This window comes from Panthera leo, chromosome C2, assembly GCF_018350215.1.
Source record: "Panthera leo isolate Ple1 chromosome C2, P.leo_Ple1_pat1.1, whole genome shotgun sequence".
Taxonomy (NCBI): Eukaryota; Metazoa; Chordata; class Mammalia; order Carnivora; family Felidae; genus Panthera; species Panthera leo.
The window spans coordinates 157,803,875-157,913,612 of record NC_056687.1 but is presented as its reverse complement, the minus strand read 5'-3'; the positions used below and the strand labels follow the sequence as shown (position 1 = coordinate 157,913,612).

Here is a 109,738-nt window from a genome sequence, read left to right as displayed (position 1 = left end):
CTCTCTCCCTCTCCCTCTGCCCTTTCCCCACTCACGCTGTCTCTGTCTCTCTCAAAATAAAAAAAACATTTTTTTATTAAAATAAAAAAATTTTTAAAAGTTTATGCTCTTTGCCATTTTAATCCTTTCAGATGCATCCTAGCCACAAGCATCTAAACAGTGTTGCTCTTTGCATTTCAGTTTCCATTTATAGGAAAGACTAATTTATAAGCGGCCACTTAACATTCTCCACTTGTCCCCAAAAGCACCTTAAACTTAACGGTAGTAATCTCCAAACCTAATCTAGTTCCTAGGTGCCGCAATTAAGTAATGGTAGTTATAGTCACCTGGTTTTTTCATACTAGACAAGTGGGCATTTTTCTTGACATCTCCTGCCTCATTTCCACTACCCTGTTCATGATAGTGTTCATTTCATATCCTATCATATGGTAAAAGGTGATGTGAAATGTTGGGGTCCAGGAGCAAATGGTCAAGAAAGAACTGAGACATCTCCAGTGCAAAAAAGTGAGTGTATTGAAGCACAGGACCCTGGGCAGAAAGAGCTGCACTGCAGTTGTGAGGAATGGCTGATAATAGACTTTCAGGCTGGGAGGGGGTCAGGTATCGTGTAACTCTCTAAGGAATTTGGAAGCAGGTTTTCCAGCACCTTGAGAGGCAAGCTGTTGTTAGGAAAAGGTCATTTACAATGGTCTATAAAACCTTAGTCATGAGACCCTTCAGATGTGTACCAGTGGCCCTGTGCTTGGAGGATAATTGCTAACATGTATCTTGGGAGGTGGGGGTGGGGATGCGTAGAGAGTTTCCAAAGGGATTTTCCAAAGGATCTTTGATCCAAAGGGTCAGGTTACTGTCAAGCTAAGGTTGCCTTTTGCCTTTAGCAAAGTATTAACACTGAGACAGCTAAGATCCTTGAGGAAGGTTGCTGTCTTCCTCAAGTACTTGTCAATACGCTGTAAGTGATTAGGAAGTTTAATTTTTTCCCCCTTTGTTCTCCACATTAATAGGCATTTTGCTAAGTGCTAGGATTTAGCTTTTTTTAGTCTTGGGAGGGTGCACTTATTCCAGTGATGCTATTATCATATTTTGAGAACTTTAAGAAATACTTTCAGTTCTAGTCACAGTTGATTATTCACCTTATTCAGACTTTTTCTCTAAATGATTTTAAATTATGGTTTAAAGTATCAAATCAAGGACTGAGAATGATCACCTTGGACAATGACTGTACTACAGATCTTGAGGAGGACTTCACAAAAGGAGTTTTAACTTCTTAAGGTGGTTAGGAATAGTACTTGTTAGGGTATCTAGATTGTGGTATACTTGTTTAAAATACTATTTTCTTTAGCCATACCTAATGTAACAAATTACAGATTTTCAAAATACATGTAGTATTCTAAGATACAATAAAGGAAAGTTACTCAGAGGGTAATTTAAAAATTTTTGGTGTAACTTAGAAGGTGCTCTGGAATTTTAGTGTTTGAATCATCTTTCAATAGTATTTATGATTCTAGATTACAGATGTAGAATAGGATTTAGAGACTGGACTGTATATACATTATTTCATACCCAAAAGCTTTATCTTTAAACTCCAGTGACTTCCTCATGTACTTCCCTTTTATATCCCCCTCTCATTAAATGCTGCACTATATTCAGTTTGTGATTTATCATTGTTTGGATTTCAGAATAAATAGGGATTTACTACATTTAGGTTTACCTAAGTTAAAGAGAAGTAAAGTAATTTGAAAAGTCATTTTTCTGTGTGGGTAAACCATCTGCATACTTCAAATTTTTTTGTTTTGCTGGAAGCCGAGCTATCCCAGCCTGAGTGGCAGGGCCCGGGCTGTGGACGGATTGGTGACTGCAAGGCACCCGCCGACAGGGAAGCTTCTTGTCCTCCCGCTTTTAGGTAATTTGGCCTTAAAACTACCTGGGGTATTGTCTGTTGGGGAATTGCCCTCGGCAGGCCCTCTGGGAAAAGAACCAGTAGGAAAGAAAATAAGGTTCCGCAAGAAATGTGCGGCCTTACGTTTAGCCCTTGCCATTCCCCATGGAGACTCCTCTACTTATAGGAAGGATAGCCTCGTACCTTTGCCAGCAAAGAGGGCCTGTATAGGAGAGACATGGATTTGAAAGCCCCACTCTGGCAACTAAGGAGTGTATCTATAGACACAGGTCACTCTAATCCCTAGGCCCACTTGGCGCCCAGGAGGCATTCCAGATGATGACTGAACCTAGTCGGTTAAAGTACAGAATGGTTCATTGGTTCCTAGGTGCACTGTCTCTCTGAGAATGTATAAGGCGTGGGTTTCTAAGGCCCTCTTGGCCCTCTTCCTGGCACCTCGGACCCAGGCGAACACTTTTGTTCTTCAAAACCACGAATGCTTCAGGGAAACAACTAACAGGTTGTGTCCCTCTAACTGTTCCACTTGAGGTGTTGAGAGATAAGTGACCTTTCATGAAAACCGCAAAGCAAATACTTTATAGATTATAGATAAACGTAGATACATAATAAAAACAATGAAAGAAATTAATAAGCAAAGGGCAGGAGGGAACGTTATGAGAAAACAATCATGTTATTCCTTATTGGGTGATGATACATAGAAACATTTTCAAAATTAGGTAATGTTAGAAAAACATAGATGACGTATGCTACAAGGAAATCACTAGCATATATAATGCCACGTTTGGTACAATAAATTGGCCAGTTCAACACACCGCTGTTGTCTGTGTCCATTTTTATTTTAGTTTTAGTTTTTTATTTTCCAGTTTTTTATTTTAGTTTTATTTTCACCGACGCTGTTCTTCCTTCGGGAACCCCTGGTTGCTGGAGCTGGTCTCTGGCAGTGTTTGGAAACTATTAACTTACTATAAACCAATAAAGGGCAAAAGCTGAATATAGTGAAAATTGTCCTTACTTTTATTGCCTTTTATTTTCAACAATGATTACTTGAACTTAAAAAAAAAAAAAAAGCCTTTATTAACTAATGGTTATTGAAAAGCCAAACCTTTCCAGCCCACTTCATATTCTCTTTCAACCATTTCAGGGCAGAACAATGTTCCAAACTATAAACCTGTTCCTTATTAACATTGACGGTCATGTGCTTAATGAAGAGCTTTGGGTCCGATATACGAGCAGCCATAATTAGTCTTTCCACTGCAGCTTGATAATCATCCTTACTCCGAGATTTGTCTTCTTCACATCTACAAAGTGAACACTTCCCGAAGTCAGAAACTGTTAAAAAGGAGTTCTATCGTTTCTCCAAAAGACAGTACTTTGCCCTTCCTGGTACTAAGCTATAAGAATCTTTTTACTATTTTCTTCTAACAGTGCCTTTCAAACTTGTTTGAACATAACACACAGCAAGAAACACACTTTATATTGTGACCCGGTGTATACCCTCCACATCAAAATGGAAATAAGAGTTTCACAAAACAAGACTTACCCTTATGACAATGTACTCTATTTTCTACTCTCTTTTAGTTTTGTAATAACGTTGCAATCCCCTGAACTGATTTCACCAACCAAATAGGCTACAACCCACAGTTTGAAAAACACTAATCTAGAACACAGATAATAACCTCTTTGTATTTTGAAAATTGATAACTGCGTAACTATTTATTGTAATATGTACAAAAACATTGAGTTTAATCAAGTTTGGAGTTACTAATGGTCATATGTTTTACCTTGATATTAGCTATTTTTAGTTATAAGCATATACGTAATAGGTAGCTAACATTTGGAACTGTCGCTATGTACCTTTACTAAATTTCCAGTTATTTTATTTAGTCTTGATTTAAGATTCTTCACTAAGCGCTCAGACTTACTTTTCTAATAACTCTTTTACCAGTCTCCAACTTTCATAAAATTCATGCCTTATGGCTGTTTATCATAAGGGATAGGGAATGGGAAGTACATACATTTTTTAATGTTTACTTATTTTTGAGGGTGGGGAGAGCAGAGACAGAGGAAGTCACAGAATCCAAAGCAGGCTTTAGGCTCTGAGCTGTCAGCACAGAGCCCTATGCTGGGCTTGAACTCATGAACTGAGAGATCATGACCTGAGCTGAAGTCAGAAGCTTAAGCAACTGAACCACCCAAGCGTCCCTGGAGTGGGAAGTATTTAAAATAGAGATGTGGCTGTTACATTAGGCATCAGTTGTTCTTTATGTTCACTGTATCCTGCTCTTGGCACCTGTAGGACCCAACAGCAAGGTCCAAGAGTGAGCCTACCCACATCAATACCTTAGTATGGTACAGAGTGGTGGGAGTGAGGACTTCAACTTAGAACAGAAACTTGTCACAGAGAGGAAAGATTGGTCAGGCACCTTCTACTACATTCTGGCTTAGAAACTGGTGCCTGGGATCTGGCAGACCGGGCATATGCCAACTATGTGCACTTTCTGAAAGTCTAAAGATGCATAGGTTCTCTCAGAGAGAGGTTAGTATAGCAAGGCAAGGCTCAGTATGATGATGACAATAAGAGAAAATAGTATTGGTTAGGACAAAATTAAAGATCTAGGCATGTCACTAATTTGCACTGAGGTCACAAATAGCAACCGAGTTCAACAATGAATAAAAAGGCTGCATATGTGTGGGGAGTCCTGAGAAAACCAAACCCTCATTAGGAAGATGGGGAGCCAAGATGCCTCATGCCACGTATAGTGCATAGTAGTAAACAAGGAGGCCCTCAGAAAAGACCTGTATCAATAAAGCTAATTTAGTGAGTTTTTAAAAAATTGTCGACCTAAAATAAATTATTTCATAATTCTCCTCCCTTTAAGTATGGGCTAGATTAAATGACTCGTTTATCACATATAGGATAAGGGTGCCTGCCTGGCTCAGTTGGGTTGTGAGTTGAAGCCCCACACCGGGTGTAGCGATTATTTAAAAAATAAAACCTTAAACAAATGACTTGCTTATCACATATGGAACAAAGCAGAAATGACAGTGTGTAACTCTGGACACTAGGTTATCAGATGACAATTCTTCCTGGGTCCCTGAATTTCTGGAAGTTTTGAGGACAGAGACAGTAACTACCTCTTGTTCTGAATTTCAAGGATGTTTATATAGTGAACAACCTTGAAAGACAAAGATAGGCCCTCCCTCTGGAGCAAACGATAGGTTTGCTTACAGCCTTACAAGATAGTGATGGTGTTTCCCTGCAGAGCAACAGGGCAGGCATGCTTATCATTTATAGTAAGAGACTTAGGTTCCCCAAAGTTCAAGATTCCTCTTCTGTAAGAGGGCCCGGTACCTGTGCAGGTATCCACCAGGGCCCCTCTGTGGGACTTGGGAGCAAAACCAGAGACACAGATATGCATATAATCATACTGCTTGCTCTACATAAGTAATAACATCCTCTGTCTCCAGTGCAAGCAAGAGTCTTACGTCTTATGCTAGGATCCAGGACACTGTCAGCCTGCAATTAGGGTAAAATTCAGAGCCTTCCCAGTTCTTGATATAGCTCATGAAAGGCACTGTAGCTTCCTCCTTGTCTTTTTTTCTCTTGGATCACTCACTCAGAGTGTCATAAAGACACTCAAGGAATGTATGGAAGGACCCATGCGGCAAGCAACTGAGGATTCCTGGCATCAGGCACGTGAGTGAGCCATCTAGGAAACAGATCCTCCAGTCCCAGTCAAGCCATCAGGTAGGTGACTTTACCTCCTGACCCACTACCTCAGAGACTCTGAACCATAACCATACTGCTAAGCTACTCCAAAATTCCTGACCCACAAAAACTAACATAATGTTTGCTGTTTTAAGCCACTACATTTTGGGATAATTTATACACAGTGATAGATAGATAGATAGATAGATAGATAGATAGATAGATAGATAGAATATCCAATCTGATGATGTGGTTTATGATACCATTAAACTGAAGCAAAATTCTTGTCAAGAAACCCTCAAAACAGGAGTTCCATGAGATCTTTATTAGTTTCCTGGATAGGCTAACAAGAAATTGGGAGTGGTGTAAGTCTAAATTCTGGGACTTTGAAAAAATTATTTAAAGAGATACCAGTCTGGTCCAACAGCTAAATTGTATGCATTAGTAACACTTTAAATGTAGACACTAGGCTGATGGCTTTATTTTCAACAGAATTCTTAAAAAAAAATTTTTTTAATTTTATATTTGAGAGACAGAGAGAGAGAGACAGAGTGTGAGTTGGGGAGGGGCAGAGAGAGAGAGGGAGACACAGAATCTGAAGCAGACTTCAGGCTCCGAGCTGTCAGTGTAGAACCTGATGCAGGGCTCGAACTCACGGACTGTGAGATCATGACCTGAGCCAAAGTCGGATGCTTAACTGACTGAGCCACCCAAGCGCCCCTCAACAGAATTCTTGACTGAACCAAATTCTTGACTGAACCAAAAAACTATCACATATTTTCCTTTTAGACCTGGTTCTTAGATCTTCTGTGTTGACCAAAAAGGTAAATAACTTAGATACCTATCTCAAAACCATCAGTGCACAAGAAAGATACATACCTAAAGAAGGCCCATCTCTTTGAACAGCATCTTTGGAGTTGTTAACGTGTTTATTAAATGCTATCAGCTTGTTCGTTTTAAGTCTCAGGTCAAATCCTTTCTCAATTTAAATGTTACCAAAATTTGTAAATGCATACAAACACAAGTATATACATATATATGAATATGTATGTGTATATATACACACACACGTGTGTAGAAATGTGTTTGTGTATATATGAAAATATGCATAAAAATATATAAAATATGTATTACAAAATATAAAGTAGAGATAAACATTTACATCCTAGGGCAGGTGTAATGATCTGCTTTTAGCATGCAGTTAGAAGTTATATCAACCAACCTTTTCAAAACTATCTGCAGCATCTGTGTAGAAGTTCCAGGACTCTGAATACTACTAGCATTAGATACCAGGAAGATTTCAATAGCTAAAAGCATTTCAATCTCAGATAAATAAGAAGGAATCAGTAGAAGTTTTCGGTATAAATTTCCCTCCAATGGTGGATAGCAACCCAATGAAAGAGCACCTGGAAATCAAATAACAGATCAAACTTTATTAAACCCCAACAAGTGAAAAACTAGATTTCCAAAATATCCACAGGTGATAACTACTTACATCATAGAATGATTCTTCACATTAGTAGGTTTATTATACAAATTATATGGTGGTGAGCTTATCCTAATACATGGGAAATTATTCTTTGTAAAATACTTTTGAAACATTAAGTATGAAGTAAAAATATATATTTAAAAAACTCTCCTAAAAATGACTTTTGAGCCTCATCATGGCAAGTGACCATTTATTTCAAGCCACAGTCAATCAATACAACATAATTTTAGAATAACTAAAAAACCAGAATAGCGACTTGGGTTTTATTTTAATGGGATCTGGTCTAATAGCAGCTACACAGATTTGTAATTATTGCCTATCTTGAATTATGAATCCAAAATGTAGAAAAAAAGGAAATTATAATTTGAAGATTTTGTCACATATATTATACTATTTTTTAGCACTTATTTATACTGCTGTTATAGTTTGTATAATAAACATTTACTGTTGTAACCACAAGAGACTCTTAACAATAAGAGAACAAACTGAGGGATAATGGAGGGAGGTGAGTGGGTGATGGGCATTAAGGAGAGCACTTGTTGGGATGAGCACTGGGTGTTGTATGTAAGTGACGAATCACTAAATTCTACTCCTGAAGCCAATACTGCATTGTATGTTAACTAAAATTTAAATTAAAATAAATAAATTAATAAAATAAAAATGGAAAAAACACATGTACTGTTCCTACTCTATGTCTGGCATTGAGCTAAGCACTATTTAGATATGAAAATAAAATACATATCTTAAAATATGTATCTTTCCTGTAGATGGTCAATGTGTTGTAGCTATACTCACCAAGTAATGTTCTAAAAATTTTACTTTTCAAGAAAAGAGATTTAACTTTTAAACTGTTTAGGTTTGTAACTGCTTATTACAAATGATCTATACGGAAAACCCCTGAAGTCTTGGGGTATCCAAACTGTATATAAACAATATTATACTGTCATATTTCACTGAAACCAATTTAAATCTGTATGTAAAATTTGTTTAAAATGTTGTGTTAAGATAAGTTTCTTTAGGGGCACCTGGGTGGCTCAGTTGATTAAGCGTCCAACTTTGGCTCAGGTCATGATCTCAAGGTTTGGGCTTTTGAGCCCGCACCAGGCTCTGTGCTGACAGCTCAGGGCCTGGATCCTGCTTCGGATTCTGGGTCTCCCTCTCTCTGTGCCCCTTCCCCAGTCACACTGGAGGTCTCGGTCTCTCTCTCTGTCTCAAAAATGAGTAAATATTAAAAAAAAAAAGTAAGTTTCTTCAAGAAATCTAATGTGGATGATGACTGCTAATCTTTGGGGGCCTACTATGTGCCAGGTACCTGTGTTAAACATAAACACATAAGTTTTCCCTCATTTTAACTGACAGTACTACCTTTGAAATCAGGTATACTGACTCCTACATTAGGTGAAGGGCTCTGGCAATCACCCCAGCCTCTGACTCCAGATCTCGGATTCCTAACTACTAGGTAGTTCCACTCCCTAGGTCGCTTGCAGGATTAACATACTATTGACTCATTAACTTTCTGACTATTGATAGGTATAATTTACATACATTCTTGTTTTACTTTGCTGACCGGAAGAGGAAAACAAAAAATAACAAACTGAGTAGAAATTTACCAACATTATTTTTCCTCTAAAAGCAAATATGAAAAGAAAAATATTCCTATTCAGTTTTAGGGGAGGGAAACATACTGGAAAGACACACTAACATCTCCCCTTCCTGACTTTTTGGCTGAGAGAAAATCAGTATTTTTAGGACTAGGGAGAACAAATCAGGAGCATCAGGAAGGCAACTTTACTGTCCCTGGACAGTTTCTTTATGATTAGTTCTAAAATAAAAGCAGAGCCAAGCCATTAAGAAAGTGAAAGACAACTGACAGACTGGAAAAAAAATATATTTGAAATTCATGTATCTGACATGGGACTTGCATCCAGAGTGTGTGTGTGTGTGTGTGTTGTGTGTGTTGTGTGTATATGTACATATATGTATATATATATATATATGTATATTATGTGCATGTATTCTTACAACTCAATAATAAAAAAAACAAAAATGCAAAGAAAAAAATGGGTAAAGGATTTAACAGAAATTTATCCAGAGAAAATACACAAATGGCTAATAAGTACTTGAAAAAGTCACTAGGATCATGCAAACCAAAACCACAATGAGATACCACTTTATATCCACAGGAGGTCTAAAATAAAAAACACAGTGTAACAAGTGTTGGTGAGGATGTGAGGAAACTGGAAATCTCAAATTTGGGGAGTGGGTATATAAATACAAAATGATACTGCATCTTTGGAAAAGCAGATTTGGCAGTTTCCTAAAATGCTAAAAACAGATTTATATGAGCCAGCCACTTTGATCCCAAGAGAAATAAAAATATATGTCCACACAAAAACTTGTATGTGAATACAGCAGTGTTATTCATAATAACTAAAAACTAGAAACAACTCAAATGTCCATCAAAGGATGGATGGATAATCCCATACAATGGAATATTATTCAGCAATAAACAGGAATGAAGTACTGATACACGCTATAACAGGATGAGCCTTGAAAATATTACACTAATTACATGAAGCTAGTCATAAAAAACTACATATTGAAGGATTTCATTTATGTGAAATGCCCCAAATATGCAAATCTACAGAAATAGAGTCAATTAGTTGTTGTCTGCTCAGCAGGAGGCATCCAGGGAATGCTAATGTGTTTCCTTTTTGGAGGTGCTGAAGATGTTCTAAAATTAGATTGTGGTGTTGGCTACACAATTCTGTGAATATAATAAACACTAATGCATTGCCTAAATGGCTGAAATTTATGGTATGTGAAATTATTTCAGTAAAGCTATACAACATATTTTTTAAAAAAGCAAAACAAAGGCATTGGCAGCACAGTCTTAACAAGTGCCTTGATGCAAAAGCCATCAGCCTAAAATCCAGTACTACTGGACCAATTATAACGCTTTTCTAGAGTGTGAACTATGTGTGAAGATAAACCTAGAGAGTTCCAATGATATCTGAAATGTCAGCATTGTCAGGTAATAAGATGTTTTTGAAGACTGATTGGTGAGTATACATCACTCTTTTCGTTTTATAACTCAGGCACATTAAAAATACCAAAAATACTCTTAGCCCTATACCTAACCTGCATGAGTCCCAGTAGTTCACTGCATATGAAATTAGGCATAGATGTATTTAAATTATTATTATCATTTTTAATTTGAGACAGAGAGAGAGAGCATGAGTTGGGGAGACAGACACAGGGAGGGAGGGAGGGAGAGAGGGGGTAGGGAGGGAGGGAGGAGGGAGGGAAGGAGGGAGAGGGGGGAGAGAGAGAGAGAGAGAGAGAGAGAGAGAGAGAGAGAAAGAGGATCCCAAGCAGGCTCCACACTCAGTGTGATTGCACGAACTATGAATACCTTAAGACCACTGTAAATGGGTGAACTGAATTTGAATTATATCTCAATAAAATTGTTAATAAAAATTTTAACAAATGATTAAGTTTAGCTGCTTTAAAACAGAATTTTATTTCCAACTAAGAAACAGAGATTCATAGAAATCTCATCTAACTGTTTCCAAGTTTATGTTTTGTTCCTATGGCAGAGAAACACCTTCTATGGCATGGTCCCCAAATCGCACAATTATTTTGAAAATAAATAACCCCACTGATACTAAAAACTAAAATAAAGAAGTTACAGCAAAAAGTAGTATATATATACTTTGTGTGTATGATTTCTAGTAATCTGCAGGGAAATAGTACAAGGAGTTGAAACATAAGTTGAAATGAGGTGTTTATGAATAAACAAATCTACGTTTCCTCTGAATTTCTGATCATTTTAAAAAATTGTTTTTAATTTTATTTATTTATTTTGAGAGGGGGGAGGCAGAGAGAGAGAGAGAGAGAGAGAGAGAGAGAGAGAGAGAGAGAGAATCCCAAGCAGGCTCCATGCTGTCAGCACAGAGACCAATGTGGGGCTTGGTCCGTCAAAACGTAAGATCATGACCCAAGCTGAATCAAGAGTCAGGCGCTTAACTCACTGAGCCACCCAGGTGCCCCTAAAAAAATTCTGCTTTTAAAACTTCTTTTGATTGTAACCTACAATAAGAGGTACATTTTACATATTGACCTGGTACACATACATGGATATATGTAACTGAAATGAAAATTTTATCAAATAATACTTCATCTTACCACCTGTAATGTAAGCTAATGTTTTCTTTCCTATTTCATTGGGGAAAAGTTACCACCTGCTAAACGGCTGGTAGTGTGAAAAACACTCCCAAGTTCAGAGAGGTTTCTGGGCTGGCAGGGGTGGCTGGGATGTTTGGCACATCTGGCACAGTGGGGACATGTAGTAGGCACTCGAATGTTTGTTAGGTACGTGGCAGTGATAGAAACGTAAATTTGGGACAAACTAGTGCAGGAAGGCAGAAGTGTTTTCTGGGTCTCGACTCTACATGAAATTACTTCCAATGCAAATACCTATGAGGTGGCTGGGACTAGAGAAAGCATTAGTTTTCCAGGCTTATTGGTTAGAGAGAAACAACTGTAAATAGATTAATAAAGTTCTTTTTTACTAGGAACCAAGTGAAAAACCTATGTGTCATGTTCATTGTAATGGCAGCCTCTGTACTTCTTATGTGGCCTGCTATCAAATATTCTAACTTATGAATTATAAAGATCAGGGATATAGCAGGGATGAATAAAATATATAAATATTCCTATTGTTTTACTCCTATATATTTATAAGCTATGTCAACTGGTTGAAATTCTTTCATTTATTTCCTTTGTGCACCCTCAAGTGGGCATACTAACGTGCAAAGAAATAAAGATATAGTAATTAGAAACAAGAAAGAACACGTTTCAAAAGAGAGAACAAATCTGTGTCCACCATTATCTTCGTGTATCAACTGCTCCTTTTACATATTTAAATGCCTAGTCATAGACATTATGCAAGGATTCTTGGTTAGAAAATCGAAGTCAAAACCAAATTTCAAATATAAATTTTTAAAATGCAACTTACTTTTGTAATGGGCTCTGGCTTTGAGCCATAAACAACTCCTTCCCAAAGAAGTAATTAATCTTCTAAGAAAGGAGAGCTCAATAGGGATGTTCTTTGAAATCATGAAGTCTGCCACGGAGGATGACATACCAAGACTGTTGCTTTCTATACAGGCATCTAGAAGTTTATTAAAAAGAAGGCTGTACTGTGAGACCTCCACAGTTTCTGGAAAACAAAAAGGATATAATGAAATCAATCTATCTTAGTCTCTCAATCTTCCCTCTCTCACTACTTTTCTTTTCCCTTTGCTCCTGTTGGGATTTTCCTACCCACTATGGGAGTCACAGTCGCTAAAATGCAATCATGTATTCTCTAAGAAACAAGCATTCAACAAAAGAAACCTCCTTCATTTACTTTGGAACAAAGAATAAGAAAGGAACCTTGTAACAATGTGGGTGAAACCAGAAGGTATTATGCTAAGTGAAGTAAGTCAGGCAGAGACAGATACCTGTTTTCACTCATATGTGGAATTTGAGACACTTAAGACCATGGGGGAACAGTAGAGAAAAAAAAAGTTACAAACAGAGAGGGAGGCAAACCGTGAGAGACTCTCAAATACAGAGAACAAACTGAGGGTGGATGGGGAGGTGGGGGCGGGGGACAATGGACGATGGGCACTGAGGAGGTAACTTGTTGGGATGAGCACTGGATGTTGTGTGTAAGTGATGAATCACGAGAATCCACTCCTGATGCCGAGAGCACACTGTATACATGTATGTTAGCGAAGCTGACAATAAATTATGCTTTAAAAAAAAAAAAAAAGGAAGCTTGACAACTATTGCAGAGGCTACATTAACACCGCTGTCTGTGATTCCACCTGCGACTGCTCTCCCAAATGAATGACTTGCACAGTTCTGTTTGCACTGTCTACAGTTCAGACCTCAGACTGAATTTCCCATGACTAAAAATAAACCACCGCCTCTAATATTCTCTCTCAAATTAAAAACAAATCCTTTATTAGGTATTTATTGTTCTTTCAATTCCTCACTTAGAAGAAAGTGAAGTCACCTTGGAGACTGTGAAATCTCTTATTCCCTGTATTGTCAGTTCAATCTATGACCTAGATTTTGGTCTTTATCACTTCATCTGTAGCATCCTTTAGTGATCCAGGCCTGAGCAAGAAGTTAATCTCCTTACCTTTTAGTCTCTTCCTAAACATCTCCACCAATGGAACTTTCCTAGAACACGTACTCTGATAAAGCACTGTGGGAGGCCCTCAGGTTAACATTCTCATGAAGTGGCAACTTGCCACTCTGAAACCATTACTCAGTTCATTTTGATCCAAAGCTTTTGCTCATGTTTCCCTTAACATGGACCCCCTCTGGTCTATATAAAACTTGAGTGTCAGGATTCGAGAACACTACCTACTATTGTCCACATTAATATTCCCTTTCTTTGAACTTGTCATTTCTTCCATTTATTTCGTATTTTCCTATGTTCCAAGGTAATGGAAACTAAGCTCTGTATTTAATGTTAAGTAATAAAAGAAAAAGTATTCTTCATTATTCTAATGCAATGAATTCTTTTATGACACAAAACTTGCTGGGTCATTATTGTTTGCTGCTGACCTGACAGAGAGGGAAAGGGGACTGACGAAAACAGTTGAGGGAGGGAATGGCTGACAACCCAAAGGTAAGCACCTCTGCTTTTGAAAAACAAAAACAAAAACAAAAACAAAAACAAAAACAAAACAACAGGAAAAAAAAAACAAAAAGAGAAAGAAAAAAGAAAAACATATTGAATTTGCAGAGAACACATTTAACAGAAAATAATTTCATTAAAAATATATGCTGGAATATAAAACTCAACCAAAACAGGTGGAGAATGGTTTCTTATTTAAACACCAGATGGACATTAGAATTGAGGCTTTTAAAAAACATACCTTGAGAATTTTGAAAACCTGGTAGATTTTGCAAAACTTCAAATGTCTGTCTATAAAGGCTCTTGGCTAAGATTTCATGTGCAATTGTACAGAGCAGATTATGTCGATTGAGTACATCCAGTCTATCACAAGGCCACAGTGGTGTATTGATGATCCATTCTGATTCTTCCAAAAAGAAAAAAGTACTAATACTTTATACTATGTAAATTACACTTAAGAGTATAATTACAACTAATGTTTTCAAATATGTTTTGTTAAGTATCAAAATTTAAGTATGTGTATTCAGAAAAGATAACAATAACTCAAATTTATTAGAAACAACTTGTATAGTAATGGTCACTATCCTAAGGGGATACAAACGAATGAGTACTTTGTTATACTTGTTTTTTAATTTTTCATTTTTCTAAGTGTACTAACTAGTTTTTAACCCTAAGGTTAATGTTTATTTTTACATGACAAAAATGTTTCTTTGGTAGTAAATTATTTGTTATAATGTAAAATATTTGTGTGGACAAGTTTAACAATTTTATAATAAAGAATACATAAATTAATTACTTTTTGGTATTTTGGGGAATAGATCCCCCCCCAATTTCTTACATAAGTTTTATTACAAGATAGTTGATATGTGCACAATATATAATGTATGTAAGTTATAAAAGCAAAATAACAAACTTTTATGCACGCTTCACACAGCTTAAAAAAAAGAGAATATTACCTATAATGCTGAAGTTCCTTAATTTCTGCCTTGATATGCACATTGAGAAAAACAATAGGAGACTATAATACAGAACACTGAGATACTATAATATTAGAAATGTCACTATTTTATCATTTGCCTAATTCTCTCAATCATCGTACACCAGACACATAAACGAAACATTGTTATAACACTTAAATCATATTTCCCTGTTTTTTAACTGTACTAAGTATAGGAGTCACGTTTTCTTTTTCTTTGGGGGCCTTCCCAGCACAGTGAATACAAAAATTATTGAAGGGAGATTTGGTAATTCATGTACACAAATGCCAAAATAAAGGCTTAATTATCCAGTATAACTTTAAAACAGGAGCTAGTTTTTAAATTAGTAGAGCCCATCTGACAGACTGATTGACTGACTGAATTGCCTTATGCTATGTGTTAGGCAATGTTTTACAAATATTGGTGCTTTATGAATCTTAGCTCATTTAAACAGATATTTCCATTAATTTACTTCCAAATCTGCTTAAACTTTACTTTATAGAGAAATTTAAATGAACTTGTTATCTTTTGAAAGACTGCATAAATCATTAAGCATAATTCCCATTTTCCCCCATAATTCCCCAAAGTAAAACCGCTAAATCACCATTCCTTATAAACTGAATTTTATTTTTATCAAATAAGTTCAATTGTTTTTTGTTAATGATATATCTGGTAGATATGTCACACTTATAAAAAGTAGACCATGTGGACCTTTCTCACAACAATTGCACTGTTCTTTAGTACTCATTTTTTATTGTTAAGGTAGAATAATGGTCACAGTTTTTGAAAGAATAGATGGTATTTTAGGAGCTTCATTTTGAAATCTTACCAAACTATGTAGCTATGTTAAAAACTCTGAATAAGCTGGTCATTTTATGTACTAAAGTTAACTGAAACTGGTAATTGGGTAGTCATTTAGACTTTTAACTAATCCACCCCATTCACAAGTCTATCAGCATAAACACTTCCGAGAAATTTTGTAAGACCTCTTATGAGAATTAAATTTTCAAAAACAAAAACCAGTTTACTGGTGTACTTTAATACCAGTTTTATGGTGATAGAAGTCCTTATTGCATTAATCCTCATGTTTTTCACTCTTCGACAGTTGGGAATATTTTCCATTTGTCTAAAATGTCTGAGTCAAAATGCAAGCAAATTTTCTATAATAGCCATTCTTTATCCACTAACCTTCCAACATATGCATATTCAGTCATTTGACTCATGCAAGATTTTGAATACAAGGCACTGAGAATATAAAGACTATTAATATGAAGATGGTCTGCAGTGAATGAATTTCCAGGCTAGTCAGTGAGACTATCAAATAACTATCCTTGACTACCATAGTGAATGCTACATATACCATAAAGAATATCTAAAGATACCTTTCTCCTTTTAATATATACATTTAACATAATCCCAATCAAATTTCCTTACAGAACTCTATGAAAAACTCAATAACTGAAATTCATCTAAAAGAATAAGCACTTGAGAATGTGAACAATAGTTTGGAAAAGAGGAGTGAAAGTGGTGTTGCCTAAATAGATATTACAGATATTCTAAAGCTACATTAACTAAAAAGAGTTTGGTGCTACCATAGAAACAGATCCCTGGGAGAGAAGACAAGTATAGAAACACACCTAAGCAGATACAAGATTCTAATAAATGATAAAAGTGTCATTTTAAATAAGTGAGTAAAGGGTGAGTTGGGACATTTTGGGGAAATAAATACAATTTTGTTCCCATTTCATATCAAAATTTAAAACTAGTAATGAACGAAAAAATTTGAAGAACATGGGTAAATATATAATTTTGAGATAGCTAAGGAGTGCCTAAACCATGATACTAAACAAAAAGTCATGGGAATAAAAGGCATAGCAAAGGGAATATAGTCAACGGTATTGTAATAGTGTTGTATGGTGACAGATGTATAGCTGTGGTGAACATAAGCGTACTGTATAGAGATGTTGAGTCACTATGTCACTATGTCGTACACTTGAAACTAACATAACATTGGTGTCAGGTATACTAAAAAAAAGAATATTAAAAAAATAAAAAGCTATACTAAAAAGAGAACACTAAAAAAATAAAAACAGTTTATGTTAGGTAGAAAAAATGTCAGGTGGACAACAGAAGAAAAACAAAAATGCAAAAAAAATCATAAAGTTAAAGGAAAATGAAAAGCTGAGAATAATATGTGCAAACATCCAACAGATGAAGGACTAATATCTTTAATATGTAAAACTATCATAATACAAAGGGACATAATTTACAGTATAATATTTTCTAAGTATGATATATACATCATTGATGATAAGTACCTGAACTGATTTTTAGATCACATTATAATGTTAATAACCTATTTGACTGTGTACTATAAAAACTGTAAAAATAAAAGAGTGCATCAAGTACAAAAACCACATTAAACAGGCGATTTCAGAAATACTGTTCAGGATGAGGCCAAGCTGGTTGATTTACTTCTAAAATAATGTTTATTTAAAAAAATTATTTTTTAAAGTTTATTTACTTATTTCTGAGAGAGACAGAGAGAGAGAGTGAAGGAAGGGCAAAGAGAATGAATCCCAAGCAGGCTCTGCATGGTCAGCGCAAAGCCCGATGTGGGGCTGAAACTCACGAAGTGTGAGATCATGAGATCATGACCCAAGCTGAAACCAAGAGTTGGACGCTTAACCAACTGAGCCACCCAGGTGCCCCTAAAATAATGTTTATTTAAAAAATATAAACAATCACAGAGGTGCCTGTGTGGCTCAGTTGGTTAAGCGTCAGACTTAGGCTCAGGTCATGATCTTGCAGTCTGGAAGTTCGAGCTCCCTGTTGGACTCTGCACTGACAGCTCAGAGCCTGGAGCCTACTTGGCATTCTGTGTATCCCTTTCTCTCTTCCCCTCCCCTGCTTGCATTCTGTCTCTCTCTCTCTCTCTCTCTCAAAAATAAACATTATATACACACACACACACACACACACACACACACAATCACTACAAAAAATTAAAACAGAGAAGTATAAAGAAGAAATGAACAAAAATTGAATATCCCATCACTGAAAATGACCAGTGTTCACATTTGGTGAAAATTACCTGGGAAAGAAGTGTTAATGACCTAAATAATGGCTATGCCTACATAAGTAGTTATAAGTGAAACTGCTGTATGAAAACAGAGATTAAACATGGCCTGGCCTAACATAACATTGTTCTGAACAGGGCTATCCACGGATTGAAAATAAAGATGATGCAGTTTTTAAACATTAACATTGTTTATATGCTTATATTAGTACTGCAGTGGCAGTCACTGGTCTAGGTGTTCAAGCTAACCTTTATGCTAAATTTCCTATATAAAAAAGGGTAACACTTTCCTAAATAAACAAAAACACACACACACATCTATGCTTTAAACAAGTCTAAGCTAAAACAATGTAGATGGACCTTGAGAGCATTAGGCGAAGTGAAGTAAGTGAAATACAGAAAGAGAAACACTGCATGATCTCACTGGTATGTGAAATCTTAGAATCATAGAAAAAGAGATTGGATTTATGGTTACCAGAGGTGGGGGTGGGGGTGGGGGTGGGGGAAATGGATGAAGGTGGTCAAAAGGCACAAACTTCTAGTTGTAAGGAATACTGGAGATGTAATGTACAGTAACATGGTGACTATAGTTAACATTGCTGTATGACATCCAGGAAAGTTGTTGAGAGTAGATCCTAAGAGTTCTCATCACAAGGGAAAAAATGTATTTTTCTTTTTTTTTTTCTATCTATAGGAGATGATGGATGTTAACTATATTTATTGTTTATTTGTTGTGAATCACAATTCACAACATATATGTCATTATGCTATACTCCTTAAACTTACACAGTGCTGTATGTCAATTATATCTCAATAAAACTAGAAAAAAAAATCTAAAACAAAAACCTCTCCAGCCATTTCCTCCCTAGGAAGGTACAAAGAGAGTTAAATGTAGAAAATCCATAAATAATACATAATAAAAATGGTAATGCTTGTGGCACTGGTTAACAAACTAGGGGAGTGACTTGAGGAAGTGTGGTTTAGGGATACAGGGGAGGTGTGAGAAATGCCCACACAAGAGAGCTATAGGGTAGTGGTCTTCAAAGTGAGGTCCCAGACTAGCATCATCATCAGTAACCTCTGAGAACTTATAAGAAATGCAAATTCCCAGGACCCATCCCAGATTTAATGAATCAGAAAATCTGGGAATGGACCAAGCAATCTGTGTTTTAACAATCTTTCAGGGTGTTCTGATGGCCAACTTTGAGAACTACTGTCTCAGATTTATAAAAACAAGATCAGAATCACCACTTTGCTCAGGTGGCTGACTAGGTCAGATCCAGGTCGTTTCTGTGGTTTGTGCTTCTTCCCTGGTTGCAATTTTACAAAGTCCATTTAAATGAAAGATTAGGGAAATAACAGTGGTATAAGGTTTTCATATATGGACTCTGCAATCAGACCTAGATTGGAATCGCTGTGTGACCTTCTCTGTGCCTCAGTGCCTTCATCTTGGGATACCATCATCTACTTAATAGGGTTAGTGTTGATTAAATGAGATGACACAAGTAACACACTTAGCATAATGCTTGGTATATAGCAAATAATTACATTATTAAATCAATAATGAAGAGATATATTAAAATTTGAAAACAGACCAAGAGGGGCGCCTGGGTGGCTCAGTCAGTTAAACGTCTGACTTCGGCTCAGGTCATGATCTCGCAGTTTGTGAGTTCGAGCCCCGCATCGGGCTCTGTGCTGGAGCCTGGAGCCTGCTTCGGATTCTGTGTCTCCCTCTCTCTGACCCTCCCCCACTGTGCTCTGTGTCTCTCTATCAAAAAATAAATAAATGTAAAAAAAAAAAATTAAAAAAAAAAAGAAAACAGACCAAGAACATGAATAATCCACAAAAGAATAAGTAAAAATAGTAAAAAGGGGAAAGAGTTAAATTTTCTAATAAGCAATTAAATGCAAAGTAAAGCGGCAAATATCACTTTTTCTCTGTCAAACTAGCAAAGAGAAAAGAAAAATAGTATTCAAAAAATAGTATTGGTGAGGGTGTTTCATAACATGCATCTTCACATGCTGGTAAGACTAATTACTACAAACTTTCTAAAGGTGTAGGGTACTTTTATATTCCACTTGCAGAGATAAGACCTGGAATGGAATGTATTGAATGGCCAGATTAGGGATTGCATAGACTGGAATGTACCGGTCTGTCTGACAACTAAAAACCATAATACTCGGCACTAACTCTTGGACTGTTTATATGCACCTATGACCCCTAAAAGGACAATGTCTTTATAGAATAGATACCTATGTAATAGTTCTCTAGGATTTTCTTACAAAGGGAGGGTTTCTAATAAACTCAAGATAACTTGATGCAAATCTGAATGGGAATAAGGGCAAATCTACCAACATTTACCAAAAAGCTTTAAACTGCCTTATCCTTTAGCCCAGCAATTCTGTCAGAATTTATCCTAAGGATGTAAAATTAGCAGGAATGTTTAGCATGGATTATTATTTATGATGGACATCTGGAAACAAGCTAGATGAAGAAATGTGGGTCTATGGATATATTTATGTATCTACATTTATACACTTATATATATTTTTTCGTAAGATGGAAAACTAAGCATCCCATTAAGTGACGTTATAGAAGAACATTCCTTTACACAGAAGATGTCCACAGAAAGACTGTTCCCTAGGGGCACCTCGGTGGCTCAGTCGGTTAAGCGTCTGACTGCAGCTCAGGTCAGGATCTCGCGGTCCGTGAGTTCGAGCCCCACGTCGGGCTCTGTGCTGACAGCTCAGAACCTGGAGCCTGTTTGGGATTCTGTGTCTCGCTTTCTCTCTCTGACCCTCCCCCGTTCATGCTCTATCTCTCTCTGTCTCAAAAATAAATAAACGTTAAAAAAAATTAAAAGAAAAAAAAAAGACTGTTCCCTGAACAAAACAATGCAAGGTACAAAAGGAGTCTGTATAGTAACGTTAAAGTGGTTAACAGTCATTTCTGGGTGGACTGAATAAGGAATTTTTATCATCAGTTTTTCTTATCTACCTTTTCCTACTGGTTGCTAATGAACATGTGTTACTTATGTTGAGGCAATAAAATTTATTTTAAAGTTCAAAGGCAGCTTCTCAATAAATGGCATAACTTTTTACAAAATGCATATTCTAGGGAGTTAGGACACTTATTTTTCAGCTTCTAAGCCATGATTATAAATTATGGTTTAAAGGCTTTTTTTTTTTTTTTTTTACTCTGGTAAGGGGAGAAGGCAGGAATTTATTGTTCATTTGCCAAGATACAAGCTACTAGTGCTGAGAGTTTTAAATGTCAAACTGAAAAGCCAAAACAATAGATTTCTCATCATAAAGTCTGCCACTAACTAAAATGAGTAAAATATTCTGCATTTCTCCAACACAAGTAATGTATAACCCTTCTATAAAAAGTTTAGTAGGTAGTAAGTGCACAGGTTTTCAAAAGGAAAAAATATTGAGAAATAAGATGGCAGAGGAGCAGGGGGACCCTAAACTTCCCTTGTCCCTTGAACACAGCCAGATAAATATCCAATCATTCTGAGCACCCAAGAAATCGATCTGAGGACTGAGAGAGCAAAACTGCACAACTAGAGGGAGAAAATGGCCACAAAAGGCCACATCGTGGAAGATAGGAGCTACAGAGAGTTGATTTGGGAAAGAAAAGAACTGCAGGTGCTGTGAAGGGGAGGGAGTCCTGATGATGGAGAGATGAGAGAATATAGGAAAGAGAAAGAGGGGGCGGGGCAGTGCGGAGCGACGAGCACATGCAGGGGACTGCACAAGCAAACTCTTTCCCCAAGACCACTGACTAGGAAAAGGAGAGCAGTGGAGCACAGTCTGAAGCTTTGAAGGTCTGCACCATGGTTGTGCCTTGTGGCCCCGGTGGGGAAAGACTATGAAGACCTGGGAGAGGCCAGCAAGATCTGAGGGTTCCCTGGGTCACATGGGAAGAAACAGTTCCCCTGCTAGGAGTACATTTGGGAGTGGCCGCACAGCCTCTGCGGGGACAAAACAACCGGCAGCACCAATGGGTTCCCTGTTCTCAAGCATAGGAACAAAGACACAAGCAGGGGAAGCAAATCTTGGTGCCAATTTTGTGCTGTGCTTTACAGAAACTCCAAGCTGCTGAGCTGTATTGTGACCATTTTTCTATAACAAACCAGCAAACGCAATAGTACAGTGAAAGCCTCCCCCAGACGGTCAGCACGGGTCCGTGCAGCTTGGATCTCTAAAATTTGGAATTTTGAAACTCACCTATGTGCCTGAGATAAAACATACGAATACAGTGTCACCTGGCAGGTAGACAGCTCAGACACTGGCAGGGTGAAGGCAGGAATCTGACAGAAGCTGGGGACACAAAAGGGGTGAATATCTGCTCTTCTGTGCCAGCTTCCTAAAGAGTGGTGGGTGTGAGCTTCCTGCTCTGGGGAAGGAGGAGAGAGCGGGGCTAAGCCATTACCCTCCCTCCCCCACACCGGCACTGATGTCCTTCAGTGAGCAAAACAGTGCCACCCAGTGTAGGCGAGAGCAGCTTACACCAAGGCCCTGCTGGGCACCTCCACTGGGGCAAGTCCACCTGAGAATCATCACTGCAGGCTCCACCATCATGGGACCAGCACAAACCCCTCTTATGCACTAAGTCTACTGATCATAGGGTGCTGCAAAGCTTCAGCTCTCGGGGAGATAGGATCCAGCTGCCTTTTTTTTTTTTTTTTTTTTGATCTAGTTTCTTTTAATAAGCAGACCAAAATACACCTAGGATCTAGCTTCCTTCCTTTCTTTCTTTTTTTTGAACTTCTTCTTTTTTTTTTTTTTTTTTTTTTAATGTTTTATTTATTTTTGAGACAGAGAGAGACAGAGCATGAGCAGCGGAGGGTCAGAGAGAGAGGGAGACGCAGAATCGGAAGCAGGCTCCAGGCTTGAACTCACGAACTGTGAGATCATGACCTGAGCTGAAGTTGGACGCTCAACCGACTGAGCCACCCAGGTGCCCCTGAACTTCTTCTTAATATAGCCATTACTCTCAGGAGCAGGAATACGACAAGCTTTCCTAACAATCTCTCTCTCTCTCACACACACACACACCCAGTGACTCAGGCAAAATGACAAGATGGATGAATTCACACCAAAAGAAAGAACAGGATGAAATCATGGCCAGGGATTTAATCAATACAAATATAAGTAAGATGTCCAAATCAGAATTTAAAATAATAATTATAAGGATACTAGCTGGGCTTGAGAAAAGCATAGAAAACACTAGAGAATCCCTTACTGCACAGATAAAATAACCTAAAAACGAGTCCAGTCAAAATAAAAAATATTATAACTAAGATGCAAAACCGACTGGGGGTAATGACAACAAGGAAGCAGAAGAACAAACGAGTGATACAGAAGATAAAATTACGGGAAATGCTGGAGCTGAAAAGAAGAAGGAAAGAAAGGTACCGGACCATGGATGTGGACTTAGGGAACTCAGTGACTCCTTAAAGCACAACAACATTCCTATCATAGGAGTCCCAGAAGAAAAAGAGAAAGAGAAAGGAGCAGAAAGTTTATATGAGCAAATTATAGCTGAAAACCTCCCTAATCTAAGGAAGAACACAGATCCAAATCCATTAGAACCACAGAGAATTCCCATTAAATTCAACAAAAGCCAGTCATCACCAAGACCTTTCACAGTCGAATTCACAAAATGCTCATATAAAGAAGGAATCCTGAAAGAAGCAAGGGTAAAAAAAAATCCTTAACCTGCAAAGCAAGACAGATCGGGTTGCAGCAGATCTGTCCACAGAAACTTGGCAGGCCAGAAGAGAATGGCACGATATACTCAATGTGCTAAATGGGAAAAGTATGCAGCCAAGAATACTTTATGCAGCAAGGCTGTCATGCAGAATACAGGAAAGACAGTTTCCCAAACAAAAACTAAAGGAGTTCATGACCACTAACCCAGCCCTGCAAGAAATATTAAAGGGGACTCTTTGAAGTGGGAAAAAAAGAGCAAAAGCATAAAGACTAGAAAGGAAGAGAGAACATCACCAGAAACACCAACTTTATAGATAACACAATGTCACCAAATTGACATCTATCAATAATAGCTCTAAATATAATGGACTAAAAGCTCATATCAAAAGACACAGGGTATTAGAATGGGTAAACAAACAAGACCCATCTACGTGGTGCCTACAAGAGGATCACTTTATTTTATTTCATTTTTTTTAAACTTCTTTTTTTGTTTGTTTATTCATTTTTGAGAGACAGAGCATGAGCAGGGGAGGGACAGAGAGAGAAGGAGACACAGAATCCAAAGCAGGCTCCAGGCTCTGAGCTGTCCGCACAGAGCCCAATGCAGGGCTTGGACTCACGAACCGAGAGATCATGACCTGAGCTGAAGTGGGATGCTCAACCTACTGAGCCACCCGGGTGCCCCTAAGAGGATCACTTTAGACCTAAAGACACCTACAGACTGAAAGTGAGAGGATGGATAATGATTTATCATGCTAACAGATGCCAAAACAAAGCCAGAGTAGCCATACTTCTATCAGACAAACCAGATTTTAAACCAAAGCTGTAATGTGAGATGAAGAAGGGCATTATACCATAATTAAAGGACCTACCTATCAAGAAGATCTAACAATTGTAAACATTTATGTACCCAAATATATAAATCAATTAATAACAAACATAAAGAAACTCAGTGATAATAATACAATAATAGTAAAGGACTTTAACATGCCACTTACAACAATGGATAGATCATCTAAGCAGATCAACAAAGAAACAATAGCCTTGAATGACACACTGGACCAGATAGACTTAACAGATATATTCAGAACTTTTCATCCTAAAGCTGGAGTATACACATTCTTCTCGAGTGACCATGGAACATTCTACACATTAGATCACATACTGGGTCACAAATCAGCTCTCAACAAGTACAAAAAACTGAGATCATACCATGCATATTTTCAGACCACAATGTTATGAAACCTGAAGTCAGCCATAAGAAAAAATTTGGAAAGACTGCAAATTATTGGAGACTAAAGTCCTACTAAAGGATAAATGGGATAACCAGGAAATTAAAGAAGAAATTTAAAAAAATACATGGAAGCAAATGAAAATGAAAACATGATAGTCCAAAACCTTTGGGATATGGCAAAGGGGGTCCTAAGAGGGAAGTAAACCATAATACAGGCCTACCTCAAGAAGTAAGACATGCCTCAAATAAACAACTTAAAGTACACTTAAAGAGGGTAGAAAAGGAACAGCAAATAAAGCCTAAATCCAGCAGAATAAAGGAAGTAATAATGATTTGAGCAGAAATAAATAAAATAGAAACAAACAAAAAAACCCAGTAGAACAGATCAATGAAACTAAGAGCTGGTTCTCGGAAAGCATTAATAAAATTGATAAACCCCTAGCCAGACTTATCAAAAATAAAATAAATAAACAAAGTCACAAATGAAAGAGGAGCGATCACAACCAACATCACAGAAATATAAAATTATGAGAATATTACAAATTATATGCCAACAAACTGGTCAATGTGGAAGAAATGGTCAAATTCCTAGCAACATACAAACAACCAAAACTGAAACAGGAAGAAACAGAAAATCTGAACAAACCCAAACCAGCAAAGAAACGGAATCAGTAATCAAAAATCTCCCAACAAATAAAAGTCCTGCGCCAGATGGCTTCCCAGGGAAATTGTACCAGACATTTAAGAGTTAATACCTATTCTTCTCAAACTTCCAAAAAACAGAAATGAAAGGAAAACTTCCAAATTCACTCTATGAGGACAGCATCACCTTGAATCCAAAACCAGACAAAGACCCCACTATAAAGGAGACTTACAGGCCAATATCCCTGATGAACATGGATGCAAAAATTCTCAACAAGATACTAACAAATCAAATCCAACAATACACTAAAAGAATTATTTACCATAATTAAGTGGGACTTATTCCTGGGCTGCAGGGCTGGTTCAATATTTGCAAATCAATCAATGTGATACACCACAATAAAAGAAAAGAACCATATATCCTCTCAATAGATAAACAAAAAAAAAAGCATTTGACAAAACATAGCCTCCACTCTTGACAAAAATGCTCAACAAAGTAGGTATAGATGGAACATACCTCAACATCATAAAGGCCATATACAAAAGACCCCCAGCCAATATTATCCTCAGTGGAGAAAAACTGAGAGCTTTTCCTGTATAGCCAGGAAAACTCTCACCACTGTTACTTACCATAGTATTGGAAGTCTTAGCCTCACCAATCAGACAACAAAAAGAAATGAAAAGCATCCAAATCGGCAATGAAGAAGTCAAACCTTTGCTCTTTGCAGATGACATGATATTCTATATAGAAAACCTAAAAGACTTCACCAAAAAATTGCCAGAACTAATATATAAATTCAACAAAGTTGCAGGATATAAAATCAATGTTCAGAAATCCGTTGCCATTTCTACACACCAAAAGAAGCAGAAGAAAAATAAATCAAGGTATCAATCCCATTTAAAATTGCACCAAAAAACATAGATACCTTGGAATAAACCTAACAAAAGAGGTAAAAAATCAGTACTCTGAAAACTATAGAACACTCATGAAAGAAATTAAAGAGGGCACACCCCTATGTTTATAGCAGCACTACCCACAATAGCCAAAGTATGGAAAGAGCCCAAATGTCCATCGATAGATGAATGGATAAAGAAAATGTGGTATATATATACAATGGAGTATTACTCGGCAATCAAAAAGAATGAAATCTTGCCATTTGCAACTACGTGGATGGAACTGGAGGGTATTATGCTAAGTGCAATTAGTCAGTCAGAGAAAGACAAAAATCATATGACTTCACTCATATGAGGACTTTAAGAAACAAAACTGATGAACATAAGGGAAGGGAAACAAAAATAATACAAAAACATGGAGGGGGACAAAACAAAAGAGACTCATAAATATGGAGAACAAACTGAGGGTTACTAGAGGGGTTGTGGGAGGGGGGATGGGCTAAATGGGTAAGGGGCATTAAGGAATCTACTGAAATCATTGCTTCACTATATACTAACTAATTTGGATGTAAATTTTAAAAAATAAAAAACCAAGGTTAAAAAATTAAAAAAAAAAGAAATTAAAGAGGACACAAAGAAATGGAAAAACATTCCATGCTTGTGGATTCAAAGAACAAACACTGTTATAATGTCGATACTACCCAAAGTTGTCTACACATTTAATGCAATCCCTATCAAAATACCACCAGCATTTTTCACAGAACTAGAGCAAACAACCCTAAAATTGGTATGGAACCACGAAAAACCTCCAATAGACAAAGCAATCCTGAAAAAGAAAGGGAGGGGCGCCTGGGTGGCTCAGTCAGGTTAAGCGCCCGACTTTGGCCCAGGTCATGCTCTCATGGTTCATGAGTTCAAGCCCTGTGTCGGGCTCTGTGCTGACAGCTCAGAGCCTGGAGCCTCCTTCAGATTCTGTGTCTCCCGTCTCTCTGCTCCTCCCCTGCTCATTCTCTGTCTCTCTCTCTCTCTCAAAAATAAATAAACATTAAAAAAAAAAAAGAAAAAGGAAAGTGGGAGGCATCACAATTCTGGACTTCAAGCTGTATTACAAAGCTGCAGTTATCAATACAGTATGGTACTGACACAAAAACAGATCAATGGAACAGAACAGAAAACCCAGAAGTAGACCCACAAGTATGTGGTCAACCAATCTTTGACAAAGCAGAAGAGTATATCCAATGGAAAAAAGACAATCTCCTCAGCAAATGGTACTGGGAAGACTGGACAGCAACATGCAGAAGAATGAAACTGGACTACTTTCTTACACCATACACAAAAAGAAATTCAAGATGGATGAAACACTTAAATGTGAGACAGGAAACCATCAAAATCCTAGAGAACACAGCGAGCAACCTCTCTGGCCTCAGTCATAGCAACTTCTTACTAGACATGTCTTCAGAGGCAAGGGAAACAAAAGCAAAAATGAACTATTCGGACCTCATCAAAATAAAAAACTTCTGCATAGCAAAGGAAAACAATCAACAAAACTAAAAGGCAACCTACAGAATGGGAGAAGATATTTGCAAATGACATGTCTGAGAAAGAGAATATCCAAAATCTATTAAGAACTTATCAAACTCAATACCCCCAAAATAAACATTCTAGTTAAGAAATGGGCAGGAGACATTTATAGACATTTTTCCAAAGAAGACATCCAGATAGCTAACAGACACATGAAAAAATGCTCAACATCACTCATCATCAGGGAAATACAAATCAAAACTACAGTGAGATACCACCTCACACCTATCAGAATGGCTAAAATTTACAACACAAGAGACAACACATGTTGGCACGGATGTCTAGAAAGGGAACCTTCTTGCACTGTTGGTGGAAATGCAAACTGGTGTAGCCACTCTGGAGAACTGTATGGAGATTCCTCAAAAATTTAAAAATAGAACTACCCTATGAACTAGCAATCCACTAGTAGGTATTTACCCAAAGGTTACAAAAATACAGATTCGAAGGGGTACATGCACACTGATGTTTATAGCAGCATTATCAACAATAGCCAAACTATGGAAAGAGCCCAAGTGTCTGTCCACTGATGAGCGGATAAAGATGTGGTATAGATATACAATGGAATATTATGCAACCATCACAAAGAATGACATCTTGCCATTTGCAATGATGTGGATGGAGGTAGAGTGTATTATGCTAAGCAAAATAAGTCAGAGAAAGACAAATACCTTATTATTTCACAGATAGGTATAATTTAGGAAGCAAAACAGATGAACATAGGGGAAGGGGGAAAAAGAGAGAGGGAAACAAACCATAAGAGACTTAAATTTTTTTTTAATGTTTATTTTTGAGAGAGAGAGGGAGAAAGAATGTGAGCAGGGGAAGGGGGTGGGACAGAGAATCTGAAGCATCCTCTGTGCTGACAGCAAAAGCAGGGCTGGAACCCATAAACCATGAGATCATGACCGGAGCCAAAGTCAAGACACTTAACCAACTAAGCCAGCCAGGCACCCCAAAGACTCTCAACAATAGAGGACAAACTGATGGTTGATGAAGGGAGGTGGATGGCTGATGGGCTAAATGGATGATGGGCATTAATAGGAGGGCACTTGTGATGAGCACTGGGTGGTATATGTAGGTGATGAATCACTAAATTCTACTCCTGAAACCAACATTACACTGTATGTTATCTAAATACTATTTCAATAAAAATTTGGAAAAAATAATTAAAAAAGAAAAACAAAAGGAAAAAATATAGAAAAAGCATATGGAAAAAGTTAATCTGCCTCCTATCCATGTCCTCCAAGCACTAAACTCTTCTTTCCAGAAGCAAACACCATTCTTTGTTTCTCGTGCATCCTTCTAAAAATATTTTAAGGATATAAAAGGAAATACGTCTGTGTCCATCTTATTTACATTACTGTGGACACTGTTCTGCACATTCCTTTTTTCATCTGGCAACAGATCCTGGAGAACATTCCAAATGAATATCTGTAGATCTGCTTTATTCTACTCCATCATATGGCTATCACACAGTTAATCAACTTGTACTCTCTTAATGAAACATTTAAGTTATGTGGAATCCTTTGTTAGCACTGTGATGGTTAAAAAAAATATTCTAGGGGTTCCTGGGTAGCTTACTTGGTTGAACATTTGACTCTTGCCTTTAGCGTGGGTCATGATCCCAGGGTCATGGGATCGAGCCCCGAGTTGGGCTCCATGCTGAGCATGCAGCCTGCTTGAGATCCTCTCTGTCTCTGTCTCTCTCTCAGTCACTCTCTCCTTCGCCCCTCTCTCCCTGCTTGTGCACACTCTCTCAATCTATCTCTCTCTCTCGAAAAAAGATTGTAGACAACTTACAGTACATACTTGTGTTTGCAGGAGAAATTCCTAGAAATAGAGATGAAACATAAAAGAAAATATGCACTATTAGATTTTAACAGATATTTTGCCAAAAAGCCCCTAAAGACAATGTATGTGAATGCCTGTTTCTCTATACTTTCACGAAAAGTATATCACTAAACTCTTACTTTGCTACTCTGACAGGTATTTTGTAATTTTAATGTATATTTTTATTATGAGTATTGCGCTCATGTATTACAAGTGAGATAGAGTCCTTTGTATTTCCTTTCTTGAGAAAGGCCTGTTTACTGCAGAATGCTTTTAACAACAAAATAATTCTGGGGAGAACTTAGTATACTTCTGTGGGTCTTTCTTTTGAAGAAGTAAATTTTTATTTATGAAAATGACTTTCAGTTGAAATTATCCCTGCAAAAGGAAATCCTGTGTTATAACTTACAGAATTTTTAAAGAGAACATTAAAATTGTAAAAATTTTAAATCTCCACAGTTCATTTCACACCCTTCACACAAACTCTCCTTCATGCTCTAGTTTGAGAAAGATTGGTTTTTCCAGAATTTTTAGGCTGAAATTTCCTATCATAAGGTGACTCACGCTCATTTTTATCAACCATTTTAACCTTTCCATTCTCACCACATCTCTCCTTTCCAACAAAGCTTGTGAGCTCTGGCTTACATCTTGCTAATTTCTACTTTTGTATTTTGGTTACCCTTCCCCACTTAGCAAACTTCACTGGCTATATTTGTCAAGTTGGAGAAAACCCTTTCCAACGAGCTTTTGATCCTGAAGTCCACTCAGAACCTCTGTATTCCATAAATCTCAGCCCTGAACAAATACAAGGCATTACATATATGTATGCAATTATTCCGCGTATATAATACATAAATTATATATTCATATGTATGTGCATGTATATGGGCTTGTGTGTTAGTGTAAAGATTATCTATTTGCTCTACCTGTGCATATATTCTATCTTCCCACCTAAACCCAGAGATTTTTAATTTCTTTAATGTTTATTTATTTTTGAGAGAGAGAGAGTGAGCATGAGCGGGGAAGGGGCAGAGAGAGAGGGAGACACAGAATCCGAAGCAGGCTCCAGGCTCTGAGCTGTCAGTCAGCACAGATCCTGATGCAGGACTCGAACCCATGGACTGTGAGATCATGACCTGAGTTGTTCAGATGCTTAACTGACTGAACCATCCAGCTGCCCCATAAACCCAGAGATTCTTGAGGTTTCTTCACTGTTATCCCATTTTATCAAATGAAATCTGCCTGATGGTTTAAGCAGCCAGAGGTACCATCATGTAGCATGTTGTGTTACTAGTGTGATCTCTAAGTTTTCATTTACCTCATAGCAAACCAATTGCTTTTCCTGGCTTAATTTCATTGTAATTTCTGCTAGATGGATTGACGTACTAGGGAAGTAACCTTGCTTGTCCTGTCTTGAAGTCATGTTTGCCTGTATGTACAAAGGTTAAGAGTTCATGCAGATTATCAATAGGGATTTACCTGCCCCAGTGGTAGCTGAAGCCTGGGCTCTGAAGCTGGACTGTCTGGGTTTGAATCCAGCCTCCACTTCTTACTTGTTGTATCATTTTGGGCAAGTGGCTTAATGTCTCTGACATTTTTTAACTAACAAAAAAAGGGGGTTACACTAATTCCAAACTTGTAGAGTTTCTATGAAAATTAACTGAGATAATTGATATAAAGCATTTATTAGTATGGTGCCTGGGCTGAAGTAAGAACTAGCTTTTCAACAAAGGGTCATATGATTTTTTCTTTAAAGTGAGGTTAACTTTCTCCTTCCATTTAACACATCAACCACCTTTCCTATGCACATGATCACTAGGGTTTATTAGGTCAAACTGCCATTCACAATTCAACATCAATTTAAGGTAATTACATAGACAAGAATTTGTAACAACAAATTATATTATGCTTACATATATCAGAACTTACCCCTCAATACCCAAATGGCACCATCTAGGCTTCCACTTTTTAGAAAAATTTCTGCTGCAATATTCACAATTTGACATCTTGGTGCTAACTTCTCAGGCCCTGTAAGTCCTTTTAAAGTTGTAAAATGTATTTTCAATTCATATAGTTTATCTAAGACCTTCCTTCCCTAGAGTAAAAGTAAAGAACACTCATTGAATATCATTCATATAGAGTATGACAGAGGTACAAAATGAGTAATTATATACAAACCAATTATCCAATATTAATCATCCTTCTATACTGATGGTTTCAAACTGCTCTAAAATCCCTGTTTTCAGTCCCCTCCTGCTTAGCCACAAAGACAGACAGGGAAAGGGAGGAAGCAGGGCTTTGCCTCACTATTAATCTTCACACTGCTGACTCCTTTTTTCAAGTGTTTTTATACTTGTGCTTCCCCTAAAGATTTCTTTTGGAAAAAGGAGTTCTTGCCCTAATGTGGAAAACTACTGATTACAAGTTTCTGCACTTCTTCTGTTGATCACCCTAAGAGTTAAGAGGGAGAGACAGTGAAAATCGAGATAATGTCTTATCAAATTTATAGGAAGAATGACAGTGAGGGAAAAAAAGAATAAAACTACTGACTGGAAACTGTCTTTTTTATTCAATAGACCATTCACATAGTCTACATAAAAGATTAGCTCTAGTGTGGACATCAGAAATGAGACATATATTATTATTTTATATCAAGAGTCAGCAAACTTTATTTCTATAGACAGCCAGACAGCAAATACTTAGGCTCTGCAGGTCACATTTAGTCAGTTGCACATTCTTTTTGGTTGTTGCTGTTTTTCTTTTCTAACTGTTTAAAAATGTAAAAAACACTCTTACCTCTTGAGATGTAAAAAAACAGGTGAGGGCCAGATCTGGCTTTTAGGTTATGGACCCTTGTTTTATATTATATTCTATACTACCTGAGTCAGATTCATATTGTGATGTCAAAGTATTTTTAAGTTGCCTATATAAATGAGTGCATTTTTAAAGGGAAATCTTTAACTTAATTTTAATAATTTTGTGTTCAAAAGGAATAGGTTTCCACTAAAAAAATTCATACTAAGTAAAATAAATAAAATATTTGTTTCAAACAAGACAGTGAAAATTTTAAATCAAAATTCGGGTACAAACTTACCAACCTCTTAAGAGATAGTATTAACCAAATAAAATTAATATATACCCTAAAATTGTAGCAAAATCTATCTTTTTCAAAAAGATTTTATCATGTAGTCCTCAATTTCTCAAGCATTAAATATCTAAGAAATTAATGCGAGGATGAAACTTAAACTAGATTGTGAGACCAGGGACAAGGTATATTCTGCCCATCCCAGTATGGGATCACATACTAATCACACATCAGTTGGTATGGGATCACACATCACAGTAGGTGCTAAACCTCATGAAGAGCTTGGAGACTGAAGACCTTATATATAAGGATTCTGTTGCTGTTTTAAAAAAAAATTTTTTTAATGTTTAGTTATCTTTGAGACAGAGACAGAGCATGAGCAGAGGAGGGTAGAAAGAGAGAGGGAGACAAAGACTCTGAAGCAGGCTCCAGGCTCTGAGCTGTCAGCACAGAGGCCAACACGGGGCTCAAACTCATGAAATGTGAGATCATGACCTGAGCTGAAGTCAGACGCCCAACCGACTGAGCCACCCAGGTGCCCCTGTTGTTGTTGTTTTTCAAATAAAACAAATCCATGGGGGTGCCTGGGTGACTCAGTAGGTTAAGTGTCCATGTTGGCTCAGGTCATGATCTTGTGGTTCATGAGTTCGAGTCCCGCATCCGGGTCTGCGCTGACAGCTCGGTGCCTGAAGCCTACTTTGGATTCTGTGTCTCCCTCTCTCTCTGCCCCTCCTCCGCTCACGCCCTGTCTCTCTCTTTCAGAAATAGATAAGCATTAAAATTTTTAATATCCATGAATCTGTATATGTAGGAGTGACCCTGTGCTTAAATGTTATTGAACACATTCAATTATAACTTACTCAATTCACCTTCAATCATATGAAATATAAGAAGTAGTAACAAGAAGATATAATAGTTGATTCAGTATTGACCACACTCTCAACTGCTCCATTCATCCCTCAGCACTTACTTCTTATTTTAGATTTTCCTGTCCTTTACTTTATTTCACTTTAATGAATCTATAACCACCTGCCACCTCAGGGAAATCTAAAGAATGGTAGTTCAGTATAGTCCAGAATAACTAGACCACTTCTATGCAGATATCCCAAAGCAGATATCAAGATATATGGGATATAGTGTTCCAGAGCATTCTAGGAGATGATTTTTAAGAAGTTCTGTTGTGAGTTTCCCAGATTCATCTTAAAAAAAAGGTCTTGAACTCTTGCAAAATGGTATTTAGCACAGCTTCCCAAGTGCTCCCTATAGTGAGATACTTCAGGGTAGCTGGTCTCCTGATACTTCCTTTCCACGTTTGCTTAATATACTACCTAATAATTCACTTACTAGTCTGGGACTCATTTTGCCACTTGTAACATAATTAGCAAATTTCTAATTTGTAGTGCTAACTATATTCTGTCAAAAAATTTAAAATTAACACTTTCTGTACCAAGCCCAAACAAAATTTAATGACATACCTTGGCCCACTGCAACAGCTTGTGATAGAAGTACATAGCACTGATTCCAATTCTTCCCAGCAAAGTTTTATCTACTTCACTATTTTGTGGATCTTTGCTAACTGGAACACAAAGTAGGCATATGGGAAAAGGTGGAAAAGTCATTTAAAATGACAGAAAAGGCAAATTAACATGAAATTATTGATACTAGACCAAAGATCAGGTGTCAGCAAACCACAGCCTACATGCCAAATCTGGTGTGTGGTCTGTTTTTTTGTATAGCCTGAGAGCTAAAAATGGTTTCCCTATTAAAAAGAATTTTTTTAATGTTTTTATTTATTTTTGGGAGAGACACACACACAGAATCAGAAGCAGGCTCCAGACTCTGAGCTGTCAGCACAGAGCCTGATGCAGGGCTCGAACCCACAAACCATGAGATCATGACCTGAGCTGAAGTCGGATGCTTAACTAACTGACAGAGCCACCCGGGTGCCCCATGTTTCCCTATTAAAAAAAAATTTTTTTTTAAATATTTATTTATTTTTGAGAGAGAGACAGAGTGTGAGCAGGGGAGGAGCAGAGAGAGAGGGAGACACAGAATCCAAAGCAGACTCCAGGCCCTGAGCTGTCAGCACAGAGCCCAACACAAGGTTCAAACTCACGAACTGTGAGATCTTGACCTGAGCTGAAGTCGGGCACTCAACCGACTGAGCCACCCAGGAGCCTCCCATGTTTCCCTATTTTTAAAGGGTTGTTTGAAAGGAAAAGAAAACTATGTAACACAGATTAAATGTGAATGTGTAAAGCCTAAAACATTTACTACCTGGCCCTTTGCAGAAAACATGTGTTGACCCCTGATAAAGAATATACAGCAGTGAAGGGGCACCTGGGTGGCTCAGTCAGTTGAGTGTCTGACTCTTGATTTCAGCTCAGGCCATGATCTCACGGTTTGTGGGATTGAGTCCTCTGTCAGGTTCTGCGCTGATGGTGGGAGCCTGCTTGGGACTCTCTTTCTGCTTATGTTCACTCTGCCTCTCTCTCAAAATAAGCAAATAAACATTTTAAAAATATATAAATAGCAGTGAAGAGCTCAAAAAAAGTCTCAAAAACATGAATTTTGTTGACTTGTAGTGAAGATAGTAACAACTTAAATGATTCAAAAATTCAGGTGCTCCAGTATAATTTGCTAGGAATAGTTTTACCAATCTGAATGAAAAGAAAAATAAAACATGAAGCATGAGATATTAAAGCACCAATTCTTGACGTTATATCATTATAATCTAAATTAATAATAAAAAGATGGAAATATTTATAAAGAGAAATCTGAAATCTGCAATAGTAACTTATCCCCAACGTGGAAAATATTAAGAGCTTTACATTCCTGTTAAGAACACTGCACCACGCTAACACACAGAATACTCAGACCCAAATAGTGACATTTTACCTGTTTCAGCAAATTCACAAAATGGAACGCCTGGTCTCTCTTCTTTACAGTTTTTTGTTAGTGTTTCAGCAATACAAGCACAAAATCTCTGGAAATCTGCAAAGTTTCCACAGCTCATTTTTATGTTAACGTATAAATTTCCCAATTTGGTCCAGTCACCTTTTTCTTTACAATGCTATCAGAATTATTAGAAACAAAACAAAACAAAACAAAAAAAGAGAAAGAAAACTGTCACTATGCAAACATATTATGGAATAGGCACATGCTGACATTAGATATATAGAAATTAATAAGACAATTTCTATAGGTCTTATAAACTTACCAGCAGTGTTATACCATTAAAAAACTTTCTATCATACAATTTGTGTTTCTGACTATAGCACAGTCTCTATAAGTTCCAGATGGCAATGTCCATTTGTTTTAATGGTCTTGTTCCTAATGTACTTAAGGATCTCACCCTCAAACCTGAACTAGACAGTAGGATAGATTTTATGGAAAAGAGATAATTAGCAATATGATTTGAGCTGTCTCCAGAGAAATACATTATTTTGCTACTTTTAAAGATTGCATTTTATTATTATTTGGCCCCATTTATGATTTGGGGCCCAAATATCATTTTGGGAATCACATTTCTTCTATGATAGAGAATACAAAGTAAATTTCAGTAAACTTAACATCTTCTCATTATTTTCTATTATAAACAAAGAAATAGTTTTCCATACCAACAGATTGTTTCAAGGATATAAATACTAATTAAGACTAGACCAACAATTACTACATGAATATAAAAATCATCTTAAACCAAACAGTAAAATCGTCCTGAAAGTTCTCCATTTCTTATCCTCCAAACGCCTGGAAAAGGCACACTGGCCTTGGCTTTCCACTATCATCTCACATATCGCAGCCATCCATGGACTGTGACAAGAAAGCCAACTTTCTTATGCACTGAGTCTGTCCAGTGATAAGAATTAAAGGCTAATTAAGCCTTAGATTATTATACCTTGATAGAAGTTAACTTTGGAAATGAGCCAATTATTTCCAGAATTATTTTTAGAATAGTCCGTAACTCTAGAAGTTACATTTGCATTTCAAAGTATTAAAAAAATTAAACTTTTTTCTTGAGCACTTTCTTTGTATAACAGTCACATTTTAAAAACTTTTCCTAAAACTTTTACTATTCAAGGTCCTTTGTTATTACTGGTTTTCAGAGATCACAGCTATTTATTCAAAAAAGTAAATGTCATACCTGTATTTCATTCAAGGCTGAATCTAAATCACATTTCCAGTTCTGTTTAAATTGCCTCATCCGTAACCTTTAACAATAGAAAAGCATTAATTATGTTCACACCCCCCAAAGTCACTATTGTCCCTAATTCACTTGTTCCAAAGTATATACCTCAGAGAGTGGAAAAAAAAGGAATGCAGTATCTATAAAAATTCTTTCGAGCTGAAGAAAATGGCAAATGCATAGATACCCACCTCACATTATTTCTTCCCCAAACCATAGGCAACAGGAATGAAAAAGGAAATTCTACATGAAACCATACCTTCAGCCTGTAAAGTAACTAAGACAGAAAATGCCAAAGCTTCAAAATAATTGTGAATAAAAAGAGAAAAAAAAACACTAAAACCAGCACTTGTTCTCTCCTGCTCCCACTTCATCCTTGCTGATCCACAAGGATTTGTGATAAGCAGAAACAGACCAGAACAAAAACAATGCAAAAAAAAAAAAAAAAACCCAACCAACCAACCAAACGAAAAAACCAAAAACCAAAAACCAAAAACCCTGTGGGGGAAAACTGAACAGATGGAACCTAACACTGATTAAAAAAATACAACAGACTAAGTCCATACTAAATTTGAAAATGATTTTAAAAAACCCACAGAAGAAAACAAAAACTGGGTAGATTATAACCCAAATCACGCAGAAGGAACTTAAAAGTTTGTATGATTTGAAGAACACAATCTAGGGATGCCTGGGTGGCTCAGTCAGTTAAGGTGTTGGACTCTTGATCTCTGCTTAGGTTTGTGACCTCAGTTTGTGAGTCTGAGCTGAATTGGGCTCTTTGCTGACAGTGTGGAACCTGCTTGGAATTCTCTCTTCCTCTCTCTGCCCATACCCTGCTTGTGCTCTCTCTCAAAATAAATAAATCAACTTAAAATTTTTTTGGAAAAAAAAAAAAAAAAGAACACAATTTATAAAATGCATAGCTTCTGGGAAAGAAAAAACGACAAAAATGAAGAAGAAACATCCTTTGGCAATTGGAAAGAGAAAAAGAAGAAAAAAGGAATAAGAGGGTGCCATTACTGTACATCAAATTATGGGGCTAGTTTTGATAATTAGTCCCAATGCTCTATAAATTAACTTATAATACTCTATAAGCATTAAAATGGAATTCCTTGGGGCGCCTGGGTGGCTCAGTCGGTTGAGCGTCCGGCTTCAGCTCAGGTCATGATCTCATGGTTCGTGAGTTCGAGCCCCGCATCCAGCTCTGTGCTGACAGCTCAGGGCCTGGAGCCTGCTTCGGATTCTATGTCTCCCTCTCTCTCTGCTCCTCCTGTGCTCACACTCTGTCTCTCTCTCAAAAATAAATAAAGATTAAAAAAAATTTTTTTAATGGAATTCCTAATTCCTTTCATGAATCAAGTATAAATAACATTGATACTTAAACTAGATAAAGGCAGAAGAAAGAAAAGTACAGAACAATATCAGTTATAACAGTGATGAAAAAAGCTAGATAAAATATTAACAAGCAAATCAGTTTTACAAAATTGAAAAGAGTTACGCAGATGATGGTTGTGATGGCTGCACAAAAATGTGAATGTGTTTAACACTGCTGAAATGTACACTTAAAAATGGTTAAGATGGTAAATATTATGTGTATTTTACCACAAAATTAAAAATATTGACAAACAGAATCCAAGACCATCTTAAGAAAATGACACACCATGACAGAGTGGTATTTATTTTGCAAATGTAAGGCAACTTCAGTATTAGAAAATCCATCAATATCATATACCATATTAAAAAATCTAAGGGAAAAAATCATGATTATTTCCATAGATATTAAAAAAGACTGATAAAATTCAACATCAATTCACTTATGAATATAGGGACCGAGAGACACTTTCTGAAGTGATTAAATACATATATCTTAGTCCTAAAGCTACTATTGTATTTAATGAGAAAATTCTAGAGATATTTCCACTATGATCAGGAACAATGAAAAGATGTCCACCATATCCATTATTACTCATTATTATTCATTTAAAAATTTTTTTAATGTTTATTCATTTTTGAGAGAGAGACAGAGTGGTAGCAGGGGAGGGGAAAGAGAGAGAGGGAGACACAGAATCTGAAGCAGGCTCCAGGCTCTGAGATGTCAGAGCCCCGAAGCGGGGCTCGAACTCATGAATCATGAGATCATGACCTGAACTGAAGTCGGACACTTAACCGACTGAGTCACCCAGGTGGCCCTATCCATTATTATTCAATACTGTACTAGAGGTAGGAGCCAAAGCAGTTAGGTAAGACAAACTACTTACAGGCAATAAAACATACATGCAAGAAGAGCAAGAGAGACATGGAAAAGAAAAACTTCACAGGGGATTATCCCCACAGAATGTTAAAACATATTACTAAAGCCTCTATAATTAAAATACTGTGGAACTGGTGCACGAATAAACAAATAGTCCAGTGGAGTAGAATACAAAGTCCAGACACAGACCCAAACACATATGAGATTTAGTATTTGACAAAGGTAGCATTTCAAATCACTCAAATTAAATAAGTGGTGCTGGGAAAACTGGGACAACCAATGGAGAAAAAAATTAGATCTGTATCTTACACCACACATAAGAATAAACTCCAAATAGATTAAGAACCTAACTATAGAAATGAAACCACATAAATAAGGAAACATGGGTGAATTTCTCTAAAACCTTGGTTTAGGTAAATTATGACTCAAAATTCAGATGCAATAAAAAATAACTATGACTCAAAACTGAGGCAATAAAAAAAGATTGATAATGTAGGTTGAATAAAAATAAAAGTTTTTGCATGGTAAAAACCATAAACAAATTCAAAAGACAACTGACAAACTAGAAAAAAATATTAAGGAACAAAGAACCAGAATCCAATAGAAAAATGGACATGAGCAGACAATTCACAACAAAAAGTATAAAAACAGCCCTCAAATACATGAAAAGTTTTAAACTCATTTATGGTAAAAGAAAAGCAAATCAGAACACTGAAATACCATTTGTTACCTAATAGACTAGAAAAGATAAAAAAGTATGACAACACACTATGTTAGCAAAGCTGTGAATAGTCTCTGAAGTTTCTGGATATATATATGTGTGTGTGTGTACATATATGTATACACACACACACCACAGGTACATATATGCACATATACCAAAATATGTATATACACACACCACACAAACAAACATATACACCGTGTATACAACATATCTATACAAACATAATGTATATATACATACCATGTATACAAGTTGGTAGAGCCCTCTGGGCTGTATCTAATATATGTACTTACCCTTAAAAAACTTATATTGAAATAATTATAGACTCACAGAAATTTTCAAAATAGTACCTAGTCCTGGTACTCTTCATCCAGCTTCTTCCAATGATGATTTCTTATATAATTGTAGAACAACATAAAAACTAGGAAACTGACATTGTTACAATACTGTTAATTAGACTACAGATATTATTTAGTTTTCACCACTTTTTACATGCATTCATCTGTGGGTGTGTAGTTCTATGCAATTTTATCCCATATATAGATTCATGTTACCATCACCACAATACAGATATAGAACTGTTCCATCACCACAAAGGAACTTCCTCATGTTATCCATTTATACTCACCCCCCAACCCCTATCCCCATCCCCTGTCAACCATACTTGCTTCTCCATATCTACAGCTTTGTCATTTTGAGAATGTTATATAAATGGAACCACGTAGTATGTGGCCTTTGAGATTGGCTTTTTAAATTCAGTATGATTTCTTTGAGAACAATTCAATTTGTTTCATGTTTCAATAGTTTGTTGATTTCTATTGCTAAGTAGTATTCCTTGGCATGGATGTACCACAACTGAACTGTTTGTTCATTCACTTGTTGAAGAACATCTGTTTTCCCCCTAGGTTTTGGCTATTACAATTAAAGCTGCTATGAATGTTTGTACACAAATTTTTGAGTACAAGTTTTCATTTCATTACAATAAATGCCCAATAGTTCAATGCTATACTTGATTTTTATATGTTCAGTTTTTAAGGAAACTGCTCAACTATTTTCCATAATGGCTATATCATTTTACATTCCCACCAAAACATATTAAGAGACACTTTTCCTAAACCCTTGCTAGCTAGCATTGTTATTGACACTTTTCCCCCAGTTAAACCAAGGCATGCTGACAAATAAAAATTGTATATAAGATATATAACATGTTTTACTAAATGTATATACATTGTGAAATAATTGTCACCATTGAGATAGTTAATGTATCTATCACCTCATCTAGTGTGTGTGTATGGGGGGCGGTGAAAACACGAGATCTACTCTCAGCAAATTCCAAGTACACAATACGTTATGATTAACCATAGTCATTATGTTGTAAAATCGGTCTCCAGAACTTACTAATTTTATAGCTACAAGTTTGTACCCTTTGACCAACACCTCATCTGCTCCCATCCCCATCTCCTGGTAACCACTATTCTAATTTGTTGCTGAGTTAGACTTCTTCAGATTCCACATACAAGTGAGATCATGCAGATCTGTCTTTCTGTGACTGCCTTGTTTCACTTAGCATAATGTACTCCATGTTAATCCGTGTTGTCACCGATGGTAGGATATCCTTCTTTTTAAAGGCTGAATAATACATATTCTGTATATATACACCATACCCTACTTTGTTCTTTTTGCTCAAGATTGCTTTAGCCATTCGGGGTATGTTGTAGCTCCGTATGAATTTTAAAATTGTTTTTTCTATTTCTGTAAAAAAATGTTATTAGAATTTTGATCGAAATTGAATTGAACCTATAGTTAGTTTTGGGTAGCATGGACATTTTCACAGTATTAATTCTTCTGATCCATGAACACAGAATATCTTTTTATTTTTTTTGTTTTGATTACTTTTATCAGTTTCATGGTTTTCAATGTATAAATCTTTCACCTCCTCAGTAAATTTATTTGTTAAGAGGTTATTGTAAATGGGATCGTTTTCTTGATTTTTCTGAATACTTCGCTATTAGTATATAGAGATGCAACTTTGTATTTTAATTTTTGAATTTTTATTTTAAGTTTTAAGTTTTTATTTAAATTCCAGTTAGTTAACACACAGTATAATGTTAGTTTCAGGTGTATAATTTAGTGATACAACACTTCTGCACAACACTGGGTGCTCATCACAAATGCCCTCCTTAATCACCATACCTATTTAACCCATCCCCCTGCCTATCTCCCCTCTGGTAGCCATTAGTTTGTTCTCTATATAAAGTGTCTGTTTCTTGGTTTGCCACTCTCTCTCTTCTTTTCCCTACAGTCATTTGTTTTGTTTCTTAAATTCCACATATGAATGAAATCATATGGTATTTGTCTTTCTCTGACTTATTTCACTTAGCATTATACTCTCTAGTTCCATCCACATTGTTGCAATGGTGAGATTTCATTCTTTTTTTATGGCTGAGTAATATTCCATTGCATGCATATATATATATATATATATACACACACACACACGCACACACACACACCCACGCAGTAAAATCTTGGTTTGCGAGCGTAATTTGTTTCAGAAACATGCTTGTAATGCAAAGCACTTGTATATGAAAGTCAATTTCCCCACAAGAAATAATGGAAGCTCAGATGATTCATTCCACAACCCAAAAATATTCATATAAAAATGATTACAATACTGTACTATAATATAAAATTAAAAAGAAAATACAAAATAAAAAGAAAAATAATTTAATCTGTACTTCCCTTTGTAAACCTTTGTGGCTGGTGTGAGGGAGACAAGAGAGAGGAGGGTTATTGTATAGAATGACTTTCTAACAGAATTGCTGCCATCTATTGGCTCTGTGGAATCTTTTTCTTTTCATGCAACTTTAACAAGGAACCTTTCCAAGGACACTTGCTTTCGCCTCCTTTTGAGGATTCTGCGGAAATGTGACATTGCATTGTTGTTAAACAGATTCATCGCTTACACTGCTAAAGCCTTCATCAGGTGGTGCTTTTCTCCAAAATCTTGCACTGTTTCTCACATTTTACCCACTTCCCTAATCTCATCTGAAATGAGGGATACCTTTATCTCCTCCTCCTCCTCTGCAAACGAGATATAGACATAGACTTCTTATAAAATCTTGCAATTTTGGCCTTCTGCATACCTCATCTGTACTTCTCCTTTTTTACTTCCATTGTAATTATCTTCTTACTGCCTTTCTTTTCAACCTTTTTCTGCATGGGGGCCATTGTATATGCTCACACAGGTTGACTACAGTACAGTATTAATAAACTCTTGTCATATACTGTATTTAATGTAACAGGCAATAAGACAGCAGAGGAAAGGGTCTATATCTGCAGGCAGCCTGACCCAGAATGCAGCAAAGCATTCCTACTCTTGTATGCAAAAGCAAATGACTGTCCATAGGTGCTTTGAAGTGACAAAAAACACACTAGTAGTACCAGCTGTGGGCACCTTCCAGCGTTCTGAAAAATCACTGATTTCTGCCAAATACTGTAGCCTGAGACCGAGCATCCGAGCATGAGAGATGATCACATACAATCTGCAGCAAGACAGAGAAGAACCAATGGCTAAGTTGTGATCATGTGACATTCAGCATTACATACTACTCACATTGCAAGACATCACTCGTTTATCAAGTTAAAATTTGTTAGAAATGTTTGCTCATCTTGTGGAACACTCACAGAACAAGTTCCTCACAAGCCAAGGTTTTACACACACCACAACTTCTTTATCCACTCATCAGTTGATGGACATTTGAGCTGCTTCCATAACTTGGCGATCGTAGATAATGCTGCTATAAACATCAGGGTGCATGTATCCCTTTGAATTAGTATTTTTATATTCTTTCGGTAAATACTAGTGGTGCAACTGATGGATCGTAGGGTAGTTCTATTTTTAACTTTTCGAGGAAACTTCATACTGTTTTCCAGAGTGGATGCACCAGTTTGCATTCCTACCAACAGTGCAAGAGGGTTCCCCTTTCTTGACATTCTTGCCAACACCTGTTGTTTTTGGGTTATTGATTTTAGTCATTCTGACAGGTGTGAGAATTGGTAGTTTTGCTTTGCATTTCCTGGATGGTAAGTGATAATGAACATATTTTAATATGTGAATATGTTTAAACACACAAAACATGTGTGTTTTGTTTTTTTGTGTGTGTTGATTTCAGCCATTTTGACAGGTGTGAGGTGACATCTCATTGCAGTTTTGCTTTGCATTTCCTAGACGGTGACGATGAACGTATTTTCATGTGTCTGTTGGCCATCTATATGTCTTCTTTGGAAAAATGTCTAATTATGTCTTTTGCCCATTTGTTAACTAGATTATTCATTTTTTGGATATTCAGTTTTATAAGTTCTTCATTTATTTTAGATACTAACCCTTTATCAGATATGCCATTTGCAAATATCCTCTCCCATTCTGTAAGATGCCTTTTAGTTTTGTTGACTGTTTCCCTTGCTGTGTAGAAGTTTATTTTGATGAATTCCCAATAGTTTATTTTTGCTTTTGTTTCCCTTGCCTCAGGACATGTATCTAGTAAGAAGTTGCTATGGCCAAGGTCAAAGAGGTTACTGGGATTTTAATGTCTCACAGTTAGGTCTTTGATCCATTTGAATTTATTTTTGTGTATGTTGTAAGAAAGAGGTCCAGTTTCATTCTTTTGCATGTTGCTGTCTAGTTTTCCCAATACTATTTGTAAAAGAGACTGTTTTTTCCCAATTGGATTGTTGAAAACTGACCACATAGCTGTGGGTTCATTTCTGACTTTTGTGTTCTGTTCCATTGAAATATGTGTTTATTTTTGTGCCAGTACCATACTGTTTTGATCACTACAGCTTTGTACTATAACTTGAAGTCCAGAATTGTGATGCCTCCAGCTTTGCTTTGTTTTTTCCAGGTTGCTTTGACTGCTTGGGATATTTTGTGGTTCCATACAAATTTTAGGATTGTTTGTTCTAGCTCTGAGAAGATACCATCAAAATAACATCTTTCCATTTCTTGTGCCCTCCTCAATTTCTTTCATTAGTGTTCTATAGTTTTCGGAGTACAGAACTTTCACCTCTTTGGTTAGGTTTATTTCTAGGTATCTTATGGTTTTTGGTGCAATTGTAAATGGGATCCATCCCTTTATTTCTTTTTCTGCTGCTTTATTGTCAGTATATAGAAATGCAATGGATTTCTGTACAATGAATTTATATTCTAAGGCTGTTGAATTCATGTATTAGTTCTAGCAATTTTTGAGGTAGAGTCTTTTGGGTTTTCTGTATAGAGTATCATGTCATCTGCATATAATAGTGGAAGTTTTACCTCTTCCTTGCCAATTTGCTGTCTAATTGCTGTGGCTAGGACTTCCAATACTATGTTAAATAACAGTGGTGAGAATGGACATTCCTGTCTTGTTCCTGACTGCAAAAGGAAAACTCTCAGTTTTTCCCCATTGAGGATGATATTAGTTGTGGGTTTTTCATATATGGCCCTTATTATGGTGAGGTATGTTCCCTCTAACCCTATTTTGTTGAGGGTTTTTATCATGAATGGATGTTGCATTTTGTCAAATGCTTTTTCAATACACAACTGATTTTTGTATGTGGATATGACATCCTGCAACTTTACTTAATTAGTTCTAACGATTTTTGGTGGCGTCTTTAAGGTTTTCTGTATGTAGGACCATGTAATCTGCAAACAGAGACAATTCTAATTCTTTCTTTCTAATTTGAATGTCTTTTATTTTTCTTTAAAATTTTTTTTCCTTTTTTAAAAAATTTTATTTTTTATTTTTTAAAATTTACATCCAAATTAGTTAGCATATGATTGCTAGCAACAATGATTTCAGTAGTAGATTCCTTAGTGCCCCTCACCCATTTAGCCCATCCCCCATCCCACAACCCCTCTAGTAACCCTCAGTTTGTTCTCCATATTTATGAGTCTCTTCTGTTTTGTCCCCCTCCCTGTTTTTATATTATTTTTGTTTCCCTTCCCTTATGTTCATCGGTTTTGTCTCTTAAAGTCCTCATATGAGTGAGGTCATATGATTTTTGTCTTTCTCTGACTAATTTCACTTAGCATAACACCCTCCAGTTCCATCCACATAGTTGCAAATGGCAAGATTTCATTTTGATTGCCGAGTAACACTCCATTGTATACATATACCACATCTTCTTTATCCATTCATCCATCGATGGACATTTGGTTTCTTTCCACACTTTGGCTATTGTTGATAGTGCTGCTATAAACATGGGGGTGCATGTGTCCCTTCGAAACAGCACACCTATATCCCGTGGATAAATGCCTAGTAATGCAATTTCTGGGTCATAGGGAGTTCTATTTTTAGTTTTTTGAGGAACCTCCATACTGTTTTCCAGAGTGGCTGCACCAGCTTGCATTGCCACCAACAGTGCAAAAGAGATCCTCTTTCTCCGCATCCTCGCCAACATCTGTTGTTGCCTGAGTTGTTAATGTTAGCCATTCTGACAGGTGTGAGGTGGTATCTCATTGTGGTTTTGATTTGTATTTCCCTGATGATGAGTGTTGTTGAGCATTTTTTCACGTGTCGGTTGGGCATCTGGATGTCTTCTTTGGAGAAGTGTCTGTTCAAGTCTTTTGCCCATTTCTTCACTGGATTTTTTTTTGGGGGGGAGGTGTTGAGTTTGATAAATTCTTTATAGATTTTGGATACTAGCCCTTTATCTGATATGTCATTTGGAAATATCTTCTCCCATTCTGTCAGTTGCCTTTTAGTTTTGGTGACTGTTTCCTTCACTGTGCAGAAGCTTTTTATTTTGATGAGATCCCATTAAAATTTTTTTTTAATGTTTATTTACTTTTGAGAGAGACAGAGTGTGAGTGGGGGAGGGGCAGAGAGAGAGAGGAAGGCACAGATTCTGAAGCAGGCTCCAGGCTCTGAGCTGTCAGAACAGAGCCTGACATGGGGCTTGAACTTGTGAACCACGAGATCATGACCTGAGCTCAAGTCGGACACTTAACTGAGCCACCCAGGCACCCCTGATTTCTTTTTCTTGCCTAATTACTCCACCTAGGACTTCCACACTGTGCTGAACATAAGTGGTTACAGTAGACATCTTTTCTTTGTTCCTGATCTTAGAGAAAAATCTTTCAGCTTTTTACTGTGAAGTATGTTAGCTGCGGTCTTGTCATATATGGCCATTGTTATACTGAGGTACCATTTTCCCTATACATAATTTGTTGAGAGTTTTTATCACAAAAGGGTGTTAAATTTGGTCAAATGCTTTATCTGCATCTACTGAGAGAATCATTTGATATCCATCCTTCATTCTATTAATGGGACATATCATATTTATTGATTTACACATGTTGAACCATTACTGTATCCCAGGGACAAATCCCACTTTATCTTGGTGTATGATGCGCAGTTGAATTTGGTTTGGTAATATTTTGTTGAGAATTTTGTATCCATGTTCATCAAGAAAAATGTCCTGTGATTTTCAGTTTTTGTGGTACCTTTGTCTGACTTTGGTATCAGGGTAATACTGGACATGTAAATGAGTTTGGAAGTATCCCCTCATCTTCAATTTCTTGGAAGAGTTTGAGCAGGATTGTTATTAACTCTTCCTTAACTGGTAAAATTCATCAGTGAAGCGATCTAGTCCTGGGTTTTTCTTTGTGGAAAGATTTTTAATCTCCTTACTCAAAACTGTCTGTTCAATTTTTCTATTTCTTCATGTTTCAGACTTGGCAAGTTGTAGGTTTCTAGGAATTTATCCAATTCTTCTAGATTGTCCAATCAGTTGGTGTGTAACCGTTCTTAGTCTTTTAATAGCCTTTGTATTTCTGTGCTGCCAGTTATGTCTCCTCTTTCATTTCTGATTTATTTGCTCCATCTCTTTTTTCTTAGTGTAGCTAAAGGTTTGTCAATTTTATCTTTTTGAAAACAAACCCTTAGTTTTGTTTTTCTATTGCTTTTCTAGTTTCTACTTATTTCTGTTCTGATCTTTATTTCCTTCCATTAACCCTGACCTTAGTTTGTTCTTCTTTTTCTACTTCCTTGAGGTACATATTCAGTTAGGTTTCAGATCTTTCTTTTTTCTTAGTGTAGGCATTTATCACTATAAAGGTCTCTGTTAGAACTGCTTTTGCTGTATCCCACAGATTTTGGTATGTTGCATTTCCATTCTCATTTGTTTAAGGTTTTTTTACTTCCCTTTTGATTTATTCCTTGATTAACTGGTTGTTTAGGAGTATCTGTTTAATTTCCACATATCTGTGGATTTTCGAGTTTTCCTCCTGTTATTGACTTCTAGTTTCATACCATTGTAATCAGGAAAGATACTTGACTCAATCCTCTTAAATTTTGTTTACTTGTTTTGTGAACTAACATATGATCTATCCTGAGAATGGTCTGAATGTGCTTCAGAAGAATGTCTGTTCTGCTCCTGTTGGATGGAATTGTTTTGTATATATCTGTTAGGTCCATTTAGTCTAAAGTGTAGTTCAAGTCACATGTTTCTTTACTGATTTTCTGCTGGATGATATACCCATTGTTGAAATAAGTACTGACATCCTCTACTTTTATTATACTGGTGTCTATTTCTCCCATTAGATCTGTTAATATTTGCTTTAGATATTAGGCTGCTCTGATGTTGGGGGTGTGTGTGTGTGTGTGTGTGTGTGTGTGTGTGTATATATATATATTTTTTTTTTTTTTTTTTTTTTTTTTACAATTGTTATATTCCCTATCTATCTTTTTATTTTGGGAGAGAGAGAGAGAGAGCACAAGCCAGGGAGAGGGGCAGAGGGAGAGAGAAAGAATGTTAAGTAGGCTCCACACTCAATGCTGAGCCTGATTCGGGGCTTAATCCCATGACCCCAGGATCATGACCTGAGCCAAAATCAAGAGTCAGACACTCAACTGACTGAGCCACCCAGGTGCCTCATACAATTGTTATACCCTTTGATGAACTGACTCCTTTCCTTATATAATGACTTTGTCTCTTCCTACTTAAAAGTCTAGTATTTCTGAGAAAAAGTATATCCTGCCCTCTTGGTTTCCATGTGCATGGAACAGCTTTTTTTTCATCCCTTCACTTTCAGCGTATATGTATCTTTATAGCTGAAGTAAGTCTCTAGAAGGTGGCATATAGCTGGATCTTGTTTTTAATCCATTTAGACACTGCCTTTCATTTGGAGAATTTAATCCAGTCACATTTAAAGTAATAATTGATAGGCAAGACTCACTGCTGGCATTTTGTTAAATTGTTTTCTGGCTATTTTGTAGTTCCTTTGTTCCTTCCTTACTATCTTCTTTGGTAATTTGGTATTATAGAGTCTCCAACTAAAATTATAGATTTGTTATTTTATCCATTCAGCTCTATCAGTTTTGTTTCACATATTTTGAAGCTCTGTTGTCTGCTGCATACACATTTCAGATTACTAAGCATTCTTGGTGTACTGACGATTGTGTTATTATGCAGTGTTCTTCTTTGTCTCTGGTAATTTTCTTTGCTCTGAAGTGTATCTTACCTGTAATCAATACAGCCATTCACATTCTTTCTTTAAAATTACCATTTGTATGGTATATCATTTTCCATGCTTTAACTTTCAACCTGCCTATATCTTCATATTGGAAGTGAATTTCTTATAGATAGTATATAGTTGGATCGTGCTTTTATACCTACTCTGCCAACTGCTGTCATTTAATTGTTATAATTAGAATATTTACATTTAGGGGCAGCTGGGTGGTTCAGTCGGCTGAGCATCTGACTCTTGATTTCAGCTCAGGTCCTGATCCCAGGGTTGTGGGATCAAGCCTGACACTGGGCTCAGTGCTGAGCGAGGAGCCGGCTTGAGATTCTCTCACTCTCTCCCACGTGCCCCTTCTTTCATTCTCTCCCACGCTCCCCTTCCCTGCTTATGTGTGCACACGCACAAATACATGCACATGTTCTCTCTCTCTCTCTCTCTCTCTCAAAAAAAAGAACATTTACATTTAAAGTGAGTATTGATAAGCTAAAAAGCTTAAGTCTGCCATTTTATTATATGTTCTGTTTCCCTTTATCTTCCTTTGGGGTTACTTGAATATTCTTAGAATTTCATTTTGGTTATCCATACCTTTTTGAGTACTTTGTATAGTAGTGCACTTATCTTTTGACCAAGCAATCCCAATTCTAGAAATATGCCATAAAAATATACCTCCAACAATACAAAAATACATACATTCAGGGTTATTCACTGCAGCATTGTATGAATATCCACACAATGAAGTATGGTGCAGTTCTAAAAAAGGATGACAAATTTCCCTATACTAATTTAAATTGATTTCCAGGATATACTGTTTTAGTGAAAAAAGCAAAGTTGAAGAGAGCATTTATTGTATGATACACTTTATGTAAGAAAGAATTAAACATAACAAAATATATATATATATATATATATATATATATATATATATATATATATATATACACACACATATCTACACATTATAAGAAGGACAAACCAGAAACTAAAATACTGGCTACCTTGAGTAGGTGGAAAACAGGTAAAAAAGAAGGAATGGAAATAGGGCATTAGGGGTAAGGAGAATCAACACTTTTCATTGCATACATTTTAGTACAGCTTTGACTCTTAGAACAAACAGTAATGTTTCATATACCACCTTAAATAATTAAAACCAGGATTTGGAAGAACTCAAAATATAAAACAAACAGTAATGAATAACCTCAATGTTCTACAAATGAATAACCACACTGAAAGGAGTGAGGCAAAAAAGAACTAACCTAAGTGAGGAACTAATTTTTTTGGCTGAATACTATAAGGCTAAAGAAAAAAAATAACTTTATACTAATACCAAACTCTAAATAAATTTTTTTTTCACAGGGGTATAGGTTAGCAGTTCTGACACCACTTTATGTGGATAGGATTTATAAATGACTAAACATATTATTCATAATGAAAATCAGGTTTCTCACTGTCAGAAAGAATTTATAAATAAGAAAAAGGGAAGGCTAAAATAAACCTGTGGTGTTGGATTAGAATCAAGCTGTCAGTATGAACTCATGTTTTTTAAATATACATACAAAGAGAAAAATTTATGTTTTTTGTGTATATATGTATATGTCTATGTATATAGACACACATATATTTCCTATGTGTATTTTTATTTACATATTTTGTATACACATATATATGCGTATATTTCCTAGCCCTGTCCACTCAGAAGGCCTGGCTGCAGTTATGCTCCTGTAGCAATGATCAGATCTTGGTCTTCGAATACCACTCTCCCATAAAAGGAACCAAAGCTCCTTGGAGAAGCTCCTTGGTTGTTGCCAATGTTGCAGGAGGAAAAACAGAAGATGACACTTAAAGCAACTTTATGGCTCCAAAAAATAAGAAAATGGTAGAAAAATGAACAGAATGTGATGGAAGGATATAGGAACTACCCTGAAGCACTTCCCAAAAGTCAAATCTGGAATAATTTGAGCAACAAAACAAATAATAATAGTATTAGATCATATATAACCCCTAAAATAAAAATAAAATAAAATGAGCTCATACTGATATAAATAAATGAAGAAATAAATGAAGAAGGGGCAGCTCTCCTTTACTCAAAATTCCAATTAAAAAAATGTACAAGAAATAGGGAAAATACAAAATCACCATGGGGCAAATACCACAGTAGTAACTTCCAGGAAAGATCCCCTGATGAATCCTAAAATTAATGTGTAAAAGTTTGAGGAGGAAGCAGATAATGTATAATGTTAAAGTCTCTTCCCCCAAATATTAATTACAAAGGGGCAAAGAGTATCTTTACATGTAGAAACCTGGCAGTTAACACTGTTTTTACTAAGTTATCAAGGTTAACTTATCTGAAATGTATTGGCACCATGTTCCTCCTATGAGGATGCACTGAGACGTGTAGTTAATTGGGTTTTACAGTAGTGATTTCCTGGTTTTGATAACTGCACCATTACTATGTAGGATATTAACATGAAGGGAAGCTAGATGAAGGGTTCATGGGAAGTCTCTATACTAATTTTTGCAACATTTCTGTAAGTCTAAAATTATTTCAAAATAAAAAAAATTACTCATTAAATGTATGTTAAATGTCCTAGATTATAGACACACCTACATTCTCACTGATATCCTGAAAGTAAATGTTAGAATTTTTTTCTAGCAGCCTTATCTACTGAAAGTGAAAACCTTCCAAATGAACTATAAACTACCTAATTAAAAACTATAATAAAATCAAAGTATGAGTGTCTATTGAAACTCATTTCCCTAGGCCAGAAAAGGGTAATTATTTCAACAGGTGTCAGGAAAATACAAATATAAAATAATATTAATTTTTTTTCCTTCTGCATTGAGGCTGCATCCGCATCCCCAACCATAAACTGTACCTTTTAACTACCAAGTTATTTTCCTAGTCTGTCCTTCATCAAATAGGTCACCAATGTTAATTCCTCTTAAAAATACTAGATAATTCTTTTGAAGTGGGAGCATACGAAGTAGTAGAGTATTTAAGGATACAATTTTCAAAATTAGGGGTTGTAAAATAAACTACAAAAATATTTGCGAGATTGTGTCAATTTGAAAATTTGAAAACTAAGGCTGGTTTGTTCTGGAGTCTTCCTATATCAAGAGATCCTTTTCCCAGTCAGTGCCTGAAGGGTTGAGTTGTATAGCTGTTCTGGGTACCAGGGTACTGTTGCTCCTTTTGAACATGGACGCGCACACTTCCCTTGTGCCAAATGCTACTCAATCTGGCAGCAGACTAACATCTGCTAGCCATTTCAGCTCTCCGTCATAGCTGCCACTGTCCAAAAAGCCAACTTGTTAGCATGTGGATCAGGAGAGGAATGACTTAATGTTCTGAAGAAAACATCGATGTACTCTAGTTATTATAAATGGATTTAATCCCAGAACTCTATGCTAGACATTCTTCTCACAAAAATTTATTTCCTAAGTAGTCCCAACACTTTATGTAGCCTGAAGAGTATTATAATTTTTATAGACAACATAAATTGCAATTATCATTAGTTAAAGAAATGAAACAACTCCCAGAACTTGAAGAAGTCAAATGTATCTTCAATGCTGGTGCTTCAAGGGACGTCCTATTACTTAGTAGAATCACTGCAATTCCCTATCTGTGTACCAGGACATCCAGGGCTAGACTATAGCAAATGCATAGGACCCTCACAGGTTATTGAAAATTTTTAAGAACCTTCTGTCAGATATCATAAAATTACTACTATTAACTTGTTTGCATCTAACTACGTAATAAATGTGACTATTAATGTACTTTTGGCCTACGGACACTATGAACCAAGGAAGTCAAAAGCTCTGTATTAGAAAATAATGAGAAATGAGATGACAACAGCTGTAGAAGCTGTATGAAGGAACTTTCTAGGCATTCTCAAGGACTTTGGTGGTTAATACCATTTGTATTCTATCAACTATGATTTCATTCAAAAGTCACGGTTCTTTTAAACACAATATGTAATACTTTCTCTATGTATATAATGGTTTACTTAAAATTTCTGTAAAAGTCAAGGCTTTCCTTTTTCTCAATACAGGTACATTATGATACTGCTCATAATTATCATAGGTTTCCAAATAAAAAAAGTCTTGGGAGTCCTATGAGCCACATAGAGAAACTGAACAAGTGAGAGACAGATGAAGAAGGGGATTAAAGTATTTTATTATAGCTAACATGAAAAGAAGTGAAAGAAAATAAAGAATTAACGCAATTTATATACATAAAAGAGAGTGCAGTAAGTGTAATTAAGTAAGTTCTGAAACAAAGGATAAGAGATTCCTCTTACACTTGATGTGCAGGCATGGAGATGAATGAGGTACTGACAAAGATTTGGTGAGGCTGGTCAGAAGGGCTGTCTAGAGGCACCCCGACTAATGACAATGTGACTAGGACAGAGCCAAGAGATGGGAGAAGGGCTTATGGTGGGTTACTACCCAGGTGTTTGAACAGTGGTAAGTGCTTTCCTTTCATCCTTTGTAAGTCCGTAAGTATATATATTTAAATATATAAATATATAGAAAAATATATATATAAATATAAAACTTAACCTTAATTATAATGACTTTTCTCACCTGGATTTCATTTCCAGAACTGCAGTTATTTCTTGTTGGGAAGCCTGTAGTTGGTATAAGAGCTTGATGATATAGTTAAAGTGTTCTGGGTCAAACACCATCCCAACTTCAACAAACTGTAGAAGACAAAAAAAAAAAAAAGAAAAGGAATCATTTTTATACAAATATGAAAAAGTTAAAAACCAGTATGTAACAATTAGGAGACTGGTGGACAAAATGAAATAAGCGGACAAGCAGAATTAAAATTCACCTAAAAAGTCTGAAGCATATATTCTTCCAATATTTGAGAACCAAAATTAGACACACTACTTTAAGAATTTAAAGTGAAAATGAAAATAATTCTTTAATTCAAAACTTGAATATTCTTTCTGTTTTTCAAGTTATCTCAATGAATTTATTGTCCGTACATCTTGTTTTGTACTCATTTCATCTTTAGCATAGCACTGGTGTTTATACTTTATCCCAGATTGTAAACTTCCTGAGAAGTATCAAACCGAGCTTTTCTACAACTATTAGTGGTAATCAGTAATTTCTGGTTCAAAAAATTTCTAGGCAGGTAATTCTGTCAAGTTTTGTAAAGTGGAACTAGAGGCATTCACTGAAATATCTGTACATCTGCTAGAGTGGTTCCAATGCTGCTCCTTAAAGAAAATGCAGGCTTTCTTGCTGTTAGCCTATTCTGAAATGGATGGCCATGCAGTGCTAAATACCAGTAAGCATCCAAAAGTACAAATTTTAACATATTTTTAGGAAGCCATGAAAATTATTTTTCTTTTTGTTTAGTGTCAAATATAAAATTAATTCCTAACCTCCATGTTTTTCCCTATCTACTTCCTTTGTTTCGGTCATGATTTTCTATTCATATATTGATTTGCATATTTATTTTTGTTATAAATGACCTCAAATCTTTTTGATGAAGAGAGTTTTCTTTAATCATTTTTAAGGTATCAAGATGACTTCACAACTTAAAAAGAAGTCACCTGGAGTTCTTGGAATAATTTATTTAAGGGGAAGGCCTATCAGTCACTGGAGTCCGTTTATAAATCCTCTTTCAAGAGAAAAAGAACATTTCTGAAAAACAGAATTCTTTGGCATCAATAATGTGGATAAAAGGTGCTTTAAGAGTGTTAGTGGAAAGAATTATTTTCTTGGTTAGTCACTATCAGAGAATAAAAGAGATAAAATAAAGCATACCTTACAAAATATATCAATTAAAGCAGGTACAGCATTCCTTAATTTCATAGTTGCCACATGCTCAAATATTTTTAGTAATATTTTCAGAGCAGGCTGGATAAAACAAAAAAAATTACACTCATTTTCATGTCTTCTTTCTGTACACCTTAAGTTTCTCAAATTCGTTTATGCTGAAAAACACAAGTGTTCTCTAGGAAGTATTTGACAACACAGAAATTTAACTGCTAAATTATACAAACAACAAACATAACAGAGAAGTTCACATATGAGTTAGAAAGTATATATTTTTAGGTTACTTACCAGCATTTTAACCATTATGCTGAGGTTCACTACCTGAAATACTTCTTTCAATAAACAATGTTTGAGTAAAGAATTTAGAAGGTCATTTAGCACTTGTAAATCAAAGTGTATACCTGGAGGAAACTTTCTGTAGTACTCCATAAACATGTTTACTAAAACAAACAAACAAAACATAAAAGTCATGTGCTGATTTTAAGATATTTATCTTTCCTAAATTAGGCAAATTTTCTATATTTAAAAATCAAGTAGTATAAATTTATTTTCTTGAAAGGTACATTTCCACATCAGAAATATTTGATGAAAGTAAATTAAAGCAGAAGTTAATAACCACACAACATTTGAAATCAACGAGGCATATTAGGCACTAGACCGGGAGCTAACTCAATGTGCTAACCACACGAAATATGTCGAAGTTACCTCATATACCATGGTCTCAATATGAACTCTGAGGGAGCCATGCTCTCGGGGAGTCTTCAGGCCTGGCCTAGTCATGTATGAGAAACTGTGTAATTGGGGGTGGATGTAGACTATTCTGACACACACAAGAATGTCATTTTAACCCCACCAACATGTTAATCCTAAGGATAGTTTTTTTATTCCAGTTTATGATTATGAACATTCTACTAAAAAGTACAGATTAATTTCCTTTGACAGAATAACTTCTTAATGTCAATTCCTTAATCTATTTTCTATACAACACTTAACCATTACATATTTTCCCCATTAATTTTAGGGATCATTCATTGATTATGTTTTCCCAATTTCAAAATTTCATAGGTCAAAATCTATACACCTTAGCTGAAACTGCCTTAATAAAAATTACTTTGGGCTTTACTCTTGTGTAATTATTTCTGCCCAAAATACTTATTACTATCTGGATCACTTGGTGATGCTTGGGAAAGTCAGTAACTACTGATAAAGTTCAATAGCATAATAAGAAAAAATAACTGTTGAAGTTACAATAACCTTTAACTACCTTAATACGATATAATAACATTCAGGTTTTCTTTTTTTAAAAAAAAAATTTTCTTAATGTTTATTTTTGAGAGAGAGAGAGAGAGAGGGAGGGAGAGAAAGAGAGGGAGGGAGGGGGAAGGGCAGAGAGAGAGGGAGACAGAATCTGAAGTAGCTCCAGGCTCTGAGCCATGAGCACAGAGACTGACGTGGGGCTCCAACCCAGGAACCATGAGATCATGACCTGAGCCAAAATCAGATGTTTAACTGACTGAGCCACCCAGGTGCCCCAACATTCAGGTTTTCTTAAAGCTTCTTTATATACAATTGTTTTTCCTGGGCGCATACAGATGAGTTCTTCCTGATATTCATTTTGCAGTATCTGCATAGTTGCCTTCTTAGCAGGTAACATGGGAAATTCAGAGTGCTTGCTATTATAATTTATTAATAAAACTGGAACTGCATGTTTAAAAAAAGAGGGGTGCCTGGGTGGCTCAGTTAAGCGTCCGATTCGTGATTTCTGCTCAAGTTATGATTTCACAGTTTGTTGGATCGAGCTCTGTGTCAGGCTCCGAGGTATGGAGAGGAGATTGATAATTCTTGGCATTTTCTCTCTCTCCTCTGCTCTCTCTCCTCACCAACACCACCCCCCTCTGCCCCACCGCCCTCGGGAACATGGGCACTCTCTCTCAAAATAAATAAACTAAAAAAAAAAGCATAGTTGGAAAAAATTTGTTAATGTTTAAGTAGTCCACTAAATGACATGAAGCCCTCCTTCTTTTGTCATGAACTACTTTTAAATTTTAAAATATTAATATAACTTCTCTTTTTAAAGTAATCTCTCCTGGTTAAACTGTTGGGTGACAAAAGTTTAAAAATTGTGATGGCTTTTGACACAATCTGCTACATTGCTTGCCCCTCCCCCCAATTTTTCATTGTGATAAAATACACATAATATAAAATTTACCATCTTCATTATTTTTTAATGTTTCTTTATTTTCGAGACAGAGAGAAAGACTCATAGTGTGAGCAGTGGAGGGGCAGAGAGAGAAAGGGAGACACAGAATCAGAAGCAGGCTCCAGGCTTCGAGCTGTCAGCACAGGGCCCAACGCAGGGCTTGAACTCACAAACCATGAGATCATGACCTGAGCCAAAGTCAGACGCTTAACCAACTGAGCCCCAACCAACCCAGGCACCCCACTGTCTTCATTATTTTTAAGTGTACTGTTCAGTGGTATTAAATACATTCAAAATGTTCATCCATCTCCATGAAATTTTTTCATCTTATAAAACTGAAACTCTATACTCATTAAATGATAATTCTCCCTTTTCACCTCCTCCTAGCCCCCCACAACCACCACTCTACTTTCCATCTCTATGATTTTGACTACTCGAACTACGTCACATAAATAGAATCACACAGTATTTGTCTCTTTGTGATGGACTGACTTCGCTTAGCATAATGACCTCAAGGTTCATCCATCCATATTGTAGCATGTGTTAGAATTTCCTCTTTTTAAGGAATAATATTCCTTAAATATTAGGAATAGATACTGTATGTTAATGCACAAATTTTTTAAAATTTTCATAAAGTCCAATTTGTTTATTTTTCTTTTGTTGTCTGTGTTTTTGGTGTCATACCTGAGAAATTACTGTGAAACCAATACTGTGGAGCTTTTGCCCTTAAGACTTCCAAGAGCTTTATTTTTGTACATTTTGTACATTAAGGTCTTTGATCCATTTTGAATTAATTTTTGTATATAGTGTTAGGTAAGGGTTTAATTTTATTCTTTTGCATGTTGGATAGCCAGCATTCCCAGCACCATTTGTTGAAAAAAACTATCCTTTCCCCATGAAGTAGTATTGGCACCATTGTCTAAAATCATTTGACCATATCCATGAGGGTTTATGTTTGGGCTTTCTATTCTATTCCATTGGTTTTATGTCTTTATGCCAGTACTACAGTTTTTGACTACTGTAGCTTTGTAGGAAGCTTTCAAGTCAGAAGTTTGATTCCTCAAGTTTTATTCTTTTTCAAGATTGCTCTTCGATATGCGGAGTTTAGGAAACAAAACAGATGAACATAAGGGAAGGGAAAGAAAAATAAGATAAAAACAGAGAGGGAGGTAAACCATAAGAGACTCCTAAATAGAAAGAACAATCTGAGGGTCGCTGGAGGGGAGCTGTGTGGGGTGATGGGCTAAGTAGGTAATGGGTATTAATGAGGGCACTTGTTGGGATGTGCCCTGGGAGCTGTATATAAGTGATGAATCACTGGGTTCTACTCGGGAAACGAATACTACACCAGTAAATCAATACTATGTTAACTAACTTGAATTTAAATAATAAATTTAAAAAAAAACTTGAAAAAAATTGTTTTGGTATTCCTTATAATAGATAGGTTATTCTATTTCTGCAGACAAATGTCATTGGGATTTTGATAGGGACTGCGCTGAATTTTAACAATATTAAGTCTTCCAGTCTGTGAACATGGAATGTGTTTCCACTAGTTTAGGTCTTCTTTAATTTCTTTCAGCAATGCTTTGTAGATTTCATTAGACAAGGCTTTCACTTCCTTGGTTAACTCCTAAATATTTTATTATTTTTGATGCTATTGTAATTGAAATGTTTTTATAGTTTCCTTTTCAGATTGCTCAAAAATGCAACTGATTTTTGCATGTTGATTCTATATCCTACTTTGCTGAATTCATAGTTTAGTTCTTATAGGGGTTTTTTTTTTTTTTTTTTCGGTGTCAAATTTTTAGGACTTCTACATATAAGATCATATCACTTGCAAGCAGAGATAATTTTACTTCTTCCTTTCCAAAATGGATATATTTCATTTCCTTGCCTTGCCTAATTACTCTGGCTAGACTATGTTGAACAGAAGTGATGAAAGTAGGTATCCTTGACTTTGTTCCTGATCTTAAGGGAAAGAGTTTTCAGTCTTTCACCATTGAGCATGATATTTGCAATAGGTTTTTTATATACAGGTTCCCCTCATTCTCTGTAAGTTTGCTTTATCCACTTTACTTTTATGAAAGTCCTAGCTTAGTGTGCCTACCTTGTTTTATTGTACTTTGCTTTACTGTACTTTGCACAGTGCATTTTTTTTTTACAAATTAAAGATTTGTGGGAACCCTACATCAAGTAAACCTATTGGCACAATTTTTCTGATAGCACTTGCTCATTTCATGTTTGTGTGTCACCTTTTGGTAATTCTTGAAATATTTCAAACTTTTTCATTATTACGTCTGTTGTGGTGACCTGTGATCAGTGTTTAGGACTAACAGAGGGCTTAGATGATCGTTAGAATTTTTTAGCAATAAAGTTTAACTAAGGTTCATATGCACATTGTTTTTTCCTATTACACACTTAACAGACTATAATATATAAATTTTATATTTACCAGGAAACAAAAAATTCACCTGACTTATTTTTTCTATATTCATTTTATTGCAGTGGTCTGGAACAGAACTCACATCTCTGAGGTATGCCTGTACCTATTTTCACTAACAGAGAAACCTAAAGAGGATTTTCACTTCTACAAAATGGTAACTGCTTCTCCACTTTATGTCGCTTTGGCTTATGAAAGGTTTCCTAAGAACACTTTACTTTCAGATAGTGGGAGAAACTTATACAGCTTTTACATCAGTCTCCTCTTATTCCCAGTTTTTTGGAGTGTTTTTATCATGAAAGAATGTTGAATTTTACCACATGCTTTTTCTGCATCAATTGAAAGGAGTATGTGGTTTTTCTCTTTCATTCTGTTAATGTGGTGTATTACTTTGATTTTGTATGTTGAACTATCCTTGCAATTCCAAGAAGAAAATCCCACTTGGTCATGGTGTATAATCCTCTGAATGTGCTGCTGACTTTGGTCTGCTAGTATTCTGTTGAGGAATTTTTATCAGTTTCATAAAGGATACTGATTTGTAGTTTTCTTTAGTGTCTTTGCTTTGCTCGCTATCAAAATAATGACTAACTCAACCTCATAGAATGAGTAAGCACGTGTTCCTCCTCTTCAACTTTCTGGGAAAGATTGAGAATAACTGCTATTGGTTCTTTTTTTTTCTTTTTTTCTTAACACTTACTTATTTTGAGAGAGAGAGAGAGAAAGTGCACATGTGGAGAGAGGAGAGGGAGACCGGGGATCCAAAACAGGCTCTGTGCTGACAGCAGAGAGCTGGATGCACGGCTTGAACCCACAAACCACCAGATCATGACCTGAGCTGAAGTCAGCTGCTTAACTGACTGAGCCACCCAGGCGTCCTGGTATTAGCTCTTTTCTAAATGTTTGGTAAAACTCACAAATGAAGCCATTGGGCGCAGGGATTATGTCAGGAGCCTTCTGATTACTGATTTAATACGCTTACTAGTTATAGGTCTATTTGGATTTTGACATCACTTAGTCTTGGCAGGTTTTGGGTTTCTAGGAATTCATTCATCTAGTTTTGTGTACAATTATTCATAGTATTCTTTTATAATTGTTTTTACTTTCTGTAGAATCATTAATGTCTTTCAGTTTTTATTTTAGTAACTTGAATATTCCTTTTTTCTTAGTCAAGAAAAAGGTTTGTACATTTTGATGGTTTAAGAACCAACTTTCAGTTTCACTGATTTTTTTTCTCATTGTTTTTCTATTCTCTATCCCCTTTATCTCTGCTCTAAGTTTTATCATTTCCTTCCTTCTGCTAGCTTTGGGTTTAGTTTGTTTTTCTTTCTCTAGTTTCTTAAGTTGTAAAGGTAGGTTGTTGATTTAAGATCTTTCTTGTTTCTTAATGTAAGCCTTTAAAGCCTTAAACTTCCTTCTTAGCAGCACGTTCACTGCATCCCATATGTTTTGGTATGTTCTGCTTCATCTTCATTTGTCTCTAAGTTTTTTCTCATTTCTCCTTTGATATACCTGTTCAACTTCCACCATTTTGTGAATTTTCCAGTTTTCCTTCTGTTACTGATTTCTGATTTTATCCTATTGTAGTCACAGAAGACACTTTGTGCAATATGTATCTTTCAAAATCTGTTGAGACTTAATTTGTGGCCTAACATATTGTCTATCCTGGAAAATGTCCTATGTGTTCACAAAAATAATGTGTATGCTATTGTTATTAAGTAGAATATTCTGTATATGTCTGTTAGACCTATTTGGTATATTGTGTCAAGGGCTCTTTTATCAGGTTGCTCAATACATTATTGTGAATTGGATACTGAAATCTCTATTATTGGAAAACTGTCTCTAATTCTGTCAATTTTTGCTTTATAGATTTTGATGGTCTTTAGGTATATAAATGTTTATAACTATTATATCTTCTTACTATATTGAAACTTTTATTACTATATAATGTGTGAACTTAAGGTATACTCAGGTCTTTTCTGAGCCTTTCCCATGCATAGTCACTTTTTAGTTTTCTCCATAAATGGATACAGCAGTTGTTTTTGAATATTCTAGTCTCTAATGGTTCCCGTAAAGGAAAAAAGAGAAAAATGAAAGGGAGGATAAAAAAAAAGGTTGCTAGCTCTTTAAATCCTCTGGAAGTCACTTTAGCAGGAAGGAGAGGGGCTTGCAACAATGGGGAAAATTGCAATAAGAGCTGCCCATCCCTTTGCACCTGTGATTAGAAGCAGCAATCAGCAATCTGAGTGTAGATCCCTGATAATCTGGGGGACAGCATCTCTATTCCCCACCCTGGCTCTCACAAGCTGTGTGCAAACTGCTCCAGGAAGTCATGTGCAGCTGCCCATTAAATGGCTCTGATGAGGCAATGGCAGTTGTTACTGTGCTAAGAGCTGAAATTGACTGAAATTAACCCCAATTTATCCCTCAAGTCTTCTCATAGAAGTTGCAAACCTTCAATAGACTCTGGAGTTCTAAAACAGTTGTACCAGATTCTGCCAGTGCAGTTGTTATCTAGGTGGGAAGACAGATACATACACACACACATCAAAGAAAGACAATGGCAGTGTTCTATAATAAAGGAGCATAAAGAGAACAACTAAATGTAATGACTGATCCTGATCTGGAGGGGAAAATGATATAAGCACATTATGGGTTAACTGACAGAATTTGAATACAAAGGTAGATTAGACAAAAGTATTGTACCCAATGTTAAATTTACTGAGTTGATAAATGTGCCATGGTTACATAAGAGGATATCCTGTTTTTAGGAAATATACACTGAAGTATTTAGGAGTAAAAAGCCATGATGCATGTAACCTACTTTTGGATGATTCAGGGAAAAAAATGTTGTGTGTGCATGTATACCACACACATGCACACACATGCATACAAGGAGAGAAGGAGAGGGGGATAGAGAGAATGAGTGCAAACATTAAAGTAAGGATATGTGGGTATTCTTTGTATTATTTTAAGTTTTGCAACTTCCTGGAAATTTGAAATTATTTCTAAGTAAAACATTCAAAAATCGCTTCCAGAAAGAGAATTTTATGTCTAAAATCAAATATAAAATATATAAAAGAGGACCTATGGATAAATAGGGGATGAGGAGTCCTACCCACTCAGTAACTTCCCCTGTGTACCAATGTAGGTTCTCTGTAGAGCCTGAACAGTTAGACCTACACCTTATACCTGTGGTATTCGTTTCTCTTTCTAAAATGGTATCTAGTTATCCTAACATCATTCATTAAATGAGTCTTCCCTTACCAAACTCTCTGGTCTTTCTAAATATTAAAATTCTTTATATGTAATATTGGTTCTATTCTGAGCTATCTATTCTGTTCCACTGATCTAAGTTTCTGTTTTCACACCAAACATAATTTCCACAGGTTCTTACCAACTTTCATTCATTATAGGTCTTTATTTTTGTTCTCTGTATTTGTTGATTTTTATTTATTTGTTAATTATTATTATCTTTTTTACATTCTAATAAGCCAAGAGCTTTATTGATGCAGTAGGCACTTTACAATGAACCCAAGAGAGCCCCATCTTCCCAGGGATGTCTGTACAAATCTGGAAGTTTTACTACTTCAGAAAAACAAGGCTCTGCCTTTTACCACAGCCCTTGGATCTGTACCTGCTCAGATAGTCCCTCTTCCATTTTAAATAGGCAGAGCACACATGTACACCTGGCCAAGATGCGCCAGCCACTCCAGCAGGCAGTTACAACATCAATTCTGTGTTACTTGCAGACAAAGGCATAGACTATCAGATCCTACAAAGGATTTAAGAAACAGACGATTTCTCCCTCCACCTTGAAAATAAAATACACTTCAGCGGATGCATGTCCTGAAATAGTTTAGCTGGGAATTCCTAGGAAGATGGTCCAGTGTCAATCCCTTCTTCATCAGCCTGTGCATCCAAAATTCTTCTCAAGATAAGAGGAGTCCCTTTTTTTTTCTTTTTAAAGTCTTTCTTGCTGTGAGAACTCATAATGGAGCCTAGTCCTCCTACTGCTAATGCCTTTTCATGCCATTGGGGTAACACTGCGCTGCTGTTTTCTGTGGGCTTCTCAAACCCTTTATAAATGTACTTCATTGGCAAGTCAATGCCATTTCTGTCCAGTGAATGCACAGCCTGCTCAATTGCTCTGCTCTTAAAATCTGTAAGTACTTTCAGCACCATGCTCTGGGACCGTTCCTTCACGGCCTGATTCTTGGTGTTGATGGGACAGTTCTGCAAGGCTGCACGGAATGCTCGAAGCACGCCCCCTTGCTGCAGAAGGCCATCCGCCTCACCAGGGTCCGGGCATGGTCTGGCCACCGCTGCCTCCTCCTGCTTGCCCAGGAATCTGTTCTCATCAAACTTGTCGATGTCCACCCAATGGAAGTTCTGGGCTGTGGCAGGGAGTCAGAGCCTGCTCAGCCGGCTCGGCTCTGGGTCCTGCCCCGGCTCTACACCACTTGGCACTGGCTCAGGGGCAAGAAGCGGCTGCCAGGGGCCTCCTCCACCTCCTCCGTGCACAGACGCCGCCACCCATCCCTGTATTTGTTGTTTTAAAACTAAATTCAAATATATTTCTCCTGATACACTAGATGTTTACATAATCAGAATTACAATTTTGGGAGTTTTCCTGGTTTTTTTTTTTTTTTTTCATGTCATCCACTTTTCTTCCACATCTCATGCTATGGAATTATTTCTGGAATATACATGTTCATTGACATCTAATCATGCAGCTTCTCCCATCAATGCCTTGGTGATGGGTACATTCTCTATATAGGCTCCTATTACTTCTCCCTTGCCTACTTCCTCCTTACTGTAAGAGTAAGTTCAGTCATAGCAGTTCCCTCAGACGCTTCCTTTAATCCTTGGGGAGATGATGTCACTCAGCAAAACAAATAATAAACTTGTCAGAAATTTTGTTTTTAACCAAATGAGATTTCAAGCTGATGAATATGCAGCTAACATGCTCTATTACCACGATACTATGTGGCTTGGGTGGCTGTGTCAGCGTGACAAATATAAATAAGCTTGGTCCCTTCCTCTTGACACTCAAGGTGTAGTAGGGGGAGACGGTGACAGAGAATGGGATGAGGCAGTAGAGTCAGATAACGGCTGACAGAGGAGGTAATCCTATTTCCTATGACTAAAACTTGCGAGATAAATAGGTCTTTGCTGTGGGGAAAGGGGATGAAAGAAAGGCATCCCAGATAGACAGCAGGGACAGCAGTGGCTCTGATATTATACCACAGCCTGTCCTGCTTAGGGAACTGAACAGAACTCAGTATGGATGGTGCATCGGCCTCAAGGGGTAAGTGTTAAAAGAGAAGGATAAAGACGTAGGGAAGATCTAGTTTCTGAAACATCCCTTCAGAAAGATTTTAAGCCAATTATCTATGTTATATTTTTGTCTTACACACATACATAAAATTTCTATCTATATCATGCAATTTGGTTTTAGAAAATGATAGTGCTAGGTGGATTATAGTTTTTTAGTAACCAAAATGCCAAACTTATTTTTAATCATTTATAACACCAATAGAGCCACTCTAAGGCATTCAGTTTTCATACTTACAAGTATTGAATTTACTTTCAAACTGTAAGATACAATTGCACATTGCTTGAAATACTCACATTCTTGAATTTATAGTAATCATCCCTGTCTCATACCTGCACGTTGTAGCAAACACAGCTCGTTGATGCTTATATATTTCTTAAACACATCCATACAAACCTACAAGTAATGAAAAATATAACGTTACCTTTTTATATTTCATAAAGAAGACAAAATTTCAATCCTATCTTTCTGCTTATTCTCAAAGTGAACTTAAAGCAATGGAATAAAAAAACTGATGTTGGTTAACTCACAGATTTGAAATGTATACTGAATTCACTATAAAAACTTAATTTTACAGATGTTCTGACAAAGAAATAGTCAAGGAAATAGCAAGATTAGCAAGCAATTGGGGAGGGAAGGAAATTCCTGAATATTCAAAATTAAAAAAAAACTTATTTAGGTCATTTAAAAAATAGCCATTTACTGACTCAAGGATAAACACATTGACCAATGGATTAGAACAAAGAGCCTAGAAACAGACCCACTCATATATAATTAGCTGATTTATGACACAGTGACCCTGAAGTGCAACAGGGGAAAAGGATGGTTTTTTTAAGTAAATGGTGTTGGCTTACAAAGGGATCCTCATGCGGAAAAAATATTTATCTTGACCTTGTTTTCACATGAAAACCAAAAATCAATTCCAGGTGGCTTTGTGTTCTAAATGCCAAGATAAAACAACAGACCTTTTAAAGGAAAAAATATAAGAGAACATCTTCATGATCTTGGCAAAGATTTCTCCAACAGGATGCAAAAAGTTAACACCGTAAAAAGATCGACAGAATCGGACTACGTAGAAATTAAGTTGTTCTGTGTACCAAAAGACACCTTAAGAGGGTGAAAAGGCAACCTTTACAGTAGTAAAAGTTATTTGCTATACACATACTCAATAAAGAACTTATACCCAGAATATATAAAGAATTCTTAAGGTATATAAGAAAAAGACAATCCCATAGAATACAGGCAAAATATTTAGAGATTTCCAAAAAGAGTGTATCCAAGTGTCCAATAATGATTTTGAAAGATGCTCAGCTTCGTAAGTCATCAAGGAAGACATCACTCCCCACTCACTAGAATGGCTAAAATTAAAATACCAAGAGCTGCTAACGCTATGAAGCAAGCTGAACTCTCAGACATTGCTGGTGAAAAAGTGTAATTGGGCAGACCACCTTGGAAATCTGTTTGGTACTATCAACTAACGTTGAATATATGCAGATCCTATGACTCAGCAATTCCAGTTTTAAGTATAACCCATCAGAAAGTACACATATGTTCACCAAAAGACACACAAAAGAACACTGATAACATCACTACTGTAATTCCCAAATTCAGAAATCCAATGAATCAAAAGTAATATTTATCAATAAAATAAATTTTGATATACTCACAAAATGGAATATTCAATATTACAATGAGAAAGACATGTTTATAATTAAATAAAAAAATATAGATGAATCTCAAAAATATTGAGCAAAAAGAAGCCGGAAACAAAAGAATACAGATTGTATGATTTATTTAAAGCACAAAACCAGACAAAGCTCATCTATGCTATTAGGGGTTAATGAAAATCTGACTTAAAACATATAACTGAGATAATCTGAAAACAATCTCTACTTCAAGAACTTTACATATTTTACCTTTTCATCCCCTTGCTCAGGCACATGAGCAAACTTGCATTGTGATCGCTCACAGCCACGTAATGTATTAAAATGAAATTTGCAGTATCTATGGGGTAGCATCAACCCTAGGGGCTTCTGGAACACCTAGAAAATTAAATAAATTTTCTTTCTGTGTTAATTGTAAAAAAATACCATAATCAGGTAAGAAAGCATTTGAAGGAACCAGAAATTATACCCAAAACTGCACCAAGACAAATTGCTTGCTGACTTGATAAAAAAATAAAACTCCCAACTTAATTTATATTTTCAAAAATGATGAAAAAAACCAACTCAAAGTGGTTTGTCTGACTTTTTGCAATATTTTGAAAATACTCCATCAAAGTTACTACTGTTTTACTTTACATGTTTTTAAAAGTTTTACATCCCCTCCCTTTCTCACATACTTGCCCTGTTTGCTTTTACAAAAAGTTAGTCCTATTTACAACATGTACCATATTTCAGATGCATTTATTTAGAACTCAGATTTTTCTTAGCTTTTCTGATTAACAGAAAGAGAAATGACAGATTCAAAATATATACAACAAACTTTTCCTATAAACAGCTTTAAATCACTAGTTTTCTCTTCTATCACCAGGAACTATCCATCCTGTATTTTCTGTTTTGGATATCCCCTCTCCACCCCGCCTGCCCAGCCTTCTGCTTTCAACTTCTTACATTATATGTGAATATCCTCTGAGTTACTACTCATTTTCTGCTTCTCATCACCAAGTGTCATTCAAACTCTGTAAACGTCCAGAAGTGCTTAACAAATGATAGGGAAATACAACCAAAATATGTGCTTTGTAAGGTTTTTTTTTTTAAATGGGGGACTTACCCCTACATTTTTTTCCCTCTTAAATATTTCACAAGTTTCAGGATTCTGCAGCTTTAAGAGAGAATGTTTTCCTGGAAATCTGAAATCTAGAAATGATTAAGAATCACATCAAATACCAATATGTTATAGCTTCTTCCCTTCATAACAATGAACAGATGACTACTACTATCTGTTTAAAGTTTCACTTTGGACTACTCATACTCAGTTCACAGACTATGCTGCCATGTGTATTCCTGTGAAATTATTTACATCTTTGGTGCTCCTTAAGTATTTCTAGGCCTAACTGTAAAATTTTAAACTCATTTTAAGCTGAAGATACTTTCTTAAAAGCCTTAAAACAGCAGCACTGAACACTGCACTCAAATGACAGTCTCCATGTTAAACAAATATGATAGACAATTAAAATCTCTAAGTAAATTAGTGACAAACCTAAGTGTTATGAAATGAGCCTCACAAATTCATATGCCCTAAACCTCAGTGTGACTTTATTTGAAGATAGGGTCTTTTACAGAACTAATTAAGGTTAAATGGGGTCATAAGGAAGAGACCCTGAGCTGATGGAATTAATGCTCTTATAAGAGACAGCAGTGAGCTTGCTCTCTCTCCATGCACATGCACCAAGGAAAAGCCACGTGAGGACTTAGCAAAAAGGCAGCCATCTGTAAGCCAGGAAGAGAGCTAGAAACTAGACCCTGCCAGAACCCTGATCTTAAGACTTCTAGCCTCCAGAACCGTGTGAAATAAATTTCTGTGGTTTAGGCCATCTAGTCTGTGGTATTTTATTATGGCTGCCTGAGCTGACTAATATACCAGGCACCCTATTCCTTAATGTTGGTCCTTTAAAATGAGAATTAGGACATCTGGAAATGTTTTTTTCTAAAGATATTTTATTTTTTTATTTTAAATAATTTCATTTTTCAGTTGGCAGCATTCAGACAGAATTTGGAAAAAGCTGAAGTTTCTGCTGCATAGTTTTGCTGTAGTTTCCATTATAAAATCTGTTAAGGCTTTTTAAGATAAAACACACAATCATCTGGACATGCTGCAGTCCTACAAGACACCAGGAAGCACAAAGTCAACGACAGGAAGGGACAATTAGGTGTGAGCTACACAAAGAAAATTTATTGTTTCCAAATTCATTCCTCAATCTAGCTTATTTTGTTCAAAAGCTTTATGGATTTTCAAAAAAACTAACACAAATTTTAAAATACATTATAATTCTAAAATATTCAACTAAAATATGAATATTTTAGGTATAACCTATAATTTATTTGCACTACAACTATCACGTAAGTACAGATATTTAAGAAATTGTTCCATCAAAAGTATTTACAAGTAAAGGTATACAAACTTCCTAATTTTAACATATCCTAGGCTGGTTTTGATTTTTTTAACCTTTTTTGTTTTTGGTGAAAAAAATCTCCCACATAATTTCTATACTATCAAAAGGCAACATAATTATATTAAGAAAATAGTACCATTCATCCAGGGCTTCAGTAATATGTCTTCTTGATGAGCACTTAGATTCAAAGGTGGCACTGATAAGCACAGAGGTTTGGGGGCCAATGTTGATAACTGACATTCACCAACCATCTCTGAATTTTTAGGATCTTTGCTGTATGAGCAGAAAAAAACAAAATCAGAATTTAAATTTATTCTAAAACCTTTAAAGTAATGAGAATCGAGTGGAAACACAACCTAACACTATGTATATACTATATACCATGCTGTATAGTGTTACCATACTATGATTCTTCATTATTTTCAGTAAGCGTTCCTGCCTTCTTACATAGAAAACCAATGCTTGTTAAATGGCCAGGGTAGAGGCAGGAGTAAGGTGGTTGGGTTAAAACTAGAGCAGAATACTTTTAAAAAAAATTAAAAAAAAATTTTTTTTAACGTTTATTTATTTCTGAGACAGAGAGAGAGCATGAACTGGGGAGAGTCAGAGAGAGGGAGACACAGAATCCGAAACAGGCTCCAGGCTCTGAGCTGTCAGCACAGAGCCCGACGCGGGGCTTGAACTCACTGACCGTGAGATCATGACCTGAGCCGAAGTCGGCTGCCCAACCGACTGAGCCACCCAGGCGCCCCAAAAAAACTTTTTTTAAAAATCTTTATTCACTTTTGAGAGACAGAGCATGAGTGGGAGAGGGGCAGAGAGAGAGGGGCAGACACAGAATCCGAAGCAGGCTCCAGGCTCTGAGCGGTCAGCACAGAGCCCGACACAGGGCTCGAACCCATGAACCATGAGATCATGACCTGAGCCGAAGTTGGACGCTCAACTGACCAAGCCACCCAGCTGTCCTGAGCAGAATACTTTTGATCATGCCAGACAAAATGTCCAAGGAGGCACTGAGCTGGCATTCTAACAGAAAAGATTATCCAATTATTCTATTGATAGTATAGTGAAAAAAGAATGAGTTATAAATTAATTCTTTGGGATAAGTATATTTAATAAATTTATACATGTACTTGAGAGCTTCCTTTGGGAAGAAGATATAAAAAATTTACTGTCCTTGGTTGCTGATTTAAACAGTTTCAACTAGGGGCACCTGGGTGGCTCAGTCGGTTAAGCATCTGACTTTGGCTCAGGTCATGATCTCACAGTTTGTGAGTTTGAGCCCTGTGCTGGGCTCTGGGCTGATAGCACAGAGCCTGGAACCCTCTTGGAGTTCTGTGTCTCCCTCTCTCTCTGCCCCTCCCCTGTTTACTCTCTCTCTCAAATATAAATAAACGTTAAAAAAATAAACAAAAATAAACAGTTTCAACTCTATTTTAATATGTGAGATCCTATATAACCAATTTTAGAAAAACTTAAAAAGAGTTTGCTGGACAAAGCAGGAAAGAATATCCAATGGAATGAAGACAGTCTCTTCAGCAAGTGGTGCTGGGAAAACTGGACAGCGACATGCAGAAGAATGAACCTGGACCACTTTCTTACACCATCCACAAAAATAAACTCAAAATGGATGAAAGACCTCAATGTAAGACAGGAAGCCATCAAAATCCTAGAGGAGAAAGCAGGCAAAAACCTCTTTGATCTTGGCTGCAGCAACTTCTTACTCAACATGTCTCCGGAGTCAAGGGAAACAAAAGCAAAAATGAACTACTGGGACCTCATCAAAATAAAAAGCTTCTGTACAGTGAAGGAAACAATCACCAAAACTAAAAGTCAACCGACAGAATGGGAGAAGATATTTCCAAATGACATATCAGATAAAGGGCTAGTATCCAAAATCTATAAAGAACTTATCAAACTCAACACCCCCCCCCCAAAAAAAATCCAGTGAAGAAATGGGCAAAAGACTTGAACAGACACTTCTCCAAAGAAGACATCCAGATGCCCAACCGACACGTGAAAAAATGCTCAACATCACTCATCATCAGGGAAATACAAATCAAAACGACAATGAGATACCACCTCACACCTGTCAGAATGGCTAACATTAACAACTCAGGCAACAACAGATGTTGGCGAGGATGCGGAGAAAAAGGATCTCTTTTGCACTGTTGGTGGCAATGCAAGCTGGTGCAGCCACTCCGGAAAACAGTATGGAGGTTCCTCAAAAAAACTAAAAATAGAACTACCCTACGACTCAGCAATTGCACTACTAGGCATTTATCCACAGGATATAGGTGTGCTGTTTCGAAGGGACACATGCACCCCCATGTTTATAGCCACACTATCAACAATAGCCAAAGTACGGAAAGAGCCCAAATGTCCATCGATGGATGAACGGATAAAGAAGATGTGGTATATGTATACAATGGAGTGTTACTTGGCAATCAAAAAGAATGAAATCTTGCCATTTGCAACTACGTGGATGGAACTGGGGAGTATTATGCTAAGTGAAATTAGTTAGTCAGAGAAAGACAAAAATCATATGACTTCACTCATATGAGGACTTTAAGAGACAAAACCGATGAACATAAGGGAAGGGAAACAAAAATAATATAAAAACAGGGAGGGGGACAAAACAGAAGAGACTCATAAATATGGAGAACAAACTGAGGGTTACTAGAGGGGTTGTGGGAGGGGGGATGGGCTAAATGGGTAAGGGGCACTAAGGAATCTACCTGAAATCATTGTTGCACTATATGCTAACTAATTTGGTTGTAAATTTTTAAAAATAAAAAATTAAATTAAATTAAAATAAAATTAAAATCTCCCCCCCCCCCCCCAAAAAAAAAGTTTTCTGGAGTTTCACTTACCTAGAAAAAGAAATAAGCAAGGGGGAGAGGAGGAAGTATCTCAAAGCTGACTAACAGACAACTAATAGATAAGGAAATCAGTTTTTTGGAGAAAGATCTCTCAGCTAATATATTTTATCTTAAAAACAATTCTAACAAGCTTTTTCAGCTGGGGTTCCCTGGACCAATGGAGAGTAAAAATAGAAAAGGGTCCCACACTTACAACAGTTGAAACTTACTAGCATTGACGGGGCTTAAAAATTACACAGAAAATAAAGATACTTCTCTTTCCAACTTGGGACATAATTAATATGTGCATTCAATAATAACCTCCCTCAAAACAAAAGCAATAACATACAATAAACAAATAAGAATTATGGAATTTTACAGATGGAAGAGATGATCTAGTAAAACTTTTTGTTTTTGATTGGATGACTGAATCCAAGGGTAATGTAGTGACTTCAATGTCAACATTCCTGGTCATTATGGTAGATCCAAAATCATGATAAAACTCTGCAGGCTACAATGACACTATTTAGTTTGTAAGCAAAATGCTTTCAATAGAATAAAAAAGTTAAATTGTCATTTTTTCCTTTAAAAATTTTCAAATGGTCATGAATCGTACTGGGTTTCTGTGCCAATCTAATTCTTACCTAGCTTTCCCTTAATACAATGGTTCTCAAACTTGAGCACCTCTTAGGACTAGCTAAGGGGCGCTGTTGAAACACAGACTGATGGGCTCCATCTCCAGCGTTTCTGATTTAGCAAATCAGGGATGGGACCAAATAATTTGCATTTCTGACTCATTCCCAGATGCTGCTGCCACTACAAGAATCACACTTTGAAAACTATGTCTTAACATAAAAAGACTTGAACACATTTGTCACCTGATTTGAGTGTACCTTGCCTCAACAGCAAAATGGGAGTGCAGGATGGTCAGGTGATCTCCAAGGTATCCTCCAACTCTAAGTTTTGTATTTGCATATATTCTAGTGAGTGTACTGTAACTTGCAGTACTCATGACCACAACCATGTCAGATACCTGCAAACTGCAATATTCATCTGATTTCAGCTGCTTTTGCCTTCACAAATGTCATGTACACATTCTTTTTTCTTTTATCACTACTCTTTACTCCTTCCTTGAAAAATATTTTAATGGCTCAAAAATCTTTGTGACAGCTTTAAGGTAACTTACAGTATTGCTGACATCTGTGTGTACCTGATACACCAATTTAATAATACCCCTATATGGCTTACGGCATAGTGGCCCAAGTACATAAAGCAGAGAATGAAAAACACACTCAAAATACAAATTATTTGACTATTTTAAAGTTACATAATTAAAAATGTTACAGACCTTTTGCAAACTTCAAAAATATTTTCTTTTTCTTCTTTAATAGTCACCTCTTCTGAAAATCTATGCTATAAGGAGATTATGGTTAAAAAGTACAAGTGAGTATCTCTGTATTCCATATTAAGCTGAGGCTTACCAGACATACTAGAATTTATTAGATGTTAATTAAACCACCACCTGATGGCCAACCAAAAACACAACTCTGTATTATTTAAAATAATGAATATTGACTTAAAAATTCCACTGTTGCTTAAAAAAAAAACTAATAGAAATAATATATTTTCTCAGCTTTTGGCATCACTTTTAATTATACAGGCTGTCATTTAAAGTTATTAGGAACAATTAAAGTTACATTTGTTTTCTTTCAGACAAAAAGCTTCAAATGATTTTTATTTTCAGATGGTATTTATGAACATAAATTTATTTTTCTCATTAGAAGTATCTATATGGGGTGCCTGGGTGGCTCAGTCGGTTAAGCATCAGACTTCAGCTCAGGTCATGATCTCGTGGTTCATGAGTTCAAGCCCTGTGTCAGGCTGTGTGCTGACAATTTGGAGCCTGGAGCCTGCTTTCAATTCTCTGTCTCCCCCTCTTTCTCTTCCCCGCTGCTCGCACTCTGTCTCTCTTAAAAATAAATTTTTAAAAAATTTAAAAAGGAAGTATTTGTATGTATTTTATATATCACTATACTTAAAACATTTCACATTAGTGTTCTGGAATTGTGACTTTCCAATTATAAGAAAGTTCTAAATGCTTAAACTTTTGAAAAAACAGGCAAGCACCAAGAAAACAAACCTCCAAATCACCTATCATTTGAGCAGTGATAACCATTTAATATCTTACTTTATATCTTTCAAGTCTTTTTAATTTTAAAAAATTATTTTTTGGGGCGCCTGGGTGGCGCAGTCGGTTAAGCGTCCGACTTCAGCCAGGTCACGATCTCGCGGTCCGTGAGTTCGAGCCCCGCGTCAGGCTCTGGGCTGATGGCTCGGAGCCTGGAGCCAGTTTCTGATTCTGTGTCTCCCTCTCTCTCTGCCCCTCCCCCGTTCATGCTCTGTCTCTCTCTGTCCCAAAAATAAATAAAAAACATTGAAAAAAAAATTAAAAAAAAAATTATTTTTTAATTATTAAACATTTTTCCAGTCTTATTGAGAATTAATTGATACATATTATGGTATAAGTTTAAAGCATACAGCATGATGGTTGGGTTTATATATATTGTCAGATCATTACAACTGGTTCAGCTAACATCCATCTTTTCACAGAGATACAACAAAAAGAAGAAAACAAGAAAAAAATTTTCTCCTTGTGATGAGAACTCTGAAAATGCACTCTCTTAGCAACTACTCTTTTTTAAAGTACATAATCACACATTACATAATGATACGCACTGCATATACTACTGTTACGAAGAAAATTAGAAAAATCAAGTGAGAAACATAAAACATCAACAAATACAAAAATATACTATGTTCCTGAATGAGATTAAAAAAAATTTTTTTTAAGTGTTTATTTATTTTTGACAGAGAGACAGAGAGAGTGCGAGCTCAGGAGGGCAGAGAGGGAGACACAGAATCCGAAGCAGGCTCCAGGATCTGAGCTGTCAGCAGAGCCTGATGCAGGGCTCAAACCCACCAGCAGTGAGATCATGACCAGAGCTGAAGTCCGACACTCAACCAACTGAGCCACCCAGGGGCCCCCTGAATGAGATTATTAAATGTAAAGATGTTAGTTCTCCCTAAGTTAATTCATACACTTTAAAAACTACTTTACATGTGAGTTTAAAGAACTCTTAGGAAAATATAAGAACAGCCAAAAAATATTTTAGATTTATAATACATTTCAGAATCTTTTAAAGTAAGCGTTCCTTGTTTTATTTTTATTTTGCTTGCCATTTTTATTTTTCAAATAACTGACAATATGGTATCAGTAAAAGGACCTGGGCAATCAATGAAACGAAAGAGAAGGAATAGTTCCATACATAAAAATTTGAAAAATTTAAAGATAGCATTTGAAATTTGTGAAAAAATGATTCAATAAATGGAAGTAGAACAACAGTCTAGCTAACTGGATAGAAAATAAGTTTGGTAGCAACTCACCATATGTCAAAATACTTTTTAGGTTCATTAAAGATTTAGGGGCGCCTGGGTGGCGCAGTCGGTTAAGCGTCCGACTTCAGCCAGGTCACGATCTCGCGGTCCGTGAGTTCGAGCCCCGCGTCAGGCTCTGGGCTGATGGCTCGGAGCCTGGAGCCTGCTTCCGATTCTGTGTCTCCCTCTCTCTCTGCCCCTCCCCCGTTCATGCTCTGTCTCTCTCTGTCTGTCCCAAAAATAAATAAAAAACGTTGAAAAAATTTAAAAAAAAAAAAATGAAAAAAAAAAGATTTAAATACAAAAAATATCAGAAATAGCAAAAACAAAATAGAGATAAATTATAATTTGGAGGGTGGAGAAAGACTAAGCATGATACCAGAAGCAGAAACCATAAATTATGATACCAACAGGTGTGAATATAAATATGTTAGATATTTTCTTATGCTGGAGAATACAAAGCACACAAAAGCCATTTGTCAAAAAAAATTTTTTAAAGGTTACATTGTTTCTACCTTCTTTCTCCTAAGATAAATGTTAGATTCAGATAGATAAAAAATTCAAACATAATAAAAAACAACAGAAAAAAGCACCAGGAGGAAATACAGAAGAAAAATTTTAAATCTTGAAATGGGGAAGAGCTTCATTAGAATACCCAGTGCTCATCACAAGAAGTGCCCTCCTTAATACCCATCACTCACTTAGCCCATTCCCCTGCCCACCTCCCCTCGTAACCCTCAGTTTGTTCTCTACAGCTAAAGTCTGTTTTATGGTTTGCCTTTCTCTCTTTTCCCTCCTCCCCCCACCCAGGTTCATTTGTTTTGTTTCTTAACTTCCACATGAGTGAAATCATATGGTATTTGTCCTTCTATGATGGACTTATTTTGTTTAGCCTAATACTCTAGAGCTCCATCCATGTCATTTCAAATGGTAAGATTTCATTCTTTTTATGGCTGAGTAATATTCCATTGTACATATACACAACTTCCTTATCCATTCATCAGTCAATGGACATTTGGGTTCTTCCTATAATTTGGGTATTGCTGATAATGCTGCTATAAACACTGGAGTGCATGTATCCCTTCAAATCAGTATTTTTGTACCCTCTGGGTAAATACCTAGCAGTAAAATTGCTGGATCATAGTGTAGTTCTATTTTTAACGTTTTGAGGAACCTTCACATCGGTTTCCAGAGTGGCTGCACCAGTTTGCATTTCCACCAACAGCGTAAGAGGGTTCCCCTTTCTCTGAATCCTCGCCAACATCTGTTGTTTCTTGAGTTGTTAATTTTAGCCATTCTGACAGGTGTGAAGTGATATCTCATTTGTATTTCCCTGATGATGAGTGATGTAAGAATATATTTAATACATGAAAAGTTCCTACAACTAAAAAAATCAAAATCTCAGAAGAAAAATGGGCAAAGAACATAAAAAGGAAGTTCATAAAAAATGTAAATGGCCTTTAAATATACTAAAAGATGCTTAACTAGTCTCATAAGAGGAAAGCAAATTAAAACTAAAAGTCATTTGTAAAAATAGACAGATGGGACAAAATTTTAATACTGAGTTGGTTAGTGTGTGGGGAGAAAACTGGCATTCTTACCCAATGTTGCTGAATGTATAAATCACAGTCATCTTTATGTAGGCCAATCTGACAATTCTACTTCTAAGAATTAATCCAAAAATGCTTGCACATATACAAAATGCCTTATGTTCAAGGGTACATAATGCAGCAATATTTAAATTGCAAAAAATGGGAACAAAGCAACTGTCCACCAACAGTGGAAGTTGTTGAATAGAGTATATCCATACAGTGGATAATTATACAATTAGAAAAACAGGGCATAATTACATACGTTGAAAAGAAACAATCTCCATTATATATTTAGTTTAAAAAGCAAGACAAAGAATGGTATGCTACTGTTTGTATAAAATTAAAAACAATAAACAATACATCCACTTTGAGAAATGGCAGAGTATGTCTTACTGGGATAATCCTCTTGCAGTTAACAATTCTAAACCCTAGATAAAATGTAAAAAAAATCACTGGAAAGATATGAAAAGCAGGCAGAATCTGGAGCGAAGTCTACACTTGGAAAGAAGGAATAGTACTGACCAGCTCTTTTGCTTTCATGGTTTTATTCCTGAAGGTAGGCCCTAGTTGGAATCACCTGGGAAGGCCAAGAACTTGCTTTGCTGAAACAATGAACTGGAAGGCTAAATTTAGGACATAGTCAGAAACTGGGAAATAAGGATGAGAATCCAGGAAAGGAGAGAACCTAAGACAGGAAACCCTGAAATCTGGTTATACACTTGGTGCAAATCTCTCGCTGATCCTTGAACTGTATCTCTCTAAGGTTAGACTCCAAACAGCCCAGCTGAGGTTACAAGAACCGAAAAAATATTTAAACTAACTGCTACTGTGGAAGAGTAATCTGGAGGCTGAACTCACCTAAGTTAAAACCTAAACATACAATTACCATACAACCCAGCAAATACAGACTTGGGCATTGATCCCAGAAAAACTAAAAATTAGATTCACCAAAAACCTGTACACAAATGTTTATAGCAGCTTTATTTGGAATAGCCCAAAACTGGAGACAAGACAGTTGTCCTTCAATGAGTGAACAGCTTTTAAATAAATGGTAGTAACCCATCCCACGGAATACTGCTAAGCAATCAAAATGAATGAACTATTGATACATGCCACAAACTTGATGACTATCCAGAGCATTATGCTGGGTGAAAAAAACCCCAATCTGCAGTGGTTACGTACTATATCTAATTCCATTTATGTAGTACACTTAAAAAAATTTTTTTTAATGTTTATTTTTGAGAGTGAGCGAGCATGAGTGGGGGAGGGGCAGAGAGAGACAGAGAGGGAGACACAGAACCCGAAGCAGGCTCCAGGCTCTGAGCTGTCAGCACAGAGCTCGACACAGGGCTCAAATCCACGAACCGTGAAATCAATGACCCGAGCTGAAGTCGGACACTTAACCAACTGAGCCACCCAGGCATCCCTGTAACATCTTGAAATGACAAAATTATAGCAATGAAGAACAGATTAGCAGTTGTCAAGGGTTAAGGAGAGGTTAGGGGGAGGCACAGAGAAAGCAGGCATAGTTATAAAAGGGTAACATAAGGGATCCTTGTGGTGATGGAAGTGTTTTGTATCTCTGACTGTATTATAGTGTCAATATTCTGGTTGTGGTATTATACTAAAGCTTTGCAATGTTACCATTGGGAGAAATTGGGTAAAGAGTACATGAGATTTCTGTTATTTCTTACCACTACTGTGGTGAATCTATAACTATTTCAAAGTTAAAAGAAATGTGGGATCCTGCTAAGGCAGTATTTATGGATATGTTTATAGCACTAAATTGTCTCAGAAAATAAGTTTTAAATCAGTGACCCCAGTTGTAACCTTAAGAAACTACAAAAAGAGGGGTGCCTGGGTGGCTCAGTTGGTTAAGCCTCTGACTTAAGCTCAGGTCACGATCTCACGGTTTGTGAGTTTGAGCCCCGCGTCAGGCTCTGTGCTGACAGTTCAGAGCCTGGAGCCTGCTTAGGATTCTGTGTCTCCCTCTCTCTCTGCCCACCCCGGCTTGCACTCTGATACTCTGTCTCTCAAAAATGAATAAACATTAAAAAAATTAAAAAAAAAAAAGAAACTACAAAATGAATGGCAAATTAAATCCAAAGTAAGCAGAAAAAAGGAGAAAGTAATGATCAGCAGAAATCAGTAAAATAGAAAACAACAGAGCAACAGAGAAAAAAAATTAATAAAACCAAAGCTGGTTCTTTTCAAATAGTAACAAAATTGATAATCTTCTAGTCAACCTCCAGCAAATCTACATCTATTTCAAAATACCAAAATTACAGAGATGGAAAACAGATTAATGGTTGGCTAAGGTTAGGAATGTTAGAGTTAGGGAGAAAAGTGTAACCAAGGAATAACATAAGGGAGATATTTATAGTGATAGAATAATTCTTTACCTTGATTGCAGTGGTGGCTAAAAGAGTCTGCCCATTTAATAAAATACAGAGAAGTATCTATACTATACATTTAATATCAGATTCCTGCTTCTGATGTTGCATTTAAAGACGTAATCAGGAAAAAACTAGGTGGAGGATACACAGGTCCTCTCTATACTACTTTTGCAACTTCCTGTGAATCTACAATTATTTCAAAATAAAAAAATTTTAAAACGGTATGCTAGCATTTTAGCTATATGGGGTTCAAAACTAGAATTAAGTAATTCCTATCATGGTTAAATTTAAAAATTGTTACATACACAAGACAAAATAAAAGGTCACTGGAAAAGACAGAATATACATATACTTATTCCATGAATATTTATCCCGTAAGTATTATATAAATATATACAAAATATCAGTAAGGAAGCATTTATAAAAATTCACAGAAAACTATGTAAAAGGAGAAAAGTAGTAGGCCATACATATGTCCTAAAGTCAATCTATTTATCCCCTCAAATTCCTAAAATGTAAAGTGAGAGAGAGACAAAGTTTAATTCCCAAATTTGGGGGCCAGATATCTTAAAAAAAATTTTTTTTTAACATTTATTTATTTGTGAGAGACAGAGAAAGAGCAAGAGTGGGGGAGGGGCAGAGAGAGAGGTAGACACAAAATCCGAAGCAGGCTCCAGGCTCTGAGCTGTCAGCACAGGGCCCGATGTGGGGTTCGAACTCATGAACCGTGAGATCATGACCTGAGCCGAAGTCGGACACTGAACCAACTGAGCCACCCAGGCAGCGCAGAGGCCAGATATCTTAAAGACAAATATTACTGTTTGGTCATGATTATTTTCTAGAGTTGGTACTTTGAAGCTTACCATAATAGTAGAAGAATAAATGTATCATCCCCTTTTCTTAAACAAAACCAAAAATCTTACTATACTAGGAAGCAACTAAACAATTCTGTGGATTATTTTAAAAGAATTAATGCCAAAAATAGTCTACATCTTGAAAATATTTACAGTGTTAAGAATTCAGTGACTTCTGGCAAACATCTCCTAAAATCTATCCTTACAGGAACAAATGGATTAAGTCTTTTCCTCAACTTTAAGTAGAACAGAGTACAAACTAGTTTTTGTTGTTATTTTGTCTTAACATTCATTTATTTTTGAGAGACAGAGACAGAGCACGAGTTGGGGAAGGGCAAAGAGAGAAGGAGACACAGAATCTGAGGCAGGCTCCAGGTTCTGGGCTGTCAGCACAGAGTCTGACACGGGGCTCAAACCCATGAACCGCAAGATCATGACCTGAGCCAAAGTCCTATGCTTAACCAACTGAGCCAGCCAGGCGCCCGTTTGTTTGTTTTTAATGCTTCAGAGCAAGGGCTGGCAAGCTACAGCCTGCCTGTTTTTGTAAAGATTTACTTGAATATAGCAACTGCTATTTGTTTATATATTGTCTATGGCTTCTTTCATGTTATGACGGCAGAGTTGCAACACCAACTATAGGGCCCACAAAGCCATACAGGAATTTTACCATCTAGCCCTTTGAAAAAAACTTTGCCAACCCTTGCTATACTGTAAGTCAAGGGACTCTGCTGTGAGACCTTGGACAAGATACAGACTCAAAATCTGTTTCTTCATCTATTAAAAAGAATAATAGCACATGCCCCATGTGCAGCAAATGAGTAACTCAACAAGTCAGGGTTGTCTATACTGTGTACATTGAAGGTATGGTCCTTGATCTACTCCTTGGAGGGAACTTTTAAGCCCTTGGAATGTGCTGCCTTTGGTAATGTGTTTTTGCTTACTTGGGGGTCTGGGACCAGACAGTGTATACTAATAGTGTAATTCATGGCAGGGGCTTTGGGCCACTCTAGACAGTCTAAACTAACAATATGACTTATGGTGGGGGCCTCAGGTCATCTGGTATCCAGCGTGACCTCTGGAGGGTATGGAGAGACTGAGTGATCAAGGTCAGCCACACAGGCAGTCAGACATGCCACTGTGACTGACCCCAAAAAAGACTGACCAGGGCTCAGGTAAATTCCTTTGGCTAGCATTCCTCTGTGTTGCTATGCATCATTGCTGGGAGAAGCAAGCAGTGTCTACATGGCTCTACTGAGAAAGGACAGCTGGAAACCTGTGCCTGGTTTCTCTTGGACTCTGCCCTATGTGACTCTTGTTTGTGGATTTTTTTTTTAATTTTTTTAACGTTTATTTATTTTTGAGACAGAGAGAGACAGAGCATGAATGGGGGAGGGGCAGAGAGAGAGGGAGACACAGAATCCAAAGCAGGCTCCAGGCTCTGAGCCATCAACCCAGAGCCCGATGCGGGGCTCGAACTCACAGACCGCAAGATCGTGACCTGAGCTGAAGTCGCCCGCTTAACCGACTGAGCCACCCAGGTGCCCCATCTTGTTTGTGGATTTTAATGTACACTCTTTCACTGTAATAAAATGTAATCTCAAGTATTAACAGCTTTGCTGACCTCTGTAAGTTCTAGCAAATCACCAAATCTGAGGGTGGTCTGGGGGGCTCCTGAGCAGCATCTCATTATATTATGTGGATAAAATGTGATAACCCATACTAGGCACTTAACAGTGGCTGGTTGGCATTATGATAAAGGCTGAGTACATACTGGCTGTTATCATCAAACCATTAAGCAAGTACTTTGTAAGATTCTTTGTGTTATAAGACTCTTATAGCACTTAAAGACTTTTCAAATGGAGTTCATATTCAATATGCATTCAACATTTGTGTTATTACTCTGTATCAGCCACTGCACTAGGTGCTAGAGATTTAGTAGTAAGCAAAATGGACAAAAATCCTTGCTTTCATGGAGCTTCACTCTAGCAGGAAGAGATAAACATAAAAAAGTAAATGTGTAGAATGTTAAACCATAATAAATATAAGAAAGGGGAATATGAAATGTTGAGAGAAAGGAGAACACTTGAAGTTTCAGGTTGAATGGCCAGGAAAGTTATCTTTGAGAACACGAAACCTGAGTGAAGATGTAAAGGAAGTATGAGAACCAGCTGTACTATTTTTAGGAGAACATCCCAGGCAGATAAAATAGCGAGAGCAAAGGCCCTGAAGTAGGAGAAAGCCTACTATGTTTTAAGAACAGCAAGAAGGCTAGTGTGGTCAGGGTGAAATGGATATGGATAGGAGTATAAGAGATCAGAGAGATAACAAGGTGGGGAATGGGTATAGGAGACAGATACAGGGCACTACAGGTCACAGTAAGGACTTTGGCTTTGAATCTGAATGTCATTAGAAACTAACGGAGAGTCTGAAACAAAATAATGACATGATCTAACTCATGCTGTGTCGAGAATAAACTACAAGAGAACAAAATTAGAAGCAGGAGATCTACTAGAAGGTGACTGTAATAAATCAGGCAAGAGAGGACCCTCACTTGGGTCTGTGTGGTATTGGTGAGGGGTGATGAAAAGTGGACAGTTTCTAGACATCTGATGGTAAAGCCTGCAGGTTTTCCTTGCAGTCTGGGTATGGACTGAGAGAAAGAGAAAGGAAATCCAAGGTTTTGAGTCTGAACAATCATAAAGGATGGAGTTGCCATTAACAGAGAAGGAGAAGATTATAGGAGGAACTAGTTTGTGGTAGAGGAGGGGATATATAACAGAAGTTCATTTTTTAAAAAATTTAAAAAATTCTTTCTTAATTTTTTATTGAGACATAGCTGACATACAATATTACATTAATTTCAGGTGTACAACATAGCGCTTTGGCATTTGTATACATTACAAAATGATCACAACTGATCTAATTACCATCTGTCACCATACAAAGTGAATACAATATTAACTATATTCCCTATGCTGTAGATTGTACCCCCTTATTTTATAACTGAAAGTTTGTACCTTTTGACCACCCTTCACCCATTTTGCCCCACCACAACCCCCCCTCCTGTCTGGCAACAACCAATCTGTTCTCTATATCTTTGAGTCCGGGTTTTATTGTGGTTGTTGTTTTGATTCCAAACAGTGAAATCATAAAGTATTTATTTTTCTTTGCCTGACTTACTTTACTTAGCGTAATACTGGTAAATAATACTGCAATGAACACAGGAGTGCATGTATCTTTTTGAATTAATATTTTTGGTTTTTTTGGAAACCCTGTAGTGGAACTGCTAGATTGTATGGTAGTTCTATTTTTAGTTTTTTTTAGGAACTGCCATACTTTTTTTCCATAGTGGTTATACCAAATTACACTCTTACCAACAGTATACAAAAGTTTTCTCTGTATCTTTTTCTCCATATCCTCACCAGCATTTGTTATTCCTTGTCTTTTGAATAACAACCATTCAGACAGATGTTAAGGTGATATCTCACTGTGGTTCTGATTTACATTTCCATGATCATGAGTGATGTTGAGTACCTTTTCATGTGTCTGTTCACCAACTGGATGTCTTCTTTTGGAAAATGCCAATTTAGGTCTTCTGCCCATTTTTAAATCAGATTGTTTGTTTTTCTTTGTTATTGAGTTGCAGGAGTTCTTCACATATTTTGGACATTAACCCCTTATCTGATATATGACTTACAAATGTCTTCTCCTGTTAAGTTGCCTTTGCATTTTGTTGTTTGGTAGTTTCCTTCTCTGTGCAGAAGCTTTTCTGTTTCATGTGGTCCCATTTGTTTGGTTTTGCTTTGTTTCCCTTGCCTTTGGAGTCAGATGCAAAAAAACTTTGCTAAGATTTATGTCAAGGAGATTACTGCTTATGTTTCCTTCTAGGCTTTATGGTTTCAGGTCTTAAAGTCAAGTCTTTAATCCATTTTGAGTTAATTTTTGTATATGGTGCAAAATAGTAATCCATATTCATTCTTTTGCATGTAGCTGGCCAGTTTTTCCAAAACTATTTACTGAAGAGACTGTCCTTCCCCCATTGTATGTCCTTACTTCCTTTATTGTAAATTAATTGACTATATATACTTGGGTCTATTTCCAGGCTGTCTATTCTGTTCCACTAATCTATGTGTGTTTTTATGCTAACACCATACTGTTTTGATTACTATAGGTTTATGGTATAGTTTGAAATCAGGGAGTGTGATACCTCTGGCTTTGTTCCTTTTTAAGACTGCTTTGGCTATTCAAGGTCTTTTGTGGTTCCTTATACATTTTAGAAGTATTTTTTCTTGTTCTGTGGAAAATGCCATTGGAATTTTGATAGGGATTGCATCAAATCTGTGCATTGCTTCGGGTGGTACGGTCATTTTACCAATATTAATTCTTCCAATCCATGGGCACAGAATATCTTTCCATTTATTTGTGTCTTTAATTTCTTTCATCAATGTCTTATAGTTTTTTAAATTTTTTCAAATGTTTATCTTTGAGAGAGAGGGATAGACAGAACACGAATGCGGAGGGGCAGAGAGAGAGAGAGAGAGAGAGAGAGAGAGAGAAAATCCAAAGCAGGCTCCAGGCTCTGAGCCATCAGCATAGACCCCGACACAGGGCTTGAACTCATGAACCATGAGATCATGACCTAAGCCGAAGTTGGATGCTTGACCAACTGAGCCACTCAGGCACCCCAATGTCTTACGGTTTTCAGTGTAACCTATAGTTTTTGGTTAAATTTATTCATAGGTATTTTACTCTTTTTGATGTGCCCATAAATGGGATTTTTTGGATTTCTTTTGTTGATAGCTATTATTATACAGAAACACAACAGATTTTTGAATATTAACTTTGTGTCCTGAAACTTTACTGAATCCATTTATTAGTTCTAACAGCTTTTTGGTGGAGTCTTGAGGGTTTTCTATATATAATATCACGTCACCAGCAAATAGTGATGGTTTTACTTCTTCCTTTCCAATCTGGATATCTTTTATTTCTTTTTCTTGCCTAACTGTCCTTGTTAGGACTTCCAATGCTATGTCGAATAAAAGTAGGGACAGTGGGAATCCTTGTCTTGTTCTTGATCTCAGTGGAAAAGCTTTTAACCTTTCACTGTTGCATATGACATTAGCTGTGGGTTTGTCATATACAGTCTTGATTATGTTGAGGTACATTCTCTACCCACTTTGTTGAGTTTTTATCATCAATGGATGTTGAATTTTATCAATGTTTTTCTGTATCTATTGAGATGATCATACATTTTTATCTTTCATTTTGTTAATGTGGCATATCACATTGATTTGATTTGTGGATGTTGAATAATCCTTGTATCTGTGGAGTAAATCCCACTTGATCATGGTGCACAATCCTTTTCACGTACTGTCGAATTCCTAAGGTTGAATTTGATTTTGTTGAAGGTTTCTGCACCTGTGTTCATTAGGGATCTTGGCCTGTAATTTTCGTTTTTTTGTGGTATCTGTGTCTGGTTTTAGTATCAGGCCTTGTAAAGTGAGTTTGGAACTGTTTCCTCCTCTTCAGTTATTGGAAAAAGTTTGTGAAGGAGGGTAGGTGTTAAATCTTCTTTGAATGTCCGATAGAATTCACCAATGAAGTCCAGTGGTCCTGGACTTTAATTTTTGGGAGGTTTTTGATTGCTGATTCAATCTCCTTACTAGTAATTATAATCAGATTTTCTATTTCTTCATAATTCACTCTTGGAAAATTGTAAGTTTCTAGGAATTTATCTATTTCTTCTAGGTTGTCCAAGTTTTTGGTCTATAATTCATAATTCATAGTGAACTATAGTTCATAGTATTTCTGTGGTATCAGTTATAACTTCTTTTTCACTTCTAATTTTATTTGAGTCCTGTTTTTGTTGTTGTTGTTGTTTCTAAGTCTGGCCAAAAGTCTTGTAAATTTTATCTTTTCAAAGAACCAGCTCTTGGGTTCCACTGATCTTTTCTACTGTCTTTTTATTCTCTATTTCACCTATTCCATTCTGATATTTATTATTTCCTTCCTCCTACTAACTTTTGGCTTTATTCTTTTTCTAGTTCCTTCTGATGTACCATTAAATTGAGATTTCTCCTGTTTCTGGAGGTAGGCCTGCATGCTATCAACCTCCCTCTCAGAACTGCTTTTACTTCATCCTGTAGATTTTTGTATGCCATATTTCCGTTTTCATTGTGTCTAGGTATTTTTTTCTCTTTTGATTTATTCTATGATCCACCAATTGTTCAGTAGCATGTTGTTTATTCTCCACATATTTGTGATTTTTCTGATTTTCCTCTTGTAATTTATTTCTAGTTTCATACAGTAGTGGTATGCTAGATATGCTTGATATGCTTGATGGGATTTAAACCTTCTTGCATTTATTGAGACTTGCTTTGTGACCTAACACCTTATCTATTCTAGACAATATTCTGTGTGAACTTGAGAGGAATTTATATTCTGCTGCTTTTGGATGGAATGTTCCATATATATCTATTAAGTCCATCTGGTCTAAAATGTCATTTAAGGTTTATGTTTCCTTACTGATTTTCAGTTGTTTTTTTTTTTAATTAAAAGGGTATTTTTAAATACTTACTTTTGAGAGAGAGAGAGAGAGAGAGAGAGAGAGCAGGAGTGGAGGGGGGGAGCAGAGAGAGGGAGATACAGAATCCGAAGCAGGCTCCAGGCTTTGAGCTGTCAGCACAGAGCCCAATGTGGGGTTTGAACCCACAAACTGCGAGATCATGACCTGAGTGGAAGTCGGCTGTTTAACCAACTGAGCCACTCAGGTGCCCCTGATTTTCAGTTTTGATGACTGATGTAAGTAAGATGTTAAAGTCCTCTACTATTATTGTATAGTATATACAATTATATACTTTGACACTCTTATGTTGGGTGCATACATATTTATAAATGTTATATTTTCTTGCTGGATTAACTACTTTATCATTATGTACTGCATCTCTTTGTCTTTAATTACACTCTCTTTTTTAAAGTCTATTTTGTTTGATACAAGTATAGCTGCACCAGCTTTTTGTTTCCATTTGCACTGAACATCTTTTTCCTTCCCTTTACTTTCAGCCTGCGTGTGTTCTTACAGCTGAAATGAGTCTGGTAGGCTGTATATAGATGTTTTAGGAATTCAGTTTGAACATGTTAAGTTTTATATGTCTAACTGGACATCCAAGTGGAAAAATCCAGTAGACAACTAGACATAAAGGTCTGCAGTTCAGAAAGTCCAGGCTGCAGTTATAAATTTGAGAGTCCTAGCACACAGATGGCATTTAATTCAATGAGGTTGCATGAGACCATTTAAAGAGCAAATCTACATAGGAAAGAAGAACACATCATGGTCTAGGCTCTAGGTCATTCTAATATGTAGAGGTCAGGGAGATTAGGAGACACCAGCAACATTAATTGGGAAGTTGCAGACAGAAAGGCAAAAAGTAAACCAGGCAAGTATGTTTACCCTGAAAGTCAGGGTTTCAAGGAAAGTGTGATCAACTGTGACAAATGATGACAGGTTAAGTAAGATTAAGACTGAGAAGGGGCGCCTGGGTGGCGCAGTCGGTTAAGCGTCCGACTTCAGCCAGGTCACGATCTCGCGGCCCGTGAGTTCGAGCCCCGCGTCAGGCTCTGGGCTGATGGCTCGGAGCCTGGAGCCTGTTTCCGATTCTGTGTCTCCCTCTCTCTCTGCCCCTCCCCCGTTCATGCTCTGTCTCTCTCTGTCCCAAAAATAAATAAAAAAAAAAAAACGTTGAAAAAGAAAAAAAAAAAAAAAAAATTAAAAAGACTGAGAAAATGTTCATTGGATTCGGCAACAAGGAGGTCAACCAGAGAGTTAAAGGATAATTCTGGTTGCAGTAAAGGCAAATATCTTTGGAATGGGTTCAAGAGAACTGGAGAAGAGAAACTAGAAATAGTGGGTATAGATATGTCTTTTGAGAAATAGGGTGACAGCTGGAAAAAAAATGGGACTATGTAAAGGTTTTTGTTCTGTTTGAAAATGGGAGAACAACATGTTTATATACTGATGAGAATAATCCAACAATAAAAGAAGAATTATTGCAGTAATATTTTGAGAGAGAGAAGAGATGGACTTTAGCACTTAAGTGGAAGGAATATCCTTGGCTAAATCATCTATTGTAATTGAAGAGAAGCTGGAGTTTGGGGAGCAGATGCAGGTTAAGTGGCTAATGTTTTGGTAGGGAACCAGGATGCTCTTTTCCAGTTACTTCACTTTTCCTGGAAAGTAGGATACTAGGTTGTTAGCCATGAGGATGAAAGAGCAGGAATAATGAGAAAAAAGAAAGTATGAAATAGTTGCCTAGGAAGTCAAATGAATTATGCAAAAGGTCAGGACAATCATACACATTTTCTGGCAGAAAACAAGAACAAACTTTATATCCAAACTTTTCCCCATAACATATGCCAGTGGTATGTTCCGCCATCGCTCCAATATGCCTTCTGGATCTGTGGTTAAATAACTGCTGTGTGCATTCATAGCCCTTGAGCACTAGGATATTATTAAATTTTAAAGATCAAGTGATATTCAGAACTTTGTGTTTAATGAGGCAGAAAAATATGTAATAATTTAGAGACTTATGTAGGTTTGAGACCAACTTCAGGACACTAAAAAAAACAAACAAAAAAAATAAATAATAATTAAATACCTTATTTTCCCAGACAAGTGAAACTTGTAAATAGTGTGCTTATGCAAAGCATCAAACAATATATCCTTAGGAGCAGAATGATGCAATTCTTTTCCTCAATAAAAAGGCGTTACACTTGTCACCTGACCACACTGTTACGATGAATTTCTGTATTATAACTATTTAGACCAAGAAATAAGAAAATGCAGAAGGTTCCCCCAGTACCTTTTCATCCAAGTCTGAACTACTGACAGCATCATTAAGATGAAATTCTGCATTACCACTGTTTAGACCAGGAAATAAGAAAATGCAAGAGTCTCTTGTACCTTTTCATCCAAGTCTGAACTTTTTATGTGTTCACTGAAGTCTCCCAGATTTTCACTTTCAGAGGTCTCATTAGTAATTTCCCCTAGGGAAATGTTTTCACCTTTGGAATCATGTTTTATCTCATTTGCTGAAAAGAAAGAATATTCAACTGTAGAAACTTCAAACAGTGAAATAACTAAGTTATTCAAAGATTGTTCTAAAAATGAGTTGGAATTCAGACTCTTTTAAAGTCCGATGTGACAAACATAAAGTAGTTTTCAGCAAACTATACAATTATTCCTCCCTCTTTCAAAATAACTCCATTATATTAGATATAAAAAGAATGGCACTAAGACAAACTGAGATATATCAAGATAAATTTAAGAATGTTTCTTGATTATGTCCAGTTATTTTAAATATGTTTTTAAAACTTTAAAGTACAATTAACTTTCAAAATATTTCCTGTGAAGACCCAGGTATTCAAACTTATGATTAACTGTAAATTACAAAAAATTATAAAAAGGATTCAGATTTAAAATGTGATAAAGTTTAAATACATACTTCCGTTTAAAAATAATGCCACAAAATTTCTAAGGTCAATGATCCTCTCTTTTGTAGATAAAGCTGAACAAAGTTACTTACTAAATAATCAAATGGAAAATCTCTCAATCTCGTCTGTCAACCAAGCAATAAAACTGAGGAAAACTGACAAACTATAAAACATGTTTTAACAAACTCTAAAATGAGAAGCTTCCTATTTTAATGAATTCATTTTGGCTAGGCCTGAATAGAGACACAAAATGATACTTCAATATACATATTTTGAAAACGTCAAATTTTACCTGCTGACAAGGAAGCACAGACCTCTGACTTCATCAATCCAGAATCCGGTACAGGAAGTTCTCTATTATAAAGCAAACAGAGCTTGAACATTATAAAGGATTCTACACAGATCCACTTCTCTAAACATTATATATTACCAGCTTTAGTAGCTGGTGAAGATCAGCTCAAGTTCTCCAAGGACAGAGTATTACAATGGAGGTTCAGAAACCCAGCACACCCAAGTAGATTCCTCATTTGGTTCTTTTAATCACACACATAAGCCACAACTGTTAGGGAGTGCTGCCATTCAAACTGCTACTCAGGGAGAACCCGATGACAGTTCTAACAGTTCTAAACTATTACACCCATACTAGAAGATGTTTAACTTCTACTCTGAAGTTTATGTATGTACAGCTTACTGCCAATGTAAAAAGGAAGACAGTTTGACAGCTGTTTGAATCTTTTTTTGTAGTCTCTAAAGACCACATATGGTCTAAAGGTTAAGGGTATAGAGATCAGAGTTAGATCAACCTAGGTTCAAATATTGTTCTGCCGCTTAACTGTGTCAACTATGACAACATTATTTCTTTCAGTCTAACCATATCTGTAAAATGGGAATATCACCTATCCATGAGGTTATTGTGAGGATTAAATGAAGTGTTTTTAAAACCAACAGCATAGACTCAACAAATGAAAACTACATTTATATGAGCGACAAATGGCTAAACATTTCTCCATTTTTAAAAATTTAGAAATATATAAAAGAATAAAATATAATAAACGCCCATAATCCCACCATTTTTTTCATTTAATAAATTCGTTTTATTAAACCCAGCCTACAGCTCTACAACCGCTCACTGGTTCAAGATTACTTCCTACTCAAGAAAGAGAAAAACTAAACAAAGTATTTTATACATCATTCTTTAAAGTCTTTGGAAAACAGGAAGTATCTGCTCCCTGACATAAGATCTAAAACAATTGGAAACATATAGTTTAAAGAATGGAAAAAATAATAATATGAACAGAAGGCTCATACAATTTGACATGATGAGCAGAACACATCCCCAATCCTGCCCATTCATATCTGAGAACTGTCATGTCCTTCTCTGAAATAAGAAAGAAATCAGGTATCATTCTTAACTCCTACCTATGATTAATCAATCAGATTAATCAATCTTCACTTCCTAAATCTCTCCCAAATCCACATCCACTTCTGTTTGAAGTCATCATGTCCTTTGGCCTCATTATTACAATAGCTCCCCGCCACACCAGAGCTACAATGATTTTTAAAATTTAAAAGTCCTTTGGTGAATCCCTATATGCTGTTAGGATAAAGTTCAAACTCACCATGACTTCCAGTTTATCTAGGATGGTCTGTTTAGTCCTGTTGTCTTGACTTAAATTATTAAAAGCTCCTCACTTCACTCTCAAAAGTTTTGCAGTTCAGAAGACAGATTCTATGGTCATTCTATTTGTAAAGGATGTAATTTAATGACTGAGCTTTCTGCACATTTTGCAGCTTTATTTCTTGCTATATGAACCCTAAGCCATGGAACATTATCTCTGTTTCTCAGTTGTGACATGCCTTTCCCTGTGGGCCTTTATACAGGCTATTACTCCTATAACAAAATTCTATTTACTTTTCTTCACCAACTGGCTAATTCTTGGTAATTCCTTTAGTGTTCATCTTAAATACCATTTTGAAAGGAAGTCCTTAACATCTCACACTTCTATTATAGTTTACTGTACTTGCTTAAATATCTGCCTCTCTTGGTGGATCAAAAGCTTAGGGAGGACAAGGCCCAGATGTGTCTTGTTGCCCTCCATATATACTCAGCACCTGACATCTTCGTAGCCAGGCACCACAGGGAGACCCAAATGAAGATGCCTCTCTTCTGTCTAGGAACTCCCAGTATATGGGAGGCTCACATACAAGCAGACGTAATATACTGAGATAAGTGCCAAGAAAACTGCTAGAACAAATTCCTAGAATACCATCTCAGATGAGACTTGAAGGATAGCTGAATAAAAAGAAAGGGACTTGCAGATAAAGTAACATAATGCAAAAGGACTCAAGTACATGACATACTGTAGAAACCACAAGCTGCTTGCTGTGCGTATCTGTTATTACCCTTTTCCCCCCTTCCCCCCACCCCCCAAAACCATATTTGTCAAAGAGAGAATGGATGCAATCCACTAAAGAGCCTTAAAAAGACATGCCAAGCAATTTAGACTCTATCCTCAGGTGGGCAGAAAGCCACTGAAGCAATGTAAGCAGTCACTGGCAGATCAATTTCTATTACAGACTATCACTACGGAGGAGGATAAACAGAGAGTTCAGGGAGAATTAGCCAGGAGCTCATTACAATAATCTAGGAGAAAGATGAATAAGATAGCAGCAGTGAGAATGAGAGGAAGGAAAAACTGTGAGAGATTAAAGTAATAGCATGAATACAATTAAGTGTCTCAATAAATACACAAGAACTGAAGGATGTTTTTGCAGTTTCTAATTATCCTGAAAGTTACATTCTCACATAGGTATAGCTCCAGACACATAGGAGGTTATATCTGCAAACAAAACAAAAACCATAAACAGGCATATAGCAAGTATACTGCTTTAATTTCAATTTCAAAGTACTATATTAAAATAGTATTTTTAATATTGCTGGTATAGCTTATAAGCATGAGAAACTTTTTACTATGAATAACTAGCTCACAGGAAGGTAAAATTGTACATGCTGCTCTTGTTAGAAGTAATTTAATTTTGTTTTGAAGATGAGAAACACAAAGAAATTAAATTCATCTAAACTACAAAAATAATAAAGCAACACTGTAATGCACATAAATATTTTACAGTTTTGTACTGCTGTAATGAAAAGGCACAGCTCTCCCTTGATGGAGTGGGAAGGTTCAAAAATGAAGGGGAGGATGAGGAAAGGAGAGAAACGAACAGACTTGAGTGAAGCTACAGAAGTACAGAGAAGCAAAAGAGATTTGAGCAACAAGGAGAGGGGAGTAAAACTGAAGAACGACATGGATTACATCAAGTTTATCCTCCAACCACAGCATTTTATAAGGGAGTGATGAAGTTTAATAGGTTCCACCCAGGACTTGTTTTGTTTTTTTTTTTATAAAACAAAATTTAATACAAAATATGATACTACATCTCTCATAGTAGGGAAAATATTGTTTTTATAAATCTGTTTCACACACTCACAAGTATGTACTGGATTGTAATGCAAAATGTACCTTTGCTATGGGTAACTGACAAAAAGTTGAGCAGGACTGCTCTAGAATTATTACTACCAGAACAAGTCTGAAAACTATGCCCAAGAAAAATTCAAAATGTTATTGCTTTCTTCTGAGATGTTAACTAGCTGACTTGAGGTCAGTGTTCACTTATTTACACATTCACATACTGCTTCTAAATAGGGCCGCTACAAATTTACTGAGGCAATTTTTCTGTAGATAGTAGTGGCCAAAAGCAGAGAAATATTATAGTATCCAGTTCATTGGGCCAGAGGTTGCCTGGCCTGATGCCCTGGTGTGAGGTGCTAGGTCTCTTGCTACTACAAATGAGTATTCCATAAAGTACAATATCATATATTCTGGCAAAGACAAAAAAAAACAATGGTTTATGTGACCCAAAAGAGAAAAAAGTAAAAATAAGAATGACACTTCTTCAAACTGCCCCACCGCCACTTTAGAGAGGAAATGACGGAGAAAAGAGATGAAAAGTAGATTAATGTTCTGTGGCAATCTGTAGAGTAATCAAATTAAAGTCTTACAAATAACTAAAATGGCCCTGTTCTAGCAGGCTGTTTTGGGCTGAGGAGCAAACTTCAGAGCAAGCTACCCTGGGTTCAGATCCAGGCCTTACTAACTTACTAGCTGTGTGTCCTTTGGAAAATTAAACACTTTGATTCAATTTTAAGGAGGGCTAGTTTTGGAGAAACTGAACAGACATTTTTCCTAAGAAGACTCAGAGATGGCCAATGAACACATGAAAAGATGCTCAATACCACTAGTCATCAGAAAGGTGCAAATCAAAATCACTTCATACCTGTCAGAATGGCTAAAATAAGTAACACAAGAAATAACAAGTGTTAGTGAGGATGTGGAGAAAAAGGAACGCTTGTACAATGCTGGTGCAACCACTGTGGAAAATAGTATGGAGGTTCCTCAAAAAATTAAAAATAGAAGTACATTATGACTCAATAATTGTACTACTGAAAGAAAATGAAAATACCAATATATGCACCTCTATGTTTACTGCAGCATTACTTACATTAGCCAAGATAAGGAAGCACCCTAAGTGTCCATCGATAGATGAATGGATAAAGATGTAGTGTATACACACAGGAATATTACATAGCACTAAAAAAAAAAAAAAAAAAAAAAAAAAGGAAGAGGTCATACTATTTGCAACAACATGGATGGACCTACAGGGTATTATGCTAAATGAAATCAGTCAGACTGAGGAAGACAAATACTATATGATTTCACTCGTATGTGGAATCTAAAAAACAAATGAATAAACAAAAAGCAGAATGAAACCTATAAAGAATGAACTGATGATTGCTACCGGGAAGGGAGGTATGGGAATGGAAAAAGTGGGTTAAGGAGAATAGGAGATACAGGATTCTAGTTATGGAGTGAAAAATTCATGGGAAGAAAAGGCACAACATAGGAAATATAGTCAATGATATTGTAATACTATTGTAAGGTGACAGATGGTAGTTAAACTTGTGGTGAGCATAGCATAAGGTACAGAGATAGTGAGTCACTACACTGTATACCTGAAACTAATACAACATTGTATGTCAACTGGACTTAAAAAAGAATTAAAATAAAAAGGGCCAGTTTCAACCTCAGAATTATTCTACTAAATAAAATAATGTAAGTGATGTCTCTAGCACAGGGTAGACACCAAATATCAGTTCTGACAATTCAGTGTAAAATTTTGCACTATAGAGTGTCTCAGATATTCAGTGGAAAGGCAGAATGGAGCAACATAAGCTTCTTAAAAGACAGGCTACAGAATCTAAATATACAGGGAGAGAAAGAATGTCTTCTGAATCATCTGAACAACCTTGGTGTCAGGCATTTTTCCCTCTAGAAGTTTGTGTTTATTATTACCAGCTCCAGAAGGTACAATGCTCTTTATGGATTTAAATCCAATTTGCAAAGGTGGTGTAACTGGTCCTCATTGATCACCAGCATTAGTCCTGTCCTGGTGACTTCAATTTCTGATGCTCAACTTTCCAACCATCTTAATCTGGCATCACCCTATTTATCCAGTTTTATTTCCCAGTACTCATCAACATCTATTTGCTTTAGAAAGAAAGGATTCACTGTCTTCATTTACATATATTCTAATCTAGATGCTTGAGGCACAGCCTACTATGACAGAAATTTAAAGTTTAATTCTCTCCCTTCCCTCAAAGTATGAGGGACTGGGCTTGCAAAGGTAAATGAGACATGGAAACTTCCTACTCTCAAGAAGTCCAACAGTTTAATAGGCAAGAGACATGTAAGCTATTACTATCATAACATCAGTGCCATAATTGTGATAGGAAAAGGTGCTATGGGAACAGAAAGGGCTCCTAACTCTACCTGAAAGAGTCAGGAAATGCTTCATAATCTGCCCTCTACAACCATATTCATATTTACCTTTACCTTATGCCTACCTTTTCTTCATTAATTTTCTTCCCCCACCAATTTTTTTTTCCTTCTTCCCCTTTATTAAATCTAAATCAATCCAAATTTCAAGGATCAGTACAAATTCTGACTTTTCCAAGATACCTTTTCATCCCTCTTTTCTAAACTACTAGTATTTCTTAGTACTTGTTTATGTATTTTTGTTTCAGGCACATTGATTTTTCCTCCATACCTACACAGTAATTCCCTCGAATGCTTGGCAGATTCTTAAAATCTCAATGATCCACTGTATGATATCACTCAACTTATATCTTAGAATATAATAAAATTGTGATTGAAGATAATCCTACGTTCTAGGTCAGCACTATTATAGGCAATCTCAGGCTAATGTATTTACAGGCTAATTCAAAAGTTTTATCGTTGTCAAAAATTATGCATTACCAAGCTCATCAGTTCAAGTGTTAGTGGATTAGTTCCAATATGCTTCTGATAATTTGGGTTTTAAAATGAACTCTATCCATTGTAGAGATCAAAAATGAATAAGCATTCTAACATAACTTACACATCTTACAAATTCTCCCTAACCAAGTCTGAGAACACTTCCTCCAACAACTGAATCAATTCAGGTTTGACTATGTTTTAACAGTAAGAAGCAGTCCAGAGCTTCTGACAGTATCTGCCCTAACCCTCCCATACTTTTTTTTTAAAATTATTTAAAAAAAACCCTTTTCTTAGTGTTTATTTTTTGAGAGACAGAGTAAGAGTGGGGGAGGGGCAGAGAGAGAAAGGGAGACACAGAATCTGAAGCAAACTCCAGGCTCTGAACTGTCAGCACAGCAGCGCCTGACGCAGGGCTTGAACCCATGAACCACGAGATCATTACCTGAGCCGAAGTTGGCCACTTAACTGACTGAGCCAGTCAGACGCCCCCTAACCCTCCCATCGTTAAGTTCTGTTCCTGTAAAATACAAACACGGTCTAACAGGCTTCAACCTCTTAGTGTCTTAGAGGAAAAAGTAGTATATGAACCAAAAACTGGTTGATGAAAGGGACAGTTTTGAAATTTGAAATTATATTTTAAGCTTCATTTAGTTCTAGAATCATTAACAACTTTGTGTCCAACTATTAGCAGACCCTCTGTTTATCATACCTCCATTTTTCCCCATTAAGGTTGATCCTAGCACTGTGGATGATTAAAAAAGGGGTATTTCTATTGCAGAAAAAATATTAAAATAACTACTGAGGGGACACCCGGGTGGCTCAGTTAGTTGAGTGTCTGACTCTTGATATCAGCTCAAGTCATGATCCCAGGGTCATGGGAATGAGCCACACATTCGGGTTTGCACTGAGCATGAAGCCTGCTTAAGATTTGCTCTCCCTCTCTCTCTCTTTCCCTCTGCCCCTTTCCCCGGCTCACACTTTCTCTAAAAAAGTAAAATCAAATTAAAAAAAATACAATACAATAAATAACAACTGAGGAAATTTTCAAGTTTACTTGAAGACCAAAATTTCAGAAGGAGATATGAAAAAAAAAAAGCCAATAAAAGTATAATTGGCACTTTTGAAATAAAGGGAAATGAGGTTCAAAGACAATCAGAAAAATTATCTGAAGTAAATTTGATACTGCAAACCAAAATGGTTCACCTTGTCCAGGAAAAACTGACACATAATTACCAATCCCAAGACAGAAAGTAAGAGAAACAACTGATAGCTGATAGGAGGAAGACGAAGTGGAAAGGGAGGAGGAGGAGTGGGGGAAGGGCTAGGAGGAAAAGGCAGCAGTGGCAGTTGAGAGAGGAATGATGGGAGAATTAGGTTTGGCTTCAGACTTCACAACGAAGTCAGAAAGCAGGCTGGAATGACCATACAGTTGTAAAGAGGAAAAACATAAACTGAAAATTTTATACCCAATTTTGCCTACACAATAGTTGTTCTTATGTATCCAAGATCTTAAAGAACACAGCAATCATGAACTCTTCTTGAAAAAAACTGCTCTGAAATCTATCCAACTAAGAAATGAATCAAAATAGCCAAAGCAGAGGAAAGTACAAAGAATAATGGTAGGGACTGAATCAATTTAAATATATAACTTAAGAGAGTCTTTGGGAATTCAGATTACTGAAGAAAATGTAAATGACACAAAGCTTAGCAATATAAAACATTTTTTTAAAACACAAAAGTTGGGGGCAACCCTGGTAGAAAAGCCAAAGTGTACAGTTATGCTCATCTTTCATGTTTGGAAAGCAAATGCTGCTGTCTGAAGTTAGAACATAATTTTTAAAAGTCATGATAAAATTCAAGCTATTAAATATCTCTTATTAACTTTAGAGAGAGACTTTTCGAAACTAATCTCTTGTGATACAGAAGTATATTGTTTCAGCAATCCCTTTAGCTTCATTTTAGTTCCCCTTCCCCTCAATCAAGAATAAATAAAATTAAATATTTTTACTAAAAAATAACAATATAATTTTTCTAAAATATGTCTATGCATATGCCTAAATAGATGTCTGAAATGATGACTACAAATTGTTAGCAATTGATTTGTTATTTTGGATGGTAGGATTACCCCCCTTTTATACTTTTAATGTAATGAACATGTATCACTTTTTTCAAAATCAGCCATTATTCTAAAAAAAAGAATAGAAAACAAACTTCCTAACAATTCACATTTCTTTCTACCTTTGGTGGTAGCTTACTGTCAACATCTTATTAGCTAACGGAGATGTCTGCTCTATTTAAATGCAGGATTTGCTCTAATTTCCCTTTGTATTCCTCAAAAGAAGTGTGGTATACCAAGAGTTAAAATCACCTTCATTAACTACCTCCTTTTGAACCCTTACTCCTCACTCAGTGCCATGCTAAAACCAAAATCTCCTCTTTGATTTAACCCACACAATCCAGAAGCAAGTATCTTCCCCTTTAACAGATAAGGTAAAATAATTTGCCTAAAAGGTCCCATAGCTGATAGGCGGCAAGAAGATTAAAAACCGATAAAGACTATAAAGGTCAAGTTCTTAATCATTAAATTTTTTCTTTTTTTGGCACTAATTCTAAAGTAAGACAGGCCTCAGTTCATAGCCAGATTATGTTATTAGCAGTGTGACCCTAGACAAGTGACAACTTGTCATCTTTCTTTTTCCATCTTTGAAATGGGCAAACTATCATCCTATCTCATTATACTGCTAAAAATACATAATAAAGCTTAGTCTTCCATTTGGCAAACAGAAAGTACTCTATTTGATAAGTTAAAAGCTCTTGAGGGGCGCCTGGGTGGCTCAGTCGGTTGGGCGACCGACTTCGGCTCAGGTCATGATCTCGCAGTTTGTGAGTTCGGGCCCCGCGCTGGGCTCTGTACTGACAGCTCGGAGCCTGGAGCATGCTTCGGATTCTGTGTCTCCCCCCTCTCTCTAACCCTCCCCTGCTCATGCTCTGTGTCTGTCTCTCAATAATAAATAAACATTAAAAAAAAAAATTTAAAAAAAAGTTCTTGGAACACTAAAAACATCAAGAATATATCACAAAAATAACTATAAGTAAAATGTATAAATACCAAAGAGATTTAAGTAATGTAACACTGAATCTTAGTGGAAAGGGTTTTCATGTTTTCTTTTGAGTCTGTTCACAAAACACTGCATTATTCAAGTGTTGTAACGTATAGATTAGAGCTTGAAGAATCATAAAAATTTAGTAAAATATGATATAACATAAAATAAAATTTGGATCAACCAGAATAGACCAAATTCCTGAGCATGAAGGTTACTACTTGGTTCCATTTACAGTTGCCTTAGGCAAAACTGCCCTCTTTGGGGACTAAACCATCATTTAAAACCATCACCTTAAAAGTAGAACCATGAGAAAAATTTTACGCCATTTTCTTCTGAAAAGTGGTTTAACTTTTGATTCTACTCTCAAGTCCTAAATATGTCAAATAAACCTTTCCAAGGTTTCTGTGTTCCTTGAAAAATGAATTTTTTATCTAATAAGGAAGACACAGAAAATGGGTTAAAATGTACAGTACTGTTCTTAGTAACTTGGCTGAAATAAAAGTATATCTGCATATTTGTAATAATTTAAGAACATAGGAAAATAAATTTAATTGACTTTTGAAAGCATCAGTGTCAGAAATTTACAAATCACCATTTTAAATTCTGAACTGCTAATGTGCCCATAATATCCAAAATAGAATTGCTTTATTTTGACTCTAAATTTTAGCATAATGACATTTCCAGGTTTCAGCAGTAATGTGTTATATTACATTTAGTAAATAACTGTATTAAAAACATAATGGAGTTTCAATGATCACTGAATAAATCAGTGATACCTAAGAGCAGAAAGTGCTTTTGAAACCCCCAACAATAATCTGCACCAAAAGGCATACTTTAACATGCATACCTCAAGTCATCACTTGTTTCTTTTTTTTCTGGAAGTTCCACGTGCTTAGAGTCTGTTGATTGGTGCTCTTCGGCAACAACGGGATCCTGGCTTATCATAGGGACCTCTGAAGTAAATGAGAGCTCCCCTTCATTGGAGACCCCAAAGAGATCTGGGTCATCTTGAATGACATCAATTAAGAGGACATCATCTTCATATGCTTTCAGAATATCTGGAAACCCCATTTTAATTTCTGAAAAGTTCTTAGTCATTTCTCTACCACTAACTTCAGAGAAAACTGGTTTGAATGTTTCTTGTTTATTAGAGAAGGCACAACTTTTCTCCATACACCCAAGATCACAAGAAAAACTATTTCTTTCAATTGTGAGAGAAACAGCTTCCTTATTAGAAATAATATTGCCTGGTTCAGAGATGCAGTTAGATGGTTTAGTATCATTGCTTTCCTTTAAAAAGTTTGGAGAAATACCACAGGAATTCTTACACATACATGAGTCAGAATCAGCTTGCACTGGAGTTACACTATTTTGTATACTCAAAGACTGAGGTCCTGATGTTACTGTGGAGACATTTTCTTTACTCCTACTTTGTCTTACCTCTGCTCCAGATAAATTGTCAAGAAGTTCTAGGGGACTATATGCATCTCTCTCTGATGACCTGGCATTTATTTCTTTTCTTTTTTCTGTTTTATTCTTAAGTAATGGAATTTTAAAATTAGTCAGTCTTCCTGTGTTCAATATTTTAACCAAGTCTGGAACCACAAGTGTTTGCTTAGCAATGCATGCTTTTCGATGAATCGTTTTGCCTAGAGAGTTATTTGCTTCCTGGCCATCCTGTGAAGCCACTGTCAAATTAAGTTTTGTTAAATTCCCTCTATCTTTTTTTTTACTTCCTGTTAAGTTTTGAGTCACATTAGTTAGCGGAGTATCTTCATCAGTATTAGAAACTACCTCTGACCCACTTCTGCTCCATTCCTCTGACTTCATCTTTTTACCATCATCAATTGTAGGTTCCTTTATAATCGTCAAAGTAGGTTCTACTGCAGAGACTGAAGACAAACAACTTAAATTAGAATTCAATTTTTCTTTGCTTGAAGATTCACCATTTGTTTTTGTTATGGTACTCTGTAATGATAATTTAGAATCAATTAAGTGAGTTTGATTTGTTTGGTGTTTAAGAAAATCATCTTGCCTAAAACTTTGCTGAGACCCAGGAAGAAAGTTATTTGAATCTGGCAAGGAAGACTTTTTCCAACACTGGGCAGATATTCTAGCACATGAATAACAAGGCCAAGTTCTTTTACCAGTCATCGGTATTGTTCTGTGACAGCCTGACTTCGATTCTTCAGCTTCATTTCTCAAGTCTTCCCGTGAAGATCTCTTTTCAGTAAGATGGCAATCACTAGATAATTTCACTACTGAGCTTTGCATTGACTTAAAATACTCTTCCGGCTCCATGCCTTTAAATCCTAAGGGCTCTGAAGTGTTCTTTGTTTCTTCTTCCACAAGTGGCTCAAGGGTTTTCTGAAACATAGCATTTACATGATGTTCAGGACTTGTATTTTTTCCTATTTCTGGAAGACTTAATAAATGATCCATTGGGGAGAGTGTATTATGGTTTACTTTTCTCAAAACTTTTAAAGGACTTTTTTTAGCCTCTAAAGTCTCTGCTCCTTTGCCCTCAGCACCTGTTTGGTTGTCTTGTAACACCAATTCAGATTTGTTATACACATTACAGCAGTTCATCTCAATAACCATTTCATCTCCTTTTTCAGACACTTTCATCCTTTTCCTGGGTTTTCTCCCAATATGGTTCTCCTCTATTGAATATTTATTTTTTTCATTTTGAAGGCAGGAAAGCAAGCCATTAATTTTACTTTGGTGTAAATCAGCTTCTTCAAATAATAACCTATTTACTCCCATTAAGTGTTCTTCAGTCTGTAAGAGCTGGGGAATATTATTTGTGTCACTCTTATCTGCAAGACTCCTGAGGTTTTCTTTCTTTAACTTCGAGGAATTTTCTGGAACGTGCATACATCCACCATCAGGTTTATATGCAAGGTTATTTCCATCATTACAACCCTTGGAATGGGGGAAAAAATTGTAATCATGTAATTTTAAAACGGAATTATTTTCTACTCCAGGTGACAAGCTGTTACAAGAATATTTTGGAGTATTCTTGTACAGTTCATCTTGGAATTCAACCTTAATATTTTGTGTAGCCTTACTGTCAGTTATTTTGAGAGGGGGGCTCTCTAAGCTTTTAAGTTTTTTAATTTGAATTCTTCTTTTAATACCTTCTACCAAACTCTCCTTACCCAAAGACTGCAAGAAAGCCATACTTTGAACTTCACTGCACTCCACTGTTTGGAAAGATTCCAAACTGGTTAATGATTCCTTTCTTACCAGGTCAATCCCTGGCTGTGGATCATCACTTGAAGCTTCAGTGGCTTTTCTTTTTTCCTTGGCTGATCAAAACAACAAAACATACCAGAAAAGATTTTTATATTGAGGAGGAAAAAGCAACACCACTTAAAATAAAAAACTGTGAAGCCATCCACATTTATTTCCCTGAATAGCTAGCTGTATGGGAATACACTTCTGTTTTCAAATGAAAAACCTAATTTCCGCTAAGGAACTCCATACAAACCCGTATAAATTCCAAGCCAGCTGAATAATCGCTAGCATCAACATCACTTCACAGTAGCCAAAAGGGACCACTAATAGGAATTCCTCTGAAAGTAATTCTGACCAAGGCCTCCCGGTCAATCACGCGCATCGGTAAAGCTCAATGCAAATTCAAGTTACACACTCGTGTGAAACAACACGGGGGCAGGCTGAGATGCAAACGCTAGAATGCGGGCCATCTAGGAGGCCTCTCTCACTGGTCCTCCCGGCTGCAAGGGGAGCTCCGCCTCCTTCGCTGCTTCTAAGGCTAAGCCCCGAGGGTCTGAGCGGCCCGAAGCCCCCCACCCCCGCCAACCCTGGCCCTCCTCCCGCCGCCTCACCTCGGCCTTCCCAGTCCCATACGCCTCACCCTCACCCGACTTGTCACTTTCCACCTCTTCTCTCCCAGACGCTCGGGCCACCATTCTCCTCTTCCGCCTGCTCTCCTCGCGTCCCGTGGCCTCAGGGCCACAACTTCCCGCTGCGCCTGGCCCTGGCCGCCGGCCTCGCTTCCTCAGGCCTCGCGCGTCGCCTTCCCGCCCGGGGGCCGCCGCGGGGCCCGAGGGCAGCGGCGGCCGCATCCGCCCTAGGCGGCCAGCCCAGTCCACGGCCAAGGCCCACCGAGGCCTGCCGCACCCACTCACAGGAGCCCACCAGCCGCGCGAAGGCCCCTCCCGCCGCGGAGCTCCTACCGCCCTCAGCCCCGCTCCGTGCCGCCCGCCTGCAGTCTGGATCCGGGGCGGAAGCGGAAGTGGGGCCCGCGCTACCCCCCGGGCAGGACGGGCGGGGCCCAACGGGCGGAAGTGCCCCAAGCAGGTGCGGCCTACGCGTGAGGGCCTCGTTGCCTGGGTCTGTGGCCCGAGTCGCCTTCCTAGGCCGGAACCTCCAGCAGCCGCTGGGGGCCCTTTCTCTCGCCTGCTGCCCCTCCTGACTAGCCACTGGCAAAGATGAGTGTCAGCCAGTGGCTTCTAACCGTCCCGTCCTCTGGGGTCCCGTTCCTTCAGCCTTCTCAATATAGTCACCCACATACCGTATAGACACCTCAAGCTCCAGATGTGCAAAACTGAGCTTAATCCTTCCTCGACAAGCTTCCTCCTCCTGTGTTGGTGGATGTGCCACTGTCCACCCATTTGTGTAAGCCGAGAATCTAGAAACGATCAGAGACCACTCCTTTCCACTTCATTCGCCACAGCCACATTCATTACATCTGCTTGATTCTACTTCCTGTGTTTGTCAGCCACTCTCTCTGCTCTTTGCCATTACTTTGGGCCTGGCTCTCAGAATTTGACCCACGGCATCAGCCTCCTAAATTGTATTCATGCCTCTGTCCTTAGGTAACCAAACCAACCTTGAGTTTGCTACTTGGTGAGCCAGAAACTGCACCAGGTTGAGTTGTCACGCAAAGAAAAGTTCATTTGCAGCAAATAAGGAGATAATAGGGAGTGGCTTCCAAAGCCATGACTCCAAGAACACGGGTGAATGGGTTCCTTTCATTTAGGGTTAAGTTGCATATTTAGATAGGGAAGCCTTGTCATCATATGTGGGGTAGGTAGAAGTTGTCCATGTGCCTTAAGGAAACATGCCTATACATACGTTGTTTGTTATATAAATGAGGCTGAGGATCCTTCTGGGGTTGAGATTTTATTTATTTATTTATTTATTTATTTATTTTTTAATGTTTATTATTTTTGAGAGAGACAGAGTGTGACCAGGGGAGGGGCAGAAACAGACACATAACACACAGAATCTGAAGCAGGCTCCAGGCTCTGAACTGTAAGCACAGAGTAGGACACGGGGCTCGAACTCATGAACCACAAGATCATGACCTGAGCTGAATTCGGACACTTGCTTAACCAACTGAGACAGCCAGACGCCCCTCTTGGGTGGGGATTTTAGTATTATGATGAGTTAAGGTAATCATCAGTTATTCTAGAGGTCATAACATGGTCCATCTGCACAAGCATGAGTCAGAAGTTAAATTCAAACTGGTCTGGGTGGCCTGGGCTGGCTGGAGGTCTTAGGGCAGTCGCCATGGCTGAAGGGAAGTTTCACTTCCCATTTACCCAAGTTAAGAGATGAGCTGGAAAAAAGAGATTAAGGAAAAATGTGGAACAAAGGTCAGTGAATACAAACAGGTGTGAGGTAAAGGTCAGGTCTTGGTGTCCGGCAGGTGCCACTTGTGGTATTTCAGTGAGGTTTCCACCTGCTGCCAGCCCTTGCCCTGCCCTTCCCATGTCAGAGATCCTGGCATTCCCAGGTTGGTCCTTCATGAACCTCCTTTACTTAGAGACTAAAACTAGCAGAAAGAAGTCCAAACCTTTTATGGTTCTCTCCTGTGGCCACTGAATATTTAACAAATTTTGTCTCTTGTTGTCCCTGTAGGGGAAAAGTTGTGCTTCAGTGGAAAACTATATGTAGGAGTCACCCTTCTGCATTATCTGATTCTGATTCTATGGGACATATCTTACTAATTTTAAAATAAGTGGTAGCAATACAAAATAATGGTCTCTGGACATGCAAATCCTGTCTTAGCCTCAGTTGACTTCCCACTCTCACTGTGGAAGAAGCCAGTTTTGCCTCAATTGGCACATTCATTTCAATATTCCTGATCTGTGTGTCTGCGTTTTAGACTTATCCTTTGAACTGGTATTTATAAAATCTGCCTAATGAGAGAAAGTTAGCACAAGTTCATTTTTACATCTCTATGAGAGTCATGACTTTATCTTTTTTTTTTGGAAAACTATCTTCTAACACCACACATATCCTGCTCTTTATATGCTGTGTCATGCTTATGCGTCTTTACATGCTAGTCCTGGAAATTCTTTTTTTGCTTTTCTGCTTGGTGAACTACATATTCTCCATCAAGATTTAGTATGAGGGTCACCCCTCAAGGAAGCTTCCCTGCTACCCTTCTCCTTACGTGTGTGTGTGTGTGTGTGTGTGTGTGTGTGTGTGTGTGTGTGTGTTGGAGGCAAGGAGCATCAGGTATTCCTGCCTGCCTGCTAACACATTGCTTTCAGCTCTTTCTATCTCTTTCAGGGCAGATACCTTCTGTTAATCTTTGCATTTTGTATGTTTTAAGATAAACTTGGTGATTTTTAACACAATGTGTGTGGACGTTAAAGGCTGGTAGGTATGATGCACAGACTACTATGGCAGTTTGGATGAGCAGTTTAAGAGGAGTATCCTTAGGAGCTTCTATAAAATAGAACTCGGGTAAAGGAGGTGTAAATGATCTAGAAACTTCCCTTGTTTCTTTCTTCTTGTGAAAAACCCCCAGTAAAAGGGAAACCAGTTTAAGAATAACAGAATAGGAAAAGCTATTTTAGGGAATTCAGGCTACATGCTTGTTCACTTTGTGCCTCAGTTTTCTCACCTGTAGAATGAAATAATAGTGTCTCCTGAAAGAAACCAAATATGTTACCCAAAATATGACTCTTTGACATAAAAATTATTTGGAGCTAAAGACAATTAGGAAGTAGCAAATACAGAAAAAGCTTTCTCTACCTCCCTCCCCTTGCCCTCTGCCTAAAGGCAGGATGTAAATTCTGCTTTACTGGAGATGACTCTAGACTTTACCATCATAGAGCTGGTACTAGAGGAATTTTCAAATAAACCTTACTCCATTAGTTTCTTCCCATATATTGATCTTCCTGCAGTTTGCCACCCTAGGAAGACTAAAACCATTTTCCTTTGTCCTGCCACTTCTAAACAAAGTTATTGTTCTTTGTTGAAGATGATAGCATCTTATAGGCCAGAGTTCTAAGCCATCACTTTGAGTTACCCTTTGTTGAGGTTTCTCCTGCATGATGTACACTGTATTCATTAAACTGTTTTTCTCTTACTAATATTTTTGTTAAAGAGCCCCAGTGGAGGACTAAAGATGTGTAGAGTTTTGTGTGCAAATATTTGTAAAGCACTTAGAACAAATGCCTAGCAGGTTGTAAACATTAGGTTGATTTGTTAAACAAAAACCTCAATATGTCAAAAGATAGATTCTATATAATTCTGACATTTATTGCCTACAAAATATTTTTTTGCTACTAAGATCTCAATAAAATAAAAGATAAAAATTCAAGAATCCAGCTTCTTTGGTCTGAATAAAAACAGATGATCTTAAATACAGCTATAGACCCAAGAATTTAAAAACTTTTATGACCCATAACTGTTAAGCAATGCATAAAAAAAGAATGGGAAGAGTTTAGTAGCATAGGAAATTGCAAATTCAAGCAATTGAGTGTTCTGAATAAGAAATTTCTAATCTTTACTACAGATTTTAAATTCCCCATACCAAACTGCTTTCACAGAAAACCATAGGAGATTAGGTGTGTTTATACAAGTTTTCATGGATCTCTTGTTCTCTTCTGTGAAATGATTATCATAATCCTTTCATTGTGCTTGGTAATTTCTGGAAAGGACAGGCACAGTTGTTTACCAAAAAAGGATTCAATATTCCTAGTGGCAGATCTCACACACTTGGGAGTTCAGAAGGTAGACGAGAATATTTACCCATACCTATTGGCTTATATCTCAGTCCACACAGAATCAGCCCTCTGTGAGAGTCTGGGGTCCTTTCTCTTCTAGTCCCCTACCCTTTTCTATTAACCCCTTCCCCTTGCCCCTGGATCCTGACTGACACTACTGTTCAGCCCTCAAAGTCAACTTCAGAGTCACTGCTTCTCCAGTGTCCTTTGTGTGTGGTAGGTCCTAGCTCTATCCTTGAAGGATGACAGCAGAACCACATTCTCTACATTCCACAACTACAGCTGTAGGTTATTAATGCACAGAACTGGCTACATAATTTGTTGGCCTTGTGGAACTACACAGCCCATGTGCCCATGAAGCCAGCCCTACAGATCCATGGTCTACTTCTACAAACATCCAGAAGACTACAAGACCTCTCTATTACTAATATTTATCAGCTTTGACAGTATTACTTTTACTCTGTAACATACCAGTCACTGGCCAGTTTGTACTCAGAGTAATTCCACACCCTTCCTCTGCCCTGTTCTGAATCATAGGGGTGTTTTCCACACTCCTGGGTCAGTTGGCTTTGGGTGAGATTTGGCCAATGGAGGACACTGGTAGGAAAATGGAGAAGGGATATTTTCTCTACCTTAGGCTACCTATCAGACACCAGCTGCATCTTCTTTGAGACTCCATCTCTTGCTGGTCAGGCTTACTGTGGTGCAGCTTCCACCAGGTACCTTGATGTCCCTTTGCTTCAAGGGGTGGTAGTGGCTTTCTGTTATGAATCTCTGGGAACATGAAACCCTATTTGTTTTCTCTGTGAATTTAGCCTATCTTCTGCATTATATTCCTCTCTTTAAAATACTTAATTTCTTTTTTTTCTGGTAAGAGACACCCCTCCCCACCACACACTCCCCAGTAACTAAGGATGAGGATGAAAGGAGCAAAGGGGATGAAAGGAAAAACTTCTGTCCTGACACAGTGTCAGGAGACATTCTTTCACCATCTAAAAATGAATAACAAAAGAATAAATGTGGTGATCCCCCAAGACCTAATCACCTTTCTTTCTCCTAAGTATTTTCAATACTTTCTCCAGGGTTAGCTTCTTATTCAAGTTTAGATTGTAAATCTTCTGTCCAGGAACATTATATAATCTGATGTTCAGCAAATAACAACATATTGGAACCTTTAAATGTGTTTCCTTTAATTGATGATCCTATTTTACCTCTAGAAAAAAAATCAAAGTCCAAATATTTTACTTCAGATATTAAAGTCCAGATTTGGGAACCTCAATTAACTCTCCCCACTAGAGGGCTTCAGATCCAGAGCAGCCAAGGATGAGCCACGACTCTTTCCTCTGGCTCCAGGAACTCATGCTCTTTGATCATAAAAGTCTTTGATTGTGCCATTGAGGCAGAACTCAATTACTCAATGTAACAAGTCCAAAATAGAACACAATGGAAATCTGTGAGGGGAATAGGACCTTAGAAACGGTCTAGTCTAAGCTCTTCAGTGCTTTAAGTAATTTAAAAGTGCTGTGAATCAATCACTTCCTAAGTGTTTCTTCTGATTGCTGCTTAGTTGCCTGTACTTCCAAGTAAGTTTTCTTCAGGGGACAAGCACTTCTGGTCTGAGTGAGAGACTGAAGCAAGCACAAATTTATTCTGTGTGTATGGCTGTACATGGCTGCACACCAGTTGCAGGAATGACTATGGTGCAGGTGTCCACACTCTAGCATCTCTGCAAGGGATCCTATATTTATGCCTGTAAAAATTTCCATTTGAATTAGGGCCATCACTGCAGTCTATTATCTTGTTTGTGGAGGAGGGAATCCCTATTTCAGTATCCAATATGAGATAACCTCAGACAGAAGGGAGCTATGCCAGTGGCTACTATGTCAAAGTCAAACTTACCAGGGTAAGAATGGGTAGAATGGATGGTTGCTTAAATGGTTTTATTTGAAGTGTGACAGGGGAAATTTCCTTCTATTTAGTCACTTTCTAGCTCAAGAGGACATTATGTATGTTTACATACACATTGATGACTTCCAAATTTTTATCTCTAGCACCATGTCCTGCTTTGTAGTCCCTTGCCCATGCTTCTGATTCAAATGGCCGCAATAAACAGTTCTTTCAGGCTTTGACTCACTTAGAAGAAAGCATTCAGCAAGAATTTTCCTTTTCTGCACCAGGGATTTCCCTCAATGCCCCAGGGCAGACAGCTGGCCTTTTTAAGGGCATGGGCAATTAGAAGGTGCAGTG

General features: G+C 36.8%; 1 protein-coding gene across 5 annotated transcripts; it reads right to left on the bottom strand.

Moving 5' to 3' along the window:
- Positions 1-2,954: 2,954 nt before the first annotated feature.
- TOPAZ1 (testis and ovary specific TOPAZ 1) lies at positions 2,955-103,682 on the bottom strand. Of its 5 annotated transcripts, none has more exons than XM_042955510.1 (21): positions 103,378-103,682; positions 102,747-102,808; positions 100,345-102,422; positions 90,312-90,373; positions 89,490-89,617; positions 73,602-73,666; positions 69,529-69,665; positions 68,051-68,136; positions 67,195-67,320; positions 65,611-65,674; positions 55,592-55,743; positions 55,292-55,384; positions 54,098-54,213; positions 36,986-37,052; positions 35,740-35,914; positions 34,317-34,417; positions 31,686-31,851; positions 14,040-14,204; positions 12,119-12,322; positions 6,832-7,015; positions 2,955-3,198 (listed from the first exon to the last, which is right to left on the bottom strand). In XM_042955510.1, exons 1-21 carry the CDS (start codon positions 103,586-103,588, stop codon positions 2,979-2,981), a joined length of 4,662 nt encoding a protein of 1,553 aa, XP_042811444.1. In that variant the 5' UTR covers positions 103,589-103,682; the 3' UTR covers positions 2,955-2,978. The 5 variants fall into 5 exon arrangements, with proteins under 5 accessions (XP_042811444.1, XP_042811446.1, XP_042811445.1 ...); XM_042955512.1 differs by having other exon boundaries at positions 100,345-101,864; XM_042955511.1 differs by having other exon boundaries at positions 103,384-103,682.
- Positions 103,683-109,738: the final 6,056 nt, after the last annotated feature.

Excerpts from the sequence above, each read along its gene's own strand:
- TOPAZ1 (XM_042955509.1), bottom strand. The coding sequence starts at position 103,588 with ATGCGGCCGCCGCTGCCCTCGGGCCCCGCGGCGGCCCCCGGGCGGGAA. Across the intron at positions 69,666-73,601 it reads ATTTTTGAAGTTTGCAAAAG|CAAAGATCCTAAAAATTCAG; the intron begins GTCTGTAACATT and ends CTGCTCATACAG. Across the intron at positions 14,205-31,685 it reads TGCCATTTGGGTATTGAGGG|AATCAGAATGGATCATCAAT; the intron begins GTAAGTTCTGAT and ends TCTTTTTGGAAG.